Below are 144,179 nucleotides of genomic sequence, written 5' to 3'. Positions count from 1 at the left end.
AGAGTGATAATTTTTGTATCCCAAAGCCCCCTACATCATTCTTAGGGAAAAATTACCTCAACCTTTTTCGTATAAATGCAGCAACTGCAGCAGTATATTAACTCTTAGAGCCTGAGAACTAATAGAATCTGAGGTTTTGCCTATCTGTGCATAGACCATGGTACTACTAACATCAAGTTTGTGGGTTCAATCCCTGTATGGGCCATTCACTTAAGAGTTGGACTTGATGATCCTTGTGGGTCCCTTCCAACTCTGTGAAACTGTGAAATATTTTTTCTTGTTTAATAATAATACTTTTGGACCCACCGCATAATGAGGGCAGTGACTACTATGTAATGTGATGCATATGTTTCCAGAGTACACAAATTATTACCAAACTTTCTGTATTTCCTCCATGTGTTGCTCAGTTGGCTTCAGCTGCACAGTAAAAGAAACTCTAGCTCTTTAATTCTTTCTCTGTTATTATTCTTTCACTCCTTCAGCCTCCGCTCTCACAGCCTCAGAAGAATAGCGTTTTCTTTTGTTCAGTTAAGCATGAAGTCACAGAAGCAACACTTCAGTAGCAAGAGACTTATACTGATAGGAAGAAAATTTCAAAAGGTCTGGGAACTTGTCTTTTTGTCACCAAAATCCATAAGAGTTTTATCATTACTTCAGGAAAAGTGGATTCAAAAATGAATGCTTTCAAAAATCCCTCAGCAAAAAGTAGCTCTTTCTTACTCTTTTGCCTGCTATACTTCTCTCCATCCTAACTTCCATCTCCTTCAAAAAACTTATTTTGAGAGTTATTCAGCACATACATACCTTTAAATGGAATTTTCAAAATAGAAGAAGTATGTGCTGATTTAGTGTATTTATTTATACACAAAGTAGTCAATATGGGTATATTATACCAAAAGTATATTATAATAGTTCCTCTCAGAACATCAGAGAGAGAGATATGGTTTAAGAGACTTTAGATGCTCATCTCTATTTTTGCATAAATGCAAAAATGCATCCAGCATGCATCCAGCACTACAGAAAAATTTTTAATATTTATATTTAGGTGGAAACTTTTAAAATGTGAATTCTTTAAAATCAAGTAGTTTATCTGTTGGGGGGGGGTTGTATCAAATATTCTGTTGATTTAAAATTTTCACAGCTGTATTACACTGATTCTCTTAGGTTGTATTCTAAAAAACACCAAAACTATTTCACTGTTGTATTTATTTCCTTATATTGAACACAGAGAAATAATTATTTGGAATTAAGTGTTGACTGAATACATCAAGTCAGATGTGATTAATCTACTTAGTGCAAGTGACATGAAGATTTAATTTGATTTACATTTTTTTATACATATACAAATGTGCTTGTTTTCTGAATTTTACCTTTTATTCTCTATGTCACCTCTCCCACTCCCTGAGATTTCATATAAGGAAGTTACTTCTGGACACTTTCTCATCTGTTCAGGAAAGTGTTACAGAAGTTTTGCATCATCATCCTCTCTATGCCACAATCATAACATCTAATGTTGCCAAAGTCTGCATCTGCTATATTATATTTGCCATCCCTGCTTAGGTTCTCTAGACATTGAGACATCTCTCGTTTAGACAGGGGAATTCTACCCAGTTCATCCATAATATTCTAATGTTTGGAAGAGGCTGGGGAGAGGAAGGGTACAGGCACGTAACAGCATATAAAAACTCCAGAGGTTTCTAATAGCCATATTGAAGAAGAATTACTGAAAGCACTATTTTTCCAGAGTATTTAATTCCTTATTTCTTTTTGTGCAAAACTACTCCGATGAGCTTTTCAAGGTGACTTTGCAATCCAAGTCGATTCACAGCCTGGTAGAAATTATTGCTTAAAATAGTGACCCTAGAGTTTTTCCATTCTAGAAATAAGTAAATAAGAAAATGCATAATCTAAAAAATAGCTCCACTTGCATTTTTAAGTTCACAGTTCAAAAAGAATTTTGCCAATTAAAAAGTATACATGTTGATTTATGATGGCCTATTTCTTTTGATATTCTGTATGCAAATAGTATTACGATTATTATGAATTAAAATATGGTAATAAAAATAACTAATTTAGGCTCCTGATCATTTAAAGTATTTGAGCTTTGATGCTTAAAACACCAGTGGACTTAGTTTCCATACCTCCAGTGTACCCAGAAGGCTCATCAAGAAATCTCATTCTATTGTTTGTGTTTTAACATTTACCTCTATGCAGTGCCAACTCCCAAGCCATTATCCAAACATCTAATTCAGAGGTTATTGTATTACCCTTGTTGATTGCTATTCCACTTACAGTCTCACTACTTTTTGAAGGTGACAGTCTTTATTCCTCCCTTCCGACCTCATAATGTATTTGTTGGGTCCATGTTACTCCTGCCCAAACAGTTACAGAAATTTGGCATGGTAAGGGGAGACAGTTGGAAAGCCATGCTTTTTAAAAGTAGGTGTTCTATTCCTGCAGGATAAAGATATTCTTTTCTGGCCCTTAATGTTTCTGGGCAATGAACAGCTGTATCAGGCTTCCTGGGTGATTGATAGCTTGGTTCAGCTCAGCTGGGTAAAGGGTATTATTTGTTAAAGAGCTCTGTCTGTATTTGTGCACTGAACTTCTCGGGGACTGATATGACCTGAGCATTTCTGAAGATTTGGAAGTACAGGAAGCTGTAGCTTTGGTTAACTCTTATTCCAGTCCTTAAACTGAAATATGTTGGAAAGAAAATGATTTTAGGCAAAATTCAAATTCTGAGATTTGATTTTGATCAAACAATGAGTAGCACTAAATTCTTTTGATTTCTATGGAAGCAGAACCATCCCTTTATTGAATTTTCCTCTGTGTCTTGAAACTGAATCCAATAAATAAATCCTCAGAAGAAAACCCTGCTTGAAACAACACGTCAGTTCCCGTGCCTAGCTACACTTCCAGTCTGCAAAGCTACCAGTAAATTTGCAGGAAATCGCATATTCTCTGTGTTAAAGAGTCAGCAGAGTTGGAGATGTCAGGTAGTGTTACTATAAGAGAGGTTTCAGAAACCAGCCTGAAAATCCTGCTATATTTTTCCCTGTGGACTATAGTTGCTCTTGTCACTATAGTCCCTGGCTACAGAATCCTTTAGAAAACAATAGAAAGCTGCTTTAGGGAAAAACACTACCCCTCCGTTTTACATCGTCTTATGAGCCAGTCAATGAACCAACAAATTGAATCTTTAAAAGTTTGGGAGGCATTGGACGTTCAATGCTGAGTTGACAAAGAATTTTTTTGTATTTTTTTTACCTTATTTTAGAAAAGTTTCTCAAAATCTAATCTGGAATTTGTGGGGATAAAGAACAAGGAATAAGAAACACTAGTTCAGAGAAACAAACATAGTATTAGGGAGACCCTTCTCTGTCTTTTTGGTCTACACTGGGATCTAGTATCTGAACATATCTCCAGTATGATCTAAACACTTTATCATCATATCTGACCATGCAGAAAGTCAATATCTCCAGTTTTTGTACAACTATTCACTGGTCAATATACTGCCTTTATAGTAGTGGAGGTGGAGTACCAAGCTTGGAAATGGAAGATTTTGGGTTATAAAGAACCCACATGTTCAAGATACTACAGTCAAAACAGGTGTCAAAGCATACTGAGATCAGACTAAAATCTTCTTACACCAACCTTAACGGTTTCTCAGGGAGGAGCAGGAAAACAAATTACTCTAACAGCTATTTCACTTATTGCTTAACCTTTTCCATTGTTTACATCTCACACACAGCATAATTGTGAGTAGAAAATAATTAAACCAAAAAGTAACTCACTAATTGGAGGCTACCATAACCAGCTTTCAGGTGCACTTACCTTTGTTTCCAAGTCAGAGGAGGAACAGGATTATGCAGTAGCCATGAGAGTCAGTACCTAAACAAAGCATTGAAATAGGTAAGCAGGAAAATCTCTGCTAACAGGCTGCTACACCAACACCTTGTCTCTTTTGATTCAAGACATCCAAAAAAAAAAAAAAAAGTTTGAAAAGAAGATGATGGAATATCAGACAAATGTACATATCTCTGGGAGCTGTCACCTCACCTGAGGAGGTGTCAGGCCTTGCTCCCTGTGGTCTGTGTATCTGAAGTGCAGAGCTAAAGATTTCTTAGATGTCAAATAACCCCAAAAATGCATTTGGAATAAGAAGAGCTTTACATGCTAAATAGTTACACTTCAAAAAATTAACTGTATTACACGGAAAACAACACAGATTCATTTAATCTCTTTAATGTTACAATCTTGCAATTAAAGCTTTTGTGTCTTAAACTTGCAAGGATCAAGAATGCAGTTTGCAGAAACTCTTTCAGGCTGCTATATTGCAAAGTGTTTCACTTCTCTAAGTATCTGAATATGCATATGCATAAAAGAGGCATAAAGGAGCTCAGAAATTTCCATCCTATTTAATTTAGTTTGGATAAAGACAAATTAGAACCTGATATATATGCATTTACATACACATATGGAAATATATATACATTTCTATACATGCATATATATATATGTGTGTGTGTATATATATACATATATATGTATATGTATCTATATGAGTAGGTGTTTGTTGCATGCTGAATGAGTACCTGGAGTGTATCCTTTCCTGAGCAGAAAAACCCCAAAAGATTCCTGCTTCTGCTGTGTACTGTCTTGGAAATTCTAGTCTCTGAAGAATCTTCAAGTAAGTTCCCAAGAGACTGTGACAAGACATGTTTTCTATGTCACTTTATCGAAGATTTTTTTTTTTACATTGTAGGCTGCTAGATTAGAAAGCCTGGATGTCTCAAATTACAAGAAAAATGAGAAATGGCAGTCATAAAATGATCAATAAATAACTTGCATTTTCTTTATTAAAGGACTAGATAGAAAATGGACAGCTTTTAGATGGATGTAGCAATTAGAATTTGCATTTCCATCTATAAGTAAGCTACTTAAAAGTTGGCTTTTAGTGAAAATTATTCTTTATTTTGTTATGAAAAAAAACCCCAAACCTCAGAAGACGTGATTTTGTCATTTAATAATTGCTATGCAACTAATCAAACCAGCCTCCCAACCCACAAAACAATAAAAGCAAACTACACTGCTAAAACTTTCTGCATAGCAGAAGTCTGACAATACTGTTTCTTGTGCACACAAAAATAAAGGACTGTTGTGCTTAGTTATGAGAGGGAGCTTTCTGATGGAAAGTAAGTGTTAGTAATGACATTTTTCCTTCCAGCTACCACATTTATGAGATTAGATGGTGAGAAGTATGTTTGTGTGATTCCTCTTCCTCCTTCTCTCTCCAGAAGGGCTATACACATAAAATCGTTAACTTGCATTTTGGTGCAACAGTTTTCTTCAGGGAGCAGGATATTTTCTTTTTTTTGCCCTTGGAGAATATTCATTGCCATTCTCTATAGACAATTCTCGATGTGCAATTTTAAAATATTTTCAGATATTTAATACAGTGGAATGAGAATGACAAAGTTTATATCCCTAACTGTAAACATGCTCTATCATTGCTCTTTGCTCTCCGTAGCTAAGTTAACTTGTTCAGTGCTCTGATTACAGATGTTTTCTGGGTATTCGGAGATTGTTTTGAGTACAGAAAATATTTGACTATGATTCTTAATGCTCCAGTAATATAAAGACTGTTAATATTCTTTCTTTTTTTTTCTGAGAATCTTTATGACTATATTGGTTTTTGCAGCAGCCATGATATGAGGATGTATTGACAGAAGAGCCTTTCTGAAACAAACCTATTGCTGGAACAGTAACCAAAGGCTATATTACTACTAGTATGAAGGAGCAAAATAACCTGTTAAGTCATTTTCTGAGATAATTTCTCATTATTTGCAAAGATTCACATACTCAAATCCTTGAATGTAGAGCTGAAACCCGTTAGCTGAATGGGAAGAAATGACCAATATTACAAACACTGCATGCAATAATGGAATCAAATGCTAGAGTTAAGAGCTTGGCCAAACCTATTTCTCCATGATATAGGAGAATTCTCTGTGAATTAGGTATTCTATGCAAAAGTGAGCTGGACAGCCTGTTATAACAAGCTGCAGCTCTCTGACACTTTAAAAATGGTAAATTGGGCAGCATCATCTGTGGCTCTTCTCCACTGATCCACTTCAGGCAGCAAATATCTTAATCATAGATCTGAATGCGGAGTAGAGCTGCATAGACAATACTCCATTAGCTGGCATTCATATGCCATTCAAGTCTCTGCCATGCATTTCGGTGATCTGTTAAATGGCCAAAATTAAGCCCATTCTCTACTAATCCATCCAGGCTCTAAAGGCTAATCCAGGACAGTTTTTCTATGAACAGCAAAACCTCATCCACATAGTTCTTACAGAAAACATACCTTCTGACCTTCAGCATGCAGAATCTAAAGCAAAGCCATGGGCAGCTCCTTTCTCTTTGAGAAGTATCTGCTGGCCAAGACACAAAGTTCTGTGTTCTCTCTTTGTCAAATTCAGCACCATTCAAATATCACAACCCACTAGCTAAATAATCAGGATAACCATGCTCATCTTTCCTTATTCTCCAAATACCTTACCTTCTTCAGGGCAGTCAAATTCCAAGCGAACACATACATTGCACAATATTTAAACATTAAAGTTCATGCAAAGAATGTCTCCATGGAAGGAACTGGAGGTTACAGAAATAAGGTTGCTGAACAGATTTTTTTTTTTATTATTATTGTCAGAAGGTTTCCTTTCCTCACCCGTTACTTATTTTTCACCAGTTTTTAAAACACTTTTGTAGTGAGTGATTCATTTGAATACTTCTGGAAGGTAAACACCACAAAAGAGTCTTTTGACACAAGTTGAATTTTTATGAGAGTGTATTTTCAAAAATTCCACAGGTTGTTTAGCAAGTTGCGGTGGAGGCATATTTTGAAATATAACATTCCTATCTATATATCAAGTATGGAATTATAGTTCTGACCACTAAAATTATGAAGCAGATTCTGGAAACTGTTTTGGCAGAGATCTGCCACTCACATGCTGTAATGCAGGCAGGAGTCTGATTTAGCTGGGCACCTGAACATGCTCTATAAGAGAAAGGAAGCCTGTGGGGATGGCACAGCTGCAATCACTGTTCCGAATGTAGCGTTCAGAATATGTTCAAGGAAAAGATAAAATGCCTGGGTTGCTCAGCCAGTTCCTGTTACCATGACAACTCTGGAGAACAGTAATTTAGATCAGCCTTAAGGCTACTCTATCAGCTCTAGCAGAGGAAGGGACATAAGACCACTTACAGGTGGTGGAGAAACCAGTGCTAATGATACGACATCAGTATGTACGTGTGAATCCATTGTGTCAGCTAAATAAAATATTGAGGTAGCTGTCATTTTCCTTCAGGAACATTGCAGCAACTGTCAGTGTGCCAATGGAAAAGAAGAGCCTGAATCTGTAAGAAGGGAGAGGGGTCAGGTTGTTTCACTGAACCAGACCTGTAGCACAACACTAGGTCTACACTCTGTCCACTGCTTTCCTGTTCCTTCTCTCTGGCCTTGCCAGGTACTTCTGTGCACCATACCAACTCTCCTCATAAGTGGTGGCAGCAGAAACAGCAGGCTGAATGTACCTCCTTTTCGCTGGATACCTGTGGCTGCTTCTATGAGGCACTCTTCAGGCTGCTCTTTTGCCACAGCTTTTCTATCTATAGTAACTCTCAAGGACAGCTCCAGGTTTTGCAGGAGATGGCTCACAAACTCCTATAAGTTTGTAGGATTTATCATTTCCTTTTTTATTCCTGCTCAAGTGTTCCCTTTTAATGTGGAACAGTTTGTTTTGCAGAAGTAAATATTTTCTCTGTCGTTCACCTCTGACTCCATGTCACTTCTGTTTCCTGGCCTCTTCACACTTATTGTGTGAAATCTGCACCAAGGTATAGCTGATCTCCATTAGGTGAACTAAGACACTTTTACTTCAGTCATAGTATGAATCACAGACAGTGTTCACTCATACTCCTAACATGTTCTTTTCTGTAACATATAATATGCAAGAAATAAGACTCTGTTTGTTTCATAGGTCTGACATGCTATTCATAAATGCACCTTTAATACCTCAATGAGGAAAACGCAATTGATGAGGTCATGTAAATGAGAGGTATATCCAGATTGTTAATGCAGGCCATACTTCTCCTTTAGCAAGAAAAGACTTTGGAGAGCTGAATGTACAACATTTGTCTCATTATGCCCATCATGCTGTTGCTTTGCTTTTTCACAATGGCAAGGTAACCTGCTGACACAGCTTGCCAAACTCCTGCCTCCCTCAGCGGATATATAAGCCAAGCTGATGCAAATGGACTGTTGAATTGCATTCACTTGGCAGTCCTCCCACACACAAGATGAAGAGCAGCAACTTTGATTTGCAGGGCCTTTTCTCATTTACTTCTTTTGTAGGGTGTTGCCTCTTTTGCTTGAGAAACAGATAGTCTGAGCTGAGAATTTAAGCTCTGGTTAATGGTTTTGCAGGGAAAAACTGTTTGCCTTTACTAAAGCTAACATTTCTCTAGCAAAAAAAGATACACAAACACATTCCTGAATTTATTGGGTCTGCCAAAATATGTAATGAAATCGTGTTTCCAAGTATTTTCAAGTGTATGGCTAAAACCTGCACAACAAATTTTAGTTTGGAAGCAACCATACGATGTTCTCAAAATATACATATTTTTATTGAGTATTAATTTGAATATATTCAAGTTGTTAATACAAAATTTTCACCAAAGGGTTGAAATTGTGTAGGAACCTTCGAGGTACTTCAGGATTATTTTCCTTTTGTACTTATTCTTTTTGTCTGTTAAGATTGATCGAAGAATTTATTTTTTAGAGGGAGCTCAACTTTTAATTTAAATAATTTTGAACTTTTTTCTTTTTAAATAATCCTATTCCTGGTTAAATATTGCATTCATAATTTATTCCTTTTTTCCCAGTATAGTAGCAAGAAAAGAGACAAATAAAATCTAAAGCATAGAACTGTTTTGGATTTTCGGCCACCATTTCTTGCTTGGAAAGGGGAGTCCAAAAAGCTTCATTTCTAGAATAATGTGACTGTATTTGATGGGAAAGGATTGCATGTGTGTTGTTTTCTTTTATTCATCACATTCATCGTCCTTCTCATGTAAAGCTAGAAAATTGGTGTAATGTATTCCTGCATAACATAACATGGAAGATATAACAGTTTTGGAAGATAATCATAAGTTTTGCATCCTTGTGGCACCTGCTTCATGTCCAAATCATTCCCAGCAACATTAGCATATGAGATCAGGTTGGGACCTGCAGTGACTACAGGAGCATTGGCATACAGTAATATTTCAAGAAATCTAAAGCACAGACCTAGCTATGAGGTTCAGGTTCTTTCAGCGGGCTCTATAATGTAGTTTTGGTATATTTTTAGACTATGTTTACTCTGTTTAATTCCCCCATCTGAATAGGTGTTGCTCCTCACAAGGATAATTGCTTCTCCCAGTCTGTGTTAATCAGTTCTGCCTGCAGTGCTGCAATTAGAGTAATATCGTCCTAGTCCTGACTCTATATGCAGCCTTACTAGAGATGATAACCTTAACATTTTCCTTACCAGTTTCAAAAGGGAGGCAAGAAAATGTCTGTACCAAAGAGCCAAGAGCTTTAGCTGTGTTATCTTCTGTATTTCTTCAAACTATCAAATACTACAAAGGAATTTGTCCTTACCCCAAATGTTCCCATTTCTCTTAGAAGCATAAATACTAGTAAGCACTAGCCAACTTTCCTTCTACCTTTCTGTCCCAATTCTCCCTGTCCACTCTAATCAGACAATTTAGCCACTGAGATCAGGACAGCAGCTGAAATCCCAGCATCACACAGGCACCACATCTACAATTTGATTTTTAATGAGAGAGGGAGAGAAGGAGTTCCATCCCTCCCCTTCTTTGACACTGATTTTGGTTGGTGTACTTGTCTTCACTAATTCATCCCAGACACTTTTTTTCTCTCTCAGACTCTGTAAGGTCCATACATTTTTAGGCTTTTGATTGTCGATTCAACTTGCACAGTTAGGCACAACTCAATTAGGATCCCACCTCCAGTACTTCAGCTGATTGGCATGTGTCATCCCTTGACTCACCATCGCAGACAACTGATCTTCTGAAACAACGGGCTGCTGTTTTTACTAGCACTCAGAAGCATAAAATTTTAAATAAGTACCATTTCACCAAGTAACTGCCATCCACGTACTGAGATATCAGGGTAACAGGAACTTTAAAATACTTGCCATACCTCTCAGAGATTTAAAAATCTCCACTGCATTCCTTTCAAGACTGTTTTTTTTTTACATTGGTGCATGTTCTTTTAAATTGAAAGATCTAAGAATTGATGTAGCTGCTGTTCCTGACCTGAACATGCTATCTACTATGAGATGTTCAAAGTAGAGATAAGCTTGCCTAATACAGATTTTATCTTAAAGTGGCAGTATCATACTTGACAGGATTTGACCAGGCTAATTTTCCTGTAAGGGCATATTAAAAAATCTCATGTAATAATAATTAAGTGCTGATTTTAGGACATGAAAAATTTGCTCTGTTGCAGAGAGAGGATTTCAAAACCTGGTCACTTGACCATGCTATTGCTGCATAATTACATTTGCAGTTCTCCGAAACTTCTCTCCCGAGCTGTCAGGCTGAACGAGCAGATGGCAGAGAGGGGGTGACAGGTCAGATATGCAGGTAAAGCCATAGCTCTACCTTTCAGAAGGGATCCAATGACAGCAGGGCCCCAGTGGATGGACTCCTTCCCCTCCTGAATATGAGGAGCAGCTAACTGCTGGACTGACCAGCTGGTTCCGGCATACTTTGTCACAGGGCAGGCAAGGCTCACACTGCAACATTCCACAGGAGCTGCTTGGGCAAGTCTCCCTCAGCGACTTGACAGACCTGGGTTCTGCCGCTGTCCTTTTGCAGCTCCAAGTGAACCCACTGCTTACTAATTTATTTATACCAGGTTGTTTGGAAGAGGAGTTGACTGGACCATTAGTGTCAAATATGTTAGAAGACAACAGCCGTGGAAGAGTTTTGCTGGCAGATTTGGGACACATGAGAGAGCACTTTGAGGCCAAGAAGCTGGAGATATTTTCTCTTTTTATGGTAAATATAGACATGAATTCTATGTAGCAAATTAAAATCCCCAAACATTTAAGATTAAGAACTGATTATAAAATTAGTACTATTAGTAGATAAGCAAGATGTATTTCAATTTTCCATCTGCCTTAAAACACTATGTTTATTGTTCTGTTCTTCCTTTTTAAAAAAGCCATTAGGCTTCCTCCCTTCCCTTCCTCCTCCCTTCTTTCAGTAGAGTCAGTATTAGAATCAAGAGGCCTCTAGAACAATGTTATGATATAGCATCTTTGCCTCCAGCTATTGAAGACTTATGTTGACTGGCTTTTCAAAAGGAAAGCAATAATTTCAGGTTACTGACATCCCAGTACTGGCCCATATATTTGCTATTTTATTTTATTTTATTTTATGAAGTAATGATTAATAAAAAGCCTTATTTGAAGAATTTTGAGCAGTAAAGTACATAAATTCTTCATTGGACAGGAAAGGATTAAAGACTTTTTTCTGTATTATACGTAAGGAATTCATTCATGAGGTTGGGATAAATATAAATCCTGTGCTCTTTCAAACATAGTAATGATGAACATCATTACAGCCTGATGACTAAACATAGATTTCCAGAAGGACACATGTGACAGCCTGAAATGCATGTGTCTGAAGAATTAGCACTCATTATGCTAACTATGAGTAAAATAGGAATGAAGTAATGAAGTTGCATTTGGTTGTAAAAACAAAATCAGAAAGAACTTAAAACTTGCTTGTTAAATGAGGGTGGCTTGTATTGGTAAAAACTTGATATGACAGATGGAATGTATTTTGACTATTTGTAACTAAACATGTTAGACACCAAACTATTGGCTACTGCTCAGTGGCAGAAAAGGCTTAACCACAGAAACTTCCAACCTGCTTTCAAATTCACATATGTGAAGCAAGGTATGTTATCAATTGCAGAGAGCAAGTTACTCTCCTATGAAGTGCTAAAATTAGCAACATTCATAATTTTTTTTTTAATGAAAGATTTGTAGCCATAGCAAAAAAAAAATTCAGTTTTTCTAATGCCTAGAGAATAAGACCCTGCACACCTGCCTTGGAGGGTTCTGAGTAAAGGCTTGGCATGTCTTCAGAAGCAAAGCAATACTTGAGAATGTCTTTAAAAGTAATGTATAGATTTAGATCCCATTGAGCCTTTAACACTCAAAGTACTGTAAGTCAGTGTAAAATTTGGCATACAATTTGTTTTAACCCTGACCCACATAAATCATATTTAGGCATAACTTTTGCCATTCAGGTCTTCACATCTTTTCGACACAAATAGAGGGGCAGTGTACAAGGATGATGACACTGATTTTATATAATACACAGAGCAGTCATAAAATATCCATTCTTTCTTTCAAAGACAGATAAAGTCTGGGTTTGAACAGCCTGACTAGATCTGCATAACTTTCTATTTTATTATTAGCCCCATAAGACAGATGGCTGCAATTTTTTATTCTTTCTTTCTGTAAAAGCAACCACAACTGTTAGTGTTGGGAGGAACTAAATTCCCATATATAACTCTATCTTCTCATTCAAATTATCTAAGATCTTTGAAATTCTGGCTATATCTTCCTCTAAAGAAGACACTGCTCCCCACTGTAAAAACTTCAGTTGTCTCCCATTTTCTGCCTTCCATGTATGTTTCTTCTCATTCCAAAATACTGTTATTTCTCATTGCTGACCTTACCTTGTGGCAAATCAAAACTAGGAGTATTATGAAAGGTCTGCTTTCTTCAGTTCTGTTGCTTGTCTCAGTGTCATGAATCAGGTCATGAGAACTTGAAGGGATCATTAGTAGAGAACGAAAGCTCCAAACTACAAACTGTCATTAAGGGCCTCGTTTTTTAAGACTCCAGGAAGTTCACAGTACTGTAACCAGTTTGCTAACAGCTGATTTTCAGGCCTTTGATGACTTCCTGCTTTTTTACTGCATCAAGCTCCTCGTATCTAACTACAGTCCTGCCTTTCTTACCTTTCTTACCTTTCTTACAGGTCTCACGACTTTTTCCTTTCCTGTGAATCCCATCCTATCATTGGTAATAAATCAGCCACCCAAAGAATGATTTTATAAGTAGATAATGTGCTAAGACTCCTTCAGAAATATAAGATAATGTTACAATTGAAGATGCATTTAATTATTTGTTATAGCTTATAAATCTGAGAGAGGAATTTTTCTTTCCCTGCTTCCCTGTAAGAGAAACAGAGTTTCGAATAGGGAAGGGGGAAGGGAGGTAATTAGCCTTACAAAGAACTAGCTCACCAGACTGCATTCCTCGCTGATGGCCCATCAGAGATTTTGGGGTTGCTGGTCACCTTCACACCGGACAGGGCAGACGGTGAAGTTGGCTCCTGGAGGGAGACGGGGGTCTGCATGCAGGCATTTGGGGGGAGGGACTGGGGGTCTGGTTTTTTTTGGCTTCTCATCCTGGTGAGCTTGGACTGCTGGCTTCGACTTGCCTGGCTGTCCCGCTCCCCGGATCTGCTGTGTTTCATCAGAGAGTTGCATGCCCGAGGGAGAGAAAGGAGGAGTTTTGAGACGCCGTCACCTGGGACAGCGGTGAGTCCCATGGGAGTGGACTGCTTCCCTTCCCTTTTTCCTCCCACTGAAGGAAGGGTCCCCCATTTCCTTCTTGGCTTCTCCCGCGGTCAGGGACCGCCCCCCCCCCCGGGCCCCTCTCCCCGCGTGGGGACCGCCAGAGCCCAACAGCGCCCCCTGCCGGCCACGACAGAGAACTGCAGGCCCTGCACCTTCAGCGACCCAACAGCGCCCCCTGCAGGCCACGGTTAGGACTGTGCTGAAGGACAGAGAAGTATTCAGTCAGACTTTAATTTAAAATGTGGGTGTGAAATTAAACAAGAAATTCATGAATAGGTGTTAATTCAACTCCTTGATTTGGGCAATTACACTGAAAGAAGATGTTGTTAGATATCTCTGCATAGATTTCCCTCAAATAGCAGCAAGTGATCTTTCATAATCAACAACAAATGTATGTTCATATATTGTACAGTTTTGTGGGTCTATTGGTCAATAGTGGATTCATGCACAACAAAATATATATGAAAGGATTACGAGCCACAGAAGGACTGGAGTTTTGGGTTCAGGACAAAGGTGAAGTTAAAATCTTCTAGAACACTTAGAAAGTAAAGAATTAGAGACATAGTAGGATGAACTGGTCCTTGCTAAACCTACTAGATACTCTAAGTCACATCTTTCCTCCAGTGAAAGGATGGGGTGAAGATACCTGCTGCCATGCCAAAGAGAAAAGAATTGGCTTGTAATGACATTGATGGTGTCTCCTGAAAGATAAATGCTCATATAGCTCTGTTTTGGTATTGGAAATTGGACTACCTTGTCTTTCTTTTGCTATACTATCGATTTGTGTTGATTTATTTCAACCTTGATTTTTGATCTAAATAAACAATGTAAACTAGATTCCTTTGTATTTGCAGGAAAAGGATCACTGTCATTTTCCTCTGTACAGTGGAATAATGGGCTTTATGGGGGACTCCTCGAAAGAATTTGCTGACCAATAAATTAGCGAAGCTAACATTAGGGTTATAGTGCTTTATAGAGCACTTTATAGTGATTGTTGATTCTCAGCTGAGACTTTCTGCAGGCTTAAGTATTGCTTAAGCATATTTTAGGATGAATAAAGGCTGAGTAAATGGCATAATGGTCAATATCTGAAGTCTAAAATAGCTACCCCGGTGCATTGTATTACAGTCCTGCAGCACTATTACAGAGAACTTTTAGGTTCTTTGCCAGATTCATTCAAGTACAATGTCTAAGTCATCCTGTGTTTTTAAGTGAAACTCAAAATGCTGTTTCTGGTTACATATTCACCTTATATTTTAAAGTTTTCTTCAAAAATATTTTGGTTTACTTATTCTTCTCACCTTCATTGTAAGCCTCATGACTTAACCTACAAAAAACAGTCATAAAATTTTATGTTTTTACAACACAGTTATTCAAAACTCCTCACCAAAACAGTGCCAACAAACACCTTATATGTTAAGAAAAAATAAAATTACCCTTCACCTTTAATAAAGTTAGTGTACACCACAGGATGATCACTGTCTCTTGGATTCAGATGGCTTTCATGACATTACTTTTTAAATGCAAGAAATTTGAGCAGTTAACGTGTAGAAACTGATGCACAGGAAGTTCCACCTGAATATGAGAAAGAACTTCTTTACTATGTGGGTGACCAAGCACTGGAACAGATTGCCCAGAAAGGCTGTGGAGTCTCCCTCACTGCAGATACTCAAGAACCATTTGGATGAAATTCTGTGCAATGTACTCTGGGATGACCCTGCTTGAGCAGGGAGGCTGGACCAGATGACCCACTGTCGTCCCTTCCAACCTTACCCATTCTGTGATTCTGTGGAATTTTCCAAGAGTTTTCACAGTTGGCCCAACACTGCTCCCCTTAAAACCAGCTGATATTTTTGCAGTGACTCGAAAGAGGTGATTGGAAGATCACAACTTAGAGATTAGCCAAAAGGCTTAGATGTGACTTTTTGATTCTGTACAAGAGGCACAAAATTAATATTTTCTTAATTTTTAAAATGTTTATTTGTATGTTACTTGTCAAAATATCAGAGTGAAATCTGTTATTTCTGTTCACAGATATTTCCCATTAAAATAAATTATAAACTACTCTCTCAATGTGAAACAGTATTGTTTATGTAGCCTAGTAACAAAAGGAAAAAAAAAAAGAAAAATGTTGAAAAGCCAGTAAATGCTGGAGCCAGTAAAATGAACAACAACAGAGTAAGAATTCTTGCTGCCTTGATAACAAGTGAAAGTTTATCACAGTAGCACATTTACAATGCTTACTATTTGAAATGCTGGCTAAATCTGTATGAAAAACTTGTCTACATCCACTCATATCATAGAAGCAGAAAGATACAGTCTGTAGTTTTTCTATTGCAGAGCCCCATTACATTTTCTTCACCATACTGTGAACATTCCAAAGGCAGTTCACTTTGCTTTAAAGAGTGCTGCCTGTTAAAGCTGACTACTATATCTATCTCTGTTTTGCAGTCTGTGACAATCTTACCTTTTTATTGTAGCAGTTATAGAATTTTTCTTAGGAACAGCATTTTTTGTTAGTGTCACCCAGTACACTAACTTATTGCAAATATATGTAATGCATTTTTCATCAGATTGTCATAGAATTTCAATAATTTATTATAGTTAAAAAAATAGCAGTTCACTTTAGGATGCATTTATAAACATCCATAAATCTTTTTACATAATGAACATTGTTAAACTTAATATTGATAATTCATATAATAACTGTTGAGCTAAAATTTTTGCTGTTTTCCTGGCCACAAACTATGTATTTTCAACAACCATGGACATTCACTAAAACTGACAGCTTCTCTCTGATAAATCATATCTGCCAACTGTCAGCAGTTCAAGTAGTAAAAAGCTCAACAGCAATCACACAGCATCTTTACTCCTATTAGGATGGGGACAAGGTCTGCCCTGGTATCCCAGACCCAATCTTATATATAGATGTATATAAGATGCATGTAGACAAGACCCTCAGGTTAACAAGATCCTCAAAAATGTCATCTTGCAACAAATAGATGTGATTGCAGATTCAGAAGAGAAGATTTAATATTGTGAGCTAAATTGACTTTTAGGTCTAACAATGGGACAATTTGTTCAAACTGAATTTGAAAATACACTGCAAGGCATGTGGTCATCAAACTGTAGAGAATAACTGGCTTCAGATTCTGTAATTCTAGGTGGAAAGGGTGTTGGTAAGAACAGGTAAAGTAATTAGGATTCTCTTTCATCTGAAGGAACATATTTTGTTTTGAAAATCTAACATGAGTGTGTCTCAGTCTGAGGAGACCGGACTGTTTGCCAAAGAGGATGAGCTGTAAGATAGACCAAACTCCTCTCTCTCAGCAATTGCAAATTCAAAATCAAGGGGCTTTAACTGAGGAAGTGTGGAAAAACCAGAAGAAATAACAACCCTTTATGAAAAGATATATGTATGTTGCAAAAACAGTAACAGAACACAAAAAAACTAGACAGTGGTCCTAGAAAAAAGAAAAAGGTCTGACTGAATACTTCTCTGTCCTTCAGCGCAGTCCTAACCGTGGCCTGCAGGGGGCGCTGTTGGATCGCTGGAGGTGCAGGGCCTGCAGTTCTCTGTGGTGGCCAGCAGGGGCGCTGTTGGGCTCTGGCGGTCCCCACGCGGGGAGAGGGGCCCGGGGTGGGGTTGGGGTGGTCTCAGATCACGGGAGAAGCTGAGAAGAAAATGGGGGACCCTTTCCTCAGTGAGAGGAAAAAGGGAAGGGAAGCAGTGCACTCCCACGGGACTCACTGCTGTCTCAGGTGACGGTGTCTCAAAATTCCCCCCTTCTCTCCCATGGGCATGCAACTCTCTGATGAAACACAGCAGATCCGGGCTGGAGATAAGAGACAGCTCCCAGGCAAGTTGAAGCCGGTAGTCCGAGCTGACTAGGATGAGACGCCAAAAAAAACAGATCCCCAGTCCTTCTCCCCAAATACCTGCATGCAGACCCCCGTCTCCCTCCGAGAGCAAACTCCGCAGTCCCACCTGTCCTCTGTCCGGGCGGCCAGCTCCCTCCAGCTTCTGATGGGCTATCAGCCAGGAATTCGGCCAGATCTTTTGTAAAGCTAACTGATTACCCTTCCCCTTCCCTATTCGAACTCTGTTTCTCTTACAGGGAAGCAGGGAAAGAAAAATTCCTCTCTCAGATTTATAACCTATAACAGAGTGGCACTTAACAGAGGTTATGATGACATTAATTTTTGAAAGATATTTTCAGCTAATAACCTAAAGGTAGGAAATAGAGAAGGAGGACAAGGAATACACAAGAGTGTAAATTATAAATACATATGTGTGTTTGTGTTCCTAGCATATGGTAAAGTAAGAACAGTGCAAAAGAGGGACAAGTGACATAGAGAATTCAGGGAGTGCATGCCTGAGACAGAAAAGTAAAGAGAAAAAAAATCTCTATCTCACTACCAGGTAGCTCTGAGTAACTAGAAAACATTTATGCAGAGAGTAGGAAATATAGTCCAGTAAAAAAACTAAACATTCTTTGCAGGTTTTTTTAAATGTAAGTATCATTATTTTAGAACCAAAATGTTCTTCTGTGTATTCTCTGATGAGTCAGACATACAGTACTTCTAAAAGTACTTCTCATAGGCAGGGAGTCCTGATGAAGAACAGTGATATTCTAGACCATTCTCAGTGAATAACAACCTACGAAAGTGTTACAGTTAGAGCAAGGAAGATTTTTCTTTTAATTAAATAGATTTTCCTGGGAAAATGATGGTTTGTCAGAATCTGAAACTTGGGATTCTTTCAGGAAAATGCAGGTTTTTTGTGAAAACTTAGTTGAGAGAGTATTCTCAGATCAAGATCTGTACTAAGGTAACTTATACAATCGAAAGGAGACCCGGCAGTGTCATTCCTGTCGCACCTTGTGCAGTCTCAGGGCCTGGGATGTAGGCTATGACCATACAGAGTGGTGTGGGGATGTTAACAGCTCAGGGTGTTCCACTTAGCATTGTGCTGGTGACATCATTTCCAGCTCCTTTAATTGCATTATATCACTGTTTAAAGGACATGACCAGAGTCTAGATTTAAAACATCTGCATTCTTTGGTGGGTTCTTCTTCAGGTGCAGGAATCCTTTGTTCACACACAACAGTGCAGGCACAGCTGCAATGGTGGGGCCTTGTGAGATGGCCTAAAACAGACAGATGCTGACCATCAAGGCCATGCTGCTGGTAAACACTTTGCATCAGAAAATGATGCAAATCTGAGTGTCTATGTATATATTATCTCATATATATATACATATGTAGCTTTTAATATATGTATTTATATACAAACCAAATTATATGGGTTGATCATTAAATTGTAATGTAGAGCTAATACGACAGACAACTTGAAATCTGTGTATCAACAATATAATGGACAATAAAACTTTTATGTCAAATGAATGAGATTAAAAATTATTTTCCTTTGATTATTTGTTTTTGATATTTGCCCTACTGGTAGAACAGTTGCACAGGGAATAAATTTGACCCAAATATATTTTGGGTCAATTTTTGTGTGCGCAGAGTTTCAATAATTTGTGTTACTGTATGCTCAATACAAAGCAATAGGCAAGACACTGGAAACAGGCCTAAGACATTCTTTTTGACAGACTGTTTTCCCTCTTTACTTGATTTAGTTAGCAATCTTGGCTAGATTTGCAAGATATAATGTCAACTTGTTTCCTTGTAAGATACACAAATCAAGGGTCCCAAAGTGGCCAAATATTCTATGTTTGTTTTAAATACTTAATTATAGAGTCATTACTGTCTAAAATCCAGACAAAATGAGTCAAATCCACTTACAATTATATTGTCTTTTGGGATGATAATCTGACCTAATGCTAGATTTTGACAGTTCCATTCTTTTCTGCCCTTGCAGTCAAGGGAACAACTTGAGCTTGATTCACATGATTAAACGTGATTTATATGATTAAACTGATATCAGGATGAGAAATATCACGCCATAAAAAAGGCTATTCCTTTGTGGATAGTTTAGCTATACTGGAAGGGATCTTCTCTCCCTTTCAATTTCTTTCTGCACAAGAATTATTCTTTCCACTTTTTTTGTTCTCAACGGGACACTGATGATGATGTGTCAGTAGCAATTTGTGTCCTTGCATATTTCCAAGCTTTTTTCAAGATCTGACAGTTGCTAAAGTGTGACAAATTCATGTACGTGCTGTTACGGACTCCTTATGTGGCAGTTCCACACCAAAGAGCTGTGAAGAACGGACAAACATTGTCGGTCTTGCAAGGGAGCTAAAAATACTAAGTGAGAAGGAACTTTTGTCTTTTTTCTTCAAATTATACAGATTATTAATAAGGATTGCATGGTACATTGGTTAACAGTATGTCATCTATATACAGATATACTGATTAGCCTAAGAACATACTCTTGAATGGTTTAATGTTCAACTACTGGTGGCTTAAAAGAGAATAATGAATAAATCACTTATGCAAAAGTGGAAAGGGAAAAAAAAACTAAAAAGGTAATCCCCACTAAAAGCAGAAACAATATTAAAACAAGAAGACTGATTGATATGCTTTTAACTCTTTTAGTTGTATTTAAACTGTCATGCAGATGTAGTCTGTCACATACCTTGCATTCCCTCTGTGCAAGTTGAGGCACCTGAGAAGTGATGCCTTCCCGGTTCTCTTATAGGGTGAGGATCAGAAAAGAACAACATGCACTCAACTCTTCTTCACACATGAGGTTGGAAAATGGTTTACTTGTGGACTTGTCAGTGTTAGGCTCACAATTGCACTCACTCTTATAGGGTTTTCCAACACAAATTATGCTATGTTTTTATGGTCTGTGTGTGCATCCAAACTGATGCACCCATTTTCATAAGACTACTTGAACTCTTTTCAGTCTTTCACATGTATTGTACAAGCACCTTTGGCACTATGAGTGGCTCATTTCACAAGGTATTGAACCTACCTGAGAAATCTCAGTTAATTTTTTTGATATTTGTGTTAGGAGCAATAGGAGAGTGGTAAAATGAAAAAAGAGTTTGTTTAGAAACTGATGAGACTTTTAAGATTAGTGTTTAAAGTGTTTTTGGTTTCCATGTAATACAATAAAATAGTTTCATGATAATTCAGAAATTTCTAGTGTGGTAAGTGACAAATATACAGCTTTTGATGCTAAGGTCAGAAAGCCAAGTGCTCTGCTGGATCAGACTCATAAAAGGAATAGCATTAGTATTTTACAAATGATCTGCACCAGGAGATCATTTTTTGGAGCAAGAGGAATGGGCTCATACTCTTGTCAGAATCACAGAAGTTCCAGAGTCAGAGTCACAGAATATTCTCAGTTGTAAGGGACCCATACGGATCATTGAGTCCAACTCCTAAGTGAATGCCTGTACAGGGATTTAACCTATGACCTTGGCATTATTAGCACCATGCTCTAAACGAGTTAATATTTTTCAGGAATATTTTAATTTCTCTTTATCTTTCAAACACCAATCAAGTTTATTTACAACTGGAACAAGACTTTTATCATTGGACAGGATTAAATGCAGAATTGGATTTCAGATAGAAGTACTAGAAAATAAATGTTTTCTTCTTCAGACCATCTAGTTTTTGGGGCACTTACCTACAATATGGAGAAGATAAACACTAGTCCCTGCAATACAGTATTCATCTAAGTGTTTGTACCTTGCTTTCCCACCTCTAAGATGATTTAAGATAGTTGTGGGTTGTTGACTATTTGAAGGTAATTTTTCCAATTCCTCCTCTTATGAGCACAAATTTAGAAGTAGTAAAAAAATGTGCAAAATAGAATCACTCCAAGAGAGGAGGCTGGAAGAGCCCCTTATCTCTGAGCTTTGAAATCTTTGTAGTCAAAATACTCAAGTGGCATGTGGATCCCTCACAAGTAGACTGAGTTAAGGTCCTACATTTTCTATTTTGAAAATCACCTTTTAAGATCCTACATTTTTTCCTGTGAAAAACTCTAGGACGTATGCATGGACGCATGGCAATTTTGTATACTTTTTGAGTCCAGACTCAAACTAAGTTCCCAGTTTCATTTAAGTATAAAGTTATTCCAGGTTTATTGGCTGATAGTTTCTGGGATGATTTTTGTTTTCCATTTTAAATATAATTCTGAGTTGTCTCCAAGGTAATAATACTTATTTAGAACATTTCAAGGTATTCTGTTTTTTATTATTTTGTTACATTTTTATTATGACTAAATATTTTTTCTTTATTCTTGCCATCAGTAAAGACTGCTGAAATTGTCAAAGTATTCTGTGTAACATATATATCATCTGATATTTTATACTAGCTTGTTTAACTTTCTTAGAAAGGCAATAAAAAGTTAGGGTTTTTTTTACCCTATATAGTTACAGAAAGGTTTTTAAAGTTTAACAGTCCCCTCCTGAAGACATCCAGATGGAAAAATAAGTCCTTTGGTAAGTTGATTTTTGTTTTTATCCTTGTCTTCAACCAAAAAGACTTCTATAACAAAGAAGTATGTAAGTTAGAAATGTTACTGAAATTCATTAGTTTTTACAGGAACTAATATAAAAATATTTATTCTACAGCTTTTCTTGATTCCTGTGTACACAACAAAAGGACATGGATATTCTTAAAGAAAAACCAGGAAATGGCCATCTCTGCACTGTTTCTTTAGATGATGTCCTAATTCCCAGCCTCATAATCAAAGCTCTTTAAAAATGTTTCTGTCTAAGCAAAAAACCCACAATTGCCCAAAGAAAGTGAAATAGTTGTTCTTCTTACTAGGACGTGGGACACATTTATTTTTACTACAGACATTTATATATGAATTTCAAAGACTGAAGTAATAAAGAGAACTAAATTGCCAATAAATGGTGTATGAATGCTGGTAAGGTCCTATTGCTTATAACATTTATGCCAAATATCCAGTAAAGCTTGTCTAATAGTCTAATAGCAGTATCTATTTATTATAGTCACATCTTAGCGACGTGCTTAGTACCAGTCAATTATTAACACCTTATCAACAAATTATGAAAGTGGTGTTACTGAAGACTCTATTGGATCACGTGGGTACTGATTTTAAGGATATATAATTATATAACCAGATTATTTCTTTGCAGAAATCTTTTTGTTCTGCTGTACATTTGAGCAGTAAGCCATTTAACGTCTTTCTTTCTTGTTTATTATCATAGTGAGACACTAGTAACCAGAAGGTAAATGACAGAAAAAAAGTGCCTATGGACCAGATTTAAGAAGTAATAAAAATAAATTAAGATTTCTTTTTTTCCTTCTTCTCCATATATTTATTCTTAAAGCATAAACACTTGTGGTGTGCTTTGCGAAGCAATTGGTTTAATGCGAGATACTTGAATAATAGACAACACAAAATGGTTTTGTAAATACCTTTATTTAGAACACAGTTAGCTTTAATGCTTCATACAGAAAGTCTGAATTATTCTCGAAAGGGAGGATACAGTTTCTTTCAAAAGAGGATTTCATAAATTGTGCTTTGTTGGCACTTGGCAATGACAGGCAGGAAAGGCAGGGTAAGCAATGCTGGCATTGTAAGTGTTAGTACTCCCAGTGTAATAAGAGCTTGCAGAGAAAAAAGTCTATTGCAGAATACCCTGACAAACCTTATAAGAAATCCTCTCGCAAATCCTTGTGAGTTCAGAAACAGACATAATTTCACAAGGAGTTTTCAAAAGCTAATGAAAAAAAAGTATTTGATAGAAATCTTGATTGACGTATTGTAAGAGTCCAGGATATCCCCAACAATTTCCAGGCTATACATTTTCATATGGTAATAATCTCTGTCCTTATCTTTCACTTACTCATGTCAGGGTCCCTGAATGACAGTAGTTAATGACTTGGTTAATGCTTGATTCCTCCTGGCCATATGGGCTTTTTGTTTCCATGAACAGAAGTTCATTGTACTTAATGGTAATCAGTCATTATTGTTAATGCTCTATTAAGGTGAACAGTGGAAATACATTTCCCACTGTATGTTAGTGATATGTTAGAAGCATATTGCAGGAGGCAGTACTGAATCCACTTGCATTCCTAAGTGAATTGCTCTGTTCAAAAAGACTGGAAATTTAATTTCTGCTTTGGCTTTAGATATAGACGAACATTTGTGGTAAACATCATTGGAAGTCTATAGATAGATCAGTAAGTGCCAATTAATCTGAGAGTTTGGTGCATCCGGATGTTTTTCAATCTGTTTTTCTTTTGATTTCTTCCACGTTCAATTTTTTATCACTAGGAATCATCTTTTCTCTTGCTTTCCACAAGAAAAGATCCTTTCTAACAGTAAAAGGTCATTGAACTTTCTTTTGCTCACACTTTAGGAGTTGACTCTTTTGTTGAACTATTTCCCGTTTTGCCCTGCAGCCTTGCTAGTGGATCAGAGGAGAAACATTCTTTGCTGTTCCAAAGTACAAGGAAACATTCTTGGATGACAAGATCTGTTGAAATGGAAATCTATCTTAAAACAAACAAACAACGTTCTCACATGAACTACAGTCACAACCTTTGCTTCTCCATTGTTTTTTTCTGGTCAGCTTTTGAAGGAAGAGAATACTCTTCATTCTTTTTACTCTGGGCTAAAATCTTTAGAACATAAAAGATGGTGCTATTTAACCCAGTAGTTACCTCTGGCAGTGGGAAAACATGATATTGTTTAGGGAGATGACACAAACTTTAGTGTTTTATGTGATTCGTTTCCACCATACTCTCTTATTCAGGGGAGGGGTTAGCAATTAGGTATGACAATGGGCACAATTCTGCCCGATCCCACTGGTATTTGATGAAAGACTTGGGTGTGAATTTCTTGAATACTCTCTGAGGTAGCTGAAGGTAAGTGCCTCCTGTGGCAGTAAACTGCAGGAATTCACTAACCTCAAGTAGAGATTACCTACTGTCTTCAACGAGTGCATCATTTCATGTTTCATTACTTGGTGAATAAGAATTCTGTGTTCATCTCATGCCCTGTCAGACAGTGGACCTGGGGAGCAGGGCAACTGAGGGAAGCCCCAGCCTTCCTGTCCAGTTGAGTCCCTGGTAAGGAGCTGGTGGCCCCACAGGGCTAAAATGGCTTCTGGTCCATAGGCAGGGCAGGGCAAGGGGCAGGACAGGGCAGTATGGCCATTAGTATCCTTAAGGTCCTGATACAGGCTGTATTTGATAAGCTTTATGTACTTTAATTTCTTAAAAAAGCACTTAAGATAATTTTTTTTTAGAGTTTGTGAATGTTGTTGATTTAATTAGATAGGTCTAATCCCTATTTTGACAGTGAAGCAGCATCTTTGAACAATGCATTTTTTTCAAAGGCAAACTAATGAAATATTATAGGAAAATACTTTTTTTGAAGAATTTATGGTGTAATACACTCAGTACTTTGATATTTGCTGATGTTTACTTGTCCAACTCAGACTGGTTCCTCTGTATGACAGAGTAGGCAGGTATCTCCAATTGCATTTTGCGTTGGTATGATAATGGCTGGGTATCTTCAAATGAGACAGTAAAATGAATGAACCTTTACATGGCTAGATATTACTTTCATTGCTCAGGGCTGGCATTCCTGAAATAACCCCATTAAAGTTGGTGAGAGAATTCTACACTTAAAGCAGTGAAACCTGGCCTTTTGCAGTACTATCCAAAATTGAAGGAACAGAGGAGTAGTTAGCTGCATTGTGTCAGCTAAATTTGTAACTCTGGCTGCTGTACTTTGTTAAGGTCCTAATTCTCTAAACTCAGAGCACATCCAGCTCTTAAAATCCTAATCTGACATCCCTGCTTGAAACTCTTTGTAGTGCTCTAGTTCAGCAGAAACTGAAATAACAATAGGATTTAAAATGGGACATAAAATCTTAATGAATAAGTATTTATTCATCAAAGTGATTATTAAGTTAGTAAAACTTGAGAAAGACTCACAAGAATTGCTAAACAGAATTTGTTCTTCCATGCCCCCATTTTGTGTAAGTCTATGGATATATGTTTATTTGCTGCACCTCTTACCTCTTTAAAACTTATGTTACACAGATAGAATAATATTATATACTTTCTGTCAATTCTTCATTTGATAAATTGAAAAGCAATGCCAATTTATTGCCCACTGGCTTTTCTTAGCAATCCTTTTTTTATATACCTCAATTCATTCAATTTATCTGCAAAAATCTTTTGTGGCTTTGCTCTTGTGTCCACTGTATTCAATGGGAGGAGGAAATACATTTAAGCAATATTGATTATTTCCAATCAGATTTCTGAAATCTTTAGTAGTGTTGCTGCCCAGACATTACCAATATTGCAGGCGGCAATGGAAGAGAAAAAATTATTGCAAGGCATACTTTAGAGATTTACATATAAAATTTAAATATTATGATGTAGAAGATTAACATGAACCTATCTAGATATTAAACATATATATCTACACAGTTAAGGTTGTAAACCATTGTATCCTTTTGCAAAACAGAAAGGAATTCCATGCAACAAATACCAGCTCGTGTACACAATGATGATTGCACTGAAAGCGTGGCAACAAAACACTGATTGTCACTAGTAGTCCAAGACATGTATAATTTTTTTTCCTATCTCCCATTTTTATATGTATACATTCATTTTTCCTTTTCTCATAAAAACAGCAGACTTTTGGTCCTCAACATGTCTGCCTAGTGACTGTATTGGCCATTTTTTTCCAAATGGTTTGTCTTTTTAAAAATGTTGCTTTGTACTTGTATGTTATACTCTAAATCTGTACCATCATCAGAGAATATGAAGTCAGTTATGAAGGATATCAAGATTCTTTAGTTTGTTTTGTGCTGCCTATAACAACATATAGGCACTCATTCATAAATGTAGAACTGCACAGCACGGAAATGTAAATTGCTTCCATTCCTTTGAACACAATACTCTATTGCAACAGCATATCATATCACAGCCAATTTCTACACAATCTTTGCAGTGATTCCCATGCATGGGCAGAAAGGAAAAAGGAAACGAGAGGATTCGGTCAGAAAAAAATTGGGACTTTTCACTGGGTTGATCTACAAGAAACTTGGATACAGCGCTGGCTTAGAAACTACTGAGAGGCGAGAACAGCTGACTCATATTTTTTTTAAGTAGTTAAGTAGTTTAATAGTTAGTTTATTAGAATCAGAAAATCCTACTGGTTATATCTAGATTTTTAAAATTTATTTCTTGCACATCTTGATCTGAAAGGTACAGAGGTGTCATTCACAGATCACTTCTCAGATGATGCACATGAGTTTTCTTACCCAAAAGTCACACCTCCAAAGCTGTTTCTGCTGATTCATGCCAAACAGTCAGTTTATCACAGCACGGTTGGTATGTTCTTTTCATTTTCATATGTGACTTAGAAATAATCTAAAAAAGGTCAGATGTTTCTGACCTTCTGTGTATTTTCTATAAAAAGACTCTTCCTCTTTTTTTTTGGCATTTAGCAGAAGAGTTTATTATTGCTTCTTTGATTAAAAAAAGAGACCTGTGTGCTTCTATGTGTCTAACAATAGCTCTTCTGTAACTAAGTCTTGGAAGATTACTGCATTTTGCTGTGGATTCTCTTCACTTTCCAGGGCAGAGAAATAATCATTCTTTCTGCATCAGTTTTGAAAGTCTGCCATTCACATGTAACACATGGAAATCACTTCCATTTCTCTTCAATTATTCCAAAGGTACTAATGTAAGACAAAAATATCTGGAAGTAAAAGAAAAATGAGAACAGGAGTCTAGCTTGGCTGATGCAGGGAAATGCAGGCTATATCTCTTGTTAGGCTGTCCCCTGAGCCCAGAGTAGCCCTACCAGAAGAGATTATTTAACAGGCAGTGCCTGGAATTGAAGTAAGCAGTGGCTGCCTTAAATGGAATCCCAGTCTGCTTTGGAGAAGAAAGTTGACTTTCTGCAACCTCCTCTCAACCTACAACAATTTGTCAAGATACCCTTCTGCAATTGTGGAGGCCATTGCAGACCTTGGAAGATGAATTTGGCTGTGTCTGAAGTCAGTTTGTCACTAAAGTCAAGCTCGCAATCTCCAAAAAAGGGCTGATTTAGCTTTTAAAGAATGACTGGTAAAATTGAGACACCAATTGCAATTCATTAACTCCTCAGCTAACTGTTTCTCAAACTCAGGGATCATCATTCTCATGAAGTATTTGTTTGTATTTAAATCTCCTTAGCCATTTACAGTTTTGCTTCTGGACATGGCCTTTACTGGGTCAATACTGATCTCTTCAAGGAGCTCATCTGCCTCGGACTCTCCATGACCCTGATCCAGTAGGAATGTTCAGAGAAGGTCTGTCACTGAAGAGACATTGTTTTCCCAATTTTTTTTTTTTTTTTTGAGTATAATCTTAAAATATTCTATTTGTGGAAAAACACAAAGTAGTTACATATCATCATCAGTTAAAAAACATTTGCTGCTGATGCTTTCACCAGTCAGCGCAGTTTAACAAAAAAGTGACTTGTGAAAATATGTATTGTCTAGAGCTTTCTCACCTGAAGAATTCCAGTTGATATTATTTACCATAGTCCTACTTTAGTGACACAGTTTAAGTGAAGAATAGTTTGTACAGCCTAGAGGCAAATAAGCTCTGTAACAGCCCCACTTGGGCAGAGTCTGTGTCAGCAGAGCCTGCTAAGCTGCTACTGCTCTGTAGTCTCTCCTACAGGCATAGTATTAAACTGCTTCTAGTCTGACCTGATCTCGAGTGCATTCTAATTTTTCTGCAACAGTAGAAGCTGCTTGTTTAGAACTTGCCTATAGAAATGTTGCAGAGGAAGAGATAACCCGTCTACCTCAAAAACATAGCAAAGCATTCTTTGTCAGCAACAGTTTTAAATGCTGTTGAATCAATACCAAGGCTCAGAAAACATTAGTTTCAGTATATAGTGTTGTAACCATATTGTAAGGAGAATCCTCTGAACTTTGGATTCTTGTTTTTATTTCTGTAATTTGTCTTAAACAATCCTTGGGTTAAAAAAATAATTACTCCAAAGAGAAACAAGAGTCTTTCCACAAACTGCAGTACACAGTGCACACTATTTTAGCCTTGGGATTAACCATTCTACTTAGTTTCCTTCAGCTAAAGAAACGCTTTAAGCATAGCCTATAGCAGTTTTCTCAGTACTCAGGCATTTTTAGAAAGATATTTGAAGAGTAGGAAAAAAAGAAAGAAAAAAAAAGAAAAAGAAAGAAAGAAAGAAAGAAAGGAAAGAAAGAAAGAAAGAAAGAAAGAAAGAAAAAGAAAGAAAGAAAGAAAGAAAGAAAGAAAGAAAGAAAAAAGTCATAAACTGATTACTCCATTTAGCTTTATATCATGATACTGTCATAAAACCATAAGGACACATTGATTGTTTTGTGGGCAAATCAGAGTAAATGGATTTCATTTGGAAAGGGATTTACTTATAGCACTTTAAGGGCAGATCTTAATAGAAATGGCATGTGCTGGCTGTTATTAAAATCTGCTTTTTGTAATAGCCGTTCATTCAATTTCTCTCTCTTTTCATTCAATGTATTTCTTCCATTCAATATATTTCAAAGTAAGCATTTCCATACTGTCCAATGCTGAGAAAAAGACAGGCTTCTGATGTCTAAATTTGTCATGGTTAATATTTAATGCAGCAAAAGATATTGAAGCTATATGCAATTTTAGAGCTCCTGAGTTCCTTTTAAGTTGAAAAAAATGTTGCCAGATAAGAAAAAAACCCCTCTGTCTACTAAACCAATGGGCAGAGATCAGACATAATTTTGATCACGAGTGAAATAGATCTGCTTTCCAGAGTCACTTCAGGTGTGTAGGTATATAGGAAAAATAGATCATCTCTTAAGTTGTAATTCCCCAAACTTTATGCTTTCCTAATCCACCTTTGCTCTTCTCTATTTTGTTTCTTGAGTAGGGTGTGATTTTTGTACTGATCTGAAATTTGACTTAGTGGGTAATATAAATGTCTTCGTTTATCAAATGTCAACAGTGTTGGTCAAAAAGCTTTTCAGGAATGCAACTTCCTATCAAACAAAGGCAATTTTGTTGGAAAATTATCTTTTTCTAAAAGTCTATTAGTCCTTGGAAAACAGCAAAAGGAATTTGTGAAATGTTTCTATAAAGATCTTATTAGTTCTGATTTTTTTGTCTGTCTATATTTTTGAAATAAAGAATGTTATTTCTTTGCTATTACAAGAAGCCCACATAAAATAACATCCAGTACAAACTACAATGACAATATAAATTGATTTGGAAAACAAGTATAAACACGATTACAGTACTAAAATGTTGACACAATCAGACCTGTAGAAACTGCACTTTTAAAAATATAAACTGTAACATGTCAGAACCACCAATATTGGAATCTACCTAACAGAAAACAAGAAACTAGAAAAACATCCTCAAAACCAAATCCCGATAATTTCCAATATGACTGGATTCAAGTAACCTACAACTATACATGTGCACTATATTCAAAGCTGAAAGAAATTGGTAAAGATCTGTCGAGATCAATGGAGGTATGATGTTTTCATTACAGAATTATCCTTACATGGTGACCAAAGGAAGTTAAAGTCATCTTTCAATAAGTACACTTCACATAGCAGTAAGACATTCTCAATTTTGCTGTACTACTGGACATAAATATATATTTATGCATCTATATTTTTAAAGTAAAGATTTCAAAATGCAAAAGAGAGAGTCATCATTTCAGTCTAGTTTATATGAAGAGCTACCCATCTAATATTTGGAAGCTCATATTCTCAGTATTTAATATTTTTCTGGCATCTGGAAACAGATGACGCAATATTTCAAAATATAAAACCATACATTTATCATCACAAGTCATAGTCTAAATGATTCATGTTTCTGAAGTCTCAGTGATATTAAACAGAACTTAGAAAAGGTTGCAATCAAGGTATGTACTTAATCCATATTTTTATTCTCATTAATATGAACAGACAAGGCAACGAGCAGTACATTTTAGCAAAGAAATAAACATTGAACTTTTTTGCAATCATATGCGCTTATTCCCTGCATTTTCCTATTAAATGAGGCTGAAGTTATGTTGCTATCATTCATTCCTTTAACTCAGCCAGAGTCAGTTTTGAAAGGAACATGATTTAAATGCCTCTGTCGTCAAAAGAAAACCTTTCTTTCATCAGTTTTTACCTCTCCTTATGCTTGAGTGAAAATACATAGATGGAGATAATTCTTTGTACTTCACTCTAGCTGACAGAGAAAATTGTTATGACTTGAACATTACTGGTTAGGATTCAGCCCCAGATTTGTAGGTGTTTATATTTCACTTGTCTACCTGTATACTAGTGCCTAATATTCCACTATGGTCCATGGTGATCTAGTTTATAAAGTCTATGAAGTCAGGATGAGATTAAGATGGAAAAACAGCTATTTGGTGAACTCTAGGGACAATTAACTGTACTAACTAGACGTCTGCTGACTGTGATGGCCATCTAGCTCAAATACACACTATAGACTCTGTCTTCTAGATGTGAAACTGAACTACGGCTGGATTATATAGCAATTTTTCATCTGGTGGTGGATGTTTAACCACTTAGTTAAGGGAATGGCATTTCCTTGAATAACAACCTTTAGTTCTTGATAGGATCTCATTAATCTATTCTAGGACTAGAAATCTATTTTTTACGATTTCTGCAAATGTTCTGCTTCTTGATGTGTCTACTCCTATGACTAACACGCTCATATTTTTTTTTAGCAGCCTGCTATCTCAAAGGCAACAGTAAAAGCCAGACAACTTTAGTGATAGCTAAAAAAAATGTATATAGTCTTTTGAATCTGCTGTAAGAGAAAAAAATTGTGAAAGATATTTTGCATTCATAAGGCCCTGAGAGAGAGCACATACCAATCCCACATTACTTTCTGTTACTGATCAATCCCATACCATCTTCTGTCTTGTCTACTAAGCAACTTCCTGTAAAAACTTGTACTTCTGATTAATCCATATTGTCTTTAATTTCTGCTGCTGCTAAAACATCTGTCTTGTGATTATCTTGTGATTAATTTGGCTCCATTCTGAAGACTCTCTAAGCTCTCAACTGGTGCAGATGGCTGTATGTTCAGCTATTTCAGATATTCTCCTCCACTGATTTCTGTTTGTGACTTCTGATAAAGAGAAAATATTTCATTTTGACATCAACTTAAGGGTAGAAGACATTAAGCCTAACTAGGCAAATGCTGATATGTATACATGGTTCAGCAATTTCACTTGGGAGAAAATATTAGCACGGTAATATAGTTAACTAATATAATTAACATCATTAACATAAGCACCTGTGGAATGGTGGAATGGATGAGCTCCTCAGTAGGGCACAGATCATGACAAATGGTGTTTTCATAGAATTTCGAGGAGAATGAGTGACATTTAGCATGTTCAAAAGTCATGTTTACCTACCATGCACTCATTTTCCATCAGAAATTTTGGTACATACTACAGGAAACAAAGAAATATCACAGTCATGTGCATCTCTATCAGACCCCAAATTTATAATACTCATTATGTCCAAGGCATTAACCAACCAAATAATTCCTCCTCCTCCTGCTGATAAAGATAATGCAATAGATAATTTAAATCACAAAAAATTAACATACAGAATACTTTGAATAATATCTTAAATGGGCTATTATGTCAAGACCAACACAATATATAGCTGCAAGTCTAGAAAATATAGAGATAAGGAAATTTCATGGCACATTAGTAATACATCTAAGCAGTAACTAATGTAAAACTGCTCAAGGAAGTCCATTAACAAAGCTGAACCATGAACATATGATCTTTTTCATCATATGTTAGGTTCTTCTTGAAGAAAAAGCACTTTTTTCTTCATCTGATTATGGCTGTTGATTAAGTTTAAACATGGCAAGAACATGTACTGAACCATCATACATATGGTTTTTTAATAAGAGCAATACTACAAGCATGAAGACATAACTTTGTAAAGTGCATAAATAAGACAAAACTTCTCAATAAGGAGCAAACTGTCTTATCAAATGTTCTTAGAATCGAGCATCCATCACCAATAGTGAATTCTCAAACCAACCCGGTCTAGGCAGTGTGGACAAGGAGAATAAAAACACAGCAAGATCTAGAATATGACCATGCCACTAACATCATTATAAAGGAAGAGGAGGAACATAAGATTATATTGTGAAAATCTGTACCTTAATTAAAGTCTTAAAACCTCAGTTTCACCTATACCACAATGAGGATGAGATTGACTTTGTCTATTAAATATTGCATTTGTTCTTAAAGAAATTAATAAAGAAGACATTTGACATAATATTTCAGAGAAATAATCTAATTTTTCACATGCTAATATATTTAAGAACCCTGGAGAAACAAGGTAATTTCACAGAAAATATGTAAGTCTGAGCAATAGTTACCTTCAGTAGTGTTTGTCCATCTCACAGTATCAAACATAAGGATTATTCAGCTGTCCCAGCATCCAGAAACCAAATTATTGTATGCTATTGTTAATTAACTCCAAATGAACTGTTTTTGCAAAGAAATAAGTGAATTCTATGATACAGTCATGAAACTTGATATTTTACCCTTAAGCACATGAGCTCATATTTCTCTCTTTATAAAATAAAAGCCAAAATAGTTGAGAACATCTGCATGATATGTTTTTATAAATTCCTCATTGAAAACAAATGAGAAGTGAGGCAACTATGAAGAAATGGTGAGGTCAGAAAATGTAGAGTTTTGGGATTCATGAACAAAATAAATCTCACTGATATCTTCCTGCAGTTGACCCTTATTGATTTCTGTATTCATGAATCACTTGTCCATGTCTTCGCATGTACTTTTCACTTCATGTGACATCAAGAAAATTTTCATTCGTCTTGAAGCATCTTCATGTTAGCTATCAAATCATTTATATCTTTATAAAAAAAGATTCCTTCAAAAGGGAGTCGTCAGCTTCCTACATAGGCTGTCCTTTTATGCTTCAAAACTGCAGTTTGACCTTCTATCCACTGTGGCCACCAGTTTATAATTCCCACTTTATATAAAGGAATATAAATTGTTCTGTGCATAAGACTCCTGAGATTTCTCTTTTAACAGCTGAAATAACTTTCCCTCCCATACGCTGGACTATTGACCTTGTTAAAAACTCCTTGTCCTAGTATATTTGCCAAAAACATACCTGCAAAATTGAGTTCAGAATTTGAATTTAGGAACAACAAAGCAGACATAAACAGTTTGGGACATATTTAATGGCAATAGGATGAAATTGAGGTTATGAATATATATAAAGAGTCAGGGGAAATATCTTGGCATTGAGGTTTATTAGATTGTGGAATAGCTTCCTAAAGTGATTGTGATTATAGAATACTCATTTCAGAAATTTAATGCAAATACAGGGGCATGCAGAGGGAGTATCCCAGATTTGGACTTCAGCATGTTTTGGGAGGCAATACCATTTAAACAGTCAGATGGTTTTATTGTGAGATCTATGTCTAAACAATAAGTTAGTTGTCTAACATTATTACTGAGACTTAATTGTCTTTGGGTCTTATTGCTCGCATACAGGAGTGAAATAAGAAAGTATCCAAATCAATCTGCAGTTTTGTTTAAAGCATCAGGTAGGAACAATGACCCAAAAAGCTTTAGAGTATGCCCTTGAGTTAATAAGTATGTCAGCAGATATTTGGAAACTTTCCCCATGCCCCTCACCACTAACCTCCATTGGTATTACCAATGGAAAGGACCCATCAGGATCATTGAGTCCAACTCCTGGTCTTGTGCATGACACCCTAGGAATCATATTGCGTGCCTGGGAGTGTTGTATAAATGCTTCTTGAACTCAGACTGCCTTGGTGGTGTGACCACTTCCCTGGGGAGCCTGTTCCTGTGCTCAACCAACCTCTGGGTGAAGAACCTTTTCCTGATATCCAACATCCCCTGACACTTCATGCTGTTTCCTCAAGTCCTGTTACTGGACATTAGAGTGAAGAGATCAGCACCTGCCCCTTTGCTTCCCCTCGTGAGGATGTTGAAGACCACAGTGAGGTCTTCTCTCAGTCTTCTCTTCTCCAGGCTGAACAAACCAAGTGACCTCAGCTGCTCCTTGTAAGGTTTCCCCTCCAGACCCTTCATCATCCTAGCAGCCCTCCTTTGGACACTCTCTAATAGCTTAATATCTTTCTTATATTGCAGTGCCCAAAACTGCACACAATATTTAAGACGAGGCCTCACCAGTGCAGAGCAGAGAGGGACAATCCCCTCCCTCGGCCGGCTGGTGATGCGTTGCCTGATGCCCCCCCAGGACACGGTTGGCCCTCCGGGCTGCCAGGGCACTGCTGACTCATATTCAACTTGCCATTGACCAGGACTCCCAGGTCCCTTTCTGCAGCACTGCTGTCCAGAATCTCATTCCCTAGCCTATAGACACAACCAGGGTTGCTCCCACCCTCCCTCTCTCCTGCCCTCCCTCTCTCTTTTTCCTCTCCCCTTCCCTGTCTTTCCTTCATTCATCCCTCCCTTCCATTATGAAACTAAAGAAATGAAAGAAAAATTAGCAGGAAATTTTTGAAAATTTTCACTGAGCTACAGAGCAAACTTGTTAATTCTGAATGTATCTAGATGCAGCATTTTCAGGCAAGATGAAACCATACAATGTGCAAATGACAACACTTCTCAACAGGGAGGATTAGAAAATTAGAAATTATAAAGATAACAAAACAGGCCTATAGTGTTAGGAAAGAAAGGAGGAAAATAATGTTGGGGAAGGCTCCAACCTGATGTAAAATAAAAAAGAAGTACATATTTTAAGTAGCAATTCCCTGTCTTCTGGACAAGCTTCTCATCTTCCCTGGTAAGTATTTTAAAACACATTTCCTTTGACAGGCACATCTAACTAGAAGCCTAAAACAATCTGATTTTCAACCTCAGAGCTCATATAAATGCTGTTGCTGAACAGTAGCTGCTGCTTATTTTCTAATTTGCAGACTGAACACATTCGTTCTTCTGGTTAGAGGAAAGAATCAACTGACACTGACACAGAAAAACTCAGTTGTGGAGGCCAGTATTTATGTTCGGCTCCACAGCTGGCACTGCAGTCTGTGGATCCACAGGTCAACATGTCTGCAAGGTCATTAATCTGTGCATGACATTCTTCTAAATTCAGGTTCTGAGAAAAATTATTTTTCCTCCTATTCATGTTCATTCTCAATTTTAAATAGTAATGCAATACCATACCTATTTTTACTGGCTTGGATCCACACTCTGAACAAAAAGCCTTGAGTTAATTAACTTAAAACTGCCAGCCTGGAACAACTGTAGTTGAATATGCTGGTGGTGGAGAGAAGGGAAAGCAGCAATCTTTTGATACAGCTTTAAATGTTAAAACAAATTTGAAAATTATGTGGAAAGAACTACCTAGGGGAAACTGAAAGGCTGCAATCGAGCTGAAGTTCACTTTTAGTTCTGAGTTATTATATTTTTGACATAAATTTTCTCATGATAATAATAAATATTTTCAAAATTATTTTGATTTTTTTTAATTTTGCTTCTGTTTCAGCCTACAATAACTAAAAAGAAAATGAAAAAAGGAAAAGAAAGTGTTAGAAAGAAAACACAGTGAATTGTTTTCTCACACTGGTCCCTAAATAAAGCTGTTAGAAGAGTCTTAAGAATGAACTGCTGAGAGTGAGAAAGGGCAAGCACCAGACACCATCTGATTAGATGTTTCACAAACAAGATTTCACAGGCTCAGGTAGTTGTTTGTCCGTGCTTTAAGCTGTCCTGGAAAAGCCTTTTCTAAGCCTTCTTATGCAGATTCAGTTAGGAAAGAACTACTTTAAAGAACATATATGAGTGCCATTTCCAGCTCAACTTCTTCTCGAATATATAAATGTATGCCTACCTTTAAAATTTATGTGAGTTTTTCCCACTGTCTGCACCAGAGCTCAGATAAACAAAAATATAACCTTTGCATTCAACCATGAGCTTATTTTGTACAGATTTTCATCCAAAGCAACTACACTTTCATACAGGGTCATGCATTCCCTAGAGCTCTCCTCCAATCATTTGTCCTTGGTTTATGTAGTAAACATATTATATGTCTGACTAGGAAGTTGTATAAAAGTACTACCAGACAGGTTTCTAAAAGGCTTTGAGAAACAGAGAAAAATGGAAATTTTTTTCTTTAAATATTAGAAAAAGATACAAATTGAAAAGATGCAGCATGGATTAACACTCAGACAGTGGATATTTCTAGATTAATTCACTGGAATTTTTATATATGATTACATTTCTTTTACCAGAGAACTTAAGGAGTGAAAAGGCACCAGATGAAAATAATATTTTCTATGCCAAAATCAAATCTAGAACAAAATCCAGTTATAGCATATTTCAGCAACATGGATCAGTGTCATCTTTTGAAGAAAATATTAATACGCTGTTAAATGAGTGATTATTTGGGGACAAGGGTATTGTTCATTTAAAAGTATTTAGAAAAAAAACAACATGGAAATTTGAGAGTATATGTGTCAGTGTATGTGTATGTGTCTGCAGTGGAGCACTGAAAAGTCAGCTTTTAGTGTCCCTTTTTGCAGAAGTGTCCTGAGGGGTATTAAGTTTACCTTCTTAAAAGTCTGATCTTTAAAGCTTGGTCAGTGGTTAAATTTAAAAAACTAAGTGAGGGTTTGCATTCAGGTGTTCTCAGTGGTCACAGCCTTAGATAAAACCAACAGGAAATAACTTTTTGAAAGACCTCTGACAAAGTAAGGTGCTGAATACTGACATTGTGATATTACCAGTTTACATAGCATTTAAAATGTTGGTTTTTCTTTTTATTTTTCTTTTCCTGATCCTAGCTCCTGCTGGTTTAATATCTATTTATGTATCTCTACCAGCATAGGGCATCTCATTTTCTTCCCACCTAATAAAGTTCTGTTCTTTATAATGTATAAGGATCCACAATTTTAACAAATCATATAACAAAAACATTTGAGAAATATTATTGACAATTTATTAATAAAGACAGCATATTAATTTGAAAATCTCCAAATGTTTACTCCAGTGACTAAATTAATGCTTGATTTAATCTGCAATTTCAGCACACGCTGCACAATATTGCCTTTCACTGAACGTTTACATTTAACTTTAATTTGTGCACTTATTAAAACATAGCTTTTCTTTTATTTAGAAAGCAGAAAAAACCCAGTAAGTTTCTTTTTCAAGTTAAGTCTATTAAAGAGCCAAAGCTGAAATAACAATGTTATACTATTTCTTCCTGTGGCTAAATAATGTAATAACAAGAAAAAACTAGAAACTAAATTCTTTCAAAGGGATTTTTAAGGCAAGAAGTCCTGACACGAATGTAACCTTGAGAAAAAGAATGTAATCTTGACAGTATGATTTTTTGGGAATCAACAGCAACAACATCTTTTACTATATCAAAATGTAGACCTTTTATGATTTATGACTTGAGTGGGAGTTTAGCATATAAATATGCTTATCAATCAGTGCTGGTATCCTTTTAAGCTTGTGATAAGAATTCTAACAATTCCAAAAAATGCAATTCTACTACTTTGAGATTATCACACAGGTTAGGTCCTTATTTGAGGCAGACCTACACAGAAAAGTTCTAAACAAATTTAAGGCAAATACCATACTTTAACCTGGACTCAAGAACTGTAATATTTCTTGGTTTAAGGAATATGACCATTCTCACACACTACTTAAGGAAGAAAAGGCAAACCTTTCTGACCTCCTACATACAACGTGTTTTCCACCATTTTCTTCACCCTAAGGTTTACCACCCTAAAGCAGCCTGAAAGAATTATCTTGTCGAAGACAGCAAAGATCTATTAAAAGAAAAATTACCACAGCTGCTAGTTTAGGGCAAAAAGTGCTTAGTGGTTTGAAGCTCTCTGCACATGCAGTCATACTCAATGATTTTCTGGAAGTTAGTCCCTGTGGAGTGTTGGCTGACTCTTAGTAGCCAATGGTTAAATGGTTAATTACTGCTTGCTGAAGTACAACAGATATCAGATCCTGAGGTGCCTCAGCACAGTACATTTCCCCCACAGGATAAACAGATATTTAGTGGTAATTCTGCAACTACTTCTAGTGCTCAGTCTTTAGTACTATTTTCCTAGCACTATTTGTTTTGCCTTAAAAGCACGGTAGGCCTGTGAATTACAATGACCTTAATATCCAATTTTGATCTTTGGGGTTGGTTATATTTTTTATCTTCCCTGCTGCTAATTCACCAAATTTCTGGGTTGGTACTGCCTTGCAAACAATGAGGTCACGGTATCACACATCCAACTGTAGCCCTGCATGAATGTAGCCCTAGAGAACATGAAGTCAATTTTTGCAGTTTGACAAGTAACTTCTGTCATACTTTGTTATACTGTGATGGAAGCCTTCTTTCTGCTACAGGTATAGATCCTTAATTCTACTTCTAAGAAGCCTGTATTGTCCAGTGAAGAATATCTTAGTGTCATTGCCCAGAAGTGAAAGAAAAATTTGGAGACAAATGCAGCAGAACCCCCTTTCACCAGTAGAATGTTGCAAAACACAATATACCTTCCAGATCATAACACTTCTTTTAAACATATTTATTTATCATTTGTTTGGGGAAAAGTGTTTTTGTTTAGAGTAAAGTGACATTTTCTTTTAAGTACTCTTATTCACATGCCTGGTTTTCTCAATATAAACTGATGAGAAGATGTATGAAGAATATCTATATAGCAGCAGGGCTTCAGAACTTCTCTTCAGTTATAATGAATGTAGCCAAATCTAGTCACGACTGCTCTGTGTAGCTGGTACCACATTCAACATTTATTCTCCACCTGTTCTGACTGCATTCATTACTTAGAGAAATCTACACAAAGACCATGTGAAGAATCTGAGACAGAAAAGCAGAAAGAAGTTTCCCTATATATTTATCAGAGTCTGGAAACAAATAATGTGAAGATTTACAGATTTTCTTCTGTTCTATATGTGTGCTATATGCTTGTGCCCAGTCATGGCTAAACTACTTGCACATTTTGTCTGAGTGATACACAACTTTGCAATTTTTGAAATGTTGTGATAAACACAGCAAAATTGAAAGCTTTAATCCTATTCCTAAAACATGTTGAAAGGGTTTGTGCAAAGTTAAGCTCAAAGCCTGTTGAGTTTATTTTTCAAATTTACTTGTGTCTCAGCTTTTGAAAAGCAAGTTGTTCCTGATTTCTTTTACCTTTTTTCTTGGCAACTGGTGAAACAACCAGGCTGCTAGAACAGAAAACAAGCTCTTTCTGTTATCCTGTGGGGTGAGATAAAAGGTCCTGTTTTAGCTTTTCCTTTGAAACCCCTCAGTGTGAGGATGCAAAATATTGTCATAAAAAGATTCTCAACATGACTTCATGAAGTTAGTTAAGAGAAGACACATACATATGTGTGAATATCTGAACATTAGAAACTGCCATGCTGCATCAGCTCAGAGATGGTTTTAGTCAAGTATGATGTTCCTGGAAGGCATTTGTTCAGGATACTTCTTGAAAAGTACATTAAAAAACCCCAAACTCTGAAGGGTGATTCTTCCATTCTAAATTCCATCAATCATCTGTTTAGGAGCTGAAGGCTGGTAATGTAGATAGCTCTCTACTACCAACAGTACTACAGGACACAGGCATCACATCTCATATGTACTCTCATATGCTCTGGAACAAGTGTCAGATGATGACGTCTTGATCATAAGGATATGAGGCAGTCTGGAGCTAATAAACCAGCCTGTTGTTGTTTAAATCCGATCTTGAAAGGTATGCATAAGTTTGAGGTTTTTTAAATTTACCATTTTTAAACAGAGCAACATTTTTCAGTTAGCATATGTTTCTGATTATATTAAAAAAATGTTTGTGCTCTCCCTAGAAAGCAGCTGTGATATGACACAGTTAAACTAATAAAAGATGTGTAAATCCTCAATAATCAGAACATGAAATGCATAAGGATGAATGCACAGGAATGGAACTTCGATGTTTCCATATGCAGAATCATTGCTTGAACATCTTTGCCTGATCTGTGTTCTTTTTTTCATAGATAAGTAAGGAAAAAAATATTTTTTAAAAATATTTATAATTTTGTTATTTATTATTTTGTGGTTTGTCTTCCACTGAGGCCAAAGTCTTCACTGTTTTTACATCTCGATGTTAAAACAAAACTTCTTTAAAGTGCTTTTTGGATAATCACCCTAATTGTTTTGCATAGTTGCTACATGAGGAGAACCAAAAATTCTCTATCCCATTTCTGTTTCACAGGTATAAGATAAGGCACAGAAAGTTTTTGAAGTGCCCAGAAGATCAATGAAATATTTGCTTCCACACTATAAATGAAAAGAAATTGTTTTGTTTATTAATGGTCAGAGCACAGCAGACAGGGCAGTTCTATCACCAAGTTTGCCCCAGATCAACTCTGACTACTAGAAGGCTTAGCTTGAATTGACTCAGTTGCTTGTGAATTATGACATATGGCAAGACAATTAACATATTATATTTAATTATATAATATATATATTATATTATATATTATATATTGTTATCTTATATTTAACATATTATATAACTGTATTATAATTTCCCTATATTTCACTATGCATCAAGTATGCACCTTCTTGTTGGTGTTGTATTATTTTAGAGATGCAAAAGTATAACTTTTCAGACACAGTAAAAAAAAGCCATTATATGCATACACAAACTTTGGATGGAAAAGAAAACTTGTTATAATAATAATCAGTGTTGTTATGGATGAATAAATAAAGAAATACTGAATCCTTAAAGACAAAAAGGCCATTTGTGTTGGGTTTTTTTGGGGGGAGGGGGGAGAATGTATTACTCTGTTTTGTTAAAGCTTAAAAACAACTTTCACATGCTAGTTTTATAGAGCAATTATAATAAAACACAAGCAATGTTTTGAGGACAGTGCAACAATGGAGCATCGTCTCTCACTAGTTTTGAATTGGGAACTCTTTTTGGCCATTCCATTTGCGTTTCACCTGCATAGGATATCTAAAGTAGTCTGAATTTATAAGATGCATTTATCAAAACTAAAAAAGACAAGCTAATGTTTAATCTTTACATTTTAGGCTTTCTCAGTATGTCAAGCAATAATCATACTCTCCATACAGAAGTGGAGTATGAATCAGTAACTAATTCATGGACTAACTACTATTTATCAATACCTGCACAAGAAATGAAAACCTTAGATGTTGTTGGTCTCTTTTTATAATTTTCTGTTCCTTTGGAAACAAAGTCATCTTTTTACTTCCCTTTACTACCAAAATACACTTTTCCCTTTGCTTTTTTTCAGAGTGAGGCAGAAACATAACAGATTACTCTATAGAAAAGAAATAAACAGCTGCTAAACTTGGTTCCTTGCATAGACTTCCCTATAATTTGTTTTATGACAGCAGTTTACATTACGAGAGACATTCGATTGCTAAAGACATTTCTATTTAAGACAAATGATATTTGATAAGTCTTCTCTGAAAAAAGATACTTCACTGTTTTCTTTGTGTGTTTTCTGCTTTTCTTTCACTTCTTGCAGAACTTGGATGACAGGTCCATCAGTTGTACAAGTTTATATTAAATCAGAAAAATAACCTATAGTCATAATATAGGGGCTTCAGTAATATGTAAGGAAAAGTATGTCAGAAATTATGACATGACATTTAAGAATGTACATTCTTTTTTCTTACAGCTGTCTAGGTTTAATAAAAAAAAAAGAATCAGTTTCAGCCTCACTGGTGGAATCTTTGTGTGTATGACTGCCTGTGTGAGTGTGATGCTCTACCTGCAAGACTCCAAAGAATCCTTGCAGTCCAGGCATTTTCACAGTATTTGCTCCTCTAGAGCTTTTCATGTTGAAATGCAAATTTTATGGGTACGTATTAAATTGAGACAAAATACTAAGACAGGTATTTAGGGTTGATAATTTACTTAGCTTATTTAAAATTCATTTCAATTCATACGTAGAGGCTGTAAACAGACATGGTTCACTATTTTTCATTGCATTTACCAAAATATGGGTATTAGAGATCTTAAAAGAAGAATTTCACCCTCATTTTGCAGAGGATCTCTGCTTCATGTTGGTAAGGGCCCTGGGGACACTTAGTGGCTTTACTGTTCCCGTATTTTCCCTCTCCCCTCTCCAAGGCCAAGAGTCCATTCCAGTGGCCAAGGACCATCAGTCCCTGCCCCAGTGACCCCACAGCAAGGACAGTCTCCAGCTCCTCACAGCCCTGCACTGCCCGGCCGTGGCCCCACCAAGCCAGGTCGAACCGTGTAGGATGACAGCTTTGCCTGAGGGCTTGCTCTGTGCCTGTCCACCGGGAGGTGCCAAGGTTGAGGCTGCCCCGAGGTCCCTGGCTGCCCTGCTCCTGGCTGGGATGTGGGATGGGCCCTGCCTTCCAGGCCCTGCTCTGCCTAATGCCATGGGGACCCCTTCTCTGCTCCCACTGCCCAGAGAGCAGCACACCCTCCTGGCACCATGGCACTGCCCTTAAAGTGAGGTTTCCTATGTAACATCTGGAGGCCATTTCCTATATAGCACAGCATCAGCATGGGGACTGCATTAAATCTGACCAAAGTGCCATTTATGGCACCAATCTGCCATGTGGCTGACTCTCCTGGTATCAGTGTTGCTTTTTCCCTATGTAGTGATAGTACTAGACTGCATGCCCCATTTGGTTCTTCCAGAGGAATCTTAAACTGGCATAGCTGCATAGCTGCTATGTATGTATCCTTTTTAATTTTATATCTTTTTTTGATAAAATTTGCAGTCAACTTTTGTGTAGAAATTATTTCAAGTGATTTAAAAAGTGACTCTTGGATTCATCGACAGCTATCTGAAGCAGTGGCTGGGTTTTCTGATAAATAAGTGCCCAATCTGTCTGAATTTTCATGTATGTTCAAAGAGTTAGTTAATAGGCTATTCATCTGTATTTTCTTTGCAATTAACAACTCTGAGATTTTTCCTTTGTAAAGGGTTTTTCCTAATCCTTGTCCCCTTGATAACTGTTTTACCCTCACATTTTTCTTTATCTTGTCTGTAGGAACTTGATTCAGTTTCCCACACAGATGTCACTAGTGATATTTGGAATGGCTGCTAGTATCACACTTGACCTTCTGTTTCAGGTTCAGGCAGGAGCATATCCATCAAAGGTCCTTTGTTGTATCTGCCAACCCAAAGCTGATGGATCAGATGACCTAAAATGCTTCAGATTACCGCAGCTGGCCACAGAAAGGCAACTAAATAAATTCAGACCACTATATCTTGTTATATCTATTCTTTCTTTTTCTCTTTTCTCCTGTTAAAACTCTCTTTACTGAAAGCAAATTTTGAGATTAAGACATTTAGGTATACATCTTTACACATGAGCAAGGTATGTATCTGATTGTCTCTTCAACTCTTTGTCTAACTGGGGAAGAGGTAAGAAAGAAAGAGCGTAAATGTAATACTTTGCAAACCAACTGGAGCAAAGCACAATCCATATATACAAAATGACTGCAGGCCCAAAGAAATAGTTATTTCCCTTACAATCTTCCATCTTAAGAAAGTGCTGTCTCATATCTGTCAGCCAGGTGCCTTTCTTGCACACTGCAGTATCTACAGTGGCATTAAGCCCCTGTGTTTAAAATTGAGTCTTACACTTTTAGGGAGAGCTGAATAACCAAGTACTTTAAGTCATGACGTGAATCCCACCATTGGTGTTTATTCCTAATAACTGTGTCTGCTTTTGTCTTTGCAAACATCCTAAAAAGTCGCTGATAACAGCATAAAAGTACTAGTAGCTAGAAATTCTGAGCATGCTAGAACCTATTTGTTATCAAACAAGGTCAATTAAAAAAAATGAGGTAATATATCTCATTATCCTCCAATACTGCCTGCAGAGTTCTGACTGCATTTGAAGGATTTCACTTACAGTCTCTGTGTGGACAATCATACAGACAGGGTCTTAGTTCCATCAGCAGCTAAGCCTTCTAAACATGGCAAGGGAGAAATAGGGCTTTTTTCTTGGTCCTTATGTAAAGGTAAAAATACTATTTTCAAGTAAGAAAGACTAAGCAGAAAAAAGTATCTGAAACTATGCAGAAAATGATGCATTTCGCAACACCAAAAAATTCTAGTGAGCTAGTTTTACTTTTTTATAGTATCTGTCACCATGGCAGCCAAATGTCTGTAGCAGAAAGTAGCATGTATTAGATGTATCAGATAATGGATCCTCACCAATTGTAACTATACCAAAAAAAAACCAAACCAAAACCAAAAAAACCCCCAAAACAAAAAATTAAAACTTTCCTGTTAACTTGTTTTTCTAGAAAGATAAATAGATACTTGAATTTTTTAAAAGTAGAATGAATGTCAATGTGTAGAGTCTTGGTAAAAGACTTGGGGAAACTAGATCAGTTCTTTGAAATGCAGTAAAGCCTGAATTTTCCCCTATTCTGTTTGGGGTCTTCTAGATGTCTGTTGAGCCCACTATGTAAGACACTCTCCTCTGAAGTAGCCTGTATTAATGAAGAAGAAAGAAAATAGATTTCAAGATACTCGTCAAGAAGTTAAAAATAATCCTTCTAACTTTTAGCAAAGTAATTTGTAACTGCAGCTAAAATCAGCCTGACACAACTATTTCAACCTCTGCTGAACATTTTCATAAACAGCAGCTGAATCTCAACAGTTACTTGATAAAACATTTTTTATTCTGCATCTAAATCACACTATCAGTTTCACATTTCTTTTAAAACTAAAACGGTTTTTAGCAATAATTATTTTCAAAACTCCAAAGCTTTCCTCCAGAAAGCTGATTTTGAAGAGCCACACAAAATCTTTCTCTCTGTAATATCATCACTGTGGAAGCAATTCATCAAGCAAATAATGAAAAACTGTTGTTTTCCAACCATGTTTTTCTCTCAGTAAAGATGGTTTCCAAAAGGTATTTTTTCAGTGTTACCTACAATAAACTGTCACATTTGGAGAGCAGAAAAGTTTAAAAAGCTGCATGAATGACTGTGATTTGAAACCTGTCCCTTATTCCGAGCACCTAGCCTATAGCCGAAGCTAGAGATTAAAGTAATTATTACAAATATGTGCCACAGACTCTAATAGGCAAGTGGCCTCATAAATACCTCTGTAAAATAAATGTCCTACATAAACTGACAGTAGAAGGTACAACTCCTTATGAGAAGCAAAGACTAGGAATAAAATTGGATTTTTAATGCCTGGATGAGTAGAAGTGGAAAACAGCAGAAAGTTCACAGGCAATTTCGAGAAGAAAATGAACAGGTTAACTACCATTAGTACCTAATATAGTCAAAGTACATTTCCTTCTGCACAATGATTTGTATAGGTTTCTGCAATATGATATTTCTACTCCTGCTACTCTTTTTTTTTTGGTTTATTGTGTAAAATAGACCCACTGAGATAAAAATAAAAGTAAAAAGGGATGCTTTTAGCTAAAGGGAAAAAAAGTACAAATATTTTGTCAGTGGAGAGAATTCATTCTTCCTTTCATGTCAGTATTTTTGTCTCAGTATATCTCCATGGTAGAATAAGAAGAGAGGTGTTTTGTCTCCAGATCCACCAGAATATGATGGATGTTTCTGATTCTCAGGTAAATAACATCGCAGGAAATACTTGATCACTTACTTCTTAGAGCAGAGCTGATTTGCATTGTCCTAGATTAAAGTATAGGCATAGGGAATTCATGTCTCTCCATGGTACCCAGTGCAGTCATATCTGTTTCAACTTTTCAAGCTATTTCCTTTGTATTTCAGGAAATGTGTACTCTTTTTTTATCTGAATAATAACCAAAGGATAATGAAAAACTTCAGTTAAGTGAAAGGGTGTGTGAATGGAGGAGCTTCAACAATGGTAGAGGGTTTTGAGCAGTTTTTCAAATAAAAGCGTATCAGGGCTTAATTAAACACTGATACTTTTGGTCTGTGTTTGACCCAGCCACCTGTGAGAGTTTATCTTTCTCCTGCCAGGTTATGAGAAAACAAGCACTGATAAATGGGAACTTCATCCTTGAAGCAAGTATCTCGCATAAACTCAAATTAATTGCTGTCTTCTGATTGGCTAATCGCCTTTTAAGGGCACTTGAAAGGCAAAGCGAAGAAGAGGGAGATGAAGTAAAACCCCCAGACTAAATTAGAAAAGACCCCTGAGGTATAACACACATGCGCAAGGGGAATCCCAAGTTACTCATACATGTGCAGAAGAGATCCCACTTGTATAACCAGGGGGTGGGACTGGGGGCCTCTAGCTGGGTGGTGCTGGCCACACCTGCCCGGGTAGACGTCATTCAGTTAATTGTATAAGAAGCAGATAGCTCAGTTTGGTTGGCCCGCTTCACACGAAGGACCATGTTGCCTTTTGCGGGGATGTCCGCTGCGTGTGAGCCTGCCTGACCCTCTGAAAACACAGCTGCTGCAGAGGATTCTACGGCATTAGAAGTTGGTAAGATAACTTTATAAGCAACACCTGGGTAATTGGGGAAGTCGTACTGAGGGCTTATTTTCCTCCTCCTTCCTCTCTTTTGAGTTTGTTCGTTTTGTTGGCCACCTCTTGGTAATAAATATCTGTTTTTGTTGAGCTTTCAACGGTGTTATGGTTTCAGTTTCAATATTCTCCCAACTCTCCCTATTACAAAAAGCTACATGTCTTTTTATCTCAAGGGCAGCTCCTTAGGGAATAATGGTGCAATTTGGAATTTTTTTGTAGGCTGACAGATGTCTGTAATACTATTCTAGCTATATCAAATATAAGCCAAGGGAAACTTGAACTATGAAAGCAAAAAATATTTATTTCATTCATCACTAGATTTTATACTATACTATACTTTTCTGATAGTTTTTTCCCTTTCTTTCCCTTTGGATGCATGAACTTATCTTTATTTCCTCCATTATTCTCTTTCCCCAATAAACCTCTTTTCATAACGAATTAGACAAGGAAGGGGTTTGTCTGGAATTTCTGAAACAGGGACTTGTCCAAGCTCAGAGTGTAAACCTGTGTGTAGTCTAAAATGGGCTGCAAAACTGTATATGAAATTTGTAACATAGGATGAACCCAGAAGGGGCTCTTCTCTTGTGCTAGTTTCCATGGGAAGCAGTGAAATAATTCCTTGTTTTGCTTTGCTTATATGTGTGGCTCTTGCTTTCCCTATTGAACTGTCCTTATCTCAACCCATGAGTTTTCTGCCTTTTACCCTTCTGATTCTCTCCCCAGTCCTACTGCTGGGGGAGTGAGCAAGTGGCTGTGTGGTACTTGGTTGCTGACTGGGGTTAAAACATGATAATACAAAAAAAAAAAAAAAAGGCAGCAAACAGAGCCAAAATGGGTTCAAATGCCTGAATATGACTGCCAATATAATACTTGTATGTTATCAAAATTATTATCCACTACCAATTTTGGAAGCACTTTTGTCTTTGTTAGGCTTCTAACACTAAATAGAATCCTGAACCATGTTTCCGGGGTACGTATGTGAATTTACCCACATACCAGCATCAAACAGTTTAGCAGAAATAAGAGTGGTCATGGGATTTACAGAGAGAAATTGTTCTCCCACCTTGCTACTTTGAAAGATTTAATCAAATATGTACTGACTATCTAACCTATGGCTAGAAGGGGAGGAGCCATCTAATATCTAATATCTAATATCTAATATCTAATATCTAATATCTAATATCTAATATCTAATATCTAATATCTAATATCTAATATCTAATATCTAATATCTAATATCTAATATCTAATATCTAATATCTAATATTAGTATGAGTACAGTGACTGGTGTGGTAGCAGTACAAAATAGTATTCTTCCTACACCTGATTTATTGCACAATCACAGGTCTAGATTGCTGTTTACCTGTGTGAGAGAACAGGACCTTAACATCCCTGCCACTGCTGATCCACTGGTCTTTTGCATGAAAAATTGAAGTATTCATCAGTGCACAAATTGAGCTGCCAGACACGAACTCCAAGAGTCGTGAACCCACAAGTCAAAAGGCTACTGCCTGTTTCTCTGGAATTATCTTAAAATCCTTTTTTAAAAAAAGAGAAATCTAAACTTTGATTTTCAATAACATCCTGTTAATTTTAATGAGAGTTTACTGCAGCCTCTAGAGGTGTACTTCCATGAGTTATCTGCTAAACTTTTCCCCTTGCTCATGGGATTTAGGAGCCTAAATTTTTCTGATGAACAGTTTTTACTCTTTTTGTGTTTACCAATGAAAAGTGATATTGCAGTGATATAAATTGTAAGCACTTACTAAGATATTACTTAAGAAATTAGTTTAATATTTAATTTGTATTTTCATTATTGGCCCTAGCTTTTTGATTTATATTTATTGATTCAACTGACATGACTTCTCTAGCTGAGTCAGCAGCATGAAGGATATTAATTCTAATACCTATAGAAAAAGAAAGAAAATGAAGTTTAATTTAAGCCAAGATAACTTCACTCATATTCATATGTAGTTCAGGTGCTAAGTCTGTATTGCCAGACAGAATATATATATTCCTAAAAGAAAAGACAACTGACATCACATCTGGTCTGTTGTCAACAATGCAAACTTTATGCAAGAGAATGTATTCACAATAGCTGATGTTTTATATGATTTGCTGTACGAACAAAGCATACTCAAAAAAAATGCAAGCCAGAAAATGCTGAAAACACTCATAAGTCCCTTCTTTGTCCTTATTTTTTACTTTACATTCTGATCTTGGATACCAGCCTTCACATATGCTTCTTTTAATGTGATACCCTCTACCCTCATATATTTTTAAATAATGTTTTTGAAGTTATACTTCCAAAACTAAATCAAAATAATATTTTCTTAAGGGCCTGGATTTACTCTCAAAAATGCAACAAGTAACTTTTTTTATGAGATCAGTTTAAAGCACTTTGATCATTACAGGAGGTATTTCTTTATCAACTGTCTGAATTTTATGAGCAGCTTTGTACAACACTTTCTCTTTATTTCCTGTTCCTCTGTGGTTATTATATCTTCATAAATGTTTATTAAATGCAGTGTATTAGAGAAAAAGAAAATGTTAGATAAGAAGAAATTCAGTGCTTTTGTAAGACTATAATAACTAATTGTATATTTCTATGTGAATGTATCAGTTAAAAGATTATGGAAAAAAATAATTTTTTCTTCTGCTCATAAACCACTTTTTCAGTGGTTTATAAATGCTATCTTGACACAAAGCAAACAAAGGCAAGGTAAGCAAATTTAAAAATATCAAATTAGATGCACATATTTATAAAAAAAATTGATAAAAAAAAAAAGAAGAGGTCCTCTAAAGAAGGCTTTTTGTAAAAACTTGTCTAGACTTATTGCTTAGGCCAGTGGGGAGTTTCTTATAATGAAATCACCTTTTCTTTTTCTTCCTTCTACAAAAGTGATGTTTCATCCCATCTTTATTGGTTTGATAATGAGAATACATGAGCTCTATGCAATTCCAATGTATCTTAACCAAAGAATAAATCTTATAACTGTAATGTAGGTACAGGCAAATGAAGAGTTTTGAATCCTAGTAACAACAAGATGGGATTGATTTATGCCAACCTTATTCAGACTTGCCAAGGTTTTTACAAGATATGTTTCTCTGACCCTTCTATTATTCTTTGTTTCAAAATAATTTTTCTGGTTTTTTGAGGCCGTTCTTGTGTGTTTCTTCTCTGTGAACCAAATCTGAATCATGCTGTGGTTGCCTGATGATTAGTTTACTGAACTTCTGGTTACACAGATTCAAGATACCACTCATAAAACAGAAATATATGACTTCAGAAGAAATTGCTAAAAATTGCTCAATGGAGACAAATTTGTGGACGAGCAGAAGAATACAGAGGGACTTTAATTTGGTCTATCATAGGAGTAGGCTGAAGTGTAAAGTTCTTTACCAGCATGAATCTTGTTGCTGGAAGAAATGTTACTTGACATAGACTTCAAAATTTCTCTCTGGTGAACTACAGATAATTTTAACTATTTTAGTTCAATACATGCAGAAGATGTCAACCTATTAGATGTGATAGTAATTTGTTTAATATATATATTGCAATGTAATTCTTTTTGCGGTTGTTGAATGGTCTGCTACAATACCAAGTATTGAAAAACACCTACGCTGTTGCTCACTGCCTTCTTAAGCTCAAAAATCAATGATGGCGTGTCAAAAAACCCACTTTTTGGGAGCATATTCCTCTACTTCTGGTGTCCTCTCTCATGGGTATGTTTCCTCTGGTTACCATCAAAACTCCCAGTAACAAAGATGTTTAGTGTTTATCATTTGTGACAGAAGGCACAAAACAAAAAAAAATTCCTGAACTCATTCTGGCTGCAAAGGGCTTGTGTGTTTGGGCAGTGAATTGTCAGGAGGAATAGGTTGTATGATCTTGGCATTTGCTGAGCAACTGATAGCTGTCTGAAATTTTAAGTAACCGAGTATGTGTAAACTTCCTGATAAGGCTGCTATTCAGTGACAAGTTTGTCAGTGATAATTTCAAACACTTCAAGTAAACTAGGATAATGTTTTCTTGAGTCAGCAAGACTCAAGGATCACTTTACTCATTCCAAGCTTTAGTTCCTGGGCTTTGGCTCAGACACTTCAGGAAACCTTTTAATGAAGGCTATTAAGTAACAGAGAAACTTCTATCTTTCACATGGTATAGAATCACTGTAAGATCATATTTCAAAAATGCCCCAGCCATGAAAGCTATCTCAAAAAAATCCTCTGTTGTGTGACAAGACCTGCTAAGTGTCTCAGCTAAATGAGACTGAAGTGTTTTGCTGAGGAGGATGAGTTATGAGGAAGACCAAGCTCCTCCCTCTAAACAATTATAAATCTGAAATTAAGAATTGAGGAAGTATGGAGAAAGAAAAAAAAAATAACAGCCCTTTATTAAAAGATATATGTGTATTGACAGAACAACAAAAGAACACAAAAACAAGTAAACAACAATCCTGTACCCAAAAATCCCCTTGGAAAAGGAAACAGTTCAGTACTTTCTGCCTTTTGGCACAATTCTAACCGCAATCAGCAGGGGGCGCTGTTGGATCGCTGGAGGATACCTGTGGTTGCTTGGTGGTGTCCAGCAGGGGGCGCTGTGGGGCTGGGTGGGGCCCCCGGGTCGCGGGAGAAGCCGGAAATGGAAATCTGCCTCCCACCGAGAAGGGGAAGGGGAAAAAGGGGAAACCACACTGTCAGCAGCTGGGTCCAGATGGGACTCCCCTAAAGGTTCCTTCGCAGAAGGGCCAAGTCTCTCCAATGAAATCTGGGCAAGTCCAGGCTGGGTGCAGAACAGGGCACAGGAGCACGGGGGTCAGAAGCAGCCAGATGACCTGGCCAAAAATAAAGTAAAACTCTGAGCCTTTCCACACACACCCCTCCTCCCTGAGTCAGGGCAAAAGTGAATTGCCTGTCGTTTCTGAGGAGAGGATAAAAAAGCTCATCACTTCCCCCCCCCAGTCTTCTGAAGGTCAGCAGCCTGGAATGTGGGTCTGCTAGCCAGTTTTTTTCTCTGTGTCAATCACCTTGGGTAAAGACCCTCCCCCTCCCTTGTTCAACATCTTTCTTTTACAGCAATGTAGGGCAAAGGAAAAAAAATTCCCCCTTGTTTTTTTTAGAACAAGTAACCCAATGACACTAGGATTATCAGTTATTTTGACTTCATGCCCACCAATGTTTACAGTGCAGTTTTTGTAAGGTTTTGCTTAAATAAGCTCAAACAGTGTAAGCATCAAGTTGCTCCATATAGTCCACCCAGTAAATATGTCTGAGCTAAATTGTAACCTAAATTTATCCATAAATAAATGCCACTGAACCAAATGATCTCTTCTGAAAATTTATTAATATCAGTGACTTAGTAAAAAAGTTGAATGAATATGTTTAACAAATAAAAGGATCTAAAGTAATCCTTTAGTTTTCCAGCTGAAAATTATGCTGAAATCTCTGACCAACATTTTTTAATAGCAATCTCTAAAACTGAAGAACTATCATGACTGTGGAGACATACAATTAGAAGGGTATGTCATATGGATTCTATTCCCAGCTCTGGCATTTAGTTGCTTGATGATTTTAAAGAAGATATTTGAACCCCAAATTTTCAAAATAATCTAATAGTTTTTTTAAGTCTTAAGTAACTAAATTAAAACTTACATACTTTTTTTTCCAGATGAGTTTCCACTGATTTCCTTAAATGTTGTATGGGTGTATCGCTTCTCAAATCAGCCTAAACAGATTTTTTCTGTGCCTTTTTTTTTTTTTTTTTTTTTTTTTGTGGAATATCTCAAGAACTACCCTCAAAATCAATTTCTCTGATCGACCAGACAGTAAATTTGGTAGCATGACTCAAGGTTCAGCTAGAGACCAATGTCTGGAGTGAAGAGGACTTGGTGTGAAAAAACAGCCAGAAATATCCTGTGGCATGTAGTGGCTTGGTACACTGCCAGTGTACACTGTAGGCTGCCTACAATGGACTTTTCTGAAGGCAGTAATGAAAGCTGTCTGTGGAGCCCGTGTGTTTTCGTGACGGAAATAGATTTAGAAATCTATTACCCTTCTTACAGGTCCTAAGGCTGTATAGGCAAGGAATTTCTCAGAATCAATGTCCTTACTATTTGCAGTCCATATCTAAGTCATGTCTCACTTTTCTTGCTTGTCAAATAAGAATTATTCTTATTCAGAACTCAGGAGGGTATAAAGAGCTTAAATGCTTTAGTGGTCTTACTTCAGTATTAATAAGCTTATTTTCACTCTTGTACATACTCAGTTTTTCCAGTATGAATTTTGCATCAATTATTTGATTTGTACATACAAATGGATGGTTTTGTCTGAACAGAAAATTGTGCATGAAGACTAGAGTTAAGATGTAGTCCTAGTTCCAGGTGATTTAAAAGTTATAAACAAGAACTAGCTAGGAAACCGTAATCTGGCCCTGTAATGGGCCGAGTAATGGTGAATAATACTGGTGGGCCAAGAGAAGCAAAGGTCTGCTGTTCAAAATACATCCTTGCAGAAAGTCTTGTATACTCCTTACTCCAGAAGGTTCTTTGGAAACCATTACCAGACTTCACATAACAATCCTATGATCTGAATATTGGTTAGAGCAAGATTGCATGTTGGATAAGTAAAGTTACCCTTTATAGCCAACCAAGAAGTATGCTGTAGTGAATTTTTATGTATATTGTTTATAAAGGAAGCTATTATTTAAATGCTTTAAATTCTAACTGCTGGACAGTTAGATTTACCTTCTTATTGCTTGACTATGAAGAAATTGCTTATCATATATATATTTATATACTATCTATATAAAGATAACTGTGACAAATTCAGGGATGATTCAAAATTTACAGATAGACTATAAATGTCTTTGGCCTCTGGAAGAGGTGAAATTCCAGATAAATCATGGGTCAGTATATGAGCCAAGAGTCATCCAGTGTTTGATATCCCTGGTATATTTGGAGACCTGGTAAAAGCCCGTGTGATAGGCATTCATAAGAGGATCTGGCATACAAGTTTGAAGAATCTCTGGAACGTGGAATCTGTACAAAAAAATTTTATGTATTTAAGTTATCTATTACATGTATGTCTTCTAAAACAGATTAGACAGCCCTATATGACTTAGTTCTGTGACGTTCACAAAGTAAAATTACTTCTCCTTCAGAAAACAAGCAAATTGTTGTTGGTGATAGGACTAATACATGTCTTTTCTTGTACTGTCAGCCTTGTTTGTGGAACAAGTGCAGGATGTTCTATTTGCTTATGCAGATAAAATCAGATCACTGATTTATTAATTCCCTGGCTCAAGGAAAGCATTGTATGTCATCCCCTTTTTATTTTTATCCATCACTATGAAAAAGCAGATTTCTTTGGAAAATAAAGTTAGTAATTATGATGATCATGCCTATGTTGTTCTATTATGCATGTTCACTTTCATATTTCTCGTCTCATCACCAATCATTTCCTTTCCTCTGGGAAGCACACACTACCACTATACAGTGATTATATATTGTTTTTCTACCAAGCAATGTGTGAAACTTAATGCCTGAAGACAATAAAATCATATTTGTTCAAAGTGAGTTTGAGAAAGAGGGACAGAAACAGATGGAGTGAAAAAGAATGATGTGGACGTTTTGAATACAACATAAAATTAAAATAAAACACTGACTATGTGTATGTAGCTTTTAAATTAACACTTTCATTTGCAAATGAATAACCAACTTAGAAGGAACAGAGCAGGCTACTAGAAAAATGACATTTAGAATTCTACTTCAACAGATACTCTAGGCAGCTTTGCTCCTTGAAGGCTTTATCACTCCTCATAAAAGACTAAGGATAAGTACCTGAGAAGCTGAAGTAGTTCTCATTTAGGACTTTGCCGCATTCTTCCCTCAGCGGTGAGATAAAACAAGGACTGCAAGTAAAAGGAGGTTGTGCAACATTGCTTTATTCTTGACAGACTTTCTACATTTCGATTCTCACTGTGACTAAGTACTCATCCTTAACTGATATATCTTAATAAGAGTTGAAAACATTGCTGGCATCAGTGTTTGCTCACTATGGCCTTGGATCTCAACAGGAGTTCAGGTAGTCTTTTCCACAGATATATCTCTTTTCACCAGGCTCCCGAACTACGTGCTGCTTCACCTAGAAATGTTATTTTATACTGGGGAGGAAAGACCCCATATGGTACTATTGTGGTGTTCCCCACACACATTTGATCCATCAGTCCTGACTTCAAAGCAGTAATGTTGCTAAAAGAGAGACTAAACACTGAAGCACAAACACCAGAGTTCTGGATTCACTCAAAGCACATTTTTCATTCCAACATGATATAACCTCCGGAGTTTGTCTACCTTATGTTTTCATACTTAACTATAGGGGGAGCTTGTTCTTGCTTTCTCATTGAATGATTCTGTGAATAATTTTGTTTGGTTTACATAGCTGCTTTCTCCTGGCCAGAAGTTTCCTATAGGTCTTTCAAAATTAGAATCTCCTCCAAAAAGGCCACTCTTCAGGATGCAAACATATTTCTGCCTAATATTACCTCTGGTTAATCTGAATATTTATGTAGTAACTTAGAATTCTCTGTTTGAATAGTATTTAGCAAATTACCTGTAGAATCTTTTTTCCTCTCTGTCTTTTGGAAATTGCATTTATGTCATTGTAAACTGTTGTCAATTAATCAAATCTGACTGCAATTGCCTGAGTTCGTGAGCTGGGGAAGGTATATAATCACCTACATGTAGATAAAATAAAGGGACTGTTTGTAAAACTGGCATCAAATTTCATTGGATTTTTCATGGTCAGATGTACCATACCACTTGTATGGCACAAAAATCAGACTCAGCAATTTATCAAAAAAGAACAGATGCCTGATTTTTAATCTTGTTAATGTGCAGCCTTACTGGTTTTGTAACAGCCCAGAGGAGATCATGGTAATCCCTAACAATTTTCAACAAGGTGAAAACACTAATAATAATAAAAAAAATATGTTAACAATTAATTGGGATGGAAATAACTTACATCAAAACCACCAATTCTCTGAAACAGATATTCTAAATTAATAAGAGTTGAATTGAGAAGCTATTGAAAATTCTTGTAGTTTCTTTGTTTTCTGAATTCACCATTACAGGAATGGATTGTTTCTCTCCTGCTGAAATTTGTAATGTATGTATTGGAAGAGTTTTGAAAGAGTTTAGAGAAAGTTTGGAAATTTTACATGGCAGAAGTTGGCGGCATCTCATTTCCTTCCAGACCCGGGGTGGGGAGGGGGGTGTGAGAATAGGTTTCAAGTGTTCTGTTTAGCGTATGGGCAGAGATGCTAAAAAACCTTGGTTTGTGGTAGCAGATCAGTTCCTTTAGGCAGTAAAGCATAAGCATTTTCTGATAGTAATTCCACCTAATTCTCTGCTCCCTGTCCTCGAGGAACTGAGCAGCTGAAGCTATCGGAAGGAGAAGGAGGTGTAAAGGATTCATAAGATTATTAGCTAAAAGCAGACAGCAAAAAACTTTTAAGAAAGCAGTGAATTAAGTCACTGGGGACACAGGGGGAAGTGAAAAGATTGGTAATTATTCTGAAATGTCAGAATCACTAATATAGATAAAGAAAGACTCTTAAATGTCAGAGGTGAGAAAAAGGATTATTTACATTCAACATACTGTCTCAGCATAAAATCTTAGCTCTGCAGCACACCAGTCCTACTAGATTGAGATTTTAAATTTATACAGAAAGAATATGTCTTCCTTTTAGGTACTTATTTCATGAATAAATTACACTTCTATAAAGAGTTGAGAAAAACAAGAACACTGTCAGCCTATTGAAAATGTTGAGAGTAGGAGTGCCATGGCAAAGACGCTATCTCTAATGCAGGAGGTAAAGAAGGGTCAAAAGTTGGTCAGATCTGGGAGACTACAATGGGAAATTATCACTAGATGCTTTCATAGAAAAGCTGCATTGCTCTCATCTAATTATATACCATTTCCATGCTTTTCATACCTTCCCAAGTATTTTTATATTTATCTTATGGGATTGGGTATACTGTGGAATTTATTTGTCTTTCCTAACTTACTTTGTCTCATACCATAGACACAAAGATGAGAGAGGTGACTAATGAAGAATTTTTGGCTTTCAGGGTTTTTTTTCATGCTTTGTAGGCCGTCATGCAGCACCTACAATATAGCAGCCCTCAAAATTACAAAGCCTACCTAGATGTAAAATTCCATGTGTTTGAAAGGAAGTCAGAAGTAAACTCAGATCCTTTATATCAAAGCCAGCGCAGAGAAGGAGGCACATGGTATAAAAAGCTATACAATGAGCCTGGGACTTTTGTGGGTCAGGGCTTTCACCAGAGGAGCAGCCATTAACAGAATACTGCAGCAAGGCAGGCTCTGTCCTGTGGTCCTTCTGGGTAGAAAATGACCATAAACAGGGGAGCCCCTCAGGTTGTTTAAATGTACAATAGCGATCTCGGTGTCTTCTCCACAAAGGACTTTGAGCTTTGGTTTCTGTTGCACATGTTTGTGTTGTGGAGGTTTTTTTTGTTTTACCACTTACCATGAATGAAAGTATTCCCTTTGCAAGTGCCTAGTCACATATCCATTTGCAGTTATATTAAAAATGTTAAAAGCTGAAGATATTTGTAATGGAGGTGAATGTAAAAGCTTAGTTCCCAAACTCATCATGTGGGGTTTAAGTTTTTCCAGAATAAATGTTCAAGTGAAGTGAGCAATATTTTGAAGTTTTTTGGCTGTTTGCTAGTTTACAAGAGTTAGTCACCTAAGATAAGCCCATCAGGTTGTCTCGGATGTTGATTTTCACAAGTGTGATTTATTCTGCTTTGTTGGATTTGTGCTGCTATTTAATATTGCGTTAATATACAAGAATGGTAATACAGTTTGTTTTGTGCGGGTTTTTTGAACCATTTTAGTTTAGCATTTTAAGCACTTTGTTTTTACAGACAACTTAAGCTTGTAAAAGCAGTTATGTTTTTACTGTATGGTTCTGTTGACAGTCTGCTGGTTGTCAAGGACCACGGATGGTGAATGTTACTTATTTTTCATTCGTTACTTTGGAATCCAGGTTTTTCCATCCTCTTTTTCCTGCATCATTTGCAAATCCTTAATTAAATTATATTGATGACTCTTCAGTGATCACTCTATGTATAACTTAACAATGGCACTTTTATTCTCAAACTTGTCTGGCATTTTTAAATGGAGACCGGTGTTACGTTTCGCTATATGTAAGTGTGACTGGAACAGACCTGTTGCCACAAACTTGGTGAATGGGTCACTAATCCTTTAAGAGATGAGTAGATATTTATCTCAGAGGGATTAAAAGTTATGCTTAAATAAAAATGTCTGTTTAGGTTTTAAATAAATGGAACTTATTAAAGCAGCATCTTTCTATACAAGAGAGTCCAATTTTGCTATGAATAACATTAAATAAGAGTTGTTCTTAGTCATGGTCCTGAGAATTCTCAGTGATATGACTTAAAAAAGGAGCTAACCCTAAATCAATGTTGTAATGCCCAGAGAAGTGCTCTGATGTTCAAAACTACTGATTCCCTGGAAAACCAGGCTGCCTTTAAGCAGTAACATGGATTTTTTACAGCTTTCAAGACAACTTTAAGCACTTTAACAAATGGCCTTTATTTACATATTGCTGAATTCTGAATACTATTCAGAAGTGTTTACTTATTTGCAATTTGCAAGTGACAAGGGACAGATTTTCACTTTCTCAAAAAAAAAAAAAAAGAAACAGAAGATTTATTTACCTTACACAGTGTTGATTAACCTAATTAGACAACCTAATGTATGGACAGTCATCTCTTTTAGAAAAGTTTCTTTTCTGAGTCTAAAGGGACCAGGGCATAGCATGATAATTTGTAACAGAACTATTTGGCACAACAAAACAAGAACAGAACCCAACTCCCTTTTTCTTCAGCTGTTTTACATGCTTCGATAAATTAACTATGAATATGTGATATACAGATCAAAATTAAATATCAGTGTAGAAATTATGTTGCTTTCTTGGCAATGGCTAATGCCTACCAAAGACAAAGCACTGAGCACTTCACAAGCTTTCACATCTTCAAGCCAAGCTAATTTTCTTGTATTCTCTTGAAAAATAAGCTTATGATGTGCAATTTTCTAGACTGAAAAATGAGACTGTTTTTTGTCATACTTGAAAGCAAAGATAATAGCTCCTACAAGCCAAAAAGTAGAAAGGATTGTCTCCTTTTATCACCTACTGGACTTGCAAGTTGATGCCTTTTTAAATTCAGAGATTATTTGATAGGGAACTTTTATAATTGGGAGCAGTCCTAGTTTAGTTTCTGAGTTGTCCAAGAAGTAAAGTAATGTATTTGTCCAGCAGATGGGCAATTGTATGCCATTTCTTCCCTCTTTCTTTTTTGTGTGGAGCTTTTCACAGTACAGTATTTTCTTAAAACTGTACAGCTCATTTCTGCTATATTCTTTAAAAGACCAAAGACATTATTTACAAAGTAATGCTAAAAAAATTCTGTTTCTCAAACAAAATTATTTTCCATTGTGTACTAACTATTGTAATATTCATCACTTCTGCTGTGATTTTTTTACAAGTTATAGTAATTAAAAACAATTAGTGCTTGAAGTTATTCTACATTTTTTTATTGTTCTCCCTGAAAGAAATATGGGGATTACAGGTGACTGGAATTGATTGCACAGCAGTAGAAGAGAGAGTAAATAAAGATTCTTTTGTCTTTATGAACAGCTAAGACTTTACGTATCAAGAAATTCTTCCATGAAGATGCGCAGTGTAGAGCTGAACCCTATCAGTTAAGAAAATGAAATGAAAGTTGACACCCAGGTTCTAAATGACATTGCAACCTCCCATACCACTAAATAAATGTAAAACAGTCCCCTCCAACAGACATATAGAATGCATATATGAAATATGGAGAGAATAACAAGCCTTTTATTAGTGATTGGGGCACCTCTGTTTGGGAGAGCTGTATCAATGGTTATAGCTGCAGATGACAGAAACTGATTAAAGGCCACAGGAGCTTTTTAACATTTTGCCAGTTAGGAATCTGTTTCATTATATCAAAATTTAGTCATGGTTGATAATTTATTCTCATTACCAAAGCTTCTAATTCTCACAGTGAAAAAATGTTCTTTTAACATACTTATTTCTGTAGTGAAATTTAGAAATCACTAAAGCTTTCTACTTGGGAGGAAAGCAAGGAATCTTTTTCAAGACATAGAATTTAGCAAGCCAATGGCCTAGTATATCCTGGAGGGAATTCGAAATCTGTACTTCTGGCTGTTGTTCTCAGGTGCTACTTTGACTGCTACAGCTGATTAGTGAAGTAGTCATCTGAAATTACTGAAGCCTAACAGCTCACCAGATTTTTCAGCTATTTCTCTAAGTAGGGGGATAAGGCTATTTTGGCTGCACTTCTGCATGTCTAAATATCAAGAAAATTCTTTCTTCTGCTTCTTAGGGTTTGCATGGGAAACCTTTCTGCCAGTGGTCAGTGACTCATAAGATGTTCTGCTGTCCTTTACCTAAGACCTGATCTGTAAAAGAGGAAGCGCTGAGAAAGCACCTTCTGAGTGGTAAGAAAGTGCTATTTGGGCCTTCCTCTGCCTACGTACCACTACTACTGGCTGACAATCTGTGCCCATTGAACATATACCCAGTGAATGCAAGACCCTGTTAACCAGTATATGCACACATATGTTGTTAAGATAATGTGAATCTGTCAGATCTCTGCATCTCAAGATTTGAGTTCAGATAAAAAAAAAACACCAAAAAACCCTACTCCAAAGTAGTAAGGCTTCTACAGAAATAAAAATTATTTCTGTCATTGCTGTGTCATTTGTGTATACAATTTTACAGTTTGTGACAACATGACCTGAAGTTACATTGGTCTTTAAACCTCAAAATCATTGAGCATAAACATTAATTAGATAGGTGATTGTGAATGCATGTTAAATGAAGTATAGAATTTAAGCATAGAGAGATATTAACAGACATACATAATGCAGTGTTAATGATTCATTTAATTTAATAAAATTTAACCCTAAGTTTAGGTACATTAAGCTGTGTTAAATACACCTCTTAATTTACAATAGATCAAACTACTCTGTCAAATGTGTACAGGTGAGAGCCACTGGTAGTCTTTCGTTGTTGTGTTAGAGTGCTGAATAGATAAAGAGGTCTTGTTTGGCTAGTTCACTTATAGGTGAAAGATCAAAATATGACAAATCAAAAGTTTAATCTTTACTTATGTAGTTCTACTCCTGTAGCTCCTCACCCTGTGCTATCAAAACATAGGCACAGAAACTCACCACATTCCACCCCTCACCTCTGTGAATCATATATTTAAGAATTTTAAATTCCACATTCATCACACAACCTTCCCTTACATAAACAAAGACAACAATCAACCAAAACAGAATATAATGAAAATTCCCCCCACCAAAAATCAAAACACCAAACGAAAGAGGGTAATTTACACGACATCCACCCCTTGTACCTTTACCTCAATTACAGCAAAAATTCCCCACAATCATTTAACTCTCTAATATTGTTCAGTTCTTGTTTTGCCCATCACCTCTCCCAATTACTATCCTTATCTCAAAATCTTCATGATTTCCTTGTACGGGCCACCAAAATGACTGTAGTGGGTTGGGTGCCAGGTACTCACTAAAGCCAACCTCTCACTCTCCCTCTGCAACTGGACAGAGGAGAGAAAAAAAATCAGCAAAGGATTCATGAGTAGAGATAAGAGCTGGGAGAGGTCAGTGACTGATTACCTTCAGGGGCAAAACAGACTCAAAGTGGGGATAGTACTTAAATTATTACTAACAGGATAAGAGCCAAAGAGTGAGAAATAAGACAGTCTTAAAAACGCCTTCCCCCCACCCCTCCTTCCTTCCATGTTCTCCCTCCTCCCCCGTAGTGGTGCAGGGGGATGGGGAGTGGGGGTTATGGTTAGTTGTTTCTTCCACTGCTCAGGGAGAGGAGTCCTTCCCCTGCTCCTGTGGGGTCCCTCCCACAGGATACAGTCCTTGATGGACCTCTCAGATGTGAGTCCATCCCTCAGGCAGCAATTCTTCACAAGTTGCTGTCCCGTGGGTCACTTCTCCATGGGGTGCAGTCCTTCATGTACCATCTGTACCAGCCTGGGTCTACAGGTCTCTGGCAGGACCCACCCCATCCTGGGCCTCCCACGGGGTCACAGCCTCCTTCATGCATCCACCTGCTCCAACATGGGCTCCTCCATGGGCTGCAGGTGGGTTTCTGCACCCCGATGGTCCTCCCTGGGCTGCAGGGGCACAGCTGTTCCACCATGGTCTGCACCACGGGCTGCAGGGCCTCAGCTCTGGCACCTGGAGCATCTCCTACCCCTCCTTCTGCACTGACCTTGGTGTCTCCATTGTTGTTCACATGTTCTCACTCCATTTTTCCCTGGTTGGAATTCTTTCTGCGCCACAACCTTCTGTTCTTAAAAATGTTATCACAGAGGCATTACTATCACTCTTTGTTGGCTTGGCCTTGGCCAGTGGCAGGAAGTCCTTCCTGTAGCCGGCTGGCATTGGCTCCACGGGTCAGAGGAAGCTTCTAGCAGCTTCTAACAGAAGCCACCCCAGTAGCCCCCCCACACCCAGCTACTAAAACCCAGCCACAGCAACCCAGTACAACATACAAATAATTTCTAAAAACCTCACTGAAGAGTTTTGAAAAATAATTTTTTATCCGTCTCACAATGGGCTCTTTGAAGACTGTAGTATGTGAGAGACTGAAATGTTTATGAGTGATGACTCAAACAATCAGCCATTTGCAATAGCATCAGGGTGCTTTGCTGAGGCCAGATTTGCACCCCCCAACCAAATCAGGGGAGGAGGGGTTTTGCACCTGTGGTGGTGAAACCTCTGATCTGCATAAGAACAGCCCAGGTTCGAGGGAGTGAGCACTCACCACATGACGACTACAATAAACCAATGTTTGCTAAACAAATATGATTTTGAGTCAGATGGTGGAGAAGGTTGATAAGAAAGAGATCCTGGGGAGGTAGGACAATGTTTTTTATTTTGCTGACGTCCTCCTTTACACAACTGGCTCAGGTGTAAAACTCTCCTCCAGGAGAAGTATCAGGACATTCAATGTAGGCCTGAAGATATTAATCTCTTCTGATGGGGTATAACTTGCTCAACTACACTGATGTGACAAAGAGTGATCATGTCTTAGAAGGGGCCATAACCCATCAAAAAAACCCAGGAGTGCCTCCAGACTAATTTCTGGTGTTTTTCACCAGAGGACTGAAGGTGATCCACAGTGTTGCATCAGACAGTGTAGAACTCTCCCTCCAGGGGAGGTACCTGGGTATTCCCACACGAATCTGAACATATATTAAGTGACTGAACTCTATGTTTCAGGAGCTTCCCACACCCCTGATGGATCAAGAGTGGGACTATCACTTTGACCCCTTTTCCTCTCCCTTTCCCTCTTTCCCTTTCCCTTTCCCTTCCCTTCCCTTCCCCTTCCCTTTCTTTACTTTCCTTTCTTCTTGATATATTTATACTTTTATATTGTTATTTTACTATAGATAATAACCAAAACTGCTACATCCCTCCTTTCCATTGCAACCAAATTGTTTTAAAATAAAACTGCTGCATACATATATATGTACACCTGTCCCCCAGTTTCACTCTAATCTGCCCCAAGGGATCTATCCATAAAACCTCCATTACCCTTGCCTTAAGAGGTGGCTCGTAACATACTGCTAGGCAGCAAATTAAGCAATCATTCAGACTACATGTTTCTGTCACCAGTTAATCTATAACACATTTAGCTAATATTTAACAGTTGTGGAACAGATCAAGAAATTAATAATTGAATATCTGAAATCAGGTGTTGTATGGACTAAAATCAACTTTGATAATTATCACTGAATTTACGAATATGTCATCAGTTTCTTAACATTCTGACTCAGATTTTTTGCAATTATTTGTTCCCAACATTAAAAAGAATTTTGCTTTTCTATCTGATATAAAGGTCCCAAAATACAAGACAAAAATTTCCTGATTCAATTTAATACACTTTAACATATTTGAGATTCTTTAGAATGGGGGATATTATTTGCAGTTCAATTATCATGAGGAATTGAACATCTTTCTCATGGACCTGCTTCTGATATTTTAGTCTATTTCTGCAAATCTCTTTCTAGCAAGAGTCCTGAGGCTCAGATTGCTCTCATTTATCCTCTGCTAAGTGAATTTTAAATGTTAGCAGATAAAGAATGGTATCATTGAATTCTCACTTTGCTCTGGTGAAAGTACAGGCATAGACATAAAAGCTTGGCTTCTGATTACTTCACTAGAATTTTGGATGGTTTAAGACTGCAATTCAAATTTTCACATCTGGAAAGGAAAGCAGTTATGCAAACAAAACTTCTATAAAACAAACAGAAAAGCTGTACCAACTGCTGGAGAAGGAGACAAGGATTATAGTGTTTCTTATGAGGCAGTAATCATTTGCAGTTAGCCATGGGATACATTTGTCAAAGCTCCCTAGTTCTTCATTTTGATAAATTCTGTTATTGTTATCAAGATTGATTTTACTCCTTCAAATATACAATTCCAGATACTCCTTCAGCTACTAATTTCTATATATGATTTTGCAAGTCTCCCCTTATTGACTCCACTTATTTACTTTCATATAAAGAAAAAGTGGATTGCTTTTCCCAATTCTTCCTAAATCCAGAAACCACTGTTTAAAGTAATTTGCTTCTTATGACACTATTATATAACAAATCATCAGCCATAAGAATTCAATGAGGGGAAGTGCCGGATTTTGCACTTGGGATGAGACAAGCCCAGATGTACATACAGACTGGGGAATGAGATGCTGGAAAGCAGTACCACAGAAAGAGACCTTGGGGTCCAAGTCAATGACAAGCTGAATATGAGTCAGCAGGACCCTGGCAGCCAGGAGGGCCAACTGTGTCCTGGGCGGCATCAGGCAAAGCATCACCAGCCGGTCGAGGGAGGGGATTGTTCTGCTCTGCTCTGCACTGGTGCAGCCTCACCTTGAATATTGTGTGCAGAAAGATATTAAGCTATTGGAGAGTGTCCAAAGGAGGACACATTACCCAAAGGAGGGTAATGAAGGTGATGAAAGGCCTTGAGGGGAAGCCATATGAGAAACAGCTGAGGCCACTTGGTCTGTTCAGAGAAGAGGAGACTGAGGGGAGACCTCATTGCAATCTACAACTTCCTTGCGAGGGGAAGAGAAGGGGCAGGCGCTGCTCTCTTGTCCGTGATGACGAGAGACAGCACCCAAAGGAATGGCCTGAAGTTGTCAGAGGAGGTTTAGGTTAGATATTAGAAAATGGTTCTTCACAGAGAACGTGGTTGGGTACTGGAACAGGCTTCCCAGAGAAGTGGTCACAGCACCAAGCCTGACAAAGTTCACAAAGTGTTTGGACACTGCTCTCAGGGACACAATGTGACTCTTGGGGCTGTCCTGTGCTTGGCCAGGAGTTGGACTCAATGATTTTTGTGGGTCCCTTCCAACTCAGCATATTCTGTAATTCTGTGAAATAGTGTCATTCTGTACAAATGCCTCGATTTTAAAGTCAATTCATAAAACTTGAGAAGAATCAAAAAGTTTCATAAAAGTGTTTAAAAAGTTGGACATCCTTGAGACTTGGACTTAAAGAGCTTGATTTTTATAATGTATCAAAAAGATGGAATATTATATTCTTTTATAATTTTTGTATAAGTAGATCCATCTATTTTCCATAGTATTCCATAGTATTTCTATAGTATTTGCATCTATTTTCCGTAGATGAAAAATGTCAGTTACTAAATTTATTAAGCCATAATAAGAACCAGTGACTGGATCATGAAAACAGACACGTTTGAATTTGAAAATTAAATTATCCTTTTTAATTGAAAAGGTAATTAAGCACTGGAACAAACTGACAAATGGATTGTTAGAGTATCCATCTCTCAGTGTTTTAGGTTTGAGACTGAGTGACATACAGCATGATATGCTTTACTCAAATGCAAGTTATGCTGTAGTTAGCACATAAATCATTAAGCTCGATACAAAGATAACAGGATGAAACACAGCACCAGCAGAAAATAAGAGATCACAGTAAATTATCTAATTGTCTCCTCTGGCCTTAATGTCTAAGAAACTGTTAGATATTGTAATGAGTCAGATTCCCAGCTGTCAAAAATTGGAGCTGCTGATTTGAGCTATTCTGGAATATTAATAATATAATTTCTCCCCTTATAAAATACACTATGTACATTACTACAGCTACCATTGAAAATCACTTCACTGGAAATCTCTTCAAGTTTTGAGTGTAATAATAAATTTTGTTTTCAGGTAAAGTTAGTGCACTGATGCAGCACTTGGTTTTACTTTCAGTTATTTGAAACAAGGAATACTATACTGTCACCACATTCTTGTGCTTAAGTATCATTGACAAGATGTATAATGAAGAGTCTACCTCAAATCTACTTGTTTCTTTTTATACTTTTTATAAAATACCTTCTTGAGTGGAAGCTGTCTGATTAAATGTATTTAACATTAGTCACTAAAATTAGAAGCAATGAAACTGAATGAGATCATGTCATTAAGTCAAATGCTACCAGCTCTAGTCCCTCTGAAATTTTTCACATGATGCTTGTAAGCTGTACCCATATCCCTAACCATTTTTCAAAAATTTAAATGCATAAAAGAGAAACTTGAAAGTCAAAAGTCTCTGTCTTATTTCAATAAGAGAAGTAAATTAGTGTTGCACAAGAAGGAATATTGGCTTTATAATTAGAGTGTGAACCAAGTAATTTTAGTGTGTTTTAATCCATGCCTCCATTCTACTGGGTGTCTTGACATCTAATCATAATGCTGTAGAGAAGCAAGAGTTTGGTCTAAGTGATATAGATCGGTTAAGAGAAGTTTTACATTATTTGAACTAAAATGAAGCAACTATGTATTCAGTATCTTAATAAAGGACCTGTCCCAACTCTGAGATGTGGATTGGAGGTTACAAATATTAAATTACTGTTTCACAGTGGATTAAGCCTGGTAGACTCTAATGGAAGCCCTATGCGTTGTAGGGACTCTGGAGGGTCATCTCCCTCCAGCAAAGGAGAATACACAAAAGCTGAAAAAGGACCAGGCCGTATAAATGGCTGGACTCATTCTCTGTGTGGAAGATCATATTTTTGTCATCCAGAACATATACCTTATATTGAGCTGAAATTCAGGTCTATGCTCAAGTATAGAGTTACTTTCCATAGACCTTAGACACAAATTTGAGAATAGCCCATTTTGTTTTTCAGTGTCCTTAACATACGACCAAGTGACTATCTTTGTACAGTGGGGTTAAACCACATATTTGATGCTTCTCTTAGCAACCATCTGCATCTTTTGCCCTTCCAAGAGGGCTACCAGTGTTGTGGTGAGAATGTTGGGGATTTGAAGGCTTCCTGAGTGGACTGCCTCAGACTGGCTGGACCTGACAGCTGAAGGTAGTACCAACCTACGGGAAGTACTTGGTATGTCACACTCCCTTAGGGAATGCAAAAAGTGTTGGGTTCTGTGGCAGGGTGACTATCACACAACTCCTGTCTTCTTTTACAGTAATATGAGAACTATTCTTATGTATTAATATGTCAGCAGAGAACTAAATGGAAAAATAATCAGACTCATTTGTCCTAAATCAAAGCCAGTCAACTTTGTGACATGTAAAGCTATGTGTTTTGAGAGAATGCAAAACCTAAAACATCTGCTGTTCTTCACCGATGTTTTGGGAGGAAAATGTAGGTATGATTTTCATATAGTATTTAAGGAAGAACAAAGATACATTCACCTTGGCAAGAGTTTCACAAATTTTGGATTTGTTTGATGTGAAAGTGAAATGTGTGAGGTATAAGCAAACTAAAATGGAATGATAATTCTGGAACAAATTTCTCTTCAATTGAAGTTACCTAGTTTGTCAGAATTCTGACTGAGACTACTGCTACTATAGAAATAGTTGAGGGACCACATAAAAGAAATTGTTTACCTTATTCCAGTTTCTATTAAACATACACCCAAAACTCTGCCAAGCTGGCAGCTTTGTAGTCACTTCCAAAGATAAGGTCATGAGCTGAAAGAGCAAAGGGATTGAATTACCCAAGCAAATATAAATTGACACACGCTCAGACTTGACAAATGGTAAAAAATTTTATACAGCAACTTGCCTGTAGCAAAAAAAAAAAATCCCAGGAAAACTAATTCTCCAGATCTTAGTCAAGAGGAGTGAAAAATTTTTATCTGGTCTGGAATAGTGGTGGAATTGGATGCTGTTTTCTTAGCAAAGATTTAGGCTACTTTCAGCAAGATAGAAATGTTACTCTTCTGTCATTTTCTTCAAAGGAAACTGTGCTTTTGCACTATATTTGAAAAACAAATTGTGGGTTAATAAAAAGTAAAAAATATAAGGAAGACGATCTTGGCCACTGATGAGATGGGCCCTAAACAAATCAGCTAACAAGAAATAAGATGTATTTCTATTATTGAGGAAACAAAAATAAGCTTTTGAACTCAGTTGCAAAGAATGTTACAAGAGTGTAAGCCCTGCATGTTGTGTGTAGTCGGCAAAGGAAGCAGTTAGAGGTGAATAATGAAACATTACCTATAAGTCATTTGAATTACAACACTCAAATGGACTAAGCAGGTGATATAAATGCTCAAAGCCCAGTTTTCACCTTAGGAATAATTTCTATTTCTCAATTTTTTGTTCTTTTTGTTTTATTCCAGTTGGTCCTTGAAAAAACAAAATCCAAACCCATTAAAAATCACCTTAGGTTTTTCAAAACAAGAGCAGCATTATATTTTGAAAAGAAGCTTAAAATATTGTATCAACCGTAACACATACGTAGAAATCAGAATAATTCCATTCTGGTTAAATCTGAAATGAAAACCAAAAAAGACTCTGTTTTGACCTTATCAAAGTTCTTCCTTTCCCTCAAGAGTTTTACTGGCATAAGATTTTATTAAAATTGACATATTCTTTCTGAATATGTAGATTTTGACAAAACTGGCCTTTGTTTCTAGATGGAAGGAAACATTGCAGGATGATTTTGCACACTGCTAGTAAGGAGTACTGTGCCTTGTATACAGCATGTCAAGACCTTTCCAAGATTAAATGCCATACAATTATAAGGAATCTTGGATACAGCATGATCCTGGATACAATGAAGTGCTTCCTACTGTAGGTAAAGATCAGGTTCATGACCACCTGAGGAACATGGACTATGTCTGTGGGACTTGAAGTACATTCCAGAGGCAAGAGGAAATTGGCTGATGTAGTTGCCAAGCCACTCTCCATGATATTTGAAAAGTCATGGCAGTCAGATGAAGTTCCTGCTGAGAAAGACTTAGGGGTTCTGGTAAATGAGAGGCTGGACATGAGCCAACAATGTGTATTTGTAGCCCAGAAAGCCAATTGTTTCCTGGGCTGCATCAAAAGCAGGATGGTCAGCACACCGAGGGAGAGGATTCTGTCCCTCTACTCTGCCCTTGTGAGACCCCACCTGGAGTGCTGCATCCAACTCTGGGGTCCTCAGCGCAGGAAGGACATAAACCTGCTGAAGTGAGCCCAGAGGAGATGCCACCAAGACGATTAGAGGGATAGAGAAGAGAAGGCTTTGGGGTGACCTGATTGCAGTATTCCAGTACCTGAAGGGAACCTACAAGGAAAATAGAGTCATTACAAGACCATGTAGAGACAGGGCAAGGGGGAATGGCTTCAAACAGAAAAAGAATAGATTTAGATAAGATATTCTTTAGATAAGATATTATTTAGGAAGAAATTCTTTACTATAAGGGTCAAGAGGCACTGGAACAGGTTTCCCAGAGAAGCTGTGGATGCCCCATGCCTGCAAGTGTTCAGTGCCAGGTTGGATGGCGCTTTGAGCAACCTGGTCCAGCGGAAGGCATCCCTGCCCACAGCAGGGGGGTTGGAACTAGATAATCTTTAAGGTCCCTTCCAACCCAAGCTGTTTTATGATTTTGTGATTCTACGATCCTTTGCTGTTGTGTACCCTACTCATTTGGTGACAGGACAGAGGGCAATAAAGCCACAGCTTTATGTTTTTAACCCATTCTTCCCACCTTTTGTATGAATATGCTTTCACTGTTGATGCTAATGCAACTCAGGTACTTCATCCTGAACATTTGTCTTTCTTTGAAAGGAACTAACATCTTGGGATCTTTATTCTATAAAACATTACACTTGGAAAAGTTTTCCTTCCTAATTTGGGCTGTAGAATATGTTTTCCCAGTGATATCCAGCCACGTGGAGTCACTTAACTTGTGCATACATCTACATAATTTTTTTCCCTATGAGGGTGAGGGCATTGGCCTCTTTGCAATAAAATATTTCTGGGATTTTTTTTTACTGTTATTTTTAAATGACCTTAGAATGCTTAGAATCACTTACCCATTTAGCACTCCTCCAATCCTTGTTTCAAATCAAACTTATTTGATGAATTAGTGTTTTCTTACATATTTTTACCAAAAATATCGGACAGCATAGAGCCCAAAAACAATTCCTGAAGCATTTCACTATGAGTACATACATGAAATATTGGTTCACAATTGCATTTTCTCATCTATTATAATAGCTAACACAGATTTAATATACTTAAGTTTTGTATTTACTTTATGTTGTGTACTTTATGTTTAGCTTTCAGAAATAGCTAAACATATTAGCACAATACTGTCAGATTTATGATTTATTTTGCCTTTCAAATAAGATTCATTAATATTAATATTAATTCAAATTAATAATTATTAACAGATAATTTCAGTTTTGAGCATATAACTAGTAAGTTATTTGTGAGTTATAGTTTATTATTTAAATGTGTTGTTCTGTTATCCAAACTGACAATAATAAGAGTTTTCCACCAGGACACAACACATCCTCAGAAGATTTTACAGTCTTCACTCTTAATGCCAAAATTCGTTGAGAACCTAGATGGCCAATTTTTGTGACAGAATCACTCCCATTTACTCCCTTCCCTTCTCACAGTAAGAGGACACAGTGTAAACTAAGTAAAGTGATACACTGGTGATGAAAATTGGTAAATAATTGCAGAAAACTGATGCTATTAGACTGTATCAGTAATAGCTTTCAGCATCACAGCATTTTTCTGAGTAAAAGGATTTGCATTTTGCAGGGCTTTTTTGAGATACAATTATGTCTCATCATTCACTGTTTCAGGGAGAAAACTATAGTATATTAGCATCCAAGTAGTGTCTTTGTAGTCTTTATTGTATTAGTTCTCTTGAATAATTTCTCTTACATTTTGCCAAGGAAATACATTATCATTGGACATCTCATGGGAGACTAATAGAGAAGAAAGTAAGTATATGATTCTATTTTAGTATTTTAAAAGTATCTGGGTAACAGTATAGTTTTTTAAAAATTAAATGAATTTTTGGAAGTGTTGGGAAGAGATAAAGAGAGGAATGATATTGATCTAGAATGTTACCTACAAATAATTAAAATAATACTTTTAATAGCACTTTTTTTCTGATGACTATATTCTCACATTCTTTCTAATATCACAAGTAAAGAACTATTCTTCAGTTCTGAAAATAATAGAATGTTTTTAAAGGGTCACAGGGCAACCAGACAGTCTAAGTAAAGGATTGATTCATTGGCCACCTCTTCAGCAACTTGCAGAATGGAGACAGCTTTTCAGGAAGGAAAAAATACTATCAGACTTTCCTTCTTGGATCAGGATGGTCAGTTCACAGAAATCTTTGCAAATTTTCCCCGCGACTTCTGAAAGTTCTTGTCACCCGAGAAGTTTTACTTTTTACTCTTATTGGTGGAAATTTTACATAGCTAGTTAACTGGCCAATTGCGTCATTGAATTGTATTTGAAAAAGACTATGTTAATTGATGCTTTCTCATTCTAATCACCCATTTTTTAAAATCTGGGATTTCCTTCTTGTTGTTTTAAATGTTAAAAACATTATTCATGAGTAGTGTTGATTGGAGCACAGTGTTTGTGTCAAGATTGTGGTTTGGTCCCTGTATCGACCATTCCCCTAAGAGCTGGACTTGATGATCCTTGCAGGTCCCTTCCAACTCAGAACATTCTGTGATTCTATGATTCTGTTACATTGATCAGCTCTGGAAATGAGACTCCCCTATCTCAGATACTTGTGTTGATGGGCCTTACTCTCTAGGTCATGTGCAGTGTGGAATTAGTCCAAAGACGGACATGCACATGAAGTGCAAAGCAGGACCTTCTGAAGCTAGAGTGACATCAAACCAACCTGACAGCTGTTTTTTACCTGCATCTATTCAGTAGCTTCTTGACTGGGTATTAGTTGTACAAATATATAAAGTACTAACCTACACAGGAACACTACCACAATATTTCTTCACTCATAAGCCCTGTATGATTCGTGGTACCTACAAAAAGAACCTAAGGAATCATAAGTTTCTAGCTGGGATTTGAGCCAAGGCAGAAACAGAAGGATTAGCTGATAAGAATAAGGATTTAGTATTCTTGTCCAACAATAATTAATTATGAGTCCTTTCTTTTAGTTTAGCAGGTAGTGGATCAGGACCTGTCAGATGGAAGAGAATTATTTTAACTCTGCCAGTCAATGGCAGAATCTTAATAAGGAGTTTTTGCAATAAAGAAAAATCTTTGATTATTATTCAAGTGAAAAGCATCACAGACCAAGAATAGCTGGTTGCCTGTTATCTTCTTTCTGCCAGCTTCCAACAGGAAAAGACTGTATTTTGTTATAAAGAAATTTGTGGCTTAAGTTACTTTGAATAACTCACTTTTACTGCCTTCAGTAAAGGCATGATGAAGACAAAACTTAGCACGAATGAGGAGAAATAAAAGAGCGGACAAAAATGAACCATTTCAAGACTGATGAAACCAAGGATGTTTACCTTCTTAAAGATCTGATTCCTGCAGTTAGATTTTCTAAAAATGGGTGAGTTCTGCACTAAAGTTTGTGTTGTGTGTGGACTGTTCATAAATATGTTTTGTGGCGTGGATGCTGCGGTTTTCACTAAGAATCCTGAAAGTGTTCAAGTTGGATGCGACTTTGAGCAACCTGGTCTAGTGAAAAATGGCAGGTGGGTTGGAACTAGATGATCTTTAAGGTCCCTTCCAACTCAAACCATTCTATGACATCACCAGCCAAATTCAGATACACTGTCATATAATTTCAGATCATAATATTTCTAGATAATCACTGAACTGAACAAAATTGCCTGGATTACTCTATATTGCACAATATACATCCTTGAAATATATCCAACTAGATAGCAATAGAATTGGGCTTAGATTGGTGCCATGTTGCTGATTTATGGACCAGATGCTAAAATTATAAGATGGAGAAGTAAACATATAAAGCTTCTCTATGCTATTGATATTTTTTCAATATGTTTTGAAAATAAAATACTTCATAATGATGATGCTAGAAAGCAACCTTTTCATTCTAACAAAAGGTCTGCAGAAAAGATAAGGAAAAACTGGACTAGAATTTTGGCAACAATATCCACCTTTCCACCTGTATTCTGAAGCAGATTTAATTTGAATTAAATAGAAATAAAAACTATTTACCATTGTGCCCCATTGACTGTAATTTTCACACAAACTGCTTCTCACAAACACAGTATGTTGCACCTTTGAAATTGCATCTTCCCTGTTCTGTCTAGGGGACAAAGTCTTGCTGCATGTATTTTTAATCACTGGACAGAAAATTATGAACTCTACTGGAAAGGTTAATACAAAAGTAAAAAAGAAAAATCAATTTTTCCTGTCATCATGGATGAAAACTGTTGATACCTTTTCAACTGGCTCATCCACCTATATGTACAGCTAACAAAATGGTATTACCCTGTTTCCTCTTATCCAATGGTACTTAATCCCATCAGGATATCTGTACTAACCATTTAACTCACCAAATAGCTATTATCCTGCTCATTTAGTGTTGTAGCCAAAATATCTCCATTATAACTGCAAGTAGCTAAACTCTCCAGTGCCAGATGGTTTACAAATTGGTCGCATCACAGAGTTACAGATGTCTTCACATCGACAATTTTTAGTATTATGAACTCCCCTCTTCCTGTGAACTTAGTGTGATAGAATTCTCTAATTTAATCTCCAAGTTAGTGATTGATACATATCAAAACTTATTATCAAATAAAAATGTACTAATTAGCAGAGTATTAGCATTTCCTCATTGTCAGCAAATAAATACCCAACTTGAGAGTCAGTGGAGGGATCAGTTGGAAATAGATGTACAACAAAAATCAGACTAACTCTTCACATGTAACTTTAGTGCATGTAAGGTGAATTACTCCAAAGTGGTTTTGAGTAGCTCCTCACCAAACACTGTAAACTTTTGTTTGCTATGTAGGAGCTTTCAGCTGTTCATGCCAATTGAACAAGGATAAATCACAGCCTACCTTGTGCTGTGAAAGTTCCTGTCTGAAAAAGATGTATCACTTAGTCTTCATGTTCTTATACATTACAATTTCAGTAAATTACTTGCAGGAATTTCAAGACTAATTCATGATAACAACACAAGTTTTCTCTTTAAGAAACAGCTAAATATCATTTTTTGTCATCTTCCATTTGACTGGGAAAACTTAACTGAGAAGATATCAAAATAATTTAAGAGTTTACTGGCTTTAAAAGTTTATTCCAAAATTCTAAATGTATCTTGGGCTGCAAATGGTTTTCACAGAGTAGGATGTGTAAATTATATACCTTTGATATTCTCAATTAGCGTTTATGTATCTGTCTATTTCAAATTAAAGAGAGAAAAAATACTTTATAATCTTCTCATAAAATAACTGCAGCTGTAGAGTTTCTGATTCTCTGAAGCCTAGCCCTAACCCTAAATATAAAGCTTTGCTAGAATCTGAGGCTGCAATTAAGGACCCCAGTATCATGGGTAGTCCAGAATTTTAAAGTGCAGAAAGAGCAATGTTGGTGCAGTGCCGTGCTCTCCTTGCTATCCTTATTCCAGCACCATTGCCCATGAAACTCTAGGTATGCTGGTTCTCTGAACCCTAACTCTAAACCCCTAGAATCTGGGGCTACCTACTCTATGGGTAATGAAGTCACTCCTCTATTGGTAAATCTGGCCCTGTATTAAGGGAAAAACAGGAATTGAATTCTAGGAATACGATTGCAAAGATACAATTTTTATTTCTAGGCACGTGGCAAGATTAGATTGCTCTATGCTTTAAAGGTGTACAGTTAAAACTCAAAACGTCACTGAATACCTAAGTGAAGACAACTGGTGATTCCTGATCATTCTTTTCCTCCCTCTCCTCCTGTGGAAAATATGCATATGAGTCTTAGATTTGTAATTCTATAACATTTGTGCCCATAGGAGTCTTGAACACATGATGTGGAAAAAAACCTTTTATTTTTCATATCATTAGTATTAACTGTGTTTATTAATTTTTTTAAGTTTTAATGGTGTTGAAAGTATGACCACACAGATAAATCAATCATTCAGCTGTCACAACAATAAACTCATATTTTTTTCCTCAATACTAATAATTATAGCAAATATTATTAAATATTCAATCCTGAAAGATTTATAACCACGGTCCTGGAGGTCAATAGGACTCACGGTCCTTAACTTTGAAGGTCTTCACACCCAAAAACCAAGAAAAAAACCGAAGCCACGCAAATACTTTAGTATTTGTGCGTTAATTTTGGCTGTAATTTTTATAAGAGTTCAGACTGTTGATCACTAAAAGGCACTATCTTTTATAAATTGTAACCTGAATCAATGCACACCACTTAATGGATTCCTTATTACCTGATGCTGAATACTGCAGCTGCATATTAATTAAACTCAAAGTAAATTAATTTCAAACGTAAAATATGTGTGAGGAAATAAGGAAAATAAATTATTGTCAGCATAGTTGAGAATTCTCAAAGGATGCATGAGTCACAGTTATAGAATTTTGCCATATGACCTTTGTCTGCCTAAAGATAACATTATCTACCCCTACTTAAGTTCTTTTCATTACTCTGCGGTAACTTCTAGCAATTTGGTATCACATGTATCTATCTAATACACATAGTTCCCTATGACTAATTTTTAAGGAAATTGTAATTTTGAAACATTTTTTCTTAAATACTGTTGTGATTGGGGAAATACTACTATCTATATTTGTGTCAACTCTTTATTTAATGACTCTTCAAAGGGTAGTGTACAAGCAGAAAACAGATTTCCCTTCCTTTCTTTCGGGATGTGTATTCTCAACTGTTTATACAGTCAGGCAGCACAGTTTAACACTTCTGTGGCCCCAAAACTGTTTATTCTAACTGTCAAATGGCAGTGAAAAAAGATTGTCTTATGTGCTTCACTGTATAGTGATTATGAAAAGATCGAAATCCCTCAGATCCCTTAGAAATAAGGCCCCCTGTCCTTACGGTACTCTTGCTATTACACTATTGTAAAAAAGATTACTCATAATTGAGTTCACTGTGTGTTTCCGATGAAGTTCTTTATGTTCTGAAAACTAAGATGTAGAGATACATATTGTGAAGCTTTAGCCAAGTATAGGACCACTCATCCCAAAGATTGCTGAATCCCCTTAAAAAAGTAGTCCGTAGGATCTGAAAGCAGAGAAGACATGAAGTTTCTCTCAATAACTTTTTAGAAGCATCCTCTTTCTTTTAGCTGGATGGGGATCAATTGCCATCAATACAAGTAATTCAGAAAAGACCTGTTTGATAACATTATAGTGGTCAACTTAGAAGTGTAGAGAAAGCCATTTCAATCTCCCTTCAGTAACATAACACACTGAGAGAAGATTTCCCATTCCTGGCTTTCAATGCTCCATGATATGTAGATCAAAATATGCTATATAGTTGAAAAGCATACAAATGAGGACCCACATGGCTGTGTAATGTTGAGATCAAAAGTATATTGTGAATCCCATTTCCTTTTAAAGCTGAGGTACTTCAGCTTTGTGATTACAATGTTCACTGGGGAAGATTCCCCAGCAAAGAGACATTTCCCATTTCTGTGGATAGTGATTTAGTTTGCAGAGAAAAGAAAAAAAGAAAAAAAAAAGAAAGAAAAAAGGGTTCATTAGGATAGACAAAAGCAATGTTCTATTGACTTAAGCAACAGAAGCCACCAACAGGGAGGGTAAAAATCTATATTCTAATTTTTTATACAGGAGGAGATTATCCACTTTACATTACAGGTAGTGAACAGAGTAATGCACCATTTTGAAGCTTCCTTACTCACAGTTGAGCACTCTGATCATTAGGCCATAAATCAGTGTGAATATGATCATTTTTCTTAACAATTTTATTCTCCACTTCATTGAGGAATTTAAATATGTGCTTAATTTTAAGTCCAGAAAATGTAATGTTAAAGTTGTGTTTTGTCCAACAAAGAATTTTCAATTATCATACGGAAAAAAGCCCAAAGAATTGTTAACTAAAAGAATTGTCTTTTAAGAATTAATTTTTTGGACATTATTACAATTGTTTCTACTTTCTTACTTATCTAAATCTTCAGATGGTAGATGTTTTACCTCTATGACTTTATTCCATGAGTAACTTTTACATTTTTCAACCTCCAGAATTCTAACATTACCAATTTCAAAGTCCTTTCGCAACTAGGATTGTTTCCTCTTTGATGTCTCTTTATGAATTTGTGATTAAATTAAACATTACTTAATGAATGGAATTTCCTCTATGAAAGAAGTGACTCAGTGCCTGGTGGCTGTACATAGACTCATTGTTTCATAGCAAAAATATATTGATTTTTTAAACCCCTTTAAAGAAGTGTTATTTCAATATTTACTTCTGTTTTCTTGCAGCAGAACTTATGGTCACCAAATATTTTCCATCGTTCTTACCTCCTTGTGTCCAAATTCTGTTTTATAAATATCTGAAGAGTTGCTTGTGTTGGGAAGTTACAACAGACATGAGATATTTAGGACAAAGTATAAGGTTTAATGGTACTTGCAAGTTAGGCAGTCAATTAAGCTAAACAACATCTTATCAATTTTTTTTTTAAAGAATGATTAAAACCATAATTTTTCATAAGATGCAGAATCCAATCATGGACTTCTCTCCCCATCACTAGCACAGTCTTGCTGCTAAAACAGTGTGTCTGTGAGAAAACAAATGGTTCTTTGCCTGTGCTAGGTCCCAGAATGTGCCTGGGAATTTTTTAGGAGACTGATGAAGTCCTGTTCTAACAAAACAAAAGTGTATGCAGTTGTAGCACTGCCCAACATTGTCTAATAACTCTATGCCAACAGACAAAGGCGTAGAGTTTGGCCCCCCTAGAGCAGAGCAAGAGCTAAATGGAGAAACATAAGTTAAAAATGGTGTTACAGGCCACTAAATTGGGGATCTGCCTTTGACAAAGGTGCTATTTGAAATAATATTGAATAATGCTTCCTCAGTGTACCCTCCATCTTCTGTGCTTGGTCATTTAAATACTAAGTATGACTTTAGGCACCTAAATCATATTTGAACATGTAACTTAAGTGTTTCCCTATTTTATAGTAGAGGGTCTAAGGTATCAGTCTAAGAGAAAAAGAAATTACAAAACCCAATTGTTTAAAATCAAAGATAAATTTCTCTGTCATATAAAAAATAAAAATTATTACTTCTCCATAATAGCCACATACAGATTGTTCATCACTAATACTTTTTAAAAAGGAAGTATTTTTAAAATAAGTGATAGCTTTTAAATAGAAGTGAACTCAGAGAGAAATTATGTTTAAAGCTCAAGTCAAATAATCCTATGTTCTCTTTTGGCCTTACAAAAAATATACATGCTCACCATGGAATAATTTTTAAATTTTGACCTGGATATGTAATACAACCTGTACATTTGGTCATGTGGGGTAAAAGGAAAGAGTGAAGTGTGGCATTTACACTTATCTTACGAGTAGTTAGGAAAAAATGCAATCACTCTTTCTGATAAGGTAATGGAGAGGAAACAGGAAGTGCTTGTTATTGTAATAATCTCTAGAAAGAGCATTAATATGTAGATGGTAGCCTTCCAGATGTTGCCTTATTAATCATGAACATGACAGTGTTCATGTGTGTATCATCACCAGCAGGCACAAATGCTTACCTAAAAGCAAGAACCATATCATATTTCAGAAGATATAATTCCCAGATAAATCTTGACAAATTTTGGCTCTGCATTTCCTGTGTTGAAAATACTTACTGCACTCTCACCAACACCTGCATAGAGAGGATGGATTTCCTCTTCTGAACACATCTTTTAACTAGCAAGAAAGGTGGCCTCGTGTAGTGCGGAGTCATTGTAAATTTTATCTCAGTAACGCACTCAATTTGGACTAGATGTTATCCAGAGGTCCCTTCCAAGCCCAACCATTTTTTGAGTCTGTGTGTGATTCAGATCAGTGATCTAAATTTGAAAGTTCCTCCAATGTAAGTCTTTCTGACTGTAGTTTGGAGCTACTTGTCAACTTGCCCACATTTAAGACAATATATGTAGGAAATTGTGACTGACTGATGCAGAACATGTACATTTAAATTTGATGACTAGTTATAATCTTATTAACAAGCTGCAAAGCCAAATTACTAACGTAAGGTTTCAGTTTTATGTTTTGACTATTATTTCTTTTCAATTAAGATACTAGAGTTAGATCTTCTGGACAATGCTTTTAAAAATAATGAAATACATAAAAACATGGTAAAAATAACTTTGTGAGCTGTATTTTAAGCTGTTATAGTTTCTATAAAAGTTACTGGATAAATAAACTATAATATTAAGATTTTCTGTTACTGAGCCAGGAAACTGAAGGAAGTAGCAATAATACAGATTTCCTCTTGTGCTGCTCTTGTGTCTTCAAACCGCTTTGGGAGAGGAGGTTTCAGTTTCCTTTTAGAGTTAGGTCTCCTTGGAGTAATATCAGCAACTAAGGCATCAGCTGATGAGATGTAATTTTACATTGTTACTAACACTGTTCTAATATAATTTGTATTGTCACTAGCATTTCATGTGACAGCAGGTGACATGCATAAGTTTCTCCCAGTTTTCTCCTACTAGTTAAAACACGTGCAAATATCAGTACAACAGTAAAGTTAATGGGGTAACAGAGTATATAGTTATACTTCTCCTAAATTACTGCATTGAGCCAGGGTCTTCTGGAAGAAGCAGGCATCGATGGAAATCTCACTACAAGGGCTGAGGATGTTGAAAGTGAGCAGGAGAAGAAGATAAGGAGATAGAGTTAATATGTTCATCTGCTTTGACAGTGTCAATATTTGTTCTCTGAATGTTTTGAGTAAAAATATTTCTAGAGGTAAAAAATAAGCAAGCATCTAGGTTTTCTGAGTATTGATCTACTTTTTTGTTTTAAGGGATGAAATTTATTAATATTATTTTTACATAAAACTAAGAACTGAAGGAAATAAAAAGTCACTAGTTTTTGAACAGATACAAGAATTTGATAAAGCAGAAACAAAGACAAAATATGAGTATATTATTTTATTTTAAGATAAAAAAATATGGTCTTGATGCTGCAATAGCTAATAAACTCACTATTTTGCTCTATATGTGAAAAACTTTTTAGCCTCATATATCATTAGAAGATTGTGATTTGAAAATACTCAAAACACTAATTTTGACACCATTTCTATTATTGTTATATAAAATGAGAATGACATAAATGTACTTTTGCAGTAAAATAAGGTATTCAGAGAATATTGTAGAGTAGCTAATCAATGGATAAAGATTTAAGGGATAGAAGATAGGAACAGAGGGCTCAAGGTTTTTTTCCCATTTGTCTTTTTTTGATACCCAGTAGGATTAAGAAAATGATAACTGATAGAAAGTTCATATGATACAACATTTATTGAAATATAGTATTAGAAAGACTTATATCTAGTTGTTTCTTCAGTGGAAACACTGAGCAATTCCAAAAATAACGTATGCATTTACACATGATTGTTTTAAAGATCCCAATTATTGATGTTATTCAGCTGACTATGTTCGTTTGATAGTGAGCAATTCATATAGAGTATGAGTTTCAAAATGACGTTAATTTGTAAATATTTTTTTTTTTTTAAGTCATTGGAAAACAAGTAAGTAATTAAGTTCTCTTTTAGCTCCATTTCATTTTGGTCATATGTAAAATTTCTTTTGACAGATACTGTGCATATTAGAAATACTCAGACTGTGAAGACCTTTTGATGAATGTAAATTCAAATGCAAAACATTTTATGTTAAACTTCAGCAGATAATTTCTTAGCCATTGGATCTCATTTTGTAAAAGTTTGAATGACCAGCAAACAGCAATTCCATTCATAGTGCTTCCAAGGTCTTGGTATTTATTTTCTTTCATCTTTAGTTTGCATCAAGGGAAAAAATGATGAAAAAAAAAAAATTTCAAAAGAGAACCCAAAATTTTGCATTTCTTTGTTTGTTTGTTTGCTTGCTTGTGGTTTTTTTTAAGTGAGAATATCTATTTTGTCTCAAAGACTGTGATTATACTTTTATTTGGGAAAAATAACTGAGTAGACACCATCAGCATATTGACCTGGGAATGTCTAGATGTCATGCCCTGCTTTAAAAATTTGTATTTTCGTCTAAAAATTGCTGATTCTGGCAAAGGCGAGACCTCTACTTGGGTCTTTTACAGCACAGATCCCAGCCTAGAAAAAATCTGTAGTCTTTACTTTCCTCCCTGAGATCTTGTCATTGGTTCTTATATAAGAAGAATGTTCCAAAAGACTCAATTGAAAACATTTTCAAGTGATGAGACAACAGAATATAAATGGCAGTGAGATCATAAGGAAGCAAAGCTAATTCAGGTATATCTTTAGAAGGGGAAAATTCAGCTCTGACTAGAGAACTTGCTTTACAACATTATTATATATGTGTTTTTACTGAACTCATTATATTATGAGTAGATCAGAGAATAACAGAACTTATTATTTTATATGAAATATATGCTAAACTCTTTTTTTTCTTTGGAAAATGCAGGTGTAATTATCATTTCAGAACATACAATAATGTGGTCCCAATTTATAATGACAGTTACATAAAAAAAAGTTTAATTGCTTAAGTTACAACAGAATATTTTTTGTGTTGTTTTACAGTTTAAAAAGAAACCATACTTAGATAGGGATTAATTTAAGATTAACTGAAAGTGTAGTAAAAGAAGTATTGTAAAAAATGTAGTAGAAACTTTTACAGCAAATCGAAAGTCCTATAATTCAAGGATGCTACCTACCTGTGCCACTTCTGTCTATTCAGGGCAATAGAGTACTAATATATGCACCTATTCCTGACATCAGAAGTCTTTATTGAATGAAGGGATATCCTTGTATTTTTCGAAAACTACTGAGTAACCACAGACTGCTCCCTGCAACAGGTAAAAAAATGTAGAGAGCTGAACCGCAAACTAAAGCTCAAGACTGGCAATTTGAGACCACACTGTCTCAGTAAGAACCAAGCTTTTGCTTTTTTGCAGCAATTCAAGCTTTCTTTTGCTGGGAGACATCCCAGAGCTCTTGGCAGTGTAATTTTAAAGAGAGCACATACAAGGTATATACCACTCTGCTTGAAGGGGGTAGTCCAGAATTTCTTATGACCTGTATTATTCTCTGATTATATGACCTATCAAACATAATACCAAACAGTATATTTTAATACATCTTGAGCGGAATTGGATATATACACATAGTTTCCCTGTATTGGCTAATGTATTTCATTGGCCTAGATTTTCCAAAGCTTTTGATCGTCTATACAAACTTTACTTGTTTTTATTTGTGGTTTGAACATGCAAACACATCAAAGGCAGGTAATAGACAAATACCTGTCACATTTTGCAAGTCTAAATTACTCAGATCACTTGCCTTTTGGTTTTCAGATGAACACAGACCAGTGTCATAGTATATAATTTTCTTTGTTACTGGTCTTCATCACCTTCTGTCTCAGTCTTGTTACTTATTTATTTATTCTCCATTGATTCTCTCCAGGTGAGACTAAGACCACAGAACTGATATTTTTTAGGAAGTGAAAGTCACTCCTTAATACTATTAAAGTCTCAGACCAAGTTGGCTTTTCTTGCTTGACCTGCTAAATCATTTTTCAACTTCTGACAGTTTCTTTTTCTAGTGAATAAATAGGACTTTTTTTCATTCTATTTTCTTCCTCTATATTATGTAGAATCTTTAACAAAGGTGAATAAAAACAGCATGCATTTTGTCTGGACTTTTGTAAGATCATTACACCCCCCACATGACATCAGAGTTGTCTATTTTCTTTTAAGACACATTTTTCAAGAGCTGAGAGTATCAAAGCACACTTCTAGTTTCTGTTCACTTGAGCTCTGACACAAGGCCATCTGCTTTATGGTAGCACATTTTGCTAGTGATGGTCAAAGACAGAAACTGAGAAAGAAGATATGAGCTGGATATCTCCAAGTCTCCATTACAGCTAGATGGAAAAGAATTTTCTTGTTCTGAAAAAAAATCTTTTCAGAATTGCAAAAGAACTTGGACTGTGCTTATGGGTGAAACCAAAGCCTGTGGAACTGTGGCTCAAAGGAAACAGGCAAATTTCTTCTCCAGTGTAGCTAATATTTATGTGACAGAACTGCAGACTGTAAACTAGAATCAGCATCTCTAGCAATGCAGGATCACAGTTCATATGTTCATGGTTTTCTGCGCTTCTCTATCTGAAAAAAAAATTCCCTTGGTTTCTTTTATGGCACCTGATATGTTCTCTAAAGAAAATATTTCGTTTAAATGTTCTGATATTCTCTAAATAAAAAAAAAAAAATCAACTTAAATACCACAAAGTGGAAAAAATATCCTTGACCATGATTCATAGCTTCATATCTGTGAAATTATCTAAATGTGCATGTGCACAGCAGGTTTGCACAGGGTATATATCAGAAGACAGAAAGACAATTTTCAATCAACAAAGAGATTTTTAAATTTCCAAAAGAAGTTTTGTGTTTTTTCCTTTGGGTAAACAGGGAAAACACCTCAGAGTAGATGAAGATGCTGCATATAAATATCAGAAATGCATCAAAGGAAGAAGGTTTGGGTAATGGCTTATAACAAAAACTCTTGGGACAAGGAATTATCTGTTTTCCCATAATATTTGCTACCTAAGCAAAACAAACACCAATTTTATCACACTAAAAGAAATATCTTTCATCATATTAAAGACCTGTGAGCCTTTTTTTATTGCACTGGTAAATGATCAAAGAATAGTTTGGGCTTCCTTGAGCTTACAGTTTCTCATTAAAAATGGAAATAAATGGCACATTTAGTTTGTACAGCAACATTTGCTTATGCAGACTAATAAAATATTTTAAATGACGGTAAGAATAACTTATGTCATTGTGTAAGCACCAAAGACTTACAGCATCTGTTACCTAATCTGAACAATGCAACTGTTTTTGAAACCAAAATGATCACAAAGAATACAAGTGCTGAATAAGCGTGCATGTGATACCACGATTGCATAGGTTTTGCTGTGTTCCTCATAGTTAATCAGTCTATTGTCATATTTTAGAAATTCCTATGCACTATGTTTTATCCTTAGCCAGTGCTTGGACTTTGAATTTTCAATGTGTATGAGCTAGGATGTAACAACTTCATGTTCACACACTGTAAAATCCAAAATAACTGAAATAACACGTAAAGAAAAATAATGAAATGCCTAGACTTTTCTCCTTTTCTTTTTCTCTAGAGTGCATTTAAAGATTGTCTACTCCTCTCTGTTTCTGCTGAAAAGCTTATCTATATTTCTTGTTTAACTGTTTACAATTCCTTTCTTTCTTCCTTTACTTTTAGCTATTATAAGTACTACCACAAAATAACTTACTGTGTCAATAACCTTGACTGAACCCTATTCCTCCTTGGATTTACTTTTTGTCCTCCCTTTTCTCCCTATGAACAGAAAGTTCACATTCTGCCTTTCAGACTGGCATTTACCTAATTTTCAATCCTCCTCATTTCTGCCTTTCCCATCTAGGACAATTTTTCTTCCATTGCAGATCCTCCTCTCATCCCATGTGTCCTCTTTCATGAAGTTCCTTTCAGATATGTGTACTTTACTTCTTCAGAAAGAGTCCATGTACCCACATCTCAGTGCCCTCCAAGTATTCTTTTCAAGGTCCATATACCAGCAACTATTGTCATTTTTATCAAGTGATGCCTGATGTTTTTTACCTTTTGCAATAACATGATTAATGTCAAGCAAAAGAGAAATAAACATGAGATGGAAAAATAGAGCACTTCCTGTAAATACTAATAAAAAAACCCCTGTGGAAATAACAAAATGGGTATTAGATTTCATACTGGGCTCAGTCATGAGTTCAAGTTCTTGCTCATATTTCTATAGTCCTGCTAAAATCATAAAGTCCTATATGTAGGTATTTCATCCTAACATCCCTGTAAAGACTGCAAAGTCCTTAGCACATTGTGGTGTTCAAGACAGACTGGCATATGCTCTGTTCATTTTCAGCCTGCAGCTCTGCTTCAGAGATTGTTCTTTGAGCTTTGGTTTGGTTTAGACTTTTGCTTTTTTACTGCAGAGGCACCAGCAGAATACACATACAGGTTAGACTTGTTAGATGAGGAGGACAAAAGAGACGTTGGAGGAATGCATTTTGTGAAATGGATATTGATTTGGTAATAACCTGTTTTAATTGCAAGATTGAAGGGAAAAGAACACAATTATTGTTCTGTGGGCAAAGAAATACCTTTTTTATGTTTAGAAACGATTTCTAATGCAGAAAAAAAAATATAAAATTTTATGAGGATCTCTTCAAGGGATTTAAATGCAAATTAACCCTGATGTATTCTACGTGTGTTTCTTGCCACATAACAAAACCTACCATTAGAGAAAAATAAAATGCACTAAAAAGAGCTGCTTCAGTTCTTCTAGTTCAAAACTAGATAATCAGGTATCACAGCAGTGGAGATTAATAAAATATTCAATTGCTAGTTAACTGGACATTATGTTGTGAAATATATTGTATTATTCAGTCATAGTAACCTGATTGAGAAAAAAGATCGCTGTGGTTTAACAGAATATAGACTTTTTAAATGAGGCTGAAGTGAGGTGTAAAAAAAATATCTATAGGCTTTGGTTTCAATAGAAGGCAATCTACCTCACTTCTTTCTTTTCTCTTCTCTTCTCTTGTTATCCTGAAAGTTCACACCAGCACAGTTGCTGTGTGGATACAGAACAAGGTAATTGGTCTAAAATAAGGTGGTTCAGTGCTTCTTAAAAGCTGCTGTGCAACCAAAGACACTGCAATACCAGCAAATATTGGCATGTCTTTCAAAGCTAAACAGCAATTACAGCTCTATGAATTAGAACTGACTAACTCGGTTTCAGCGCAAGTGCTAGAAAACTAAACAGGGATTTTCTGAAGCAGTTCTTTTGTATATGGTGTGGTTTAGATATTACTGTTTATTTTGTGTTATGTTGTGTTTTGAGAGAGCTGCACCACTGTCTTTTTCCTTCCTCTGTTGCTCACCGTGAAACTAGAAAGACAGAAAGCCAAATTCAGTTGTGAAATAGGGTTAAATTGTACATATAAATGGATGTTGTTGAATTTTGGCCTTCCCTATAACACTTGTGTGCTGTGGGCACAGCAAGGTATCCAAAGGTGTTTTATGGCATCATTTCTTTCCTCTTTTCTTATTTAATTAGAAACGAAAAGCCTAATTTATAGTCAATGTGGACTATCACTACAACTCTATAATTCATGCAAAATGAACTTCTGCTACAACGTTTTCTTTGAAAGCTATCTGGCAGTAATTGTTCAAAACACTTATGTGTAGGAGTAATATAGAAATGTTACTATTATATTTTAATTGCTTTAATATAGGGAAAGCAGCAAAACCACAGGCACTTGTGTATATTTTGTGACTCTTACTATTAATATAATTTCTACTGTAGAACTGCACACAAAAGGAGTGGAACACAAAGGTCAGATAGCAGTGATACACATCACTTGAGGATCACTTTGGAGAGCATGTCTTTTCTTCTCATCTAAGTTCTGTAGCCTGTCAAATTTCTTTAAATATTTCTCACTCTAAACTCTTCTTAAACATAAGATCTACAGTACTGGTTTTGTCTTTCAAAAAAAGTACTGAAAAGTAATGTAATTTTTTTTTTCACAGTTTATCAAATTCTTCAGTTTTTCTGTGTTACACTTTTGGAGCTCAGGCATGTCTTAGAGTGCAACAGCCACAGTTAAAATGTACAAAATTCATGGCTGAATCAACACTTCCAATTGGCCAACTAAGTGGCCCCATTACAGAATATAAATTTTATTGATGAACAGAAAACTGAAATCATTACCAGGTTAATAATTTAAGAATCTCAATCCCTTTATGAGTGTGTGCCTGAAACTGTGAAGAACTTACACAAGTGATGAATGTAGTAACAAGCACATCCAGAAGATGTTGAAGAACCAAGAACCTGTCCCTTAAGGTGAAAGTAACTGAGGTTCTTGTTAAAAGATCCCTTGGGGTGGATTAGAGTGAAACGACATTGAATGGCAGGTTTTTATATATATATATATTTATATATTTATATATTTATATATATATATATACACACATCTATATAAACCAGGCTTATTTTAGAACAATTTGCTTGCAATGGAAGGGAGGTATGTTGCCATTTTGGATTTTATCTATAGAAATGAAACCATATAAAATATGAAGCTATCATATATGAAAATATATAAGAAAAAGAAAGAAAGAGGAAGAAAGAGTAAGAGTAGATAGTGGAAAGGAGAGATATCACCAGCCGTGGATCCAGAAAAAAGACTTGATTATTGCAATTTAAATATGCAGATATCCAAAGTGATGGCCTCAGTCTTGATCTGTTGAGGGTGGGGGAAACCCTCAAAACTCAAATTCCAGTGATTTAATATAGGTTCAGGTTGAGGTGGGAATCCCTCTCCTGTGGGGAGAATTTTACACTGATGCAACACTATGGATCATGCACAGTCTTCTGGTGGAAGGCAGGATTTTTTGCAGTGCATTTTAGGGTTTTTGTCTTTGGAATAAACTTTTCCTTAAAACCATTAACAGTGGTTTGGTTCTCTGGAGTACCTGCCTGCATGTCAGCTTTCACAATTGGTACAGTAAAAAGCATTATCCTGCCTCTGCACGATCTGCTTCTTACTGGCCTTTTCCACTATCTGGCTCAAAAACCCAGATTGTTGCTAAACAAATGTTGGTTTGTTGTGGTCATCTTCCAGTGATGGGCACTAACCCCCTGGAATCTGGGCTGTTCTTATGTAGATCAGAGATTTCGCCACCAAGTGTCCAAAAGCTCTCCTCCTTCCCCCTTTGGCGGCGGGGTACAAACCCGGCCTCAGTAAAGCACCCTGCGGCTTTTGCAAATGGCCAATTGTTTGAGTCATTAACCCTTCAGCATTTCAGTCTCTCACAACTTCTGATAGGGTTGTGCTAAAAGAATATGGAAAAATAGATCATGTGATTTTTGGAGGCTATGACTCGTTAAGGGAATCAAGAATCTAGTTAGTAAATATTCACCCATTAACTTTTTGTACAAAATTGTTCAAAGCAGGCATTAACCTTCTAGAATCAGAAGCACTGTGTGTAGACAGCTGGATCTGGTGAGTAGTTGTGTGCTCTCAGTTACTAAAGAAAGCAATAGAAATTTATAGCACTTTATATTTCCCAGGGTGAATGTGGAAGTATCTTTTAATTTTCTACTGGAAGAATCACATGGAAGTACAGCAACTCCCACAATAAAAACTGAGTCCACTGTGGGCTCATACAAAATTTCCTGGCTGTACTAAACCCAAGTCAAAATGCAGAAATTAAGTAAACTAAGTATCTCTTAAAAATGTTGCCTTTGTGAAAATATTATTCATTCAGAGTTTTCTTTTTATATTTTATATCCTGTTTCTCTTAAATCTCATTCCAGTTAAATGACGGTCAGAAGGAGTTTAGAAGTAAATAGCATATGGCTCCAACACCCCTGAGAAGATGCTCTCAAAATTCTCATACAGACCTCATTCTCTCTTCTCCCAGTTTCGTAATTTTTTTTCTAATCATTTTGACCAGTCCAGAAACTATCAGTTATCAGTATGTGGAGGCATCCTAGAAAACTAATATTTATTAATAAATTGTTGCTTATTTAAACTTTCAATATGGTCTTTCAGCAGTTATAGGATTAAAAGTTTAACTCATGTACAAAATAGCCCAAGTAATTCCTGCATCCCTACAGTCAGATTTTAAGCATCCTTCAAATGCAGGTGAAATCTTCCTTTCTCTGGCTATAAGTCCATGAAGCTTATTTTTAAAAGAAACTGGATCCTACTGGTAAGTGATCATCCTTATTTTTCATTTATTCTCAATCAAAGTGTCTTTAAAAGCTGAACTGCTGCTAGCAGATAATACAATGGCTACTGGCTGCTTCTTCAGTTTCTTCTTTCTTATGTTTCACACTTTTAGTTCTGAATCTTCGTTTTTTTATAAACTAGTATTAGCACTGTATATCCACAGATGGAGTGAATTATATTTTTGGTTCTGAGTTAATGTAATAAATACTTGGGGCTCTAATTTTGGTAATTAAAATCTTATTTATACTGCATAATAAAGTGAGGATTTCTGTAAATAAACCAATTTGTTGGCTGAGGACATATAATATTTTATGTAGAAATAAAAAAAGCCCACTAGCTGATCTAATGCACTTTCCTTGATGAAAACAGCATTTCCTGTTTATAAAGACAAATTAAAGTGCTACAGCTATTTCAGGAAGTATGTGGATTTCAGCTTCAAATGCTTTTTTTATGGGGCTCCAGAATAAAATATAAGAATTTTGTAAAAAAAATAAAATTAAAGAAAACAAAAAACTAAACATCATCATCACAATAATAATGAAATAAAATAAATAAAATTGAATTTAGAGGGAAAGAATTTTGTTTCATATTATATTTTAAGCAAAGTACCTGTGTTTTATCCAAAGAGAGTTCTATTATTTTGTTTTTAAAACAAAGATATAATAAATTTCCCTTGCGTTTAAGTTTTAACAAATCAATATTTTAGTATGGAAAAGTCTTCCATTGACGAATTTATGTGTAACTAACTGCAAAAAAACTTTTATCATGTTTGAGGAAAATTGTTCGCTACACAGTGACAACCTTCCCCTCCTATCCATCAGTTCCAAGAAGAGTACATGGAAGAAAGTTTCTGGGTAGTTTTTATTGCTAAATTTATGTTTATTGCTGAGATTTTTTTTCTATTTTTTTTTTATTGTTGTTGTTTTTAACTTACAGCAGCTACTCTCCTATAACTCAAGCTGAAGCTTTCAAGGGAGAGATTCTGGGAGAAAGACTAATTTGTGGGTTGAGGAATAAAGTCAGAGTGGTAATTGATTCAGGGAAAGCAGCTCAGATCCTAAGATTACTGCACAGTTCACAATGAAAAAATAAACAGATTCTTAGAACTTTAAGGAGATACATTTTTAGTGCTGTGATGCACTGCGTGGAAGCAAGACTTGTGAATGTAGCATGAATAGGGACATAGAAGTATTTTTTTTTAAGTTTCAGCATAATGGTGTCTATGAAAGTAAAAAGCTGAAATTACATCTACAGAATTTTCTTCTTCATAAGCTGTGAATTGAGTTCATTCTGCACTGTAAAATTCCAAAGTATATTTTGACTTGAACAATGAAATGTTACTTCATTGTACATAATGAAGAATGGGAGACATAGTGAAGAAAATGAGGTTATTTGCTTTTCACACTGCTAATTTTGAGGAATTGCACTTTGAAAGCTGTTTCTGAAAATCCATTGGAATGAGGTCATGTCCTTCATTTTCACTTCTGAATCCCTGACCCATGATTTCCAGAGCATTAGATTCCTCCCCAGCTGTCAAACATGTAGTTAGTAAGTCTAGCATTTCCAGCTATAAAATCTGTGATCAGTAGACTCTCTCACCGAGAGCTGAGGACAAGCTGTACAGCCATATCATTAACCAGACATACTGGTAAGACAGCAGTCTGCTGCTCCTGCCAGGCAGGCTCAGTACACATCTTGGCTGTTGGTCTATTACTTTCCCAATAACTCCTTATGTGCTTCTTTTCCATGCTTATTCACAGGATCCTTTGAATTCTCATGTTTGTTTTTATGCCAGAATTTTATCTTTAACCCCTCTCCCTCTCTTTTATAATCTGCTATACAAGAGTCCCTGTGTACATTTTTCCTCCTATATTTTCTGACTCTGTTCAGCTTTCTCTAGAACCCTTGGTCCAATTTTCACTCCAATTTCTTTTTTGTCTCTTTGCCTTTTGAATTTGGGGATATGGATCCCCAAATTGAAAATATTTCTAGGTCTTCCTCCCATAGGAATCTGTGCATGTTTTCCCTCTCCCTTTCCTAAGCTCTCTTGTTCTTCCAATCCTGGAAAAAAGCCCCATTTCATTTCTTCTGCTTCTCACCTCCTTCTTCCTCCCTTCCAAGATCTTTCATGGCATTTTTGAGAACTTCATTTCCCCTATTCTACTATTCTTTCTACACAGGCAGAGAGTTATTTAGGGTGTCTTAAATTTCATCAAGAGAATGATGGGCTGTTAGAAAACTCTATGATCTACAGGGAATTACAAATATCCCTGCAAGGGTGCTAAATTCTTAATAGCCATGTCCATTAATTTATCATCTCTGATTTTCTTCTACAGTAATGCAATACTATCCATCACTTATTTCGTCATTGTTTTGGTGCTCCTTCACTGATCATTAAACACCCTGCTCTGCTAAACATTGACATTAATCTATTTTTTCTGTCCTTCACCCTATTCTTTGCCCTGTTTTCTTTAAGTTGATGATCTTTTGCATTGTAACCATAATGGTACAATTAGCATAGAGAATGCAGATACAGTTGTCTAGAATAAAATATTCCTGTGTCACTCTGATGTTAGTGTAAATACTGTGCCAATACAGCACCCTCCCACTTGACTTTTTTCTGCATTTGTGCTGTTGATCACAACTTCAATTCAGTAAAAACACTAACTTTATGCTTAGTTGCAGAATTTTTCTTCAAAAGCTTTCACACATAATTAGTGTTTTCATTGTTTCTAGAGGTACAGAAGGTTCACATTTCTCAGCTACGGAAGATCAGCAACTTATATACCAGAAGGAGTATGTTTGACAAATAGGCAACACTGAGTGAGCTTGTTTAGGTACTAGAAATACAGTTCAATCAGTCTTGGGTATTACAGCTCCCTGTTACGGATATATACCTGACTATCATCATCTTATATCATTTTGCAATTTATACAATGCGAACAAAAGTTGTTTGAATTAATTGTGTGATTAAATGAGAAGGATTCGTTAGAGCTCTCTGTACTTTTGTTATGTACCTGAGGGATAATTGTGATCATCACTGTTGCAATTCTGTGTGACTATACTCATGTCTGTAGTTTGGGGTCTTTTGCCTTCAGTGCTCCATCTCATAACTGAAAGCTCAACCATCACATTATTTTCTGTGTCCTCTGTCTTGATCATTGACACAATGACCAGGTCAGATGGGGCTTTGATCTAGTGGAAGGTGTTCCCTGCCCATGGCAGAGGGTTGAAATTAGATGGTCTTTAAGGTCCCTTCTAATCCAGACCATTCTATAATTCTATAATAGAGCATAATAAAAGGCCCACCACATAGGTGGACATATTTTGATTACATAATATTAAAGCCAAAGCACAGTAAAATCTAATTTAAAAAAAAACTTTCAAATTTATTCTATTTCTTTGTTTTCACCACAGTTCTTTTGTAATTAAAATTGTGTTCTACTTGATACTTGATTGCTTTATGGATCTATTTTTCTCCAAGTATTACTGCAAACTTTTACAGGCAATAGAAGAATGGGGAATAAAAAAATCCTCCTAAAGCACTTTAAAAACCCCACAAAAACCATCTTGGCTGTTAAACCACCTTACCCAATGTTCTGTCATTGAGAAATAGTATAAATCCCTGTTTCTTTCCATCAGAACAGGAACTGTGTCTAATGGAAAAGCAAGATGTGGGTGTTTTGATGGGCTGTGTTTGTGGGAGTTACTTATCCAGTAATTTTCTGATTTTTAGAACCTTATTTTAAGGTTGAAAAGTTCACCCAACATATGCTTAACATCTTGAAATATAGTCATTGCATTTTCTCAAACTTTCCTACTTTTACTACAGAAGCTTTAAAAATATAAGAGCTTCAAATAACCTTTTGCTGAATTTACTTTCTGCCCCACAAGTTCTCTCACATTTAAAATGTTCCCATCTGTCACACATGTATTTTTTCTGAAGATTAACTTCCTTTTCTTTCTATCTTTCATATGCTTTCTCTGTCTTAAATAGGAAAATATTGAGTTTTCTCTTGAAAATCCTACTTTAGCTATTCCAGCTGTTCTATTGTTGAATTATAGATATTTTGTGGATTTTTTTCAGCATCACCACAGGCTTTAATCTTGTTTCATCTCACAAGCTAAATGACAGAGATTTATTACTTTACTTACCAAATCCTCAAAATGTTCTCACTTGGTCATGTGCAGTATTTGGGTGGCAGATCTCAAAGGACAGTGTACGTACAGCATTCAATGGCAGTAAATCTCACATTCAGAATTAATTCAGTGTTTGTGAAAAATTAACATATTTTATTTATATAGATAATTGAGAAACATAGTTTACAATGAATAAATTTTTATATTTTTTTTTGTTTACCTACCCAGTTTCTGTATTGTTGCCATTTTTAGATGAAAAATATTATTGAGATGTTAAGTATCTTGGCAATTAAAAATCTCCAAGAACTTTAGAGGAACAGGATTATTTACCTGATTTAATGGACTTACTCATTTATCTGTTTGAATAGAATTTATAATATTGCTTATGGTTCCTTCATTTTCATGTTACTATTAACAGTTGCATATCCTATAGCTATGCTTTGAATGTTGTCATCTTTGAACGACAGATCACCATTTTAAAACAAATAAAGTAATTCTAAACACAAGGGTTTTTTCACTAAACTTCATGGATTGAAAATGACAAGGGTTTAAACTGTATGTTCTTCCTTCTTAAGCATGACCTTTGCATTATTATTTAGTTCTTATAAGGTGTCATCTAATAAAATGATATATTTTATTCAACAACATCATTCGCTAAAACGTTCTTATTTAAGAGGAAAATCCAATAGTCTTTTGGCAGATGACTGTCCTTTTCAAAATGTTGTTAGGCAGCTTAGCTATCAAAACCCCTTTGAAAATCTAGTATACATTCTCATGAGGAATAACACTGGACAATATTTTTTGAAATTTTTCCACAGTAAGCCATGTGATTCAATAGTTGTATATTTAAAAAGTTATATGTTGATAACATTTGCCTAAGGCTGTAAAATTTTGCATATGTTAACAAGCCTCAGTTGTGAATCCCTGTCTAATAATAATAGTCTTTGACACTTGTCGAGTCTTGTTCTACAACGTTTGCTATGTATGCTAACATTACAGTGGAATTTGCATGATTCTTTAATACTGTTATGCATCATTGTTAGGTTAGGTAGCCTTTGCAGATACATCATATTGGCAACAATTGTGACTTGAAATTCTTAGCTCTTGTTTATAAAATGTTTATGACAACAGTATTTTTACTGGGATGCAGAAAAACTATTTATGCAAAGATCGCAATTACAGTTTGATTTTTACTGGGATACAGAAAAACTATTTATGCAAAGATCACAATTACAGTTTGATCTATGTACAAATATTATTTGTCTCCATTTTATCTGAGAACATTTTACATGCATTTTATTTCTAGTTGTATTTTGTTTTGAACAAAAGACTGACACTGATGTCTAGGACTTTGGCCATCATTTGTATAAAGTTCTGAGACAACGCAAAATACAGACTGAGACATAGAGATATGGTCTCTGTCACACAAATATTATAAATTGCCCAGTTTGACTGTTTCAGGTAACAGTAATCTTATGAATACAGATGGAAACAACATGCAAATAGCTTTTGGGGCTAATCACTGTGTCGGGTTTGCTAGTTTTTGCATTAATATTGTGAAGAGACCTCAGGCTCTTATTATGATCCTTCTCCCTGTTGAGAAGCCACAGGCTTTTAGTGATGAGACTAGCCACAGTCGTTATGAGAGTTTTGACATAATTTTGGGAGTCCTGTGACATTTATTTTAAGAAGTATTTTAAAAAGACTATATTTGAGCTGCATTTCTGTGTCATCTGAATCATATTAGAGTTTATGTATTTTGTTTATGTTTTCGCTTTCATAAGATAATGACATCCTTTTTTTTTTGCAAATATTACATTTAGAGAAGCTATTAAACTCATAGTCGTTTATGTTGATTTTTTTAAAGTAGCTCACTTAACATAAGTTATATAATTCTGATTCCAAGTGTAGTGGGGAAAAGATATTTCTAATAGCATAGAGGTGAGCTTGTAGCTCTGTATTGGGCATTGCAAATTGAGATCATTAGGGGAAGCCAGGGAATATTTCTGTGTATTTGTGATGAAAGCTGCTTATTCAACAATCAAGGTAATTTAACCAAAGAAGATTTTATTTTTAAGAATCATATTAAATCGTATTACTGCTTTAGCTTCACAAGGTAAAGTCCATCCCATTAGGTATGTTTCTCTGTGGCACAGAACATTTACCTTTCTTGATCAAACAATAGAAACAGGTTGTCTGGGACAAGTTGAACTCACTGATGATATGGCTTCCCATTAAAGGAAGGTAAATAATAAATTTTTTACTTAATTATAACGAGAATATGCTTGAATACCTGTCATTATTTAAAGAGAAAATATTGAAAAAAGGACCCTGATTGCGTAAAAACCCATCTACTGTTAGTATCTGAGGGTAGAATATTGATAGAATAATTGGCGAAAAGGTTCTGGCAACCTTGAAGAGTGGCATAATAGAGAAGGGAATGGAGGTAGGGGCTAAGAGGTAACTAAAGAGACATTTATAATACAAACATAAAACATTTAAGTTCTTTTTCTGATTTTTTTTTTACCCACTGTGCCTGTTAAATTATAGCACAACATGTTTGCATTTGTTTAGCTCTCTATACTTTAATATTTAGAAGATGCACAGTGTTAATGCAATAAAAGATTAATTTAAGTAGGTAATTTTAATATTAAACCAAGACATGAGATACTATTCCTTTTATTATGCTTGTCATCATTTACTTCTGAGATTGAATTTAAAGACTCAAGTTAGTAATAAATCAAAACAAAATTGAATTAAAAATTTTAGAAAAATTGCTATGCATTCTCTTAATAATGTTGAATTCCTAATAGAATTCAACTCTTACTGTGAAGCTGCTTATAATATTTTCGGATGTTAGACAGAACTAATGGTATGAGTTTCATTTATTCTATGGAAAAAGAGATTTTGATTTTCAAGCACAGTAAACAGCCTACTTGCCACTTGAGAAATGGACTGGGTTTTTTTGTATAAGCAATATTTAGAAGTTTCTTATATGTGGAGTTGACAGTGACTTAATAAATATCAAGTCATGTTATTAAGACTAATTGATTATGAATAATAAGTGATAACTAGGCCCAGATCTCCAGTTTTCAAGGTAGCAGATTGTGGGAAATGTCCCACAGTAAAATAAAGGAGGTGATAAAAAAATTATAATCTTTAGGCAAACTGTATAACACATAGAATAACTGCAGACACAGGGTGAAACAGGTGTTAAAAAAACATCACAAGATCTGTGTTTTGTTTCAGTGACGAAGAGAAAAAAATTTAAAATCTTTAAAACCAAAAAAACCAATAAAACTCACAGGTTTAGGTGGCGAATAAAACTGAAAGAACTTGAAGGATGAGAATATGGAGAGCTGCAGACTTTGTTCACTGAACCATCTTTTATCTCAGTTTGCTTTTATTTCTCAGTTTAGAGATCAAATATTCTCCTTTAGACATTACTTTTTCTTCTTGATATTGTATGGTTTTGTACCAAAATTACATCACCATTTTCATGAATTGAGTTTTGCTTCTGATGTTTCCACTCTATCTAAAAAGGAGGGGGAATTTTCCCTTCATAAGGTAAATGAAAAATACTATTATTATAATTTGTGCTAATATCAGAGATTCATAGAATAGTTTGGGTTGGAAGGGATGTTAAAGACCATCCCATTACAACTCCATATCGTGGGCAGGGCAACTTCCACTAGACCAGGCCCCTCAAAACCCCATCCAATCTGTCCATGAAAACTTTCAGAGGTGGGACGTCCACAACTTCTCTGGACAACTGGTTCCGTTGTCTCACCACCCTCACAGGAAAGAATTTCTTCCTTATGTTCAATCTAAACCTACCCTCTTTCAGTTTAAAATCATTGCCCTTTGTCATGTCACTATGGATAAGTAAAAAGTCTTTCTCCGTCTTTCTTATGAACCTCATTTATAAAGTGAAAGGCTGCAACAAATTCTCCTTGGAGCCATCTCTTCTCCAGACTGAACAAAGGCTGAACACTCTGTCTCTGTTTTCCTCATTGGAGAGATGTTCCAGCCCTCTGAACACTTTGTGGCCCTCTTCTGGATGTCTTTCCTGTCCTGGGCATCCCAGAGCTGGATTCAGAACTCCATGTGGGGTGCAGAATAGAGTGGAGAAACACCTACCTTGACCTGCTGGCCACACTTATTTTTATGCAGCCCACGGTATGGCTTTCTGGGCTGCAAGTGCACTTTGTTGGCTCATCCGCCAGTATCCCTAAGTCCTTCTCTGTAGGGCTACTCTCAATCCATTTCTTCCCCAGTCTGTACTGATTCTGTGCTATGGCCTGACCCAGCTTCAGGACCTTCCATTTAGACTCGTTGAACTCCATGAGGTTCACACAGATTCACTTGTCAAGCCGGGTGCCTCTGGATGACATGCCTTCTATCAACTTGGTGTCATCTGCAAAGTTGCTAAGAGAGCACTCAATCCCACTATGTTGTTGTTAGAAGTTACCAACTACTACTGGTTCCAGTATGGACCGCTGAGGGACACCAGTCATTGCTGGTTTACACCTTGAACATTGAGCTGTTGACTAACTCTTTGGAAGAAGACATCCAAAAAATTCTTTATCAATCTAAGAGTTCATCTATCAAACCACTACCTCTCAAGTTTAATGGTAAGAATGTTGTGGGGCACCATATTAAATGTCCTATAGAAGTCCAGGTAGATGGCATCAGTAGCTCTTCCCTTGTCCACTGATACAGTCACTCCGTTACAGAAGGTCACTAGAGTAATCAGGCATGATTTACCCTTGATAAAGCCATGTTGGCTATCACTGTTCATCTCCCATTCTTCCATGTGTTTTGATGTTTGTTCTGGGAGGATCTGATCCATGATCCTACTGGGCATGGGTTGGTTAGTAGTTCAAAGGGTCCTTCTTATTACCTCATTTAGATATAAGCGTGATGTACCCATTTCTCCAGTCACTGGGGACTTTGCTCAACTGCCATGACTTTTAAAATATGATGAAAAGTGGCCGAAGGACAACATCAGTTAATTTTCTTACGGACCCTGAAATGCACTTGGTCAGGTGCCATCTATTTATGTGTGTTCAGGTTCCTCAGATGGTCTAGAATGTAATTTTCTATTACAATGGGTGAGACTAAATTCTCCAGTCCGTGCCTTGAGTCTTTGGGGCTTGAGAGATGTAAGAGTGGTTGTCATTGAAAACTGAGGCAAAGAGAAAAAAGCTGAGTTCCTCAACCTTCTTCATGTTGATTGTCACTAGTTCTCCTGTCCTATTTATTGCGGAGGTTGTATTTTCTTTAATCTTACTTTTTTAATCAATATACCTGTAAAAACCCTTCTTAATATTCTTCAAACTCCCTGCCAAATTCATCTCCAGTTGTGTCCTAGCTTTTCTGATCCCATCTGTACACATGGTTCCACTACCTGTGCATTTCGTTCTGCACTTGATTTGAGCATGCAGTCCTTTACTTGGACATCCTTGTTTCCTACTGTCCTTGTCTGATTTTTTGACACATTGGAATTGAGAACTTTACACTCTAGGAAAAATGTCTTTAAAGAACTACCATCTCTGTTCAGTTCCATTATCCCTGAAGGCAGTTTTCCAGGGAAGCCTATCCACTAATCCCTGAAAATTCAATCTCTTAAAATTTGGGGTGTTGACTTTACTCTTCACCTGACCCATATCCCTCAGTGAATTCCACCAGGGCATGGTCACTGCAGCCCAGGTTGCTATCAATTTCCATTTCCTTTGTCTGTGTTGGTGAGAAACAGGTCTGATAACTCCTCTACTCTGGGCTGTCAATCACCTGGATTAAGAAACTACCCTCAATGCAATCCAAGAGTCTCCTGTATTGCTTACAGTTTATTGTGTTGTTTTCCAGACGATGTCAGAGCGATTAAGTCCCTGAGCAGGATTAGAGCCTGCAAATGTGATGCTTTCCATGGCTGAAGCTCGATTAGGCAGTGTGCAATAAACACAAACGACAAAGTTTTCTTTGTCAGCTTGGTCTCCAATTTTCACCCATACCTCTCCACCTGTTAATCTCCTCAGTAATGAACTTTATCTACAAGGTGATGTTCTGTTCTGAATAGCACACAAACCTCACTTGCCACATCCTCACAACAAATTACATATAATGTGTTTAATCCCGTAGATACCAATTTAAAGTATTTTGCATCAGTAGTAAACAAAATTTCAGCATTACCAACCATTCATAACTGTTCTGGATAAACCAGGAATCAAAAAATCCCAGCTCTGAAAAACTTTTTCAATGCCAGAGAATTCTGAAAATGTAACAAATCAAAATATGCTATTTCATAATACACCCCAAACTACCTTCAGCTCATATCAAATTAAAGGTTTGTCTATATAGTTTACAGATGAATTTTGGTGCTTTAATTAATTTTACATAAGATTTCTTCCTGAATTCTGACTATGTTGCTTAGTAACACACAGATAGTCTCCATTCATGTTTGTCAGTTTTGGTAGCCTCTTGGAGATTTGATGAGGATAACTCAGCAAAAACATATTAGTTCTCTGAAGACCTCCAGCTGAAGACATCTCATTGTTTTTCCTTTACTTTTCCATGTCATCATGAATAAGTGTGTAGAATCAAAAATGCTTTTGTAAGACAGTATTGTAGTACAGTATAAATCTTAAATCAGGTGTTGGTGAGGTGATTTAAAAGAAATCACATTAACTAAACTACTGCATTAATAAAAGTTTCTAGATATTTGCTGTAACATTGGACTTCCAAAATTATTAATATATACTATTGTGGCCAAAGAAAAAGGAAATGCTTTTTGTCAGATATATGTTTTGTGATAAAATTATTAATGCAGCTTGTTGAAAAGTAGATACTGTCCCACAAAACACAAAATAAACATCTTCTGGATTAGTTTGGAGATATCTCAGAGGGAAAAACTCTGGAGTCCTTGTCAAGTCAGAGTACACAGACTGTAGGTTTGTCCTAACCGGAGAAAAAAATGTAAGGGTGAAGTTTTAAAGTCACACCAGCAAACAATCCTTTATTAAAATAATCATTCTTTGTATTCTGTTTACAGTAGTGTTTTTAGATTCCACTGTAAGTTCTGTACAAACCATAATGCTCAAAGTCCAGTATTGCCTATCAGCCAGAGCTACCTTCAAGACACAGGCAAATAAGCATCAGCATTTTTACTGATGTAGCATTAGTGGGCAGTTCCCAGAATTTATGACTGCTTCTACATACTCTGGGGCTATTGAGGACAGGGGAACTGGGTGGAGTGAGCTGTAGGAGGGAAAGAAGGAAGGAATCTCCATCTAGAGCCCCTAAAATCCCTATTTCTTCCTCATGTCCTATATCTTCACTAACACATTTCTATTGTTCCCCCTCCTACCCCATTTGTCTGTCTCAAAGTCAGCAGGACCTGGGTATAGGAAATGGGCTCTCCTCAATGGAGTTCAACTGTAGAGGGCTGTTTCTCTCTCCTGTGATGTGTAACCACAGTGAAATAGGGATCTCAGCCTGCCCTACATTCAAACTATAAAAGAATTTTGACAGTCTTCTCATCAATTCAGTTTTAAGAAGTGAAATCCAATTTTTGCTAGCCCATGGTCTGCATAGTTAAGATGAATGAGAACTTATAAGAAATCTGCTGAAGAGCACAATATACAAATAGTTCACATCTGTGCAGCACACATAATGGACAACAGTAATGCAAAACAATTCAGTATTCTGTAATTAAAAATATGGACAGGTGTAGAAGTGTACAGCCTGATGCTTGCTCGGTCAATGCTGAAACTTTCAATGCAAATAGCTTTTGCACCAAAGAAAACACAAACAAAATGGAAAAGCACGTGAAAGTGATTTTCATTTTGAACACAGGTTTCGACAGATGAATAAAGGTATATGGAAACAGTCTTCCAGATCTCATTTTGGTGCCTGATCTATGAGATTATACCTCCTTTTAATCTGGCTATCAGAATTCTTTTTGTACTCTTAACCTTAACATGACCTCTGCAGTTCTATCACATACATGTTGAAATTTATTTTAATCATTACAACATAGTATGGTACAGAGGAGAACATTTTGATGAACTGTGGATAATTCTTCTTTGTTCCCACAAAAGAATGTGATGGTCTGCTTCATTTAATACACTCTGCTTTTCCATAACAGTCTTTTTAAGAAATGTAATTAAGATTAGTGACTAGCTTTTCCCGAGGAAGAAAAAATAAACTGCACATACATTTACAGAAAGATGCAACAAAAAAGGATTTTATTGCCTGGTCTTTTTCTAATTGCAACATTTTATGGGTTTTTATGTCTTAATATATTGTGTGTTTTCTGTTTCTTCAACATTAACTGTTTTAGCATCCTGCCACAGCAATGGCTCTTATGGAAAGTGGTAGCTTAAGTACTAAAATAAGTACTACTTTTTTGCTCTGAAACAAAAATTAAGATATAAGTAAAATAAAAAAATCCCTTGGGCCCAAGCTAAAGCTTTTCTTTCTCACATGCAGCTCAAATCTAGAGATTTCACTAGGTATATAAACAACAACAGTCTTATGAGTAAGAAGCTTTTTAAAGAGTTCAATTCCAGGTGAGTCATAGCTCTGAATCAAATAAAATTATAGTATCAAATAGCTTTCCTCCTACAACATACATTAGAAATAATAAAAAAGGACTGAAGAAAAAAATCAATCTTCTCATTTCACTGCATTTGCATATCAGGAAAACATTAATATCCTATTATAGTCTTCCTCTCTGTGAGCCTGCAGAAAACCCATAAATTAGATTACTGCTTTTAATCTATGTTCACAGAAGGCCCAAGGAAAATAGATAAAGGAGGAATCCTTTAAGAAAATTTGGTTTCTGTCCTCAATATTTAAGGGAAATGCTCCCCAAACAACTGTTAGCTAGGAGGAAGCCCAAAGCTCAAACAGAAAACCAAAGATAAAACTTAAGGAGCTGATTAACTGACATATGATAGTCACAGGGATGCTGGGACATGTAAATATCTTGGATGTGCTTAAAGAAACCCACACAGGCCACATGAAAAGAGCTCTCAATTCTGACAGAAAATATAAGAATAAGACACACTGAGTTCAGTTCTGCCTCCATTACTTAATGCACAATTATTAACACACTATGTTAATCCTGCGTCACACATACTGTCTTTTAAAATTATTTAAAAATTGCTAAATATATGTGCATCTAATTTTTGCATTATTTGTTAAATAAGTACACTGTCTTGGTCCAAAGAAAAACCAAAAGGAACAATGATTCTATATAAATGGGGAGATAAAGACAAAAAATTTAAGGCATGAATTGTCTTGTCCTATTGCCTGCAAACAGATACTGATATTGATATTGTCTAATAGATTTTTGTTTTCCTAAAGACAAAATAGCTTTTAGGACAAGATAAATAGAGTTCATTCTCTGAGGAGGTGTATGTAATATGAATAAAAGAGAGATGAAAGCCTTGGGAATTTGATTAAATATTACCAAAATTTTTAAATTGACCTGGTTGATATTATTAACCTTCTAAAACAAAGACCAGTTTTCTCTTGGATCTAAACTCTCCAGTAAGAAAACCATCATTTTCTATTTGTAAGCTAGCATTCTCATTATGGAATATTATTTTCATCAGAGAGCATGATTTGGAGACCATTTTTGGATACTTGAACTGATGTTAATATGGGTTGTTCTCAATATTTTTATTACTGTTGCTCTAAATAAGAGCTAATGTAACACCATAGTACTAAAATTTAAAGAAGTTGTTAAGTGAGAATGTGTATTACTCCCTGTTGATATTTCTGATCCATGATTTCCTTCTCCTTGAACTCGTGGCAGTGTGGTGAGCTAGCTGAAGGAACAGAGGAGGAGCTTGATTTTTTTTTATATTATTATTTCAGTTTTGAAAATAACGGTCTTGTTAATCCAGAAAAAGTTTTCTGGGTGAGCTCCCTGAATGTCTGCCTCAGGACCCAGTTGGGAGCAGTTGAGCAGCAGTGCTTCCATTTGTTTTCCATAGCCTGGGTTACCTGCTCAAGGGACTCTGAAACTTTGTCTTGGGATGGCAGTTTAACATTATATATGAACTAGCGTAACCCACATACAAGCTGCTGCTGAGAGTAGGATCTGCCTGGTCACATCTAGACACACAATACTGACTGGCACCATTATGCTAATCTTATCAAATTCTGATTTTTGCCCAGAACTCTCTGTGCACATCAGCTGAGGTTTGAGTGGAAACTTTTTGAGAAAACTGATCAAATTTTAATGAGATTAATGTATTTAACTAAACTCAATGAGAACATGTAAAACCAGCTAAAGTCAGAGGCACATTTTGTTAGATGCTAATCAGGACAAAATTATCTCCAAAATTATCTCCAAAATTATCTGAATCCTATCAGGTCTTCAAAGACATTGATTTCAATCCACTAGGAGATGAAGGAAAAATTGTCTTTAGTGCTTAAAGTTTAAAGAAAAAAATTAGTGACATCTTACTTTTACTTGGCTGCCTCACAGAACAAGGAATGAGAGATTTCAGTAACTAAAAATCAGGGGAAAAGACAGACTGTTAAAATTATAGAAAATATTTACTTCCTCACCCAGACACTCTGCAAGTGAGGTTTAGGCTGAAACAGTTAATCGTTTATGTCCACCTTCCTGTGATGTCAAAACCAGTCATTGTAATCTGACAGATATCAGATTAAAATGGCTGTAAAGACAACAGAGTGGAGCAAGTCTAAGTGATAAATGGTTTGAAATTTGGCTCTGTGACAATGTCTTATTTGCTAGTTCTGTAGCAATATATGGTTTGCAGGAATCATAAGTACCTTATAAAGTTGCATATGATTTTTCAAACCACATAAAATAATAGAATGAATAAGAACTACAACACATTAATGGCTTAGAATTCTGAAACAAGTTGCATTACTCAGCCTCAAGGTTTTTTTGTTGACCACACACCTTTAATAGACTTTTTCATTGAAGTATTTCTGCTTTATCATTTAAATATGGCTAAGCATTCTTCAAATGAGTGTAACAATCTTTTTTATGAACCATTTTTCAAAGTGTAGAAAGACAACTGTGAATTTCAAGAAAGCTTGGGTTTTTTGGTTGGTTCATTCGTATTTGTTTTCTTTTGTTTTTTAAATGTTTCTATGAGTAAAAAATAAAGCAACTGGCATTTTTTGACATTTTCAACTATTTTACCTTTCTTTTTTGCTAAGTATGTTGCTTTTTACTATTAAAACCTTATAGACTTCTAAGTATGCATACTCTTCTACTTTTTTAGCTAAACATTTCATATGCTGGATTGAAAACAGGATACAAAATAAAAAATGATTAAAAAAAAGAGAAAAGAAAATCAGTAGATGCACACATGCAAACATACAGACATAGGCACATTCAACACTCGAGACTGCTGAAAACCTTTGAAAACCCTTTTTTCCAAGGAACTCTGTCAGAAGTAGAAGGCTTTGAAGTTGTTGAAGAGAGATTTCCTCTGAGATGTAATAAACAACACTTGTAGGTAACTGAAGCCTGTATGAAACCGAAGCCACCATTTTGTAGCTATGGCTCTGTAGTAGGACACACTGAACCCATGACAGACTATAAGATGCTTTGACAACTTGATAGCCTTCAGTTGCCATGCAATTTTATCCCAAATACTAATTTGACTCTTTCTTAAAGTTATACGGATGTGATCTGAAAGCAATTGCATTTATTGAAAATCTCATAATAATGTTGAGTTTGAGTCAATGCCAAAGTTACTTGTTTTAATGTAAACAAAAGCATGTGATGTCTTTGCTAGCATTTACTGAGGCCATAGAATCATAGAATCATAGAATCAGCTGTGTTGGAGGGGACCTCTGAGATCATCAAGTTCAACCCTTGATCCACTACCACTGTGGTTACTAGACCATGGCACTAAGTGCCACATCCAGTCTCAGATGTTACTTAAGACCTTGAATACATAAAACATTGAAAGACATGAGAAACAAGAAATGAGACCTGCATGATTAAAATGACTTACACGTTTAAATGCTTTTCAGGATCAGAGCCAGCATGGTCAGCACTCAGCATCGTTCTACAGATAACCAATTTTGTATTGCCCTTACATATCTTGTTGTATTTTCCTACAAGACATATCTGACTGTTTTATATTCCTCAGTCTGATGAAGTTTAGCTAATAATTAAAGCCTCTTTCCAGGTCATTCAACTACCTTCATATTGTTGTATGGTTAGTCATGGAAGCATTTTGTTTATTTTTCTGAGCTGGCTTTAAAAGCTTCTTCTGACATTTACTTCCTTGCCAGAATAACGTCTTTTTCCTCTGCCTCTTCTCTACTCCCCATCCTTATATGTCATTGTGAATCAGAACAAAAAGACTTAAAAAATGGTTAATACTGAACTTAAGGCATCAAACTGAGCTATACAATTTAAAGTACCTGATTTTCTAGCAAAAAACCTCTGCGTCTACTTTTGCGAAAATACATATTTTCAGTGTATGTCAAATTTCTTATTAAACTTAAGAGGACTCTTGTTATGGCACAATTTTCTATCCCTGACTACTAAAAAAGTATTTCTGCATTTTTCTCTTCAGATTATTGTTTGCTTTTAAAGGGATGGATAGATCTTAAAATTTTTATTTAAATGAAATACAAAATTACTATATTCTGGAGCAAATGCTGTTTAGTATGGAAATATTCTTAGAATATAAATAGTTACCTCAACTTAGACTTGTTGAAACTTGCGTTTTATTATAAACTAGGTTTCTAAACTTCTTTTACAGTAATTTTTATAGATAGTGTTCCACCTCTGTGCAAATCACTTCACCTGTCTGAAAAAATGCTTTTCAGACTCTATGCTAGTTTTCAGATTATATACTAGATTCCCATAAGCATATTGTCACATGTAACATTTGAAATATATCTAATTTATTCCCCACATCTCACCTTCTGAAGTGACAGCTATTGAATAGCAATTATTCTCTTTCTTAAATCTTCTCACAGTCTTATAAGAAATGAGATTTGCAACATTTTTCCCATTCGAGTTTTTAGTTTCCTTCAGGTCACAGGCTAAGACTTCTTTCCCTCAAACTATAGTGAGAAAATATAACAATTATTTACACGGTGGTGGTCTTGTTTACCACATGCTAGTCATTCTGATTTGTCCAGGGATAATATTTAGATATAATTTTATCCTGATAAAGGTCATTTCCTTCTCATTAATGGTATCTCAAATTGCTTAGTTTTCATTAAACACGGACTGTTTAAATTTAGAGTATGTCTCAGATCATAGTGCAGCCTGAGGAGGCGCGAGGGGATGCATCACCACAATATGATACAGCAAAATTCTTATGAACTTTGAGAAACTGACATGAGAAATTATTTCAGTACAACCAGTGTACTAAACTTTTCTAGATTGTGAAGTTAAATCATGAGGTATTATATAGCATTAAAATGTAATTACACGCATGATTTGATGCTCCACTGTATATAGTTTTCATTGCATATGTAAATCTATAATTTTATTTCACATCACATGATTATATGTTATTCCATATTTTATAAGATCTTTTATGGAATACATATTATAACATGTTTCATATTACATATGTAAGTACCTTTCTGGCATAAATATACTAAGTATTTAACCAAGTATTTTATTTTCAATTTATTCTCATCATGGACCATGACAGTCACCTTCACCTAAGAATGACAAGAAATGACAGATAAACCATTTTGAAAAATGAACAAGGCATTTTCTGTACTTACAAATCTAGCCTCATATTGTCTGGTCTTTTTTCAGTGTTTTAGATTGCATGATGATATCTATTTTACTGTCCACTGTCTCCCTAAAGAATGTCATGCTTTATTGGTCTATAAATATGCTATTTCCTTCTATTGAATACTTGTATCTGAGTTTATTTTTTTCTCAGACATGTTAGCTTGCATTTACAAATGTTGAATGCATTTGTTTGTTAACTGCAGACACTTGAGAATTAAAGACTGTCTTTTTTTCTTTATCCTCACTACTGTCTATAATTACTCCCATTTTTGCACTCTTTTAGAATTGAACCTATTTTCATTTGGCTTTTCATTCATCTTAACCAGGTTGGTAAAATAAATCTGCTCCAAAGATACCCACAAGGGACCCAGATGAATCATAGACACTTAGGGTTGTGAGCTTTGAGATATCTCATATCTTACATCTTGAGTTAAGGAAGGGTAGGGATGGGATTAGTTTCATGAGAAGAATTTTTAATGACTTAGTGATATAAGGCAGAGGGCTTTGCATTTAAGCAGTAATAAGTATCCCTTGACATCATGTCTGGTCCGACAGAGAAATCCCAGAATAAATTCATATGAGCAGAATCAACTTACTCCTATAGCAGAAATGAGTAAGTAGAAAAATATTGCAGAAATTAATAAGTAGACAAATGTGTGTCCATCAAGAGACCTCCCAATAAGTAGGCCATAAGGACCATAAGGCAAGTTCTGGGTCAGGGATTGCTTTAGTTGTTTATCATGCAGATACAGAGAGGTCACTGCCAAGAGAGCTAACAAGAGCAGAATGGTCCAACAGACTTGGGAACAGGAGCAGTCTAGTTGAAGGAACTCACGCTGTATCTGACTGCAAGTGCATATCCTTAGCACAGCTTCTCTGACACTATGATAATGATTTATCATCTACACACAAGACTGCGTGTAAATCCAGTGACATCAGAACATGTTGATGAAAGTCTTGGTCTGGCCCAGCCGAAAAAAAATGTCCAGGTAGTCACTCATCCCCAAATAGATTTGTGTTACACTTCATACCCACCTGACTGGACTGTAGTCCAGAAGCCTATCAGTGCAGTCACAGGATGCTCTGTGTTCTTCAGGACTTGTGAGACCCCAACTGCCTGAGCACAGGATCCCAGCCTGTGAGAGCTCTCTGGCAACTGTGCCTGAGGTGGTGTATGGACAAATCTGTGAAGAGGAGGCAAGCTCTGGAGGTGACCACTCAGAGTATTACAATAATCATGGGCAATAATAATGGGCAATTAAAATTTATAATGGGTAATCATGGGGACAGAAGTAACCAGGCTAGTCCTGTCTGAGAGAGCTGAGAACCAGGTCATCCCACAGGCATGGAAGCATAGCCCTCTACCTAACAGTAAGTGGTTAGGTGGTGTCTAACAGCAGGTGGATATATACACCATAGCAAGAGAAAAGCTTAAACAGTTTCAACAGCAACAAAAAAAAATATTAATAAAGGAATATTTCATATATTTGCAATAACATTGCAGTTGTTACAAAGAAAAATATGTTTGAATAGTATTCAGAGTAACTTAGCAACACTTTCCTTCTTTGTCTTTCCTCTATTTCTTCTATATAATACCTCCTTAAAGAAATACTTTTATTTAAACTTTCTTGTATGGGCTCAGTTACAATCCTTAACTCAGGCCACCTGTCATTTAACTCATCTGCTGTTACTGATGAAACTGACCCCAGAAGCAATATCTGAAGACTTCTAAATTTTGGGGCATACGGCATCTGAATCCGATTTGTGCAGCTCAAAGCAATCAGTACCAGTAGCTCATCTGGGTTATTTATTGCCCAAATACCTTGTATTTGTACATATATATGTAAGTCCATGAATAGTTCCTTTGAAAAAAATCTTATTATCCACCTCATTCCCTTAAGGCACTCTTTTTCCTATTTATCATCATTTTGCCCTTGGAGACATCTATGTCCCTGAGAACCAAGGACTCTTCAAACTACCTTAATGTGAATGTGTGGTACTATGAAATTTTAAAATTAGTTTCAACTTTAACTCTGAAATTACTTGGTTTTCTCAAGATCCATAAAAAAATCTGAAGACAGATTTTATGATTTAATATTATAATTATACCAGAGGTCCTTGACTTTGTTTGGCATGACTCTTCTCAAATTGTCCTATCTTAAAAGCACATTTCAACAATAGATTGATGTCAAAGGCATTTTAAATCTTTGGGTTATCTACCTCAGGTAGAAATTAAAACACACTCTTATGTGCCTACCAAATAGAGTGTAGTGCTTCAGGCATTCCAGCATGTCAGAAAGTAATACAAACAATATCTGTTTTGTAAGTGCCTTCTTTAATGGATTGCTGAACTGTTTGTGTAAATCTTAACATAAAGGAATATAAAGCACATGGAGGATTATAAAAAAAATATACATGCAAGTTCATAATAGGTATTTCTACAAAGGATTTGGTTTCAGAACTGGGAAATGGTGCATAAACCCCAATATTTTTTCTACTCTTTTGTGTTTAGTTTTCCTTCTTTTTGGACTCACTAGATTTTTCTGTCCTGTTTTTCAAATGGTTATTCTTCTTATATAATCATATTGCAATAATTTTGGGGAGTGTCAGTGCTTTATGCCTTTTCTTGGCTGGAAAAATTATCCTCTTGTCCCCTGCAGCCAACTATGGCAATTTCCAGTGAATGCAGTAATGAGGGCAGAACTGATTAAATGTAGGCTTCTCTCCTGCTAAACTCAGCCAATCAACTGCCTGTCAGTACCTAGGGAGTTTTTCTAGGTTTTTTTTCCAAAAGCAAAGGAGTATGTTCCCATCAAAGGTTTGCATTTGTGCCAGGAGTAGATACATTAATAGACAAGTAATGTGTAGCTTTGCTACACACGGTCAAGTTTGGACATAGGATTGTGTCATTGGTATCAGGACTGTCATTACTCAAAGTACGCTTCCGTGGTCAACTTTACCCTGTTCTGGAGGCCAGCTGGTCTTTATAAAAAGATGCTGCAATGCGTAGTCTCAGGTTTTACAACAGGAACCCTTTAGAACTAGAGGAACTGTATGCCATAATGATATAGAAATAGTAGAATTGATATGTTATGCTGTGAGGAGAAATGATAGAAAAGATAGGAAATATTAGCTGTAGTGTGTTTCTGTGGCTGGGTTTTGGTACCAGAGGGGCTACGGGAGTGGCTTTTGTTAGAAACTGCTAGAAGCTTCCCCTGTCCGGTGGATCCAATGCCAGCCGGCTCCAGGATGGACTTCCTGCTGCTGTCCAGGGCCAAGCCAATCAAGAGTGATAGTAACGCCTCTGTAATAACATATTTAAGAACAGAAAGGTATTGTGCCAGAAGAATTCCATTCAAGGAAGAGCAGAGTGAGAACATGGGAACAACAATGGAGACACCAAGGTCAGTGCAGAAGAAGGGGCAGGAGATGCTCCAGGTTCCAGACCTGAGGCCCCTGCAGCCCGTGATGCAGACCATGGTGGAGCAGCTGTGCCCCTGCAGCCCATGGAGGACCATCAGGGTACAGAGACCCACCTGCAGCCCATGGAGGAGCCCATGTTGGAGCAGGTGGATGCATGAAGGAGGCTGTGACCCCATGGGAGGCCCAGGAGGGAGTAGGTCCTGCCGGAGACCTGCAGCCCCTGGAGAGGGAAGCCCACGCTGGAGTAGGCTTTTCCTGGGTAGGACTTGTGGCCTCTGTGGGGGACCCATGTCGGTACAGCTCATTCGTGAAGGACTGCACCCCATGGAGGAGTGACCCACGGGACAGCAGTTTGGGAAGAACTGCTGCCCGAGGGATGGACTCACATCTGAGAGGTCCATCAAGGACTGTCTCCCATGGGAGGGACCCCACAGGAGCAGGAGGACTCCTCTCCTTGAGCAGCAGCAGAAACAACAACTGACCGTAACCCCCATTCCCCATCCCCCTGCACTTCTGGGGGGAAGTAGGTAGAGTTTGAAAGGAAGGAGAGGTGGGAGGAAGATTATTTGCCTTCTCACTCTTTTGCTCCAATCCTGTTAGAAATAAGTTTAAATATCCCCACTCTGAGTCTGTTTTGCCCATGAAGGTGATCCGTAAGTGACCTTTCCCAGCTGTTACCTCAGCTCATGAATCCTTAGCTGTTCTTTTTCTCTCCTCTTCCAGTTGCAGAAGGGATTGAGAGAGAGGCTTTAATGGGTACCTGGCATTCAACCAGGGTCAACCCATTAGCATTAGCTTATGCAAACACTATATTTCCTCTGTGCCATGTAGTATAAATACTTCTCTCTTTTCTATTTTTTAGAATTATTTTTTAAGGAAAGGTCTGGAAAAGATAGACTGGAAATAAGACTAGCAGTGTTAATATAGAATGAAGAAACAGGATTAATTCACTGGTAAAAAAAATAGAGTACCTCTAAAGATATTGCAGTCTTCGTGGAGCTACCTGGCAAATACGTGGTTATGCCCATGGAATGTCAATATTGCAGCAAATAAAACCAGCCTAACTCTTCTGCATAATTTTTGATCTCAGTCTTCAAATTTAAGTGAATAAAATTTGATTCAAAAGAACGTTCCTGGATAGAAGAGTTTCATGATAATTAATGAATAGTCATGGCAGAACTTTTTCCAGAAATATTTGCATGAATGTTTGAATAGCCCTTTGTATTTTTTCCAAGACAGAGAAACTATCAAAGGATTGCTCTGAACATGGATTTATACATAACTTTTGTATGCAATTATGCACTTCGATGGAGTGAATGTCAACCAATTGTAGGAGGTCAAAATATTGAATAGCAATGAATTTTCCAGAAGGCCAAGACCCAAAATCTTTCACATAAGCTAAGTTAGGTTCTTATTTGTCAAAAATATGCCCAAATACACCAAAATATGGGTATAACAAGTATAAAGACATAGAATCATAGAACCACTCAGGTTGGAAAAGACCTCTAAGATCATCATATACATGCTAATATGCATAACTATATATATATATATATGCTTTCAAACATCATCTGTTTACTGGGAGAGTTTCATAAGCATTCTCAAAATTCTTGGACACTTATAAAAGTTGAACTATCATCATGATAAACTTCTTTGCTCCCAGATTATACGGATAATATCTAAGAGAATGATAGTTACCATAGACAGCAGCAATGTTTTACAGCAAAGTATGCCTAAAATTTCACTGAACAGCATACTCAGTGCTGTCATTCTTTATTATTTAAGCTAAAATCCAAGACTTGTTAACAGCTTAAGGACCTTTAGCTTGGTAACTGTATTGTATACCTCCTTCTGGTGAGAACTGGAGTAATCTTCTGTATGACTCTCCAGGGACTTACTGTACATTTTTTCTACTTTCATTCTTTTTCACATATTGTTAATAATTCTCATTATAGGAACAAACAAATAAACATATATATAATGTTGTAACACAGATGTTAGCATTCCTCTGGAAATGCGGCTACAATTTTTTCCTGCTCCCTGTATAAACTTAGGGGGTAAAAAAAACTTTCCAAAGGAACATACCTGCGTATTGATTAGTTCTGTGTGTGAAGCTTGTCTTACCTTTAAGGTCTGACTTTGCTTGTCTCATGCTTCACACACAAGGTTTTTGTGATGAGTTTTGTTTTTTCCCATTATGCATAAGTGTCACTCTCCAATATCGATATGTTGTTAATGTTTGTATAGTTATACTGTTAGGAATGTAGAAACATATTTTGCTTAATTACTTTCCCACAATGGGTTTGAAAATTATACTCAGATTCCACCATTTATGCTGCACTTAAGAGTGCTATGGATAATGAAGCAGAAAGGAAAAAAAAATCATCTGGAAAACAAACAAATAAACAAACCCAGGATGAAAAATGAAATAGCAGAGAGAATGGCAAAACAGTATTACTTAGAAATGGATGAGAGTGCAATATGAAATAAATTAAAAGACAGCTGCAGTGTTATAGGATTAAATTTTTCCATCTTCATTTTCAGAATATATGGTGAAAATCTCTCCTACTGTTTCCTTTGCAATTAAAGTAACCTTTTTTAACCACAGCGCACCTAAAATGTCAGATTTTTAAAATGTAAATTTTAAATTATTTAACAAACTCTTTTTTAATGTAATTTCTAAAAATCCTTATACCTCGAAGTATTCTCTTTGATGAGTGCAATTTGCAATGTCCTGAGGTTTGAAACTACCCTCAAACACCAGTGAAGTGGGATACAGGCATGTGAAATCTGCCTGACTTAGGTTGCAAAAACAAAACAAAAGGTCAGCTTTCTTGGTCTTGCTATGTCTGGCCCACATTGCACTTCTCATCTTTTGTGTTATGCATAAGAAGAACAGATTGGTTGTTTTGGGCATAGTAATGCCTCCTTAGGATGATTCTGTGAGAATCTGAGTCTTCTTTCGGGCCATCTCTTTGTTCTCCTTTCTGTCTTGTAATTCCTGAAGTGGAAAAAATTCTGTGAATGCTTGTAGCCAAGACATTTCTACTGATAATTTAAATGCTGCTGAAGAGAAGGACTATTATAAAGCAATATGTATGCTCATGAAGTGTGACTGGTGTAGGATCAAACTCTGAAGATTGTGTGTGGGTGTTCTGCTGGGGACATGTATTGCTCCAGGTTATATACATACAGAAGCACATCACAGCACCTCTTGTTCTGTCTGGATAAGGGTGACAGGCATATGCAGCCCTCAGACTTCATGTCTGATACTTAAATTGTATATATAATGAGGAGGTCTCTTTTCATTTGAACAGCTTTGGCAAGAGTTACACTTAATGTTTGACTTACTTCAATTGACAGAAGAGCAGAAGGTAGCAGGGATCGTTGGAAAGTCTAGACTTGCACACAGACTGGTAAGCTCTGTGACCTTTTTTACAATGTCAGAGAGAAGGAGATACATACACAGGGAGATGGTTTGATTATAATGGACACAGAGTAGATGCATAAAAAAAAGAGCCCAAATGTTACAGTTAAATTAAGCCACGCTCATGCACAGACACGCCAAAATACTTGGCATGGTATTTTAAGGCAGACAGACCATATGGCCTCCTTAGCAATGCACAATGCTTTTTACTGTATCCCACTTAGAGTAAAAGAAACTGTTGCAGTTTTGGGTGTGCCAGATGTCTTGTCAGTCAGCCAGTTTCACACTTAACAGTGTTCTCTGTCTAAACTTGACATAAACAGTGGTACTGTTCACTCACTAGCTAGCTCCTTACTCTGAGGGAAAACATCATTACAACAGAATATATGAAATGACAGGCAACCATCGGTCATTCTTGGTGGACTAGGTTCCTTTGAAGAAAAATTACCATTTTGTAATTACAGGAGAAAAATTAAGGCTTACCTCCAAAGAAATGAAAAGAAAAGAAACAGACAGGACAAGTATATTAATACTTTTGTCTATTTACCAGTGCACTTAATGATGTATTTCCCAAGTGCTTCCCAGGGTGTACTGCTAGGATCAATTAATTTACCTAAGAAAAGTCATGGCAGGCAAGCAGGATGAAAGCTCTGGGTCTAAGGGCTGGAGTGGTTGCAATGGTACCTCAGTACTAAGCTCCATCCCTTATGAAGCTTCTCTGGGAGATCCTCAGCACCTGATCAATTCTTTTGGAAGAATCACAGTCTAAATAGAGAAATGTCAAACATGCAGAAGTTTTGCCTTTCAATACCTTAGTAATCAAGACTCTGACACGTATGCATTGAAAAGAAGGAAGTCAAACCTACTTCATGAAGTAGTTGGGTAGTTATCGAGAGTAAATTCACATATTTTTCAAGTTTCTAGTGCTTTCCATAGTCATATTGAACTAGTGAAGTCAGTATTAATGGAAAGAACGGCTTAAGTAGACCTGTGCACTTTGAAATTATAGTCACAGACACACAGACACATAGCATATTCCCCACTTTGATTGAAAGCATTAGCTATGCTCAGATTTGATGGATGAATCTAAATTATAATTAATTTTTCAAAGATAAAACATGACGTCTCAAAACTCAGTGTTTTTTTCAAAGTAATGAAGGTTTCACACCCTAGATGAATCTGTACCTTGAAACATACATTAATTTCTGAGCATTCTGATTAAAGAAGTGAATGAAAAAGAGTGAAAATCTAGTACATTTTCAAGGCATTTTCATAAATTAAGGGAAACATTTTTTTTCTTCTGTTCTTAACTTTTTGGTGAGATTTTCCCTTCATGCTTTTCTGAGAAGAGATGATAGACCAAATGACAATTTCACATTTGTCCTTTTTCTACTCATAATAAGTTCTTATTGAAGGTTTTCTATCCCTTCATTTGTCTAAATGGTGACCAGAAAATTCACTTATTACTCTGCGCCTTCTCATGGGCTGTGTAACATTTTGTTAAGGAAAATATATTCAGATTTGTCATGCCATGTGTTTCTTTCAATGCTAGAGCATTTACATTCTCTTTGGTAGAATATTTTTTAAAGTAATTTTTTCCTTCTACTTTTAAAGTCTAAACTTGTCTCAAACTAATGAAAAATATGTTTATTTAGTATATGTAGGAGTAACAGTACTGTTCTACCTATCTACAGTACTGTTCTACCTATCTACAGTACTGTTCTTAATCTCCCCTTCTGTAGTCCCCACATAGGATAATGTTTCTACAGAGGGTAGTTGTGAGAATTGATAAATGCAGGTTAGCCAAGACAGCCACAACTCACAGCTGAAGTGCAAAGAATCGATTTATTCCATCATTGCACTGACATACGTACACTGCTAAGTCACTAGTCTGCGTTTTTATTATTGTGAACTCTCTTATTGTACTTCTCTCCAAGCCTGTGGGAAAGAATGCTTTTAAGTCTTTAAAAACAGCAGTCGAGTATTTCAACAAGTTACCTGGACAGGTTGTAGAATCTATGTCCCTGGACATAATCCAACCTTTGCTGGACATGGTCCTGAACAATCTCATCCAACTGACCTTACTTTGAGCAGGGTGTTGGAGTTGATGACAAATAGAGGTCTCTCCCAAGCTAAATTTTATTATTCTGTGTTTTATTATTTTCATGTAACTAAATATCAATTAATGTAATGTAATTGGAATACACATTCATACTTTAATTTTCAAACATATCTATTACATAATGTACTAAATGTTCTACATAGCTCTGTGTATGTGTATACATCTCTCTGTCTGTCTAGAGTATACAAATGAATATTTTGGAAGACTGTTTTAACCTAATCAGGATAAAGAAGAAATAAATCGATTTTATATGTATATATTCATAGAATTAATGGACATTGGCATGATACTGCAAAACATTACATTTATATCTTTAAATGTAAATAACATTTTTCTATAACATATTGATCCTTAAAATTCTTTTTCTGATTCTGAGGTTTGTTAAATTAATTTTTCCAGACTTGGAAAACCTTACATTAAACTCTGAAATTTGAAAATTATTCTAAGAATATGAAAATGGACTCTGTATGACTTTTGTTTTTTCAAGAACATAAAGAAAATAAGCATAATCAAAACAGTACCATGTCCATTATCTTTCATGAGTACCACCCATTGTGCTCCACAGTCACGCTGAACATAGTGATGTAATGCAGAATGGTTGAGGACTTTAAAATTACATGTTTTGTATGCATAGTACAAAACTCACCTTGAATTTTTAGCTCTCCTATGCAATTATACTATCACTAACAAAGTGGGGGAGGACTGAGTTGTCATTTGTGCAAACTGGGATGTACATCATGTACAATGTGATTCACTGAACAACTGAATAAGTAGGTTCTGTGGTATCTGATTTAAATGCAATAGTGTTTGTGAGGACCACGTTTAGAATATAGCTTGTTATCTTTACTAATTAACTGGATAATTCCTGTTATTTGATACTGAAAAACTATTGTCTCACGAGCACAAAATGTAATGCTATGATGTAATATAAGAGAGAAATAATGCAGGATGACAATACCAAGGGATGTTCATCACTACTCAGAATGTTATTGAGGTCCTCTGAAAGTAATAGAGACTCATTTAACTCAGGTTGAAAATCTAAAACCTATACCTTGGTCTGAAAGCTTATAAATGTATATAAGTAAAATTATAAATTAAATAAAGACTTATAAATAGAATTCAGCTGGTACCCTCCACAAAAGGGTAAAGTTTATTTCCAGCAGGGTAGTTTACTATTGCAAAATAGAGGAATCTTTTAGTACCTAAAATCCACTGTGGAAAGTGGATGTTGCCACCTAAGTTTGTGCCCTACTCAAAGAGAAGTATATCTGGCATTTCTTAGATAAATCTGAGAACACATGGAGAAATATTGATGCCTTCAAATCAGCAATTAATTACTTCATAGACTATTGGAAAGAAGCATTTGGAGCAGGTTTGAGGCAGAAATAAAATATGGAAAGGAAGATCTGAACATAGACATTTTCTTTATGTGTGGAAATTTAGGGTAGAATATTCATTTTTCAGACCTTGATAATGCACTTCCCTTTGGAGAGTGCCATTAGGAATTCACATGCATAATAGCTGCCTCATAATCTCTACATCCTTTCTTCCTTAGCATATTTTCACATAATGGCTATATTAGGAGAACTGCAGTAACAAATTATATAAGAAAGATGTCAGGAATTACAGAAACTTCAAATTATGTCCTCTTTAAGGAAAAAACGAATTCATTCTTAGGTTTATCACATAATATGCATAAGTAATACAAACGAGAAAATTGTATATGACTTTTCATAAAGTTAGCTATAAATTTAGCGTTCCCCTTTTACTTTGAAAGTGAGTTTTCTAACTCTTCTATCCTGAAATATTGCTTTGTCAATCAAGAACTGAAATGTTACTTCATTGTAGGGTGCTTATTTTAGATGTCTTATGGTCAGTGCTACCAGGAATTAGGAAAATAAAATAGTGTCCAATAAGAAAGATGTTATTAAAAAGTGTAAAATTAATATCTTTTATCAGCTGACAAACCCTGTCCAAATATTCACTTTGGTAGGGACTACAGTTATGCAAATAACTTCATCCTCTCTCAGTGCTCCTTATTAATCAATGTAGATATCCCACTGCTCATCATGTCAGCTCCTCTGCTATGCTATGCTATGACTGTGTTTGCAAACAAATAGGCTTGGGCCTATTCTTCGACCTCGAGAAAAATATACAATAGTATACAGTTTACTAAGAATGGTTTCAGTTACACTGCCTGCTGGAAACTGTCTCTGGGTTGTGGCTGAGCAGTGTCTGGGAGAACACTAATTGGCACAGGTTGGAAGCATGCCAGACTCCAACAGATAATATAAATGATTATGTGCAGTGCTGGAGACCAAGAATAGGACTGTTTACTTTATTACTGTCACTGTAGCACCTGTGCCTCTTGACATACATCTGAATTTTTCTACATACTTCCTTTGTATGTATAGATACTGAAAATTAATCCCTACTACACTGTCAGACACCCATTCAGTAATGATTAACAGCTCATGGAAGACCTGCAACCTAATATTTGATGTCCTATATCAGAAATGCTGTATACTCTGGTAAGCATAGGGAGTAACTTGTTTTCTTTTGATGCTCAGACACAGAGTTTTTTATGACAATTATTTAATCCAGATGTTGCTTGTAATTATTTATATCTTGTCTATGGTGAAGGTGGCTACATAGTCGTGTATCACTACATCAGTACTGTACTTGGAACATCCATAAACCTAACACCTTCTGCTAGAAAACCATGTTCCCAAGCACCACATTTAAGCATCTTTTAAATACTTCCAGAGATGGTCACTCAACTACTTCCCTGGGCAGCCCATTCCAATGCTTGACAACCCTTTCCATGAAGAAATTTTTCCTAATATCCAATCTAAACTTTCCCTGATGCAACTCGAAGCCACTGTCTCTCATCCAGTCACTTGTTACTTGGGAGAAGAGACCAATGCCCACTTTGCTACAACCTCCTTTAGGGTAGTTGTTGAGAGTAATAAAGTCTCTCTCTTTCTCTGATCTTCCTTTTCTCCAAACTAAACTACAGCTCCCTCAGCTGCTCCTCATCAGATCTGTGCTCCAGCCCCTTGACCAACTCCTTTGCTGTTCTCTGGACATGCTTCAGCACCTCAATGTCTGTCTCATACTGAAGGACCCAAAATTGAACCCAGTATTTGAGGTGGGGCCTCACCATTGCTGAGGACAAGGGGACGATCACTTCCTAGTCCTGCCAGCCACACTATTTTTGATACAAGCCAGGATGCCATTGGCTTTCTTGACCACCTGGACACACTGTGGCTTTGTGCCAGCCAACTGTCAATCCCACGTCCTTTTCCACCAGGTAGCTTTCCAGCCACTCTGTTCTAGGCCTGTAGGGGTTTTTGTGACCTAACTGCAGGACCTGAAAGTGCAGCAAGCGTAAGAGAACCCTCCTAACAGCCTTTATAAACGACGTACATATCCATCAATGTTACTGTACTTTCCCTTACAAACATAAAGAAACATCAGTGCACCCAGTTCAGATGATGGTATCAACTCAAATTAAAACCTAGCATATATGAAACACCTATTTAGACGATTTTTTCTAATCAGCAATTTCAGCAACATTTCCACTGTTTATGTGATGAAGTGATAGAAACCAGTTTCTAGCATTTTGATAGCAATTCCTTTTTTAAAGATAGAGTTATAAATACAAGTTTAATAAGCTAGCATGGTAGCTAGCTACCTGACTACAGTCAGGTATAAAGGAAAATGAATTCAAATAAAAACAGGATATAGATTTCATCTGCTTTTGATCAGTATGAATAGAAAAATATGAAAAATACAAGAAGATTGAGGGACATTTTTATAAAGGTGTCTGGGAAAAGATGTAGGTCTCAACATTTTAGAACTTCACTAGATTTCAGCAAGAGATCAAGGGCAGTAAGAAGTTCTTAGAGAAATCCTTGAAAAAAAGTTACAATATCTTTGTCTCATCTATAATAAAAAAAAAAAAGATTTTTTTTTAATAAAAGAAAAAGTAAAGAGCAATTTTTGTACTGTTGCTAAAACAAAGCTGGAAAAGCAGTTGACCCATGAATTTTCTTACCTCCATGGTAGCCAAGTAGCAATGGACACTGAGAAAACAACTTTGGTATAATTTAAAAACTGTGACTCTTTCTCCTTCAGCAAAAAGCACGCACCAGGGATATAATGAGACAAATCCTTCTTCAAAAATTGCATAGTATCAACTGATCAATGCCATATTATAAATTCCAAGCCTTATGTCAATTTCTAAAAAAATACTTCCTATGGTATAATTAAGTGGTCCCTGTGTAGCACAAGCTTGACTTGCAGAGAACACTGAATGGCTGTATGCTTCATTGCACATAAAACCATTGCATGGGCTCCTGCCTTTTCAATCAGTACTGCTATCTGAATCTTCAGAATGCACGAGGTGGTAGGAAAACCAAGACTTGCTCTTATGCTAATAAGGACTCTCATGTTTTGTGTAGTTGAAAGAGATCCTTTTCTTCTTTAATAAAAAGCTACATTTGCAGAACATAAATTGCATTGTCCATTCACAGAAATGTTTATTTTGTGCCCCAGGAGGCCTCTGAAGAGGTAACAGTGAGGTGAGAAGACACTAGAGGTAATCTGAAATATTGTGCAAGTAATGATTTTGAGCAACTTAATATTTGGGTGCCAGTCTAGGCACATTTAAAACCATCAATGTATAAAGATTGGTTTCTTAGTACTTTGAATGCAAGGAGCATAAGAAGTAAAAATAACAGAAACATAATAGATTCATTATTCAGATTCAGAAGTATGCATAAATATTGTTTTTCTCTGAATATATTTGCAATTTACCTTGCGATCTAGTGACCATCTGCCTTCAGCAAAGTACTTAACAGCACATACCCATCAGTGGGTAAGTATATGTAGGTTCATATGTCATACAAAGTAAAACGTGTACACTGTATTGTATTAATGCTTTTCCACATTACCAAGATTCATGTAATATAATTTGAGGCATCAAAAGTAGATTTTTAGTGCGAACCTCCAAATTCAGTAGAAGGAAGGCAACATATGTGCTTCAAAAATTGATTTACTCCATGTTAATATAGACACAGACAGATGGTATCTATGTCTCTGTTGACTATGGCTAAAGGCTACGTTGTACTGTACACCTAATATGACTAAACACTGTATTATGTGAAGGTCTAATCACACATCACCTTGATTCATTTAGGGTAGACCATGGCTAATAAGAAATGTTCAAGCTTGATGAAATTAATCTAGCTTTAAAGGACACAAAAACTGTATCACATGAGAAGTTTTTTGGGGAAATTTTTATTTTCATAAAGACTTTGAAACACATCAGGTCAGAGTCTTTGCTAGTGTAAATCAGTGGAATTCAATTCACTGACATCCTCACTATTTACACCAGCCGAAGGTCTATCCCATAGACTTTATTGATGTGACATCTTTATGTATATGTATGGTAATTGTAGCTAGAGCACAATTCTGAAAAGTTTTCTATGCATGACATTACCAATGAACCCAAAAAGATATCTGAATGAGTTAGGTTTTCTATATCTGAGGCTTAATTACTATTTTAACTAATCTATTTATTTTTAATTACTGTATAATTTTTTTAAGGACAAACAATATTGGGAAAAAGCATGGGTCAATTTGTTTTCACATTTGATTTTTCTCCGTATACCAATCAAAACACATCTGGATGGAAATGGAAAAAAAATTGATATAGCCTAATAGTCTCTAGGTACAGCTGGTCATGCAGAGATATTAATATATCTTACTGAAGCTGCTACATCAGGGTTAATCTGCTAAAGCTCTCAAGATGAGCATGCTGTTTATCCTGTTGACACAAAGCATTAAGTCTGCCATCACATCCTGCTCCTGCCAGCTACACAGGCAGACATCACCAAAGGTTTAGCTGTGCTAATCAGCCAAGCAAGAGACTAACCTAAAGAAAAGAAAGTAAGTAAAGATATTGTGCTAATCAGAAGGAGGAGTTTGCATTCCCTGAGGAAAAAAAGAGAATCAACAATTGATTTTTCTTCCTTCCTCCTTTTTTTCATAAGGGTTGTGGCTGTAAATTCTGTCATGAACATAAGCATAATTTGAAACTAGGAGAAGCATTGATTAAAGGAGAAACAGTGTTAAGTAGTGCCTGTGTTTATTCTTAGAGCATCCAGTGATCTTCAGAACACAACAATTTGGCAAGTATTTAGCTGGCATTTGTTACCATATGATGTTTAAATCTCATCTTTGAGTCCCATGGAAAAATTAATTAATTAATGCTGTGAAAGATGGCTTTTCTGGAAAGACACAAAGAAAAGAGAGATTTATTTCTGACTCTTGATTATTGCTTTTCACAAATTTACCTTTAACCTTTTCTCAGACTCAGTTAAACTTTAACTAAGCTTAACTCAATTAAACTTTAAGGTTCATACCAGTGTTTAAATCTGTGCTTTATGAATAATGAACAAGCACAGGGTTTGGATGGCATGACTGTATTCCCATGTGAAGTCTGTGGGAAGTTTTTCCTATTGGCTTCAGTGCTGAAGGATTAAGTATATAGAATTCACAATAAGTTCATAACAGTGCTACTACATTTCTAGGTCTTGAACAGGTCTTAGAGAATGACTGAACATCAATGTTCAAAGTAAAGCAAAAAAAAAAAATCCTTTCTTGAATAATAATTGAAACTTCAATTATTATTCTTAATCTTTTTCAATTAATGTAAATTTAGATAGAGGTAATAAAAAGTATTAATTGAGTGGAAAGACTAGCTGTAATGTAACTAACTTCTTTGATAGGGAAGGCCACTGAGAGTGGCACAATGCCTGTGTAATGGCAGAAGAAGTAGACAATGACCAAGTAAGGCTATGTGTCATGTCAAGTGCTCTGGACTTGGGACAACTCTCTGCTTTGTTCCCATGAAATTAACAGACATAGCAATTATATCTCTGTATGAGGCACAGTGGAGTAAGAGCCTACCCTTTTTTTTTGTGTTGTCACATTTTCAATGTCTGTTCTGGATAAATCAAGACTTTGCCTTCTCACATAAAGCAAAATTATAATGTCTTGTACGTCTGTGCAAGTATAGTGTGTGCTCTTCTATCAAATGTTACTGTAGGTGTTTATATAATTTATACAAACAGCCATTTACTTTTACTGTCATTAGGATTTTCCTTCCATGGCAGATTTTAGAAGAAAATCATATGGAGTGCAAAATAGTACTTCCTGGAAGCAGATTTAAGAACCTTGTCTGTCGAATTCACTGAATGTAATACAATGAGAAAGGTTCATGCCAAAATATATCTTATCTACAACGTGCACTGTGTGTTCATTCTGTCAAATTCTTTGTCTAAGCTAATCATGAAGTCTTTTCTGTCTCTTATCATGATGTAATCTCTTAGTGCATCTTGGCATTGTTTGTTTTATCACTGTAGACAGTCATCATCACTGTAGACAGCTAACTTGAACTTGTAGTTTAGATAATGTTTAAGTAGCCCTTTTGGTTACACAACACGTAAGGGCTGCTACCCCTTGCCAGTAGGATTTACCCACGGACAGGATACTTTATCCAACCAGTTGGGGTGTGGAGGGGAAAAACAATAGAAAGCTCATATTTAGGCAAAATTACTGGTCTTTTGGGGCTGAAACAGAGAATTCTGTTATGAGACTCTTGTCAACAGGAAGAGGCAGAAATCTATAAAGGTTGTTAGGGTACCTTGTGTTTGATGGACAGATATTTCTTTGGAGATCTTGGAGTCACTTACAAATTTCCATTGACTGGAACGAAACTAGTGCATTAACTCAAAATCAGATCTGCAGCAGCAACTGAGATATAGGTGCAAGGTCAGTAGATGTGTTAGATGAGTGAAATCCTATGCCATGTTTTTATCTTTCTCATTCTTACTGTGGTATCTTCTTGAAGGTTAAGTTCCTACATCATCACCTACTGAAGCCTATGCAGCACCACTGTACTGTGCAAGAAAAGGTATGAACAAGAACGAATTAAACTTCTGTGGTGATTAAACTCTACTGGTGATCAAGGTGCATCACAGAAAACACTGGACAATTAAAACCCTAAAGTGTCATTAGGTTAAAATTAGGCAAAATACAAATACCAAGTTATTTTTTCCTACTGAGTAACCCGAAGTTACAAATAAAGGTGATCCATCTAATGAAACAGAGATTTTATTCAACTTTAAAAATTGGAAAGGGAAAGAAGCAGTCAAATAAACATTTTATTCCTGCAAATATAAGGTTGAGAACAAGGATATGTATTTTGTTTTTTTTCTTGTAGATGGTTTTGTTCCTTTTCTTTGACTTTGAAGGGACCAAGAGTGATTCAATGTTAAAGGCAGAAGAGAAGAGAATATAATTTCGGGAAAAAACATATATTCTTACCTTTTTTCAGCATTTTACTTAAATTATATTGTCTGATTGAAACACACAAATATTCAAAAATAAAGAGCCAAATTTTCTTTTGGATAAAGACCATATTGCTCTATGGATGTTGGCAAGAAGTCTGGTAGCCAGAGTGATCTGCCTGACCATTTTATTTTGAGATTCATGTGCTGTTGTTCTAATAACTGGGCAAATCCTTGACTCATAGTTATTATTATGATTTGCATGACAGCAGTGGCCAGGAGCCTTAAATTAAATCTAGGGTCAATTGTGAAGGGTAGTATACAAGATAATAAAAAAAAAGTCCTAATAATTTAAATTAGTCCTTGCAGATTAGTTTAAACTAGACATTTTAAATGGATGAGGCCAAGACATAATGGGAAAGAAATAAAGAACAATTTATGTCCAAATTACTCCCATCTCACTTTAGTGCTTGAGTAGGATACCAACTTTATTTACCTTTATTTACCCAGAGATACTTTTAAACTCCAGAGAGAGAGAGATGGAGAGAAAGAGAGAGAGAATGGAATTCCTCAGGAGTGACTCCATTCAAGAATGAGAGAATGGTTCCTTCCTTAGGATGAACTTACCCACGTTTTAGCATGCCTCAGGTCTCTGTTACTGGGTTTTTTTGGACCAACACCTATTCATGGTAATGATAATGACAATTCCTGCCCAATAACACATCTGAATTTCTTTTATGCGGAAGAACCAGGGTATCTGATAGTGAATTTTTTGTTCTCATTTTTTCTGATCCACTGATCTCTAACCAGGCAGAGTGCACATCCAGAGGTTGTGGGTAACGCAGCAAGGTGGAATAGAAGCAAGGTGAAATGAATTAGTACTTAGGTCCTATGTGAACAAAAATAGATTTTGATTTATATTTTCTTCTAATCTTTTATAAAGCACTTTCTGTACTATCTGCACCACAACTAATACTGACTCAATGAACATCAAGCTGCATTTTTTTTCTCACTGTTACCTTGTCACCCTAAAGTTTCTTCATTTAAGAGAGGAACATATAGAAATTTGAGAAATGAGAGAACACATGTAAAGTATGAATGAAGTCTATATAACCTACAAAAGTGAAGATGTAATGATGAATAATTACTGGTGGTAAACCCAAAATGAAAAACCACCTCCTCTTCAAGAAATTAAAATATGCCTGTTTAATTCTTTTGAAATGTCAGCATTTAAACATCTGGTAAACATGTAAAATTCCATGGAGCTCATGTACTCTAGATCATAAAATTGGCAGTATATCGTATAATACAAACAGAGTATTTATAATTTAACAATTTGAAAAATAACATGGAGATTGAATTTCCTCTGTAAAATATTCTTTTTATTGGATGTTAAGGAACTATGTATTTACTCTGTAAGAAACCAAAATTGTAACTTAATCACTTGATTTTACTTCAAATTTTGTGAGCTAAAACAAAGAAATAGAAAGGAAGGATATTAAAGGTAAAAGAAAGTCCATTTGTCTGTAAATTATTAAATACAGATGGGAAACTTCTGCACCACAACAGATGGCCTGCAACTACAAACAAATTAGCATATAGACAGCCATAACTGAATTCAATTAAATGTGAATCTAAATATTAATTAAGATTTAAAGGCAATATCATAAGCAGAAAAAATTGCACGTTTCTGCAGCATAGGGAAATCTGATTAGGGAGGAGGGGTTGTTGACAGTTACTTTGGAATTTGACATAGTATTAATTATATGAGTCACATGAAGCTCTACAGTGCAGAATACTGTATTTTGCGTGTGCTTTTCATGGAGGTCAGTTCTAATCACCACCTCACAGTGGGAATTGGCCTAAGAGATGAAATAACAAAGATTTGTCTTTTTCCTAGACACTGTCTAGGTTTCAGATGTGTTTCTAAGATTATTGCCAGGGCATTGGTAAATATTCTAAATCCCAAATACATTTCAAAAAACAGAGTTGCCTCTCTGAACAGATGTGCTATTGCTTTCACATATTAATACATTTCAAAGAGTACTTCCTTTCTGCAGAGAATGCGACAGTCTGATTGAAAAAACCGCTATGAAGACTGGAGAGACTTAGACTAGGGTCAAGAACAAGCAGTTGTGCATCTGTAGAATAACTTGGAGAATGGCAAATAATTTTTACAAGAGCAGGAATGTAAGACCGAATTCCAAAGGAGAATTTATACTTTGCTTTTATAAATTTCCTATAGTTATTTAGGATGAACTTACACTTCTTCACTTAACTTTTCAGTATCATTTTGTCATAGAAATTGTAACCCCAGGATGCTGTAATATATTATCATTACTCATAGACAGCCATAAACTTTGTATTGAGTTTGTGAGTCCTCAGAGCTGAAGCTTGTCAACTCTGCTCTGCCTGAGCTTTGTTTTACTTGATTTACCTGTAAAAGCAATCTGATTGGCCAGGTGCCTCTAACTAACCTGTTTTGGTTGTTTTGTTGTTTGGTTTTTTTCTAAAATCTTTGTGTAGTAAAACCTGTATTTTCCTGTATTAGACATTTTTACATATTTTTGGCAACCCAAGCGAAAAGGTATTATGTCTTTCATGTAAACAAATCTCAGCAAAAGAATAATGCTGGAGTTGAATATCTGTTTCCATTTCTTAAGCTTTTATTACTCCCACTTTTGGTCCTTAGTGTAGAGAGAATACAGAGGTCTTTCCAGTAGTGATTGCCTTCTTTCTCTATTTCTTCTGAGCTAAACCAAATTTATTTGAATATTTTTGTCCTTAATCAAACCACATTTTATGATATTCAAACAGAATATTTGTAACTGATTTTACTTCTTTTACAGGCCCCAAATAGACTCACAGTATAAATACTCTATATTTATTTCTTTTCTGCAATTTGTTGCATTTAGTTCAAAAGGCTGTTGGAGAAGCAAGACATAGTGTGGAGTTTGCAGTAGGCAAAGTATGGCAACCTGCTTTGCTCTGGATTTGATAAAAGCTAAGTCAGAAGAAAAGTATTGTCTTTGCTGAGTTTGAGCAACATATGAAAGGCACTAGTTAAAAAAAAAGGGAGAACACTTCCCTATATATCCCCAGCTTTCATATATACATATATATATTTATATCTATCTAAAGAGAGATTTGAAAATGGGATATAAAATATATGTCTGAGAACATGAGTTTGCCAATATTTCTAACAATGTGGGACAATAAAAAGCCCTATTTTTGTATTTCACATAAGACATTCCTCACATTACATTGCTTACCAAGGTACGTTACTCCACAGCAATCCTAGTGCAGTCAGAAACTGCTGCCCACTTATATTTGTTTGAGCTAATGATGTTTCTCTGTACCTTAGCCATAAAGTGGATATAGTTCTATGTATTTCTTCATCAGCAAGTGTAGCATTCAACAGAATATCAATATATAATTTCTTTAAAATATATCTTTATTTCTCATTTACAGATAATAAAAGCCTGTGTAAAAATTCAAATGGGAAAGAAATTAATAAAATTACATCTGTGGAAAAGAGGCATGCCTTTTAAGATCACATTCAATGTGACATTTTGTGAATACATAGGGCCCTGTTCTTAATATCTCCTAAATGCCAAATAAGAAGAGTAACAGTATCCTTTTCTTTTTTCCTTCTTTTCTTTTTTATTTTTTTATTTGCTACTTCTCTGTAGGACATCTCTATTAGAATACTTAGCAATGATTTTTCTTGAACACTGTTTCTGTGATAATTGCTTTTTAAAACAATTTTTTTAAATAGTTATTGCCTTGGAAATTATGATTTAGATATGTTTATATATATATTTTAAAAATCATGTTTCTATGCTATCAATTTTACTGTCATTTATTTTGACCGAACTCTGTCTAAAATTACATATAATTTGCTGTAAACTGCATTCTAACCTGAATTGTCCAAGCCCATTTAAATATATTTCTTTTTCCCTTTGAAATTGGACTGTTATTCTTTCAGAAAATACTTTAATATATTTAAAGACCTTATTTGAATACTGTAACTTAGATAGTAGAACTATGTGATATGAAGTTGAAAAGTATTGGACCATGAAGTTCTAGAGGAAAAAAAATTATATCAGGCTTTTCTTTAAAAATAAGAAAAAGACTAGAAATAGTTGTTTCTATTTTTGCCACCCCAGGAAATTTACACTATTTTTTGTATATAAGAGGTCAGTATTTAGTTTTTAATAAGTGCCCAGGCAGTCTTCTGGCCCAGGTTGAAATGTTATTGCATTGAAAAGTTAATTTATCACAACTGTAGAACACAGAGAGATGGTGTTTTATTAAAACTTGTTGTAAGTGGTTGACTTAATACTAGGGAATTGTGAGGCTGAGAAAACTTACAGATATATTTGCTTGTATTCTCTGATTTTGTTTTTATATTCATATATGTAGAAAATTCAATGCACAACATCTACAAGTCAGCAAGTAAATAGTTAAAATATCTAAGCAGCAGTCAGTGGATCCTCCCATCTGAGGTGAAAAGGTTATATCTAAAGAAAGATAAACTTGGAACTATAGATTAGCCTGAAGAATTATTAGAAAGGAATGAAGAACACCAAAGTATAAGCAGATAAACCTAATCAAACTCCAAGAAAGTTGGTCAACATTTTGTGATCCCACTTACTTTGATGTGGTACTTGTTTTGTTAAACTAATTATCTCCTTTGACAGTGTCGTTATTTAGTGTTTGAGGCTGAAAGACAGGGGCAGGGTAACACTAGTAGATCTACCTTAAAGCTAGATCTACCATCTACACTGGTAGGAGTTACATTGTCTTACACAATTTCCAGCTTACAATGTCAAGAGCACCAAGAAACTGTTGGTTTTACTCCTAAATTAAACATCTCCCAACACAAAGGACCATATCCCAATGAATTCTGATAAAAATTTTTCAAATAAGGTCTGAAGAGCAAAATACTCTATGGAAAGTAAGAGAAAGTATAGGTGGTAAGAGACCATAGGGGGGCTGTCATGAGATGGAAGCTTCAGTATGCAATGACAGTCTCCACATGAGTTTTCTCATCTGGTGCTGCATCAAGTCCCTCCTCACAGACATCATTTAGCATGATTTAGCATGATCAAAGCAACCGTCCCTCATTTAAAGGACTGCCCCCATTCTGTTCCTATTTCCCTCAAGCAGAGGGAATGGAATGTCCTTCTTTGTGTCAAATTCCCTTTCCTTCTGGTACTCCATTGCTTTGGGAGAAGGCACAAGAGATTTAATCCAGCAGATTCTGTACAATTTTCTGTCTCCGTTCTAAGGTAATTCTACCCAAGAACCATATGGCTTGAATAAAAGTGTATAGTATAAAGTCAAATGAGAAATAGGGTGAAAAGGAATGAGAGGTGGTGCTATGTGGTTGGGTGGAGATGTGGGAGCTGGGAGGCTTTGCAGGACATTGATAGAAATTTAGGAGGCCTCAGGAGAAAGATGAAAATTCAGGAGTTTGTTTCTGGAAGTCCAATCTCAAACTGATTAAACCCTTCCTTCACATTTGGGAAATGATTATGTATTGAATGATTTCAAGAATGGAGAAACTTAATTGAATGGCCTGGGGAAGGTAAGCGTAAGTGCTTTTTGCTTGCATAAAGTTTTTCTGCCTGTTTAATGAAAACAGATCAGTTTTATATCAAAAACAGAGTCAGACACACCAGGCTGAAAACAGAGGAGTAAGACTAAGCAACAAGGAGCTCAGTTCTCAGGGTTACGGGGCTATTAACTGGTATTGCCATGTGGGAGTGGAGCAGAAACAGACAGCTTTTAATGGTGCAGTTTGATGCCTGAGTATAACCTGAAGCAGAGTATGTGCTCGGATGTTAACTTTCTAAGCTTCCAAGAGCTGGCCATTGACTCTTTGATCAGACAGCTGTAGAAGATGAGGATACTGAGCCTGGGTTTCTTAGTCGTGAGTAAATTACCTGGTCTTTATTCAAAAAATATCAGCCGCAAGCAGTGAAAATATTAAATAGGATTTTATTTGTATTTTATGTTGGTGTTTTTTTGCCAGAAGGATCAACAACAGTTAATTTCCCTAACCAAGCCAGAAGGGATTCAACTCAAATCCCAAATTAATTTCAAAAGGAAGATTAAGACCTCTGTTCTCTACAATTTTATAACAGAATCATAAGCACAATGAAGACAAATTGTTTTGTTAAGTTGCCATTGGTTTTTCAGTGAGAGGCTTTGTAGAAATCTGAAGCTCAAAAGTTCTGGAAGGATCAAAAAGGAGAAAAAATTGATTTCATTCTCCATTTATAGGAAAATTATTCTTAAAATAATATTTTTGATATTTCTTTCTCTTCTTATTTGCTTATCTAGATATAATCATCAAGAATATAATATCATATACATGTAAAGTATACCTGTAATTTAAAAATAAGTTTGTACTAACTTCATTATAGTGAAGTTTAAAAGTAGATTTATGGTAGATTTTATATAGTGGAATTTTGTAAAGAAAAGTTAAAATAGAAGGTTATTATTATTGATAAATTGCCATATTTTAGTATTAATATATTTACATTTTCTTGAAAAGAATATTAACAGTACATTGTTTGGTCAAATGAGCTAAAAAATAGAGTTTGGGGGTTTGGGGTTGTTTGTTTTATATTTTAATGTTTTGTTTCCTAATCATACTACTACAGTTAATGTCATTCTGTTTTACGAGTTTACATGAAGATGAATTTCACATAAAAACCTAAAGGGATGTATTGCTGATACAATTGTTATTTAACGATGTACTGACACTATCTTGAAAACTTATTACTTTTCAATGACTACCAGGACAAGGCAAATCTTGCAGTTCTGAGACAGGTCATATTTCAGAGACAGAAGACAACCTCTCAGGCTGTCCTGAAGCAGAGAGCATTATCAGCTACTGCTCCCTCTTCCAGTGATGGCAGCAGGGACATGCACTCCATGTAAAGATGGGAAGTAGTTGAGGACAGTTGGGATGTACCTTTTTATCCCATAGTCATATTAAAAGATTTTTCTTCCAAGTTGAAATTGTATTATTTTGGCACAAAATATTTTTGTTCTACAGAACTTGCTTTTAGGCAGTTGTTGCAGACACAGGATGTCAAAACAGCAGAATGTTGATGAGTTTGCATTGTTATGGACCAGAATATAAGTAAGGTGATGGAATTTGGTATGAGCATATGATGCTTCAAAGGTAAATGATTTTGCCTTCCTTGTTTTATTTTGTCCTCACCACGTTTTATTTTGTGCACCCATAGTGCTTCACAAGGATGGGTGGCAGCCAGGGCAGTGCTTCATGAAAGGTTTTGATGGTTTTCTCTGTCCAGCTTTTCATCTGTAGTATAAATAAGTTTTTACAAGTTTTCCTACAAGTATCTGATCTATATGCTGTGCCAATTTTTTAATTTATTTTCTGAGTGAAAGAGTTTTGCAAAATTTATGTGGATAGCAGTCATATTTGTAACACACAATCTTCTTGAATTCCCATGAAAACTATTCTTCCATACACGATGAGATAGGCAGAGAGAAAAGCATGCACACTATTGTTTTGGAAAAAGAGCTAATTTCAGCTGTTTGGTATCTAGTGGTTTGAATTGCATTGTTGTTTTTCTTTACAGTGGCTTGAAACATCAACCTTAGTAATGGTCCTGTGGAGAGAAGTAGAATAAAATTGTATGGGCCAAAACTTCTGAATCTTCAGTCTACTGTAGCACATTATGTACTAATGTCTATAGGTACATTCCAGTTTGTATTTTCTTTGATGCAAATTTTAAAAGCCATCAATTCATTTTGTACACCATGATGCTTTTTTATGTGATTGTACCATAAAATTTAATTGTTACGTTAAATGTTCATTACAAATACTTGTTGGAAAAAATCAACCTAAAACAAACTTCAACAAATGCAACAGAAATTATCAACAAAGTCAAAATTAGTGAAACCAAAAGAAAACTAATTTCTTCATATTATGCACATACTGACCAAGTATACTGAATGAGTCAAGAATTTAGGACAGATTTGAATCTCAAGCTTACACTGGTAATACAGTGATGAAATTTAGACACATGGTCACGTTGGTATTCACAGAATGAGTTGTCCAAAATGCCCTCTACTAATTAACTGGTTCTAGCTATTCAGAAGTATAGGAATGTGCAAAGAAACCAAAAGTGAAAAACACCTGCAGAATCCAATAGACAGGAGACTTGTAAGAATCTTCGAGGAGAAGTCAGAAATTTTGTCTATTCAGTAAGGTGAGGAGAGGAGAGGAGAAGAGGAAACAACTCTACAGGCTATTTTTTAATACACAATTTTGGAAGATTTTGATATTTTGACTGGTTTTCTTATGCTCCATGTGCAGAAGGACTATAGCATTTGCTGTACAATAATATTAATTTTAAAAACACTTATTGGAGATTGTGAGGATGCGATATTTAGCCGAGGGTAGGTTGGCTTCATGGGCAGTGATGGAGCTCACAATCAGTTTGCACCAGGCGGTAACTAAAGAGGCCCATATGGCTGTGGGCTGAGGGGGGCAGGTCTGCTCTCTGGGTAGTAATAAAGCTTTCTGAGTGATATTTGGTGACTGTCTTATACCTTGAGCATTTAGAAGCTTCCCTGAGCACTTGAGAATGGAGAAAATCCTTGACATCATGTAAGTGGGGCAACTGAAATTTGCCAGAAGCCTGTATTATCAGAATTACCATCTTTTTTTGAAATGTGATGGTGTGAGAACAAGGTAAAAGAAAAACATACAAAGCAGAACAGTGAGCATGTACAAAATCTCATTAACTCCCCATTCCAGGGAATTTACAGGATAAAAAACAGATGAGCAAAGTTTCCCAAATAAGCAGAAAAAACCCCTAGAAAACCCAAAAGTGTTAGGTGTCTGGCTACAACAAAACATGGTATTCTGTGATATTGCAGAACATTAAATGATGATCTGTAGATATGGGATCTGTAGGCTCTGTACATATGGGATCACAGAGTCTGAAAATCCCTGGGTGAGATAATTGGGGAAGTTCGTTGCTCTCAGATATAATTTCAAATTTTCTACATCTCAGGAAGGCATTTGATTATACTCTGCTACCTTCCATTTGTTTCAGGTGTTGCTCATGATTTCAAGTTTATAGCAAGGAAGGTTGGAAACAAATCTGTGTTTTCTTTTCAGTTTTAATGAATATTGAGGTGCTAGAGTCCCTGTTGTCTGTGACAATACCTTCTATGCAAAAAAGGTAGCCATGAAATAAAGCGGGCCCACACATTGTTTCATCTTCATGATTTCAGAACCCCTACAATTTGCAAGAAAACTTCTGAGGGATTTTCACTAAAGTCTCACTTCCATTAACAAGTAACAACATCTAAGTAAAGTCATGTAAAGTACATGAGAAATTAACTGAAATGATAAGTTTGACTGTGTGATTCTGAGCAGATTTTTTATTGTTTCAGATGAAACCATCCCTTTTACTTTCTAAGATGACTTAAATGGACAGAATCAGCCTCTATGTCATCACAATCTATGTTTTCATGTACAGCCTAGTAATCAGCTTGTTTCAACTCCTCTTCATCTAAGGTAGCAGTGAATTGATATAACAGTATTAACCACTAAGTTTAAAAGCAAAGATTTCAATATTATTGGACACTTGTGAGAAACACTTAAATAAATCAAAGAACATATGAAGTGAGAAGTGAGATAAGAGTAAAGCAAACTAGATTAAATTTAAATTAAATTTATAATATCTGCAGTGTGATAATTTATTCAGGGTGTAGATAGATTTTTTTCATCATGCTGTTAACAGTTGTATGGTTTTGATCACACAAAGGTATTCTGGAAACTTTTTATGTAATGGTACTGATTAATTAAAAAACAACCCAACATTTTAGAAGTTCCAGATTCTAAAATCAGAGATTGCATAATTTTATGTTTTGTCTGGTTTTAAATCACAGCAGAATGCAATGGGTTCAGTTTTCAGTTGTGCTGTTATAAATTGAGAATATCATTCTCAGGAAAAAAACCAAAACCAAGACATAAAACCTCTTATGTAAAATCTAGAATAACACCACAGATCATACAAATTGTTATATATACATCACAGTTAGCATTGATGAAATTATTTCAGACTACATGAATATCAGATGCATATCAATGACATATTTAAGATATATAAGTATCTGTATCATGCAAGATCAGTAAAGCGGTAATTTTATTTTTTCTGTAAAGCCTATATACTTTTACAGGATTTTTCCAGGGGAGTAAAATGAATCCCATAAATTTAGAGTATATTGTTCTTGCTTAGTCTTACAGTAGTTAGGTATACACTGCCATACATACACTACAAATCTTGTCTCTTTGTCAAAAAGAAAAAAAAAATTAAAAAATTTTGACATTTTAAATAATTGTTAAAATATGCTGCATGCATAGGTCCTGTGCAGTAATCTCTGATGATTTGAACTGGTTCCTTTTTCCTATGAAATCCATACTTCATTCATTACATAGATAAAGTACAGTCAGAAGATGAAACAAGGTTGCACAGGACAGGGGCCCAGCATCTTTCCTAACATAAGACGGCAGAAAGTAGAGTGAAAAAAAAAAATCAGGAAAGCAAGAAACCGCTCTGACAGAGAAGAGTGATCTGGTGATTTGAACACCAATGCCGCTGGTCAAACAAGTTTTGTTCCTACCTGTTTTATGAAATTTCCTTGTGTTCTGGGCAAATCTAGTATTTTTTCCCCTGTGTGTTCATTAAAAGCACATTCTTTAAATGCACTTAAAAATTTTTAGTGTTTTCAGACAAATATTGCAAAAACTGTGTGTCCTCTGAACTTGTAAGGCATAGGCATCTTAAATTGAATAACTAATGTTAGTTACAGTAATGTCTCTATGCTCCGGTGGTTATAATACCATCACCTCACACCAATGGTGACAAATAAAATCAGTAAAGATCATTCAGAAAATACATAGTGAAAAATAACAAAAACTTACAAAAAGTGAATAATTCTGTTCTAAGAACAAGTCATGAATAGTGTGGGCCTAAAAAAATAAAACTAAATATTAAGCAGTTGTGCAGTCTGCCCTTATTCTGTAAGCATCAATCATTTTTTGCAAAGGCAGTTTTACAAGAAAAAGTAGTAATATATACAAGATATAATACATCTTTAATTAGAATTGAAACATAAAAATTGATATCAAGTAAGCTGAATTTAGGTAGCACAGGGAAACTTGGTGCAGATAGATTGATTTCCGATATATAAGACCTGAAATGTTGCTATGAGATACACACTAAAATGTTGGTGGAGTCACTGGAAAAAAAAGTGATTATGTAGATTTTATACAATAGCAACAACAAAAAACATAGTTAGGACAGTACAGTGCAGTAGTGTCTGTCTTTCTTTAACTACATTGGAATCTGTAATTTGAGTCTTTGTCTTATTACAAATATAATTTGTGAGTTCACATGCAGCATGTCTGATTTCGATAACTTAATCCATTTTAATGATTTTCATTGTCTGATGGCCACAGAAACAGTTTGGCTGGATTGATTGTAAGCAAGTTTAACCCAATACTTGTCCATAATTGTTACTAACTACTTGTATAGCAAAAAACCCCAAAAATAGTCTATTTCTACTGAAATAAAAGAAATAGTAATTGCTACCCCTCCATCTCTCATTGCTTGATTTTTGATTGGTTTCATCCTGAAATTCAGAAGAAATAATGTGGTTGTGCTAATATGAGGGGGGAAAAGGGAAGTAGGCCAGGAAAGGGTAGTCAGAATGAAGTTTTCCTTATTTATGGTAAAATTGTTTTGATTTCACAGTAAGGTCTTACATGAATAAGGCAAGATTGAGTTCAGAGTCAAAACAAATAAAGATTGGAAAAAAACATTAAGACAGTTATCACTTATTTCTTGAATCAATTCGCATTGGACAGATTAATGCATTATAGGGCAAATAGAAGACAGAGAAATATCGGCGGAGGGGGTCAGACAGAGTGCTCTTAGGTCAATGTGATCAGGCAAAATGTCCACTTTATTAGAGGACAGACAGCTTATATGCTACCTGTGACACACAGACATGTGATTCTTCCCCAGGTTACATTGGATACATAAGGGAAACACACTGTGGTGTACAGTACTAATTGGATAACAGCAGGTGTCCATAAAACTTGTTTTCCTGCCAAAACAACTCCTCCTTCACCTTGGCACAAGGTCTGCAGCCATATTAGTGGTGCAGTATTTTTTACTGTCTGCACCCAACCATGCCAAGGTAAAGGTCTCAGAAATGCAATAGAAATTGTTCACACAATTTCTGTCCTCCGACAGAGAAGAACCTACCATGCAAAGATTTCAGCAATAAAGTGTCAAGTTTTTTCCTACTTTGCAATTGCGGGAAGAAATTGGGTTCCAAAAGGACAACTCCTATCTGAAGAAGAGTCCTAAGCCAGCTTCTGACACCACTGTAATATCAAATAATAGCTGTCAGTTTTATCCTTTGCTTTACTACCTTGTTTCAGATGAACAAAATAGTATATCAATGATATAATAAATATTATAAATGTATTAAATGTGTTTTAAAAGTAAGCACTCTTTGCAAGTAGAATGTATTATTAATGTGTGTAGGTGCAATAAAAATGGAGATAAGCACACTGTTGTTTTCCTTAGAAATCTGAAGTTAAGTGAATGAACAAATCCTTAATACTCAGGTAGAGACACAAATTTTGGTCTAGTAAATGACTTCACCTCACTAAAATGAGAGATGTCAATTAGAAAAAAATTCCTTTGAGGACATATTAATAAACTATATTTTAAGCAGAATGTTGGTTAAAATTATTTTTCCTTGATCTGATGATCTGTTTTTTGAAGATGTTTCCTCTGAAAATTGAAGTGTTGTAACCAGAGCAGTAACAAAATATTATCCAGTAGATCCGGGCAAATATGATCTGTAACACAAGATAAAAAACCCTCATTGTTTATGTTATAGTCTTTTCCATGAAAGTGCTGTAGGAATAGGAATTTGAGAAGGAAGAACTTCTGAAGTATAGTCTTCTGAAAGCCACAAGGTCATAGTAATTCATTCATTGAACCAGTACCAGTTACATAAAACACAGAATTTTAGAAGAAATATTCTTCGATTGCCTTCTTTGAGTTAAAATATTTGATCAACAACCCAACATCTTTTTCTTCATGTGAATATCTTTCAAATGAGCCATCTTGATAAGAGCAGAAACATAAGCAGTGGGAAAGTTTTCCTACTTACCTTAACATTTAAATGCAAAACCACAAAAAAATCCTCCAATGGTGGAGTTTGTAAAATGAACAAAATCAACAACTACGTGCTTTGATGACTTCTGTTTAAGTTAAAAAACATTTGTGATTAACTAGAAGGGTTTTTCGTGTCAGGCATGGAACTACTGATGGAAGAAATAGAGACCAGGTTCAGAATCATCACCATTCAAAGTTATTCTTTATGCAAGAAAATAGCTGTAGTTGTCACTGAGACTGAATGGCCACATGTGAAGCATGTTACTAATTAATGAGCTGGTCCCATGTCTGCTTTCCTTCACTTTGTGCAACTTAACAGCAAAATAGGAAAAAAAATGACAATATGAAGTAAAAGATACTCAAGATTTTTGTGCAGATGCAAAACAGTTGCTTCTTGTCTGAAAATCGGGTATTTCCAAAAGTCTGTGCAAGCTTCATGTTTCACTTGAAAATTTCTTAAAATCTGATTTTAATTTTTTTTAGGTTATCCTTATTTCAAAAAAACAGGTAAGAAAGGAGGTGAAGTTTTTTTTCCCTGTCATGCTGTGTTTCCAAGCAATACAAACAGAAGAAAGTCAGTAACAATGTGTCTTCTAGAATTTTTTTTTAATAAGTTAAATTTTTACAGCGGATTAAAAAAAATCCATATTAGATCATAGTGACCCAACTATAGATTTTGATAGATTTAGTAGATTTTGGTACTAGTGGGGATAACCTATTAGAGAACAGCTATAACCTATCTAGCCCTTTGTATAGCCAGCCAAAATTGTCTCAGGATGGCTCACAAGTTTCTAAAACATTCCAGTGAGCAGGTGCTACATACAACCCGACAGATCCACTGTATTTCTACAATATTGCAAAATCAGTAATGGTTTTGTGCTGATTACAAAGGTGTTTCAGAATGCTGAAGGTCCAATAGCACCTGTATGGTACCTCCTGTTTTGATTTCCCTCAAGGACGAACAACAATGAATAAAAGATGACTTTATTAAAGGAGGCAGGTGAAAATATTGGAATGTAAAACCTCAGACAATTTTTAGAAATGTACATTAGACTTACAAATATGTGTCATTCAGATACAAAGGAAAAGAAAAATAGAGGTATAAAGAGAAAAGAAAGAGGAGTTAGAAAATGCATGACAAAACACATAAAAATCTTTTAGATAATAAATAGAAGACTACACCTAAAAGCAAAATGAATCCATAAAGGAAACTGCAGAAAATAATGAGAGTTTAGTTATTTGAATTGGAAGTAGCTTATACTAGAATCAGGTTCAAAAGGAAACAATAGAAAAATAAAAAAATAAGTAAAAAAAAAAAAAAAAAAAAAAAAAAAAAAAAAAAAAAAAAAAAAAAAAAAAAAAAAAAAAGAAAGAAATAAATATCACCCAGCCATGATTTACTATATAGGGCAGACTAATTGTACCTTTGAAATGCCTGATCCTGTCCTATGACTGAAAAAGATGCTTTGAAAGACTAGGTCATATGTAGCCATGCCCTAATTATATAGATAAATAAGCAAGTTAATTTTGGACTTGGTTAAGGTCTGACTTTCACCTAGATATGGCAGAAATTATTTAAAATTTGGATCTGATTCCAAAGGAAAAATGTATGTATATGACTGTCTGATCCAGAATAACTGAGAGGAGCAACACATCAGTACAATGGAGACATGGAGCTCCTGGTGCAGGTCCAGTGGAGGGCAACAAAGATGATTAAAGGATTGAAGCATTTCTCTTACGAGGAAAGGCTGAGAGAATTGGGCCTATTCCGCCTAAAGAAGAGACAACGGAGGAGGGAACCTCATCAATGCATATAAATGGCTGAAGGAAGGGTGTCAAGAAGATGGAACCAGGCTCTTCTCAGTGGTGCCAAGCAATAGGACAAGAGGCAATGAGCAGAAATTAACGCACAGGAAGTTCCACCTGAATACGAGGAAGTGCTTCTTTACTGTGCAGGTGCCTGCGCACTGGAACAGGTTGCCCAGAGAGGTTGTGGAGTCTCCCTCACTGCAGATACTCAAGAACCATCTGATCACAATCCTGTACAATGTGCTCTGGGATGACCCTGCTTAAGAAGGGAGGTTGGACCAGATGACCCACTGTGGTTCCTTCCAACCTTACCCATTCTGAGATTCTGTGAGAGGGAGTTTTTAACAGTATTTAATGTTATACAGTTTTGTGCCATGATTTCGTAACATAGACCTCACAGATCTTATACTTTTATTGGTGCCTTTATTGTACAGTTCTATAGATTTCTAGGTAGCCGTAATTGTAGAGAGGGAAAAAGAGACACTTGTAAAATATATGTAATTTCAATATAAAATAGATTAATTGTCCCTTGAGTATTTAATCTTTCTACTTTTCTACATCTGTGAAGTGAACTCATGGTGTGTCTCACATACAAAAATCTTTGCAGTAGAAGTCTCAGCTAGATTCAGTGAACCTTATGCTGTTTGACAAAGTAAGGTATTAAAGATGGAAGTAAGCATGACATAGGCTAGATGTTACAAAGAAAGAATAGTGATTCTTCATGAAAAAGCAACATGGTATTTCTGTCACTTATGTGTTTTAATTCTGAATAATTATTTAATGAAGATGCTTTGGAAGCAATATTTTAGGAAGGATTAACGAATGGATTTCCATGTTGCAAAGGAGGCTAAAACCGAAACTTAAACAAATGTCACTTCAGTCTAGAAAAACAAAATCTGGAGCATATTGAAATGTTTCACAGCTCTGTGATAGCTTTTGGGATGTGACAGAAATTGAATATTGTGTTCAGGAAGAGAGAGGGGTTGAGAGCTACTTGAGAAAGGAAAAACAAATATTGTAGCACTGATCAGTAGGATCACTTTCTTATCTAGTGTGATTATTTCTTGAATAAACATACAGGAGAAACAAAGCAAACCAACCAGATGTTTACTTATGTTTTCTTATGACATTTCCAGGGCAGTCTGGTTTTGTTCAAAGGCAGGCATTTTTTATGAAAGGCATTTTCTAGTGGGCGACAAACACATTTGGTACTAAAAGCCAAAACTAAACTCCGAACAATCATATGTCACATACACATAGGGGGTTTTTATTTTTTTTTTTTAATATACCAGTTCCAAATACAAATGTGCCTTTCCATGTCACAATCCTCTGGCCCTGGAGAATACCTCCAAAAAGCTTTGATTACTGTTAAGACCCGGTAGAATAAAAGCACTAGGCCAATTTCAGTAGGGTCACATCGTGTATATTTTTACACATCTGTTATTTTCTGAATGTTTAAGAACATTTTCAGAGGAAGACGCTAAGGCTGGGTTTCTCCATGGAACCCACTTTTGTCTCTTCTTTGATCCTTACCATCTTTTTCAAAGGCATTCCCAGGAGAAGGCTGAATCTTTGCAGTTATAGTACATAGTTAATTACTAATTCTTTAACTGCCATCAAAGACAGTATTTCCACGTGTTCTTTCTCTAGTACCTTCAGTCTTTTTTTCCTCCTAAATGAGTATGGGATTGCACTACTGTTGTCATTTTGCTATGCAGAGAGGAAAAAAAAACACAAATCACTGGTGATTGTTTCTCTTCCAGGGCACTTGGCAGAAGTCCACTGTGTAGAGACTGTTCCCTTTTTCATTTGAGTTACCTTCTCAGTCTTTCCAGGATAGTTTGCAAAGGTTTCTTATAAAAAATTCAATAGAAAGAGAAGGAATTATATTAAAAATTCAGTTGATCTAGGCTGATTGCTTTAATGTTGAAGAATAAGCAAGGGAAAAAATAAAAGGAAACAGTGATGTAATGTCAGAGATTTGCTAGCTGATCTATAGCAGCTGCCATCAGATTCAAGACTTTACTGAACATGTGATTCCTTTCGACCAACCTCTCCTTACACAGTCCCTTGAAGGTCTCAGTACTGTGAAAATCTGTTTAAGCTTTAGCAAAACCCCCTCCCCGTGGGGGTTTTGTTTGTTTGTTTCTTTGTTTAATTTATGTTTCAATTTTATTCACATTTTAGTAAATATGACTGGCTATCCCAAAAAATGAAAACAGAACATTTTGGGTGACTTAGCTATAAATACTCTTTTGGATCAGTTAAAGCTGAAGAAGGAAGGTAATATTCCCATGCATATATACAGCAATTTTGCTGACCATCTTTCACTCTATGAGCCATTCATAGATGAGGTCTTGTTAATGATTCTTTCATTTTCTCACATGCAGCTAATAGAGATACATTCTGTACTGTTCTTTATTTACATGTCACTGTCTTCAAGACTTGGTAGCTCTAGTCACAGGCAGAATTAACCCTTGTCTAGGATATCACATTACTGAGAGGCAAAACACCACACCCCAGCAGACTACTCTACCTATAATTGCCTCCAGGAGAACAAGGAGTTGCTCTGGTAAATGATTCAGCAGTAGATACTGCAGTCAGAACAAGGGGGTATCAACCGCAATTATCTGCTGCTGCCCTCTTTATCCACTTACTTGTCTTCCCACACCACCTCTGCTCCTCATCCCTTTCCTTGTAGTCTACTTCTAGCTTCTCATTTGGTGGAAACAAAAAGTCTATGTGTCTACACATCTGAACAGCCTTGAGCTGTTTCTGTTCATGACTGCAAGTCTCATTGATTTAATTTTTAATTGGTTTTTTTTTCTCTGAGGTTTTGGAGAATGCTTGTTTATGGTTCAAGCTTTCTTCAGATTCAATTGCTGCAATGAAGTTGCTGGGGAAATGAGAATAAAATCTGACTCGGAGTGACTTCCTAATTTTTTTGCTAAGTAAGAAATTGGTGTTGGAGTCTATATGTAATTTCCTTTTCATATACCATAGCATCTGTGCATCTTTTTCTTCTGCAGCTGAAATGAATTAACTAAATTTCAATAGTCAGTGAGGTAAGTTTTATCACCTTTCAAAGAATATAGTTACCTTTATTTTGTTCAGAGAGTTCTCTGTCATCTAACCTTTGTCTGTCCAGGTGTTCTGTGCTCTGCCATCATACTGATAAAGAGAACTGAGATCCATTTTTAAATCCAATTGTATTTTAGTACTTACTTCTGGTTTATTTATAAAGAAAAATTAAAGAAAAAATCCACAGAAATAATAAATCAACCAAAATTTTCAATAAGAAAAAAATTGTGGTGTCTGAAAAAAATTTATTAAAAGTATATATTTTCTGATCCTAACAGAAGATTTCATAGAATTACTGCTGAGAGAAAATAATACTTATATATTTTTTTAAACTAAGCATTTTGGAACTCCAGTTTTCTTGCAGAACTGTCTGCCCCATCCACATATAAACACTGTGCATTATGTTAAAGAATCTTCATGCATATATTAAATAGTTTTTTACAGTCATTATAGCCATCAAGGATATCTTATAGTATAAAAAAAATAGAGAGTTTATTTTTCTAGATTATAATATATATAAATAAATATTATATATATAAATTTTGCATAAAAATAAAAAAAAGGAAAAATGACTGACTGATGAGAAGGATTTTATAGAAGAATAACATTTTATTGTGTCACACTGAACATGTTTATACTAAGTAAAACAATAGAAGTTTTTTCCAATTAGGAAATTTGTAAGATTTCAGAATGTTTTGTTCTCTGAATAAGAAATAATGACTACAATTTTGACTTTCCATAAATAAAGCTCAAATGAAGATGAAACTGTTTCTCTGGAATACTTAAAAAGCTTTAACTCACTTAAAAATAGAAAAAAGCTTTTTCAAACAAAAAATCCCCTAATATGCATACATATTTGTTTAAAAGACATCAGTAAAAATGTTTTTCAAATTTTTTCTTTTTAAATTGGAGCCAAGAATTTAATGGAAATGGACTTTCTTCTGAGAAAATTTTATTAACAATAGAGCATTTCTACCACAAGAAGAAGCTGCTATCAGCAGATTGTAAGGATATCTTTCGTGATTGTAATTAATATATCAACTGGCAGATGTACAAAAATCCTTGTACTCATGCTTATTATCTTAGGATAGCCCATTTCTCTTCA

This window comes from Pipra filicauda, unplaced genomic scaffold, assembly GCF_003945595.2.
Source record: "Pipra filicauda isolate LSUMZ 115617 unplaced genomic scaffold, ASM394559v2 scaffold113_size4260070_pilon, whole genome shotgun sequence".
NCBI lineage: Eukaryota > Metazoa > Chordata > Aves > Passeriformes > Pipridae > Pipra > Pipra filicauda.
This window is presented reverse-complemented; position numbering follows the sequence as displayed.